Below are 105,622 nucleotides of genomic sequence, written 5' to 3'. Positions count from 1 at the left end.
TTGCAACAATGGCTTTTTATAACAAATTTGACCATGAGATTGAATCTGAGCAAGCCAGTACAGTTTAACTGACCATTTTGGTGAAAAGTCGCTTAACGATGTAAGTTGAAAAAATAGAATTGCACCTATTGTTTTAATATTTAATATCATTTATGATATAGAAATGGAGTTGTATTCATCAAGGAGATGTACCTCCATTTTATGGTTTTAAAAGAAAGGTGCGACTCTATATTTAGACCAGCAAGTATGAATATAGAGGTGCACATGTTAATTATATACAGGTGCACATGTAAATTAAGCGCAACATTCTCTCACGAAGCCATGCTGTTTCAAGGAAAGGGTACAGCCCTTCCCATCCATGGTTTTAGTCGCAACTCTCACTCGGTCATGGTGATGTTTGGCGGGATGGGTCACCTCTCCCACTCCCTGGACAGACTATTCATTTACAATATTTCACACAATCTGTGGCCCACAGAAACAATATCGGCCTGCAACCGCCCATTCATCTTTCAATCACAATCTCGTAATCCACCATGGTTTTGCTTTGCAGGAGAGGAGACCCCTCCCGCACCCTCCCCGTCCAACCCTTATGTAACTCTCTGTTACACTTACATTGTGTTGCTTGGCAGGACAACCCTGACACACCATTACCATCAATATTTTTAATTTTAATAACTAAGCCCTGCTGTTTGTTGACAGGTGTTGACACTTTTTTCAGTCACAATTTGTCACTCACCAATGCTTGGCATGAGGGGAAACCCTTCCGCACTCTGCCCGTCCAACCTTTGAGTAAAACTCTGTCACACAAACACGGTATTGCATGGCAAGATGGAAAACCTTCCCCCATCCATCTTCTTTGTACAATCCCTAAAACATCTATGGTGTCAGCCCGCTAGCTCCGTATCAACATATTCAGTCACAATCTCTCATCCGCAAAAGTGTTGCTTTGTACGAGGGGTCACTCCTCCCGCACTCTTTTATTACAATCTTTCACACACTCGGTGGATCAAAGCAAATCCATTCATCTTTATAGTCACAATCACTCACAAAGCCATGGTGTCGGACCGTAACCGTCCATTTATCTTTTCAGTCGTAATCTCGCACTTCGCCACAGTTTCGCTTGGCAGGAGGGGATAACCTACCCGTACCCTCCCCGTCCAACGTCTTAATTTTATAACAATCGGTCACTCAAAAGTGGTGTTGCATGGCAGAAGAATTCCCCTGCCACACAATTCCTTTGTATCGTTTTAGTTTCAATCTCTCAATCAGCCGTGTTGATCATTGAAAGGTGTTCCCTTCCTTTGATCTAAGTCATAATCTTTCACTCAGCCATGTATGTGACTCACGGACACCCCATCCATCTTTTAGTGACAATATCTCACTCAGCCATAGCGAATTTCTGAACTGGTCAACCACATGTCATAAGTTTATGAAATTGATACTTTCATTTATTGTTTTTACAAAACAATCATACCGGTTATATGTACGTGACAACCTCTGCTATGTGTACCGGTGTAGTCCATGGTCGTAATTAAATCGGTAATCAAACAGGGAAAAATGTTTGGCAATTTCTATCCGTCCAACAATTATCAAACATTTAAATAGTATTGTAAACTTCATAACGACTACTACTGGAGAATATACTAAACAGTGACATTCGTAAGAATGATAAACAATGCGTATGAATATCTTTAATGAAAAAGTGAATACAAAATATATATCTCCGACAACCTAAAGCAATATGATTTATTTGTCTTTGTTTGTTTACCGAAAGTATTCATAGTAATTGTCGTTAAGCATACTTTTAACTATTTCGATAAGTGATGGAGTGCTGTTTCGCATCTCGTAGTTCCAATTTTCATTTGAATATATTCTTCACGGAAACGGCCGATTTGGCGATGACGAAAACTACCGAACGCAGTTTCGTCACGCTCTAAAGAAATTTTGGTGTCCGGCATTTACTTGCTCAATATGGTTTATGAACAGAAAAAATACTGGTTCTATCACCTTTACGTCTTTTTTCAGGCTTTTGAAAGAAAGTAGTGCTAAGTGTATACTCGCATACAGGTAGCCTTAATATGGCTCTGACGAGCTTCGCTCGGTTTAGAACCCGTATTAATAAGTAGGATGTTTACGTGTACAATGTGCATGTGAAATCAACAGTGATAATAGAGCGAATGCAAATTTATCAACACAATATCAGAAGTTCAGAGAATATGACGTGACGTATATGCGTGAAAGTAATTGTTAATAATAACCACAGCACATACTGGCCTTCAAACATATTACGTCAGTATCCACACTGTATGTAAACACGATTTTCCGATATCATGTACTAGAATATTCAGCAGAAAAATGCAAATATCTATTTACGCCGTTCAGCTTTAAAAACATAATTGTATATTTACTTTTTCTGATTCGTATATTATAGCCATGATACACAATTAGTAAGTTTGCCTTATTATTCACTAGGAAATGATAGGAAACTGCTGCTCTATAGTCATCCTTATTCAAATTGTTCTTTTATATATAGAATTACTTGCATTATTAAAGATGCACTCTCACTCCCAAATAAGCAGTACCACAATTAATGCAGTTGTTATAATTTACCGAAAACGATGAAAACATATCGAAAACAATGGTTATTATTAAGAATACCGTGTGTAATATGAAAGAAAGGTGCAAAAACACGGAATTTTCAACTTATGAAATTATATACTTTCAATATGATATATTCTCCGTAATTCGTTAAGGACCCACCAGTAATTTAATAGTTGTGGCTTTAAACACATGGTTTATACAATCTTGTTATCAGTAATTGATATGTTCCATTAATGCATTATTTAGTAAGTAGTTAAAGGTTTATCACTCAAAATGTATGTTTGCTATATCGATTATAAATATGAATATCTCTTTAATGATCAACAAGTAGTTGTTAATTGTCACCCCAGCACGTATACAAGATTGAATTTCAAAAGTACTACGTTATCATCGTAAACATACTTATGTCACGTGAACATTGTTTTTGTAATTTGAACTCACGTCCATGGGAAACCAAAGTTGATCATACAAATACACATGTTTAGCTACGTAATCTGGAATCCCGCTCTAAAAAAAGATTACATACCACATTAACATTTATAAGTTGGCTATTTCGTAAAATGTTATCAGCATTTGTATGGATTTTAAGAAGGTAAGAACAATTTGATATTTCATGATAAGCTTTTTTCTGATTTTCTGTATACGTTTATAATGTTAAAGAAAGTATCTTCATATATATATTTAGTTGTACATACCATAGAAGTATTTGTTTATATGTAGATTAAGGTATGTGTCATTAAACTATCATATAAGTATGAACCATTTGTTACGTTAAATTCAACATTTTAAAGGTTACAATATAGGTTGAAGCCAATCCTTTTAATGCATTTTCATGTTTTACCCATTTGACTCTAATGATCAAAACAAAAAAGAGTATATGATTTAGGTACAGATATTATTGGCGATAATTTTGTGCTTCTAAAAGTGGAAATTTGTGGCCACGTAGCTATTAATTTAAAAAAATATTATTTACAAAAAAACTATTTTTTTTATCTGTACCTAAAACAAGTTGTTTGCCTATGCGTTTTATTCCGTCTTTTCTAATTTTAATAATTTATGTAATTTTTTAATGTAACAAAACTACGAATCAATACTTGCGTTGTCCGGTAATTGCAGTGGGAAACACTCTTTAGCAAATATGTCAAGTTAGAAAATACGCACACGCACTCTTCACCAAGGCGAAGCATGTTGTCCGGTTAGCGCAGTGATTAGCACACTCGCTTCTAACGAAAGCGTCCCGGGTTGTGCTGTTAGCGCAGTGGTTAGCGCACTCGCCTTTTATCAAGGCGTGCCGGATTGTCCGACAAGGGATCCCGGGTTGTACAGTGAGCGCAGAAGTAAGCGTACACACTGGAAATTTGTGGCCACATAGCTATTAATTAAAAAAAATATTTATAAAAAAAACTCTTTTTTTATCTGTACCTCTGTCACTTTTTTGTTTTATCATAGAGTCAAATGTGTTAAGCATTATAATGCGGTTATTTAAGAATAGATGTTTTGTATTAGCCTATATTGTGTAATAACATTTTGAGAGAAAGATGTGATGAAATTAAATGATAGAACAAATCCTTTCTCATCTTATTTTAAGAAATGAACTTGAAAGGTAACATACTTTACATTTCAATAAAACTATCAATTAATAACCCGAGTGATGTATATAATAAGCCCCGCCTACGTTCGCTGCTGGATTTTGATAAGAATTTACGATTATTTACGCGAAATACTTATTGTTATCGGGAGGGACGTTAACTAATGGGTTCCGTGTAACAGTGCTTTTCGCATGTGCATTGTAAAGGACCAGGGTAGCTCTAACCAGGGTTACATTATGTGTGTGCACTATGCTCCAAAGAGCTAATATGACAAACAATATTATATAATAGTGGAGGTATGTGTGTGTGTGACCATATGTATATAGTATAAATATGCTCTCACACACACATACGTCCATTATTTAGCCGTTGTACAACACTTACAAGGTGTGAACTAATAATGATTCAAGTATATATATTTATTCTGAATGATATGAAAGTATTGTGATTTAAAATTAGACCAACCTTCTATTGATAAATCAAAGCTATGGGAATCCACTTTATACGTGGACATGCGACTAAAAACAGAATTTCGAAAAATAGAATCTCAGACATCTACGTCTTTTCAGACTGATATATAAATTGGATAACCACCATTGCATAATGAATTTATATTCTTATGAATGTCCTATAAATTGTTAGAATGACGGTAATTTACGATGGTGAAAAACTGTATATACCGTCGGAAAAGTTAAATTGTATTTTGTTGTTTTGTTAAATTGGACTTCTGAAACCTCATACAAGTATTCGGACACATAAGAAACATAAAGTTATAAAAACTATTGAAAACGTAGTTTAAAGATGTACCTTATTAAATACAATACTATTTTTTACCAAGTTGAATTGGCAGTATCGGCCATAATTTGGCAATGAACAAAACAAGTATAGAATGAAATGCGCACAAGTTGTAAATGTGACATATAAAAATCTACACAACTATTTCATATAGGACTACGAAGCAAAGGCATCGATGCTTACAGAACGTCTTAACAAACCATTGTTAGTATATTGAGATAGTAGGCGACCACTATCTGTCATGATTATTCAATTTTTAAATTTACCAAAATGAACAATAGAATGGAAATATTCAAAGGTGTATGAAAATCTGTTCATAATTATTTTTCAAGCACCGTCGTTGAGTGCTGACCATTTCTTCTGATCCATTATTTGGTTGTAAACTTAGGCAGATTTGATTGCTACCAATTCACTTCATCTCCGTTCGAACGATGGGGATGGAGATCGTTTGAATAAGGTGTTCACAATTGTAACGAATTTCCATGACATGTTATTTTTTTAAAGATAATGAGTTGCCTTAATGTTCTTCTTACCTCTTACACAAACATCTTATTCAATATACGGGAAAGATCCCCGTTGCATTCTGATCAAAATATAAGCTGGCTTTAAATACTCAATTAGCCTTCCATTGTTGACTATTTTCTGATGACGTCACATTGATGGTGACCTTTGATATAATTTACTTTAGGGTTTTTTACGCCTATTTATGTTTACTATCTGTATTGGAAAGATTTAATTCATAATAACAGGAAATCAATTTAAATGTATTCTATTAACAAACGTTCAATAAAAAAGCGTTCCTTTTCTTGTGTGTAAAAGTAATTTGTACACCGTATTAAACTTCTCGTCCATTGAAAATCGGTCAAAAGCTGCCGCAGCTTTGACGGAATAGGTAGCATTGAATGCCACAAATGTATAAACTAAACTAAATGCGTTAAATTAAGGATAACCGCATTGAAATTTTGAAAGTCGTTATGATATATACGATTGGTAATGATCTTAAATATACGCCTTCATTTTAAAATACATTTGGACCAGGAATGTTTACATTCCAACAATTGTGTTTGCAAACCTCTTAATACATAGCCGTTGATTTTTATTGTTCGACTACACTGTACATAATTTAATCCCATCAACTGTTTTACTTATAATTTACAAATATGCATTTAATTTCAGGGCATGATTTTATCTTTGCAGGTCAAAATCAGAGCGGTTAAACATAACCGATTCATTATATAAAAACGAACACTTCAATGGATAATGCCTTGTGGGATAATCAAATGGTTTCATATCCACCAGAGCATTTGACATCAGCACCGTCGTCCTATTCCAGCAATAGTAGAAATACATCACTAAAGGGTAGATTTGATCAAACAACACAGCCCACAAGCCTTGTGCCACAAGGAGGGTTTGCATACAAGGCGAGCCAGTACCAGTCATTGCCCGTAACCTCAACTCAGATCAAGAACTACCAATATACGACGTTTTCTGCTCCTCTTTCGGGGCCAAAGCAAACGGGTTTATTGGTTCCACCTAAGCATATAAGAAGGGCTGTGGCCGATATTTATACAGTTGCGGTGCAGCCTACGGAAGACCCTCAGAATCAGTCTTGGGAAGAACAAGGTTTGTTATAGAATAGGCCGTACAGTGTATTTCGAAGTGATGAATTTGAAGATTATACCATAATTTCATCTGAACTTACCTACGTTGTATTTTTACTTTTACTAAATGTCCAATATCTTCTATAAACATGCATAGCTCGTGTAACACAGGCTTGCAGATTTTAACTTTTGCTATCAATAAATTGGTAATAATAATTGTTACTTGTAAAACTTAACATGTTTTTAATGTATACTATATTTATTTAACATGGCAGTTGCTGAAGGTTTTCGTAAGAAATTGTCCCTTTGACTACTTTAATCATTTTTATCATTAGTAGCAAAGATTAGACAGACCAGTCCAAAGACGCAGAGACGAACTCAAAACCCTTCATCAACTGCAAGAAACACTGCTTCAGCCAGACAAACACCAAATTCTTCTTCAAGCGCCGTAGTGAGCTCTACAAAGTTTCCAAAATATCCCAATTACACTACAACGGCTTCGCGACTGGACAGTTTTAAAGCTTGTCAAAACATTGCTGCTTCTACACGGCTCTTATCAGAAGCAGGGTTCTTTTTTGCGGGGACGGAGGACTGTACGCGTTGTTTTTATTGTGGGATAGGTGAGTTTAAATATTCCAAATGGATTTAAGAGGTAAAACAATCGAACCATAGGACTAACTTGAGAACAACACATCATCACCATCCGTGGTTTGGGATCAATGATATATAATTAATGCGTGACTATTAAATACATGTGCATGTAGAATAAAGCAGTTCTAAGGAACGCTACAGTTTTGCTATAAATGTATGTTTTTTAATGTTTACAGGATTGCGACATTGGTCAGAGAACGACGATCCTTGGACTGAACATGCTCGGTTTTCGCTTGATTGTAATCACGTGGTTTCGGAGAAAGGGAGGGAATTCGTGAACCTGGTTAAACTTGCACTGGAACTGACGAACGAGGTAATGGAACTAAAACTATTGAACTTCTCATAAAGCGGCATTATGGTCACATACATATAAAAAGATCCATCATCGCCGATAGGTGAAGGTTAATTTTGTAATATGTTGTTATCTTTATGATTGTACTAAATACTTAATATATATATTGCCTAACTTCCAGAAAGAAACAGGAGCAGTGAAATCAGCTGACAATTCTAAATTATCTACACCTAACGGTAAGAAACTGCTTGGATTGAATACTTTTATCATTCTTTTATATAAGATGAAATATAAGTGAAACACATAAACATACGCAAAGTTCATATTTATGATTTATGATTCAATGTCGTTAATACAATGATAAAATTTTCCAAATCGAGACTCCATCTTTTATACAATATATCATGTGATGCAACACCAGTAGCGGTAACAAATATTTATATTATTGTTTTCCAGCTAGGCAAGATTCATCTGCTGATGATATTAACAAATTGATGAAAACAGAAGCAGCTCAAAGTGTATTGCAAAATGATTATAGTGAAGATTTGGTTAGAGAGGCGATTGTGAAAGTCCTGAGATCCAAAGGTACACATATGATTATTTATCTATACATTTTTGAGTGGTTATTTTATAAATGTATAGAATCAGAAAAACTATAGAGAATGCACTATTGTAAACATCATGTCAGTAAGGTCTTTCGTCTGTCCGGTCAAAGTTTCTATGAATATCGATTTTTATTATTTAAAAAAAATCATTTTTTTACACTTTTTTGTTGAAATTTGGCATATTTGTCGACGAATGATTGGTTTTAGTTTGAATTATATACTATTAGATTCAGATGTTAATATGAATATGCGTTTAGCAAAAATTGGAAGTGTTCAAAATTAAACGCTCCAGAGGGATTTTATTATTTGTCTTTTATCCAACTGGTGAAGCTGTTACATTTGGTTGTGCCTAGCAGTTGTTCACTCATTGATGATAACCTTAGGGTATAGAGATACCGATCGTTTTGATCAGCTGATAAACGAACAGTTCTTTTGAAATTTTACTATGATTCTCGTTAAAAAAAATATTTGACGGTGTTGTTTTCGTTCGCTTTGAATATATTTTTATTTCATTAGAATTTGAACACATTTCAAGCCGGCGCTAGGACTTGATACAATGTTGCAGCTATCGTTCCAAGTCATTGTTAAGCATTAGGGTATGCCTCCAGTAAAATGTGCTTTCCATATCTTTTTTAACCTCGTTCTTATTTATGTTTTCCGTTTCCATTTTTCATTCACACATGTTTTTAATATGTCTCAAACCGAGAATTTTGAGAAGAAAAAATGGAAACTTGTCTTAAATTTTGATGTCATTTGTGATTTCAAATGGTATATCTTCCAAAATGTAATTAAATGCTTTGTTCTTCTTATATGTGTATATGGATAACACAAAACTAGACCTTCATGATTAGCTGAATTGCTACTTCATAGCTGAATTTTGGCCACTGTTTATTCAGGTTGCTACACGGAGGGGCGTCATTGTTAGTTTTTGTGTTTTAAGTAAAAAGAATGTATCTACTTCTTAAGTATTCTCACAGACCTTAATATAACTTCTTACCCGTTTAATGAAACATTCTAGGAGCAAACGCCATCACTGGGATGAATCTGATGCAGGAAATACTGACAATGGAAGACGAAAAAGACCTTATTGATGGGAAATCTATGGGTGAGTATTTTGGTGTTAAAGGTATCCGTTATATACCTGTCTGTTTTAATTCCTAGTGACTCTAAATCTGTTTTAAATCATGTAAAAGGGTGTACAGAAAAAGCAAAGGTAACACTAATATAACAAGCAAGCTTCTTTGGCCTCTACAAGCTGCAAAATGATTCATTTCACGTCCTATTTCAGTTGAGATAAAGAACAAAGGTAAACATTCTTACCACTTTATGTATGACGTACGTAACTATTTAAAGATGCACTCTTACTCCCAGATAAGATTTACCACAATTAATAATATTGATTTAATATTCCCAAAAGGATGAATAAATGTCGAAAACAATGTTTTATTTGAAGGATACCGAGTTTAATTCGAAAGAAATGAGCATAAAACACGGTATTTCTACCTTATGAGACTATAGTAGACCACAGAAAATATTTTAGCATTCACCAATCATTTAACATTTTTGCGCTTTCTGCTATTAAATACACGGTTAGAGTATTGTTATCAGTAATTAATATTTTCCATAAATGGAATATTTAGTAAGTAGTTGAAAGTTTATCAGTGAAAATTGATGTTTGTTATACATGTGCATGTATTGATTTTGAATAAGAGTGTCACTTTAAGGTCATTTCTTTTACATTTAATCATGTAATCAGCAAACAATACCCTTTGAAATAGTACAAAAATATATTGGTCCACCTGACATAAGATTGACGCTGGTTAATGAAGCTATCAGAGAACTGGGGCCGAATTCATAAAGCATCTTATGTCATTTCTGAACTTCAGATGATTTCTCATTTTTTCATAGTCAAAGTAAAAGAAATGTTTAAGTGTTTTTAAAATTAAAGTATGTTTTTACAATAAGGTCAATAGAAATAATGTATTTTGGAAACTATTTATTTTTTATTTCAAATGAATTAAGAAATAATAAAAATAGGAAAGTGACTTACTTTAGGAAATGTCTTAAGAAGTTAAATGAATACCGCCTCTAATATTCTTTAATATATTATAGTTTGAGCTAGAATATTGTATACCTTCTGTACCAGTTTAAGACTGTCAGATTATATTGATTTCTTAAGAAGCGACAGTAGTTGATGTTGATTTTCCTGATTCAAGATTGAGTGTCAATTCGTCTGATGACATTCAAGTACACATTTTTATACAAAGATGTTGACTACTTCGCATATGTACATGCATTCATGATCATGTTTATTTTTTAAAATTTTGTACATGTCTTGACGTGTTACTTATTCCTTATATCGATTTATCGGGCTGCGGTTTATGCATAAGATAAAACACATTTTGTTTAGTTCTGCTATAAATGAAGGTATTAAATCAGCTATCTTATATTTACAGATGATGTTCCTTCTGCCATGAAACAAAATATGGCGGCAGTACTTTCCCACGAAAACCAACACCTGCGGGACAAGGCTCTTTGTTCCTATTGTAAGCGGCTTGAAGTTTCCCTCGTGTTTCTGCCATGTGGTCACCTCGTGTCCTGTAACACATGCGGGAACAGACAGAAGTCATGCGTCACGTGTGGCTCAAACGTTAAGGGGACAATTAGGACGTACAAAGCATGAAATGTTCAGCATTAATATTCGATGGAATGTGTAGGCGAAGCCAATAGGACTGATAGTGCGCATACGTATTTGTAAGCTTCAACGACTTCATTTTGTTGACATAGTGCGCATAAAAAGAGTTATTATAATAACCCTGTAACAATCGAAGAACATTGAGTTTCTGATGCTCCATTTATAGATCATGTTTGTGTTATCAGCATTGTGTAATGGTTTAATTTGTTTAAACTTATACTTTGATTTGAGTCTACGGACAGACTTTGCATTTAAAATTTGTACCGAATTCATGAGCTGTTCTTGTTAAATAACATATGCGGGAACAAGCAGAAGTCATGTTTAATGTGTGGTCAGAATAATGAGTCAACTGGGACGTACACAACTTGCAATGTTCAGCATGTGATGGTATATGGGTGGGAAGCAAAAACGACCAATATCAGTGCATTGACGAATTTGAATGATTGAACGATTTCTTTATTCGTCTGCAAGGTGCACAGAAAACAGAGAGATCGTTTTTCTGACACAATCTCACAACTTTTGAAGATACAATATATATTTTTCCGTTAAAAGAAACATGCTATTTCGTGATATGATTTTAAGCAAAATAAAATTGAATTCATGTGAAGAATTGTTCAAAGACTAAATTTGAAATAAAGAATTTATCATTCCTTTTTGTGATATTCTTTGTGCATAATGGTCGTTTAAATTATGCATTTTGTTTACTCATGTGTAATGTTTCCATGTTTTACAAATTGTTTACAAAAATAAATTTATGTCTGTATCTATCTAACATTTTGATCGACGTCAAATTCTTGTATCTTCTAGAAGAGAGTTTGTGTAAAAATTATTTTTGTAACAAAACATTCTAACAATAAACATGTATGTACATTTTGAATAAAAATAAAGAGAAGCATATGCTAATCGCAGTAAACTTTGTCAAATGGTGAGTAATATGTCTGCACGGAAATGACGTATGCTAGACGGGCATTCTCAGGACAGCAACTGAAATTGCTGCCCTTAGGGAAAATGGCTGGTTTGGTGGTTTTGCATAATGCAAGTATTGTGCGTAACAATTTTATTTTATTATTAATGTTATTTTACTAAAATAAAATTACCTAATTACGGAAAACCGTGGTTTTTATTGACTGCTATTATATTGAATGTTATGTGACCATAATTAACCTGTTTCCTGAGCGCAAATTGATGCTTTTCACGTTTGACTGGGATTAAATATCGTAGGGTCGACATCGAAGGATACTAAAAGCACATTACTGATGTAAACAGCGCTAGCATGACATACAGAGAATGTAAAACCAGACGTCATTTTGTTGTTGTTGTAACAATATAATATTAGCAAACTGTGCGTGTTGTGTTGATCAGATCACGTCTGTATTTTAGACATCAAGAAAGGTATTTTTAACTTTATGCCAATTCTGTGTGTTTTAGCTGTACTAGAACATGCAAAAGAAAAATTCATAAGACATTTTAAAACATCATGATATTATTTACTTCGTCCATTTTAAAAATGTAGTCTATGTATATTAATTGTTTCTTTTTCGCAAATGATAGCCATGATACTAAAATTAACTCGTTCGCAAAAGCATGAGATGAATAAAGTAATCCGTATTGCATTTTTATAAATAGCATTCATTGTATTATAAATGACCGATATGCAGTTGTTAATAATACATACAGCACATACTAGGATGTATTTCGAAATTACTACCTGATCATCGACTTCAACTTATGTTAACATGCTAACTTTTATTTACCTATTTCATGAGGGCATTTGTTATCTTGGATTTCCGTATATGGGAAACCAAAATTAGTCATACACATTGACATTTATAAGGTGGCTAATTCGTTTAACGATATCAGAAGATGTATGGATAATGAGAAGGTAAGAATAATTTGATTTTTTCTGATGAGCTGTTTTCTGATCTTCTTTATTCGTTTGTGATGGGAAAGATATGTGATATGTAGTATATGTATATATTCGTTCTTATTCGCATTTAATAGCCATGACACGAACTTATTAGTTCGCGATAGCATACAATGTGAATAAAGTAATACGTAGCGTACTTTTATATATAACATTCCTTGCAATATTAATAATTGATATGATATTGAAAATAATAACTACAGCACATACTAGCATGTATTTCAAAAGTACCACGGTATTATCTACATTGTATGCAAACATGTTGTACCTATATCAGATACCTACTATATACTGTAGACAGATGGCTTTTTAGATTTCTTGAATCCCGCTTTGATTTAACAATATCAGATACCTACTATGTACTGTATATATACATATTCCCATTGGTAAGAACTCTTTTGTATTTTAGCTGTACTAAAATATACAACAGAAATAAGCAAGGTGAATGTAACATAATTCCATCTACGTCGTTTATCTTAAAAACATATGTATATTTATTGTTTTTATTCGTAAATAATAGCCATGTTACACAGTTTATTAGTTCGCCATAGCATTTATGCTCTTAAGTAATCCTATCTGTAAGTTCATATGATTTATACGTTATATATGTAGCATTTCTCGCAATACTAATGATCAATGATTACCACAGCACATATTTTATCATCCACTATCTTAAGTATGTAAACATGTTTTATCTCTGTCATGACCTACATGTGAATATTCTTAATCTGGAATCCCGCTCTATAAAACCCCAAATGAATAATACAAATACACATTAACTTATATAAGGTAGGTATTTTGATATTGTCTGATTTTCTTAATAAAATTGTTATGGAAAAAGTTTTACATAGAACATAAATATGTGTGCATACGTAGATGCAGTTGTGTGTACTTCCATTTATCATATAGAATTTAAATTTTGATGAGCAAGACGTAATTAAATGAAATGATTGAACAAGCCCTTTGTAATCGGCTTTTGAGAAATCAATTTTGAATGTAACAAATGTAAGGTTTATTCTATATATGTGTGTGTGTGTCAGGAGTTAAACAAAAAGTATAACACGGAAAATTTAGTATTTATAAGGTAAGACATATTATCTTCATAAGTATAAATTTTACTTGTCCGCCTCTATTTGTCATTTGGTGTTTCCTCATTTGTTTATGTATGTATTGAAATGAGTGAATAAAGGACACTTGACTTGTTTGATTTGGCTTGAAGAAAACGAAATAAATTTGTCGTCTTTGTTATCAGATATAAATAGAAAGTATTTTACAACATCAAAATAGTTTACATGTAGTTGGGTTAAAAATATTTTGCACGTTGAGTAATTGAGCTTTGTTTAAGTGTGTGTCGATCCAATCAATAAAGTTTTTGAAACAAAACTATGTCATTTGACGTCCAGTTGTTTCATTAGCGCATCAATTAGGTGATGTATATCTGCCATTAGTTAGACGGTGCATATGACACACCAACTATAATAATATTTAAATAAGGCGGCGGTATTGAGCCGCTTCGATCTGAGGGAAGTATATACTTAGTCCCGGCATATGATAATAACGTTCGCTTCTGGATGTTATTTACTCGTAGACTCTAAGATCAGCCACACCCGCTTTCAAACATGTGTACAAACTGGTTTTTACTAATAGTGATTAAAGTATATACACTATCTTATTTTCTGAATGAATATAATAGTATTGTTGTTGAATATGTGACCAAGTTTTTATTTATAAATCAACGCTCATTGTAATAATGAAAATATAGGATTATGGGAATCCATTTTATATATAAGCAGACATGCGACTAAAAATAGAATTTGGAAATAAATTGTCAGATATGTTTACCTCTAGTCTAAGTGGTATAGAAAACGGATGAACACTAATGAATTTTAAATTAAGGAAACCCAAAGTGAAAGAAAGTAATCTGTTAATATCACATTCATATTTGTTTACACGTAGATAACAGTTATTTGTAATGTAGTATTTAAATCTAAAATTTAAAAGCACGACGTGATTTAATAAAATAATTGATCACACCCTTTGTAATTTCAGTTTTAGAAATCGACATTAAAAGTAGCATTCAGTATTTTAAAAATACATATAACGATTATTAATAAATGTGATTTTTAATCCAAGTTTATGTGTCAAAAATGAAATAGTATTACACTGGCAGTTTACTATTAATACTGTATATTGTCAATAGTTGTATTTCGTAAAGTAAGAAAACTAATATATATATATATATATATATATATATATATATATATATATATATATATATATATATATATATATATGTATACTTTTACTCGTTCGGTTCTTCTCATATTTCTAAGAGAGAATTGGAACATGCTATGAAACTACTGCTATGAATCCGTCATAATTGAACGTTAAAATGATTTACTCACACGTTTTTAAATAGCATTGATGTTCATTCAGTAATTGTTTATAATGACCACAGCAAATACTAGCTAGTATTTCAAAAGGTAGGATATGATCCCAATATCAAAAACCTGCTATTGCTTTACACATGTGGATATTATTAACTTTGGAATCCCGATGAAATTTAAATTTATCTTACGCACATTCGCATTTTTAAACATCTTGTATTTATGATATTGGCAGTTTTATATGGACTTTGAAAAGGTAAGAACACTATATTGTTTCCTATTATGCTCTAGTCTGCTTTCACAAAACGTTTTTGTTGGAAAAGGAAATACAGACATACACTAGAAAGTAAAACAAATGTACTTACCAGTTGTAACATTTGTTTATACGTAGATACAGTGTGATATGAAAACTATTAAACAGTTTGTAGGTTTACACACTTTTGTTAAAACAATTCATTTTTGGAGAGCTGTAGGTGATCAAATGAAGTAGGTTGCAGAAACGTTTTGGCACCTTACTTTTTGAAATAAATTTAAAAGGTGAATTTCAGTAATAATAACCTTTTACCTGTTGTACAACGCTTAGTAATTATAACACCTGTATGGTTTTATTACTAAAGTATACAGTATTATTTATTATATGTTACATGACAGTTGTTGGATCCGAGAAACACAATTTATCTGTGATCATTGGATACATGTGCATATAGAATAAAGCAGTTCTTAGGAATTTGTTATACAATAATTAATGTGCTTTTCATTTTTACAGGATTTTGACATTTGTCAGACAAAGACGTTCTCTGTGATCACGTTGTTTCATTGAAGGGGAGAGTATACGTGAACCTGGTTAATCTTGCACTTGAACTGACAAAAGAGGTAATGATGGAATTTCAATAGTTGTTCACATCATAATGTTGCATTGTGGTCACTTACAGATACAAACATATACCATCCCAGATATGTTCAGGTTGATATCAATATGAACAAAGGCGCTGCCTCTACGGGCCTGAAGTATTATTACCGGAAACGTTATAGTAAAGGTTTACAAATTACAACTGGAGTGAAAAGACAACGTTTGTGTTTTGTTAATGCCTCTCATGAATAGTGCTGCGGAAGTCATTTAATTAGAAAGTCATCGGTTGCTATGGTCGATGGTAGTCGGTAAGGGAGGCATTGCTAAGGAAGAAGTTGTTGCTAAAGAAGACAGGGGATGGAAAGAAAGCTATAGCTAGCTATGGATGTAATAAGATACATTCCTCTTCTTCGGGATACATACCAAATACCAAGGGTCTGAGCCTTGTGGTTGAAGAGTAGAATATTTCAAAGATCTCACTTTATAAGTATAAAGAAAACTTTTGACCCCCTGGGCGGAGCAACATTCGACACACATGACATTATTTGAACAATCTTTGTAAAAGACCACTACATGGGGTTGCATTCCAGATAGTAAGTGTCTGGGCGATGCGGTTTTAGGATAGATTTTCAAAGGTTTTGATATGTAAATATATTTATAACATAACTTACGGCGCAGGAGTAATATAACACAATGCAATAATTTTCATATAAAACTAGTTTAATAACTATGCAAATAAGGTAACCGCATCACCGAAAACAGTATTCATACGCGCTGTCAAAAAATGGTAAAGAAGGCTGGGCTTAATCCAAACGAAACACCTAAATAATCACATCACCAGAAATACCTTGTCCAGGATTTGAATTTGAATGACAACAACGTTCCTGCGAATCAGAGTATGCAAACATCGGTACACAAGAATATTGCATCTACAAACAACTTTAGTATAGCCTAATAAAATCCAAATCAACACAAGAAATGGTCCAGAACCCTGTACACCATTAAAAATACACCGTCTTCTTCCTCGCAATATGCTCGAGGTATGCTGTTCGCCAGCAATGCTTGAAATTTCACACATTGTCACAGTCACTGATTCCAGATGATATCCCACTTTTCTGGTGGTTTTTGCAACATGTTTGAAGCTCCGATTCACGGAGGATATGTCCTTGCGCACATCCAATAAAATGACAAAAATCCATGTTGTAATTGACCAGCTACAAAGCGAATTCGAAAGCGACTGTGCGGCTGACTTTTGTTCTTTTACCAAAAACATGTATTCATGCGCTTGATTACTTATGACGTCACGCAGTTATGACAGTGCACTTATTTTTGATTTGGTTGATTTAAATGGATTGCAATATATTTTTTTTGGTGTTTTAAAGTGAAACCTTTGAAAATCAGTTGATAATTGAGGTATGGTTTATGTTTTTTATATTTAATAACAGGATTTTATTTCGGGCTATTTTCTTTCCAGCGGATGAATCATCCCAATAACACACAATGTAAATTATTCGCACTATGACAAGAGAAGTGTATTGAATAAACTTTGACCTAAATTTCGACCATAAATAAGTTCTGTTGAAAATAAAACCTCAAATGAGTGGTTTTTATATCGAATATATTAAACGAGTTCATTTTAAAACAATAAAATCGAAGCTCTGCAAAATAAACACTCATTTGAGATCCTCTATATAAATCCTGGGTTCCCCGAGACGTACCCAGCTTTGATCCAGGGTCATTGTTTGAAAAACATTGGTGAAGGACCACTGCATGAAGCTGCATACAAATATTAACGGTCTGTGCCATACGAATGCATTAAGGATTTACATTCGCTTTTCAAACTAGCACTTGCCATAGAACAGTTAAATATTTTTACATTAACCTAACTTAATTGACGATATGCTATTCGTGTAATAATAATAACTTGTCCCTACCTTTCTAGTGAATTTGCCTTTCTAATTTCAAATGCTTACATCGATTTTATACATGTATTGCTTCATGATATATATGTTATAATCCGAAGAATGGCGCGACTGATTTGTTTTTCATTTTCGGTAATCTGAAATCTAAATAATCTATATTAATGTAGAACTGTGCAGTAGGGCGTCTGTTCATATTTTTGAAACTGACTAAAACTTCATTGTGTAATGTATGTACGTCAATTTGGCACACCGTCGTTCACCAGTATTTATATTGCTTGTGAACCGAGATTATCTATATACTCGTAGTAGTCTGCCAGCTGTTTGTCTGTATAGGCAAGTACATATTATTACGGTATATGTGACTATAGCACTTTTGGTTAGTCAGCCTGTTCATCGTACTGCTTGTAAGTCAGTATATCTGCAGTAGTCATGCAGCTCATCTAAAAGCACCCTTAAAGTATCAAAGACTGCAAACATATTTTAAAGGAAATCTAAACCAAATATTAAGTTTTATAAACCAATATCGATGAAAATAACTTGAATTTGCCAATTGACTTTAACTATTACATGTCATAGCCGTCAATTGGTGCATTGCAGATTAAAGTATCAACTAAACAGACGGAACGATGGACGTGGCAGTAATAGCTAATGATCCAGTTACGAGCTTGAGATACCACAAGGTATATCCTTTAAACTGGTTAATCATTTGTGTGAGTATTAAACATGATGCGCGTGACGTTTCAAACACCATTCCATTAAAAACCATTATCACTGACAAGGCAATCAATTTCCAGTGCTTTCGCGTTCCTCATTATTCTCGCGTACAGCAGTGTGTTCCCTTTTAAAGATTTGGATGATGACACGTTTGCCAAGGTAAATATAAGAATTGGAGAGTGCAAATTTGAAATGTTGTGGCAATAAATAAAGCCTATTCATGAACAATTTCTGTTTGGTAAACATTAGAATAGGAATGAAACGGAATGCTGTGTACTATTTATAACTAGATGTTTAGAGATATATTTTGTCAAGTCAATCAGTCATGACTGCATGACTTTCAACACCTGACATGTTCGTCTATCAATAGAATCAATATGGACACCCAAATCATTCTGGAAATGGCTTGCACCTAATGATGAAAGACCACATAGACGAGTTGCTTGAACTGGTGAAGAAAGCCAGCACACTTTACCAGGTTTACTGTTTCCTTTATACACATACCATTATAAAGAAAACATTTAATTTCAAACAAGTGTTCCAATGCTTAATTTATTTAAGCCAAATGTTTAGAAAGAAAACCCTCACAAAAGACATAAATTTAACATTCCACACATAGCTTTTAATTAATGTTTATGTTAGAGTTTAAATGCATTTTATAAAATAAAGTCATTTTTAATTATTTAGATGATCCTTGATTTTGAGAAATTCTTGGAAGCAAACCTGTTACAACTTGCAGCTAAATTTGAAAGAATCAAAAAGGTAGGATATTGATGTGTCATGTATTATTCAAATAACATCTTTATTTAAACCCGTAAACATTTGTTCCTTATATCGTGTTCTATTGCAATGAGAGGCAAATTCTACCTTAAAATGTCCAATGTGGGCTATAGGCGGGCAGCAGATTAAGGGAATCGAACAGAAAACATGTTTTAAATTATGTTTTGCATGTGTAAAGTGATATATTATAGCGTGGATAAAGCTACATAAATGTATTGCAGTTGACATCACCACAAACACCAGGCCGTCATAACCGTTGTGAAGAAATATCAACAAAAGCACAAGTTGAGGAGTTCAATGAGCAACCTTGTACTGAGTCTGATATTAATCTTCGAATGGAAAAGACGAAACGTACAGAAAAGCTACCGCTGCATGTAGTGTCATTAAGAAGAACTATTAACAGTAAAACACATCAACAAGGAGTTCATTGTTTGAATGGGAAAGATGAGACGAACCATAACCTAGACCAAACCAAACTTAAATACAAGAGTAACGTCAGACATGGAAGAAAGTTTGTCGAAGAAAGGCCTCGAACAAATACTTTGTTAAAGTGTTTAAAAATATTGTTCCTTTCGATTATGTTTTCTTCAGCAGTTGAAGGGTGTTCAGGTAAGAGAATATGATTAATTATTTAAGTAAGCCATCTACTATTCGCTTTTGTATCCGTTTTGAATAAAAACCCATGGCAGGTAGAGAAGGAGGACTTTTGAATGTCTGCAAAATCATTTATAGGGTACGTTCATCGAGCGGCTGCAGTAGGAATGCATGCTTCATTTGACTGCGACATTGAATCAAAGCCCAATTCACGGTTAGTTTTAAAAACTTACGTAGAAAACTAATTATTAATCAGTTAACTACAGATTGTTACACAGTAACCCTCATATAAATCGGAAGGGGAACGTATATTTAAATATATCATTACTAAGCGTTCTTCCATAAACTAAATCATTTAGAACATAATTATTTATAAAATATTAAGTATAAAACATGTTTAAGGTTTGAGCTAGCAATATTGAAAATATTTTGATAAAATTTGCACCAACCATTAATACGTTAGATCAAGGAAACTAACATAATTATATTACGTGTTTCATCTTTTTTATGCTTTATATATGGTTAGAAAGTTAACAGTATAAATGTTAAGACAATGTTGAATACAGGATCTCGTCTGATGAGAATGGGGCTTTAGACTTCAAACGCGTAAAATGGAAAGATGCTGGCGCTTACGACTGCCGAGAATATACGTTCAACCTTGAAGTAACTGCTCTTGTGCCGTTTTTTCAACAAACATCTTTGTCCTACATCCAACTTCGGCCTGAAAAATATCAACACTTATTTATTGAAATGTCTATTCAGCCACATTTAATTGACGGTAAGTTTGAATTTGTTATACTTATTTTTTTCAAAACCGTTGAATTTCAAGTGATTTGTTAAAGGCGATGTATGGTAAAAAAAGTATTAATTCGCATAGCGACTTCGATTTGGTATCTTGTATACTTGATTTCTCATACGTTCTGTTATAACACTTTTCAGGGTTGATATTGTATATTGGAAATGACATCGATGAAAGTCCTGTTGTAACGTTTGGACTACAGGGAGCACAGCCAGTGATGCATATTTTTAAAGGAAATGTTTCAACAGCAATCAAAGGGAAGCAACTCATGTCTAAAAACAAATGGCACACGCTTAGTTTAAAAGTTGATAGGAAAACAGGTGCGATAAGTTCAACAAATCCTTGCGCGATTTAATTTTCAACTCGACTTTTCGAATACTAAGGAGAGCCCTACTATTCACACTTTAGGCGTCCAACATTGGTTAAGGATTTGCATGTTAGCTCTTTTTAGACAATATCTCAGGAAATACATCCTATATTGCATAGGAAATGCAGACACATGTTCCCATCTTTCGAATCTACATAAAACAAATCACGTTAGATATTATAATCTTGCATATTATGAAATAGATGGCCCTTGTTTTTTCGACTTAGAAATTATGGTGAAGGTTTTGTGTGTAAACACATTTAAGTCAATATCTAAGCAAAATGTTTTGCATTGAATTTAAAACACAGGACACTACCAATCCAATATACATTATAAATCAAATTAAAGTGAATATTTCAGCAAGAACATCCTATAAATGCAATGACACATTAGAGATGTGGTCTCAACTTACTTAATCAATCACGTAAGATAACTCAATCTTCTTTATATTGCAAATGTCTCCCTTCTTATTCGATTTACGAATTCTAGTGAAGGTTTCGAATGCAAGCGTACATTGTGCAATATCTCAGGAATTACTTGATGTCCTTGTATTGGGACTTTGTTCAATCGTTTTTAACCATTCAAAATAGTTAATAAACAGGTAAGATAATTCTACTTTGCATACAATTCAACTTATAACATTAATAATCGACTTTAAAATTCTGGTTATGGTTTTGCATGAAAGCACATTTAAAAATTTAATATTTCGGCAAATGCATAATTTATTGCATCGAAACTTTGGACCCATTTGTTGCTAATATTGGCATTTAAGTATTTAAAAATATGTGAAGATATTAGAAAACTACTCGTTGCATTGCATTAAGACATTTTACAATGTTCCTTTAATATCAAACTACTTAATCAATTAAGATAGATACCACTTGAATAAAACTTTATGTAATTGCTTCAAGGAATCCATCCTACTAAACTACACAAGTCAGATAATAATCTTGCATGTAATACCAATGACGGCCCTTAACAAATCGACTGTTGTTTTTTTTAAATGTTACTATAGTTTAGCGCTCTATAATTGTGACAGTTCTTTTACCTCTGGTCAATGAATTTGTTTTAATGTTACTTTGCGACAATGTGCTTAAAACAGCAATATCCATATTATATATTGAGCAAATATAATCTGTCTATAAAAATAGAAGCGTTTATAGACATTAATACAGTTTCGATACCAATTTTGAGTCAATTCGGTAATAGTGAAAGGGGTTGGCATGAAGTTCCCCCAGTCTATATTTTTCCAATATTTCGATCGTCTAAAGATCCCTCCTTCTAAAATAGTAACTTGTTATAACCACAATACTATTATAAACCAAAAAGATTATATTTTTATCGACAGCTACCATGGCGATTGATAAGTTTCCTCCGAATGTGAGAACAGTAGTCGAAGATATTGACTTCAGTGACTGTTCCATGCACATTGGCGCGTTGCCGAACTCAAGTGTACCGCTCAATTTATCAGGACTTTCAGCTGGATTTGTAGGTAAGTTCGACATGTTCTACATACGGTTTAATTGGAATGATATTATTCGATTCAATTCCATTGTTTGTTAATATATATTAAAAAACTGGAAGTTCAGGGATAAACAGTAGCTAAAAATAAGCAAACACTCATTTTAGCATAAGCAAACACTCATTTTATAAGTTCGCTCATATCTACAACAGTACTTATTTGGACTTTGTTATGTGACTTATTGCATTTTTGGTTTATTTGTTACCACCACCATACACAACAAAGACAGCCAACGCCAGCAATGGTCATTGAACAACAGTAATACTAATTTACTTAGAAATTTACAAAAGTAATATGAACATTCAATTACTAAAAATAAAGAATAATGTCAATATATTTGCATAAAAGCTGCACTAATCCTGGTGATTGTGAGTGTCCTCATAATTAAAGCCATATAAAATGATAACCAAACTATACCAGTTCTTTTTAAATCCAACAAGATCAGGAAAGTGTTTCCTTAGATTCAAACTAAGAATATTCAAGAAAATACTACACGCAATTTCTGGATTTTTCTCTCAATTTCTATAGAATCGTGTTTATTCTAAAACATCTATACATGGAATACATAGAAATTTCTAGAACATTCTACAAATATTGCCAAATACATGCTTTAAAATCATGGGGAGGGAGTTTTTAACGAATGTCAGGGTCACCATGCAGATGAAAATATATTATTAAACAAATAATCACTTAGCTTTTAATACATACCCATGTTAAGCATGGTTATTTTGTCCGCTGTGGTTCCTTTTGACATCTTGTTTCCGACGTCTTGTTGTGACGTCTTATTTGTGTCTGAATCAAGCTGCAAAGTTTGGTCAGATTGTAAGAAACAGATACAGATTCCGGTGTATCTGACATTCAATTAAACAATTTAATTTTCATAGAACTCTTTGCAATAACACAGTCTCTTAACATTATAGAAACTCAAACTAAATCTTCGCAACAGAATATTCATATGACTTTTTGTACATTGTTTTAAATCGAATTTTACTTATTGCCCTTTAGTTTAGCATTTCTGTTATACAATTACGAAGTCAACGTTGAACGTTTTGAATACGTTATGTTAAGAAAAAAATAGTATATTGGCTTATCTGTTGATCTTACACTATGTCAATACATGTTAAACATGTGTGAAATTGAGCGCTCACAATCTGGTTTTAAACCTACCAAAATATTTGCTAACTTTTCACTGACCATGTTTTCTCTATTATAAACAAAAATACGTATTTTAAACCGTCGAAATAATGTGTTTGGAAAACTTGGCAATTTCTTCCTCAGGTTATATCAGTGAGTTTAAGCACAATGATCGACTAGTAGACCTTGGATCAGAGGCTCTCTATCTTGTGGGCATAGACCATTACAATGCATGTGCAGAAAATCCCTGTAGGAATTGCACACCAGCAAATGTGAAAGAAGGCTTTGTATGTATCTGCCCAAGAAATGATACGGATACCTATTGCCAAATTGCGCAAAAGGAGTGTTCTCACAGTAAGTGACAATTGACATTAAATAACAAACAGTAAAATACATACAACAATTAACATTCATTTAAGCAACGGACTTGTATATGTGGTTTGTGTTATTGTAACTGATTTAGAATCATGTTAAAATATCAAAATTGTACCATACTTGCATCTCAGTAAAGTAAAACACATTTCAACACAAACTTTGTCACTGCTTTGGGCATGTAATGTTCAAAGTTGGAATTCTTACTGTTAAACCGTAATTGATAAGTCCTTTCTTATACTATATTAACCATAGCTAACCGTTTTAGTTATGTCTGCCAATTTGGAAGAAAATGTTGTCATCACTTGGAAGACGACAGACAGGCATATTACTTACGTCAATGTCAGCAACGAATACATAGGAAGCTGCACGCCGTTGCTCAAAACTGGGTCGTTAGATCACTACGACTTCCAGTTATATAATGTATCGTTTAGCAATGATACTTGTCAGCTTGATATTAACTATCCCGTGTTGATTAAAGCGTTTGGCATCATCAAAATTGAGATTGAATCATCTACAGCAGGTCTGGAAAGTGTGTTTGTCAATGAAAGCAAGGTTATTTGCATGTCATCCTCTGCGGCAGTTGTTTTCATATCAGGTAGACTGTTTCTTATTAAACCATTTGATAGGTATTGTGAGCTGTCGCGCTTGTCAAACGTATACATGTCTTTTCTAAAAAAATATAAACGTAGGTGGATAATACTGTTTTTTATCGTTAATGTAAGCAAGAAGTTTATCCATCAATCATAAAAAAATTAAACACAGATGTATGAAATAGGTAGAACACAGGGTTAGACTGTAGCGTGCTATAGTGGTATGCGAGGCCCCAACATTGTGTCGGCTTTTGGTTTCAACTGCAAACGTGTTATTGGTCCGTAAGCTTTCAATTTTCATTGGCTTGTAATAAATGAAACCATTTATTTTGATCTATTGTCTATTTCATTACAGGCGAACAAGGCGATGTACCAAAGCCATTTGAGACACCACTGCATAATTACTCTTTAGTTATAGGCATTATTGTGGCCATTGTGTTTCTGCTAGCTGTAGGAATCACAATGTTTGTATTTCGAGGTAAGCAAACGCTTTATATATATATGGACCATTTTCTGATGTAATGAAAACAGTATGAGATATATATTATGTATACAAAGTGTTTATTTCCACACAAATCTTCAAAACTGTGCTGTCTTATTGCTGTGTTTAATAAAGAATTAACTGATAGTTTGCAGTTTAAATATTTGTTTTGAACAAGTTTGCTATCAGAACTAACAGCAATCATTGAAACTAGTATAACAATTCAATAGCTTATATTGCAAATCGTCAATCTTAGATATTCAATATGTTCGTTACACATAAATGTTACAATTATTTAGTGTAAATTATTGCGTTTTAGGTAAAGTTCGTTTCTGCAAAGGAGAATCTAAAGAACAGCATGATGGTAATGTTTTTCTTTCTTTCCAAATTTAAGTGTACTCACTTTAAGGCATAACGAAATAACACAGATCATAAGTATAGGCATCTTATTTGAACAGCTTTAGATTTAGAGGGACATTACAATTTGTTTTAAATGGCTGCTCAGTGTAACATGTTCGTTTTTTCTATTTTAAAACAAAAGACAGTGAATCAAAGCGTGTTTATACCATTTTATGCCAATGTCTTCTTACCATCCTTGTAGGTTTTGAAGGTGAATGGTTTGTGATTAAAAAAACATTTGCTTCACGTTTTGGTTTACATTTTCACAACATTGTTTGAACACCTACACCGGATATAGTCACTTTATCAAATACAACCAATCTTGTTTTGCTTATAAAAAACGTAATTTTTTATTTCTAATTTGTTTAAAATTTAGTACCCAAATGGAACCTTCTTCCCGTTAATGGCGTTTAGAGTTTTGATTTTGTACTAGGAATCAGTTTGACTTAAGGTTATACGGAAATATCTACAGTGATCTCTGACAAAGATCTGTATTTCACTTAAAATGGGATTCCATTGAAGAAATAAACACTTTCTTAGCACAACCGTTTGGGCAAACGGTTCTGTAAGTGCATGTACTGTATACCATATGGTTTGCGCTAAAAAAAACCAAAAAAACTTGTTTTCAAGGAAATTGCTGTATTTCGATAACACATTTTTTTTAATTATATTGATTAAAAGTAACCTAAAACTAAACTTTAAAATAAAGATAATTATCAAAATTAAGTTTAATTTAAAAAAAATAAAAATCTGTTTCAGCGTGATTTTCTAAAAAATGAAATTATTTGAGTGTTCAATAAACTGTTTACGTTACTTGTCCCCGAGAACGTTTGTAAGTGACACATAGTATATACGTTGTTTAAATAGAATCTTTAATCTTAAAGCATTTAAATAAGTGTACTTATATCTTCATAACTACGTCAAGCCATACAAATAATGAATAATAAGGAAAACAAAAATATATTTTGTTCCCCTTTTCTGAGGAATTCTGATCAATATTTATATGAAAAACTACAGGAACATGTCAGTTACAGTAGCTATTTTCGACAAGGTGACGATATTCTATTTATTTCGATGTTTGATGGTTTTCTTTCCTTACTTTAACCGCTTCGTTACAGGTGTTCAAGGAAACGGTTCCGAAAACAATCCCCTTGTTCATCAAGCCGGTAAGTCTTGGGCTAAATTCATTTTAACAATACAACTATGAAGATAAGCTCATTGTTCGTTAAACAGGTAAGCGTGTCGTGTTGGCTTACCTCATTTTAATAATATGCCGAATGCAAATTGTCGACACTCGTAGTCATCTGTCAATGGTACGACCACATATCGTCATGTTTGATGTTCATTCCTTAATTGAGTAAATAAATTTGTGTAACTATTTCGAGAGAGTGGTTTTTGGCCTCGGATTACATAAGAAAAAAATATATTAGCTACGAGGCCAAAATTGCCAAGTTAAAAAAGCGCAAATATAACGAATAATTCATTTATCTATACACAAATCATAAGTGTTTTTTGATTATATATTAAATTCAATTAGAAATGAGATTATACTGATAAGCATTAGAATTGAAAGATTATTGCAGAGACCCTATTCTGTTTTTCGCCATTGACAGTTGAAAAAAATGGAACCATTGGAGTCATGGATTATCATTGTGTTGCATAATGTTAATGTTTGAAATTGGTGAAGATATTGTCATGTAACACAGCCCAAAGTATAACCGAAACACATGTATGATGGCAATAAGAATAGCGCTCTTGTTTAAAGAAAAGCTATGAAGTTCATGTTAGCATATGTGCTTGGAATTTTATTGCTGGCCATAACATGGACATCATTAGATGATTGCAGAATTGGTTCACATGTTCAACAATACAATATACATAATGTAACATGCCGAATTACTTCTTGGTGTATAGCTGTTTGTAGCTGTGACTGATGGACCCGTCTAGGATAGTGCATATGGTGCTCTTGATCTCTAATGTTAATTTCTTTCAATTGCTTTAGGAAGAAGGCAAGGGACTCCTTCCTAGGTACAAACTTTCTCCCATCATGTGTTAGCAATAATACAATAATCGAACAGCTGATGGTCTATGTATGGTTTGTTTTGGTTATATGAGTGTTTGATCGATTCTACTGGTCTGAGCCGGTATTCATGAAACATTTTAAGTCATTTCGTGGCACCTTTCTCTAAATTTGAAGAAAATATGAGAAAATCAACCAGTTATAGGTAAAGAAATGACTTATTAATATATATTTAATTAACAATGACGAGCGTTCAGGTGTATTTAACAATTTTGTGTGTCAAATTTAATGAGTTTCACATGAAATAAACTAGGAACATTAAAGGACTAAAACACTTTAACACGATTGCATGTAAAACATGTCAATTCATTTAACATTTATTGTTGTTCGTTCTTTCTAAATAAGTATGATGTTTTTAATATTGGCATTTCTTAATACTTAACATACTTTTCTAAGAGATAATCAAATTTGCAAAACCACATATTATATTTGAAAGTTGGAATTAAATTGCTTAGTAATTTTACAAACGTAATTAATATACCAAAGTATAAGTTTTGCACATTTTTCACTAACTTAAGTGTATTAAAATATTTTACCCAAAGCTTGCTGTCTGCGAAATGTTATTAACATGCATAGTTAGAATGTTCTATAGTATCCATTTTACATGCATTTAACGAAATTGCAAACAACATAAAAGGTAGATAGAACATGTTTATACTAATTACAAATAAATAATTGGGCGGGTTAGGGAGATATTTTTATCTGTCTTAGTTTACATCGTTTCTTAGTTTACATCGTTGAATGATATTAAAGGAGGAGGATCGTGTATAGAATGAGATTTGTTTGTTTCGCTAGAACACATGAAAGAATATTTCTGTCACTGCATTGGTGTTGGCAGTATGACAGTATGATTAAAATTCAGGTATCATTATCGTGATTCTACATTTATAATCTTAACATTTCGAATTTGAACGAACGAGTAACATGTGAAATAGTTCGTTGTCACTCTTATGAAAGGTCTAATAGTAAGTTTATCTTGATTGTCTTAGTTTGTGTTTTATATTATTGCGTGCTATATTATGAACTTAATTCAACTGTGAGGCAAAAATGTTGGCTTTACGGCTAGAGTATACAAGTACACAGCATTCCCAATACGTCATTCCAAAATCAAAAACTGAAGGAAACTTTATAAAAGAGTTTGAATAAACACATTGTTTTATGATCGTTTAATCAACTTTTACAAATTTTAGCTCGAAACTCCAAAGAAAAAGGAAAGCTATACTAACCCTGCGTCGCCGTCGGCTCAGGTTTTGCATGTATTTAGTCAATATCAGAAAATGCTTCAAGTGTTGCATTTGAACCTTAGACAAGTTTTTGCAATCACCCAACCTACTTAATTATTAATCAAATAATGTGAATTAAGCTCTTATTATTCGCCTTAGGAATTCTTGTTACGGTTTTGTATGAAACACGTGCATCAATCAATATCACAACACCATATGATCTTTTGCCCTGCACAGCTGAAATGGGCTCACAACCAACCAACCTACTCAATTGACCAGTAATTTTGTTAAAGGCTTTGTACGAGCTTAAACAATGTTTTAATATTTCAGCAACTTCTTTAGGTATTGTATTGAGGTTTCATCTATCCAATCGACTTAATTTGTCAAGTTAGAAAAAAAAAATATTTGGCCCTTTATTATTTGACTTCATAAATCTGGTTAAGGTTTTGCATGCAAACGTGCATTAATGAATATATCAGCAACTACTTGATGAACTCTATTGACATTTAATACAACGGCTCCAAACCGTCCAACTAACTTATCTAATTAAGTCAGATAGTTATCTTGAATGAAATGCAAACGATGGCCCATTATTATTCGTCTTAAGAATTCTGAATTAAAGTTGTGAAATAGTCGAATAATGGCTTGGTGACAGTTCTTGTAAATAAGGTTTATACTTCAGAAATATTACTTGCATCGCTTAAAATGCCTTCTAAGAATACAATGCACATACTTGTTTTGACAACGTTAATCGGAATATGGCTTTTGAACGTATTCATTGTAAGCGAATTTTAAGTTTATTCAGGGGGTGATTTTATGGACAAAATTGTTTATAAAATATCAATTAAATTGTACATAAACATGATAGAATGTACTCGTTTTTATTTAGCTTACAAAAGATTAAAGTGAAAACCATACACCATCATATAAAAACATAAGACCCATATCCAATGTTTTATCTAAACCATTGTGGTGAATTATCAAAACAGCTGGCATTAGGTAAGTAGTTTTCAACTTTGCCATTGTATATTTATTTTCTTTTTGCATTGAACAAGTGTACCTATATTGTAGCCTTTGTTTATTAATTTTGAGATATACATGTATACAACTGTTGTAGGAATTTCTTTATTTTTTACAGATATATCAATTAAAACATACTTTATAAATATAGATAGTGGTGGCATTATCATATTGCCTTTATGTGACACGGCATAACCGTTTGCTTCTGTCTCATGTCCATTGCTTATTTCATTCCTTTTGTCATTGAACATGTGTATAGATAATGTAGTCTTTGCTTGTTAAGTTTTTATTATATATGTATACAACTGATGTAGGCTGTTGCATTTCTTTATTTTACAGACTATATCAATATATACATACTTTATAAATATCGATAAAGATGGCAATGTCATACTGTCTTTATGTGACAAAGAATAACATTCACTTATTTTGCTTGTCCTTTGTTTATTTCTTTCCTTTATTCATTTGAACAGTGTAAAGGCATTGCAGTCTTTGCTCGTCAATGAATAGTTAGTTATACGTGTATATACCTGATGTAGAATGTAACATTTAACTTCGTTCTCACGTTCATTGTTTAGTTCTTCTCTTTAGGCATTGGACTTATTTATAGGCATTTTATTCTTTTTTCATGATGTCTAAGTTATATAGTTAATGTATAATGTCTCATTCCTTAATTATACAAAATTGTTTCAATAGTTATGGCATTATCGTTAAGTATTTCGTTATCACAGCTTTAATATTTACTTCCTTTTCCTTTTGAGTACCTGTTTCTTATAGTAAGTGAATATAAGAAAATGATTTGTGTATAATCTCTTTAATTATTATTAATACTATTATACTTTATGTCTAAAGTTTAATTAGAAATTGTGTATGAATTTCCACTGTGCTTTTTAAACTGTCATCATTATCTGAAATAAACTAGCAGTGCCACCCATGATGGTCTTCTTTTTTATATCATTTGTATAACTGGTTTTATATCTAGGGACAATCGACTGTACACGGCACCAAGTTCGGTGTGGAGTTTTCTTCAGTCCCCCCCCCCAAAAAAAAAAAAGAGAAAAAAAGATAGAGTCAAATGTCAATTACTGACAAAAAGACGCATTGTGGCATTGAGACGATATGTCTTACTTTTTAAAATTAGAATTATAAAACCCCACTTCAGATACGTACACTCAAATAGAAAATGCTAAGCACGTCATGCACGTTAACATGTCGTGTAGGAACACTTCATGTAAGGGAAATTTCCCTTCGAGCATGTAGACTGGCATGACTCACTTACCTCGTGTTATTGTACCTGCCATCTAAGCCTTGTAGAATGTACACATACCTGGGTGTTATAGTGCACACAATAAAGCCAACATGTACCTGTATAATTAAAATTTTGACAACCTCTAGTGTCAGAGCAAAAACCCGTAATAGATCAGCTACTTACGATCGAACAAAGCAAGAAAGCTTTCCGAAAAACCCGTTTCTGCACTTTTCAAGTTTCCTATTTATTGACTTGGTGTAAAATGCGTGTACAATGATGTAAACGCGTCTAGGCTGTCCCTGTATTGGACACTTTGTTAAATGCGTCCGCCAAATAATCAAGAGCTTGTAGAAATAGTTTACAACAAATATTATCTTTATCATCTTTATTATATAATATACGCATTGAATATACGCAGTGAAACAAAGATAAACAAATAAGACAGAGCAGTATATATTGCCGTTAGCGCAGATACTCCTCGTGTTCTTATATACTATGAAATGAGGCATTTCATTCCATGGGCTTTAGCTGAACAGTTCTAAGTAACACATCAACAAATTTTATCTATTCTTAACGAGTTTTATTTGTTCGTTTGCTTCTGATCTCATGTTAAAAGAAGTGAATCCATGCCAGCAATTAATCCAACATGTGCGAGTTGTGTCATAATTTCAGCACTATTTGAATACGCAAAGTCGAAAGGTTTGTAAATACTTTATTCATTAAAGCATAAGCATGACTACACATTCAGCGATTGTATCAACTCATTACACTGTTATGGGCATTGCGAACATGTAGGTGTTTTTGCAAGTAACATATTTTCTATTTTTATGTCATACCGTGAACAAAGTTAAATAACTGACACAGGTAATCTGAATATCAAAGAACTAAATTATATTCAACTGAAGAAAATGGAGGTTATAAGACACTACATATTAACACATCAATCAGCGACTATTCACTAAACAACTTTCTTAATTTTTCATTCGAAAATCCTTACATCACATTTATTTTTAAAACAGGTACTTTATTTTCTTCATGAAAAGTTTTATTTGAAAATGTTCAATATTTCTCGAGTTAATTCACAAGTCCTAAACCTAAAAAAGAGTCCGATAACTGCTCCGGTACTGTTTGCAAAGCGCAAAGATCCGCCCACTATCTTACATTATTAAGTTTAAGTGAGTCAATGGTCGAGTTAGGGGTTCCCTTTATTTTCGATATCCATTTCTGTTTGATAAAGCATCGAGTGACCCTCGTGGCGTTATCAGATATTATCTGATACTTTATCGTAGTTGTATACGTTTAACTATTAAATCCTAACTGGTACAGAATCAAACAACATCATTGATATTTATTTTATGATTCAAGGGCAATAACTAAAAAATCTGCATCCAGAATTATGGTTCCGAAGCAGTTCACTTCTCCTGAATATGATGTTTATGAATATAAACTATAAAGCTTAATAAATGATTTTTGGGTGTAATGCGTACTATCGAATATTGAATATCGATTTAATATAAAATAAAATGGGCTTAAATTATGTTTTACAAAATATAAAATCATCTAGGGTGGTGGTTATCCACCATAGCATCATATCAATTTCCATGCAGACATTCATCTTTAAAAACAACCAGGTCCCGATTTCTCGAAACTTCTTAAGCTTAACAGGCTTAAGTCGCTTATTTCAATAAGCCAAAATACATACTGAAAATGGATTTTAACAAATGAAAAATGGTTTATTCTGATAATCATACAGATTATTCCTACATAATTTCTACAAAAAATTGAAGAAGTAAATATAACACATTTAATAGAACAACAGAAATAGTGAGATTAGCTTAATCATGTTATAAGGGACTTAAGAAGTTTCGAGAAATTGGGGCCAGACGAATATCCTAGATATAAGTAGTTTTACAAAGTAAATAGTGAAAAGATTATGATCAAAAAGAAAGACATCAATTTTGTAATAGGGAAATTGAAAACGTTTTATTGACCCTTTGGTTTATAGCAGTTCATATCAACAAAAATGCTCACTTTGTTCAGTGGAATGTTGAACCAGTGAATCTTAACAAATCACAACGTAAGCATATAATAGCATATCATAGGTGAATAAGTGATACTGTGCCCGCCAACAGTCCAGCTACCTGCTGCCGCTGAAACATTTTCTCTAATGTCTAATGTGTAATTTAGATAACAAAAACTATACATATAATTATTTTCTTGTTAAAATATATCGCAAATGTTGGTTATTTTGTGTTTATTATGAATGACCCTTTAAATTTATTCGGAAAATATCCGACAGAACAGTTTAATATTGTGCGAATATATTTACATTTTTTACCGGTTTTTCTATTAGCACACTCTGGTTTCACCAATTTGTCATTGGTCCCGGCCTGGGCGCACGTAAGTTTGGTTTGTTATCCCCAAGCCGAACACGCAGAGTTTCTCTTGATACTTTGTTTACCCACAAGGTCACACGCTCTCACAACGAGTGTGGCGTATTTACAAAATATCAGAATAAGATATGTGATATGAACTGCATATTAAATCATTTTTACCTGACTTCTCTTTTTCACAATTCGTTAGCCAGGGGGCTCTTTAACATAACAAGTTCAGGTATAATATATTGTACGAACATTAATATTGTATTGGTCGGAATCGCCCCAGTGAAATGAATTTGACCAATTTGATATGCATGAACTATAAGAGATAATTAATTGATTTAATGCAAGGAGTTTTTCTCACAGTTTTTATTAGCCTACAATCATCATTATTATTATTATTATTTGGTTTTTATTTTATATTTCCTCCTTTTATTAAATACAATTCAATCCTCACGAGTCTCCTTTATAAAATACAACACTTCTTGTTTTTCGGTCCCCTTAAGCGTAAACATAATGACGTTATCAATTATGGGCGCCGCTGCCCTCAATCTCCTTTCTTTATTTTGTGGACTAAAACATTTAAACTCCTGCTAGGCTGACATAAGATATATCTTCCGTAAGTGCCAACCTTCCTTACTTTACTAGGCAGTTACTGGGAACCACCTAAATTGAACCTACCTTGGCTCGAGCGCTGCATAGTCACTTATGATGTGCGAACATAAATTGTGAAAAATGTAATTATTTCACATTGCAATTTGTATACGGCCGTATTGTTATCTCAGTGGGCTCGAAAAGGTAGTTTTCCGGCGAGCGTGGGTCCGAGCCCCACACCGGGCGTCATTTCCTCCAAGGTTCACTTTACTGGTTTCAGGAGTAAAAGACAAGATTCCATGGGTAGACCTTAAATGTTACTTGTGACAGCAGTGTAGTATGTATGGGTAGCAACCAGCGACCCGGTTAGCCCATATCGTTATAGCGCAATGCTTGTGTTCCAGCTGTCGTGGATTCAAGCTCGACACTTGGGGGATTGAATGTTGAGTTAAGTGTGGTTAAAAACAGCCTTCCGATTAGTCAGTCGGTAAGTGCTAGTATTCAGCTGGTTGCTGATTTCAGTCTAATACAAACCGTGCTAATGCTCCTTTTTCCTCAAAGATTTACTCTTCCTTTAACCGAATATACTTTATTATTGTCCTTTTAATCCGTATCATCTGTGCTATTCGAAATATATGACAAATACTACATATGTTGTGTTTCAACAGATATACTGTATTCATACCGAAAGAAAACAAATACTACATATGTTGTGTTTCAACAGATATACTGTATTCATACCGAAAGAAAACAGTCAAAGTTTATCACAAAAATAACATGTATGACAGAAACGTACCCGACTCAGTAACAGTTGACGTCAATGTCAATAATCCATTTAGTTTACTTTTACACGTTGACGAGGTAAAGTTTCCTTTTGCGGTACTTGAGAGCATATTCGAAATGGACGACAGCTAAATTTTGTAAATAATGCGTTGAAATACTGTCCAATCAAAAAAATAAATATTTAGACAATATTTACCAAGACTCACGAACTAAATACTAAATGATTTTTATGGTTGAGTCTTATTTTATGAAAATAACCACGTAACTGTGTTTATAATCCTTGAATTATACTACACAATTCTGCAATACTCTTTCGCATGTCGTAGGTTCAATTTGCGAGTAAATAATGTTAACGGAAACGGCTGATTTGCGATAACGAAAATTACTGAGCGCAGTTTCGTCACACTTTGGTGCCCAACATTCGTGCGCTCAATATGTTTTTTGAAACGGCAACTACTGGTTCCATCACATTAAAGTCTTTTTATGCCTTATAGTGGTTGCACGTTTGAAATGAGGTAGTCAAAACTGTGCACACATATAATCATGTGGCCTGATTATGGCTCTGCCGAGCTTCGATCCTGTATAATTATGATCTTTGTATGATTTTAACGGGAATTAAATAATATAATTTATGCCTAGGGCTATTATTTTGCTCTTTTTGAGAATGATTGTTTCTATAGAAAGAGAGCGCTTGAAGTTGGCTACAAATCGTTCAAACAATAATATTAAAAATAGCTATTTTGTGAGGAAATTTACTCGATGATTTCATTGAAAGATAATTCTGAAGCAGCATTTGTATTTTTTATTGTTGTTGTATTCTGGTGTCAAAATGTTGGGTTGTTATTGAATTTATTTTAACTGAATAAAATTCCCCTTCCACGAAAAATGTCAAATATTCTGTCAGTGTTATAAAAATAAGACAGCAATTAAAATTGTATAGATCTTTCCCATTTTAAATTTATTTCCATCATACTTCTAGGGCATTGTTTGTAAAATTCTGCGTTTTTGAGCTCTTATAATTTAAATAAAATATTTCCATTTGACCTCTGAAGAAAAATACTTGATAAATGTAAACATCACTCCATCTACCCCTTTTATACATAAACTGAAAAGACGTAATGTTTATATCTATCATATGTATACATATTCATACATTATACAATATATGATACATAATTCACAGTATTAATAATTGTTAAAAACTACCATATCATGTGAAACTTTGGAATCCCGCCTTATGAAATTTAATCTATCTTATGCACATTCGTAGTTATAAATTTAATGACGCTTTGTTTATTGATATCAGCAGTTATATATGGACATTGAGACGGTATGTACACTTTCATATTTCTTCATAATTATGCTCTTGTCTGTTTTTTTTTAGTTTGTGTTCGAAAGGGAAGTACAAAAATACATGATAGGTTATAACATTTGTACATACCACACCCATATCTGTTTAGACGTAGACACAGTTAAATGTAATTAAAATCTAATCATATCGTATGAAAGTTCTGTGACTTTTAATATAATATTAAATTTTGGGAGCATGAAGAAGATTGCAAAAACGTTTTGTCATCTAATTTTAAGAAAACAACTTTGAAGGGAACATTCAGTTGTTTGTAAATAGGTATAACAATTATAAACACATGTGAGGTCATAACCCATATATATTTGTCAATAATTAAACAAGAATTATAACACTGACAATACAATTTATAAAGTACAGTGGTAAGATATAATTTTGTATTGTAAGAAATTAAATCTATAGACGTATACAAGTCACTTATTATTATTTGTCATTCATTTGATACTTCCTCCTTAATCCATGTACGTATCAAAAGGAAAGAAAAACGGACATTTCACTTTATTTGATTGACTTAAAGATAAGAGATTTATTTCTCCCACCTCAGATAAGTAGATCCATTAATTTAACCATGCTAGAAATTCTTATCTTGCCCACAGGCGAAGATAAAATGCCCGTATGGAACTTCTTTTAATTGTCACCACATTGTAATTACTTCCCTTGTTAAAGACTGTCGTCTGTAGCGCATCATGGAAACCTTGTCTGGTGGCAATATTTAGAACGTGAGTTAATTATTTCTCGCTTCAAATGTCACCAGAAAACAGTTTTCACGCACCTTTCAAGAAATAATGCTTCACTCTTCTTTAACTATTTAAAGACCGATCAGACCATTTACATACTCTGAATCACTGCGCGAATATTCATGACAACCACGAATTATTGCATATCCGTACGCAGTTATTTTCACTAAGCACAAAAGAGTTCCGGCAAAAAAAATATATTAACTTAATTTTGTTGAACTGAGGTGGGAGAAAAAGCATCTACCATAGCCGCTCGTGTAAGATAGGTTCATCCCGACACTCGCGCAGGGTGTTTTGCGGAAACTCGGTAAACCTCGTTTCCGCAAAACACCCTACCATCGGGTCGGAATTAACCTATCTTACACTCTCGGCCATAGAAGATACTTATAATCTCGCCTTACTTACCATATTCATAAAAAAGAAAGGAAAAAAACAGAATTAAGTTTTTTGTATTTATCACAATTGTTAAAGTGTAGTAGCTAGCAACGCTGAGTTACTGATGATTGTTTTAGGGATCAATAAGTGCAGCCTGTATTCAAATGTCCTAAGTTTGGTGTATATACCGTCCTAAATTTGATGTGTGTACCTTCCTAAATTTGGTGTATGTACCGTCCTAAATTTGGTGTATATACCGTCCTTAATGTGTTGTATATACCGTCCTAAATTTGATGTGTGTACCTTCCTAAATTTGGTGTATGTACCGTCCTGAATTTGGTGTATATACCGTCCTAAATTTGGTGTAATTTTGAACCGTCTTTAAATGGTGTACTCCTTAATGTTTGGGTTTATACCGTCGCAAATGTAGTGTATATTTAAATTTGGTGTATTTACCCTTCTAAATTTGGTGTATTTACCGTCTACCATTTGGTGTATATAGCATCCTAAATTTGTTGTTTATAATGTTCTAAAGTTGGTGTATATAATGTCTTAGCTTTGACGTGTAAACCGTCCAACATTTGGTGTATATACCGTCCAAACTTTGTTGTATATACCGTCCTAAGTTTGGTTTTTATTCTTCCAAACTGTAAATTTATGTAATATTTATTTGCGAATGTTTCGTTTTCCTACTGTTTTGTTTTACTTTTGAAACCATAGTATACAGACTCAAAAACATCACTAGAATATATACTCAATTATCAGGTATGTCAAAGTTGTACCTTACTAGAGACACCGATAGTTGGTTACTGGAAAGAATAATTGCATTTTACCAAATGATTAATAGTATGAATATGTATAAAAAAAGTATACACTATATAATTATCGATATTTAGGCATTCATTATTGCTACTTATTCAGTTCATCTCCGTTTGACAGATGTGGTTGGAGCACATTGAAATAAGGTTTTCACAATTGAAACGAATTTCCAATAAAATGCCGTTACCTTAAAAGTAACTGCATAAAATAATTTTGCCTGACTGTTCTGCTTACCACTCACGTAAAGATCGTTAAAGCTTTCTGTTGAATTCTGATCAAAATATCGGTTTGCTTCAAATTAGCGGTTGAACTTCCATTGCTAAAAATTCATGATGACGTAACATTGATTGTGTCATTTGAATAATTTATTTAGGCGTATCAGGTTCGCTCATTTATATTTATAACTGTTTTGTAAACACTTATGTTTGATAAAAGGCAATTCGATTTACCTATTCTATTAAAAACAACAGTTTTTGTTTCTTGTGTGTTAGTATTATTTATAAAGCGTATTAATTGTCGATCAAAATTGGTTCAAAGCTGCCGCCGCTTAAAAAAAAAGGGCAACATTGAATTCGTATATGTTTGAAATAGCCTTTTATGCGTTACCATATATTTTTTTATTTGAAACGATATTTTGTTAATGCCCTTAGATATATTTAACGGGTCTGGATCACGCCTTTACTGTTAAAAAAGAGTTTATGCAATTCGTTCGTCACTACACTACACAAGAACGGCTATATTGTTTGCAAACCTCATATTACATAGCCCTTGGTTTGTAATGTTCGCCTACATGCGCATATAAGTAAATACCACCGAACTATTTTACATGTTATTTACAAAATGCAGTTAATTTCAATTTTATCCTTGCAGACGTTTGGATATAACCAGTTCGTATTATTAGAAAAGAACAATTCAATGGAGAATGCCTTTTGGAATAAACAAAAGGCTTCATATGTACCAGAGCATCTGACAGCAACATCGTCGTCCTATTCAAGCAGCAGTAGATATACGACACAAAATGGCAGATTTGACCATACAGCAAATAGCCAGTACTTATCATTGCCTGTAGCCCAAACTCAGACCAATAACACACGATATACAACCTTCTCTGCCCCTCTTTCGGGGTCTAGGCAAACAGGTGTATTTGTTCCTCTTAAACATATCAGAAGGGCTGTGGACGACATCAACACACTAGCGGTGCAGCCTACGGAAGACCCTCAAAATCAGTCACGGGAACAGCTAGGTACGGTACATTTTAACAATTACACCATAATTCCATCCAAATTGAACTTATCCAATATCTTTATTGAGCAGAAACCTTCCAAAATCTTCTGTTAACATGCATCGTCCGTATTCCGGTATTTAATCTTAATATATATTTTCAAAACACGATAAAGTTAATACTTTTAAAACAGAATATGCTTGTAATGTCCGCTGTGTTGATTTTATATGGCAGTTGCTTAAATAATTCTTCAGAAATAGTTCTTGTGACTTACAAAACAAACAATTTCAACATCATAAGTAGCAAATGGTAGAAGTGCTAGTACAAACACGCAGAGACAAACTCAAAACCCCTCTTCGACTGCAACGGCAATTGCTGCAGTTAAGTCAACACCAAGTTCTTCTACAAACGCCACAGTAAACCGTACCAAGGGTCCAAAATATCCAAAGTACACGTCAACGGTTACGCGACTGGACAGTTTTAACGATTGTCAACGCGTTTCTGTTTCTACACGGCTCTTATCGGAAGCAGGATTCTTTTATGCGGGGTCTGAGGATTGTACGCGTTGTTTTGCCTGTGGTATAGGTGAGTAAAAATTTAATACTATATTAAAGAGGTTAAACACGAACTATAGAATAAATTACTAGTTAAATGAGATACCGTTTTAAAGAGACGTAAACAAATAGGCAATTATCTACCTCATTGGAAAGGCAAATTTACAATCTACACAATCATACTTAAGATTATGCTTCTACCAAAGAAACAAATAATTGACTCAATATATATTATTAATCTGTGATGATTTACTATGTAGAATATAGCAGTTCTAGGGACAATGTTATACATGTGTTTTCATATTTACAGGATTGCGAAATTGGTCAAAGAACGACGATCCGTGGACTGAACATGCTCGGGCTTCGCTTAATTGTGATCACGTGGTTTCAATGAAAGGGAGAGAATTTGTGAACCTGGTTAAACTTGCACTGGAACTGACGGACGAGGTAATGATATTACTACAGTAGCAGTACTACTCATTAAGTGATAGTGTGGACACATACAGATATCACATCCACCATTGCCGAAATGTAAAGGTTTAATTTAAACCATGTTGTTGTCTCTACTATATCATTTTACCAAATACTTAGAATATAATTGATATTTTATTTCTAAAAGAAAACAGGAACAGCAAAAACAGCTGACGTCTCTGAGCCATCTTCACCAAACGGTAAGAAAAAAACCGCTTGGATTTCATATGTTTATATTATTCCTTAAACCATGAAATCAACGCTAAACGTATATACATTAAACACATATGTAAAACAAAGGAATATGTGTATACATGTGGTACCGTATAATTGCAATAGTTATGACTCAAAGTCGATTGCTCTTGATTAACGCTTTAGTTAATTGAATTTCTTAATGCAACAAGCTATTTTGTAAAATTGAGTCTCCGTCTTTGGGCTAATTAATGTTGTGATGCAACACCAGTGGCTGTTACAATAACATATACATATTTTTTTGCAGTTAGGCAAGGTTCATCTGACGATATTAACAAATTGATGAAAACAAAAGCAGCTCAAAGTGTGTTGGAAAACGATTATAGTGAAGATTTGGTTAAACAGGCGATTGTCAGAGTCATGAGATCCAAAGGTATTCTCTTTTAGTATTCATCCATAAATAGATTTGCCTATACTTCTGAGAAAATTATTATACTAAATATCCTGTTTGCCAGGTCGTCCGTCTGTCCTTTAACATTTTGTAGGTGTTTTATTGCTTAAAACATTGAAACCTATTTCATGTCCGACCCTCTCTTTATTCAAATTAGGCATCTTTGTCATGGCACAATTGGTGTTAGTTCCTATTTTTAACATTAAATCGAGCTGTAAATATGATTACATGTAAGGGAAAATTTGATTTTTTAAAACACTAATACTCGAATCGGACTTTGTTATGTGCAGGTGATGTATATAGCTGTTGGTCGAGTTCTTTATTCTATCATGTAAATAAGTTGATGTAAATATATTGAAGTGTTTGTGTTTTTTGCAAATATTTTAAAGGTGCTTTGTTTTGTTTTTGCCTAACGGGCGATAGTTCACTTTTATGTGTTTACCTTAGAGTTTGGAGTTAGCGACCGTTTCGTTCAGTTAGTAAACGAATGGTTCATTGAATGTGTAATATATTGTTTGGTAAACGTATTTAGTTTTTAAACCTTAGAACATGTAACTATATTCTTGAAAGAAGAACACTGCTCAAGCCGGCATAAGGCTCTTTAATACAATGTTTGTCCTATAATTCCAATCAGTGTTAACATAAGTATATGCTTCTCGTTAAATGTTCTTACTATATTAGAAAAGTGTATGCTCTATTCTTTGAATGACTTCGTTCTTGTGATAATTATTTATGTTTTACATTAAGTAATACTTTCATGTTATGATAAGCATTATCTAAAAACATGATTGGAAGCTAGACAATGATTTAGATTTCAATTCGAAATGTACTTGAATGATTTATTATCCTTATGTGCGCATAATATGAGTATCTCAGAGCTAGACCTCCGTAATGTTGTATTGCTACTTGCTTGCTAAAGTTTGATTACAGTTGATTTTTATTGCGATGAACAGGGACGTCATTTTTAGTTATTGTGTTTTAAGTATAAAGAACGTAACTGCTTTTTTAACTAATCTTACAGAGTTTAATATGATTCCAACCCATTGACATTGAATATTACATTACAGGAGCAAATACCATCACTGGTATGGATCTAATGCAGGAAATATTGACAATGGAAGAAGAGGAATACCTTACTGACGGGAAGACTATGGGTCAGTATCTTTGTGTTAATCTAATACACTTAGATTTTATGTACCATATTATTTTGATATTATTTGAAGGGTTGTTCAGAAAAGAGACTGTAAAAATAATATAACAAACAATTTTTTTTTCGGCCTTGATAAGCTGCAAAATGAATAATTGCACGTTCAATTTCAGTTGACATAAAGAGCAAAGGTAAACACTATAATACCTTCAATAACATAATGTACTTAAGGCCATTTATTTTACACGTTAGGAATACTTTTTCAAATAATGCTAAAAGTATATGGCTTGGTTTAAGGTAGAGCATCGGTCACATTCTATACCAGTTAAAGAATGTCGGATTATATTGATGTATTTAGAACTAACAGTAGTAAAATGTTGTTACGCTTGATTCATGATTGATTGTCATTGCACCTTATCATAGGGAGACGTTGGCTTCTAGGCTTGTCCTTGTAGTGCCAATTACACTATTAGACATTATTGCTTTCAACATAACGTTTTGAACTTTTATACATACAGAAGATGTTCCTACAGCCAAGAGACCGAATATGGCGGCAGTACTTTCCTGCGAAAACCAGAACTTGCGGAACAATACTGTATGCTCCTATTGTAAGCGGCTTGAAGTTTCCCTCGTATTTCTTCCATGTGGGCACCTTGTGTCATGTTCTACATGCGGAAACAAACAGAAGTCATGTGTCACGTGTGGTCAAAATGTTAAAGGGACAGTTAGGACGTACAAAGCATGAACTATTCAGCTTTAACATTTGATGGCATATGCAGGAGGAGAAAAGAGGACCGATTTACATATTTTGTTTTTGGCACAGTGCGTATATAACTGGTTGAACGTGTTTCTCTCTCCCAATCACACACTGCAAAGACAAAATTTAGTTTATGTCGCTCCTTCCAGTATTGCTATCTATGTGATCCACATTGTTGAACGATTGCATTCGTTTAATTACCCTAAAGTACCGTGTTTTGATGTTCGAATGTTGTGAAAAACAATAAACTTTCTTTAACTTGACGGTATTGTGTTTTGTTTTGTACGAACAACTGAACTGTTAAATCATTAATTTCTGGTCAAGTCGTCGAGTTAATTTCCACCAATAGTGGCATTTTCACACGGATTACGCAATAGAATAGTAAATTGGTAACGCCAACATCTGGCAACGGATTGCCATCATTGAATTATTTTCAATTTTATTTTTGTTCAAGACTGTCGATTGGACGCTTGGAAAAATAAATATCACGATGGATTCGTCGTAATCAGTACTATATTAGTTAAATGATATTGTGAAAAAAATCATATGTCAAACACCTAATAATTTAATGATACAAAATTGTAAGAAAAAACATTCTGAGAATTTCCATTTTATGACCGGCGGATGGGCAAAATGAATCAACAAATATTTTTTTCACAATAAAGGTTAATGCTGTGCTCTGCAGATTGCAGTGGTTAGGTTTTTATTTAAATTTTGTGTCATAATAATGGCGAAACAAGACGTTTTCGTGTAGCATTATGACTCGGCGGTACCTTTGAATATATATCTGTTTAAATAATTATTTTGCAACAGGTTAATCGAATTCGAAGGAGTCTATGATTTGTGCTGTTTATTCTTAGACAAATATGTTGTATGTCTAATTATATTGGCATATTCATTAAATCAAAATCAAAATAGTTAGTTTGCTGGTGTTGTGCAACTGAGACTCAGTGTCTGGATACTCGTCCTGGTCACTGGGGTAGTTGTCATTTTTATATTCAACATCATTTTACCGGCATCCAAGTTTAAACTATTGAAAAATAACGCAGGGTTTGAGTGGCCATTTCTTGAGCTGCAATCAATTTTACATGTGGATCAAGCATGTACTGCTACGGAAAAAACATTAAAAACTGCTTTATTGCGTTAACTGTCTAATTACAAATACGTTAAAATTAGAGTGTTCCATTTAGAATATGCAGATAAAAATCATATTTTAACCGTATACATATTTAGAGGTAACCTTTTAGCCAAACATATAAAGGAAATACTTATGAACAAACTTACCTTAAAACGCCTAGCATGGTTCACTCAAATGTTTTATTCATATTTATTGAATATCTTAAGATAATACACTAGAAATCAAAATAATCAGAACTGCTCATTTTTGATGCTTAAATATATGAGTTTGTATATTAAATGTTTTTTACATGTATGCTCATTTTGCTCAAGGATACCACTTGAATTGATGAAATATGTTGATTGCTTATAAAGTTTATAAAGGATTTTCAATTATAATAATTATTTTTCTTTTACAATATTACAATCTTTTCGGCTAACTACAATGCCAAGCATGCGGAGCCCAGTAAGCGTAGTACAAAAACAATTTTAAGCATGATTGTGTAAATCCACCGGTGTTAGATGCTACATTCGGAACTTTTCGGTCATTTTCTATCGAGAACAACCTCGGATGTATGCCAGTACATCGTGGAAGTAGTTCGTAAATTTGTGAAAAATATTATTAATCAAATGTAGTGTTTTAACGTGTATTTGTATAACTAATTTTAAATTGATTGTCAGTGAAGCGTATAATTGCAAACAAAGTTAAGATGTCAAAGAGTTAAGTAATAAAGTTTAATGCTAAATTGAAATCACTACGCGATCTACTTGCAGCGTAATTAAAGTGTTAAGATTGTACCTGTAAATGATTGTCGAATTTCACTGGAACGTTATATACAGATTGCATACTTGGCCTGATTGGATGCTTATGTGATAGTGTGTGTTATCATAAGAATTGCTTATGCAGTTCCGAATTTAACTGCATACATTGCAAACCAGGCTACGTTTACATCACAAATAACTGCAATTTTACCTGCTCAAGCGGGTGTGACAATATATGTAAGAGTGATGGTTCAAGTACTTGCATACTTCATTTAATAGGTGTTCATAGGGGCGTTAGAATTGCATCTAGCTGTGATGCTAATTTCATCGATTGTATGAATTGTTAAGGCGTATGTGAATTACAGGAAGTTCATGACCTATTCTGTAACATGACATGCAATGCACACAATGTCTTGGAAGAGTGAGTAATAAGGACTACAGAAACTGCTTTCAATGATGCATCAAATATTAATATCGGCCAGAATGCATGTAAGGACGTTGGCGAGAAAATAATAAGTGATGAAGTTGGATATTGCTTCAACGGCTGTCTTGATGAATACCTTTATGATAATTGTAAGACTGGTAAGTTGTCAACTGCAATTTACTACGTCCGAATAAATAAATGAAGGTATGTCAGGGAAGCAACAGGGAAGCCGGTGTACCCCGGTTGAACCAAGTTGAACAATAAAAGGTTGAAATACGATAAAGGTTTGAGGTCGTTCTATAAGAACGCTCTTCTGATTTTCGTCGGTGCAATGGTTAATTCTGGTGATTTTTTTTAATAATATATATATCCAATATTGACATAAAAAACTGTAGGGGGAGATCGCGTCGATTGCGCCCCCAAATACTGCTAGCGAATGTAGAATTATTATGCTCGTTATATAGTGGTTGAAATTATACACAACTTGCGGTTGACGCTCATTGTATTATATGTCTATATCTCGTGAAGTATATGCAATAACTACATACATAATGTCATATTGCATATTTTAACAGTGACTGCACCCAATACTGTTTATATGTTTCAAGAGCGCGAAGTGCGATTTGTCTACTTCCAGTCACGAAGGTAATTAGAGAAGTATCTATGTTTTACCCGGTTGTAAAGGACAACGATCAATTAGTATCGTCCATAAAATATAGTATTGTTATTTCTCAGCATGCTTCATATCACACGACAAGAGCTGTGTTGTCTGGATTGAGTATTAATAAATAATTTGAAACAAGGTAATCTCTTTACAATATCGCATAACATTCTACACAATACCTAGACAAAATAAACGATATTGCTAGATCTATGTAGTGGTTCAAACAAATTGTTGCCACAGAGTGTATCAGAAGCTTGAAAACCGGCGAAGACAGGGCTAGCCTTGATACTAGACGCATGATTGGAGGAGAGATAAGCGTGTTTATTGCAGGAGAAATCACGACAGGTGGAGTGGTTTTTCTTGCCCAGATGTTGAGGAATGTTGACAAGATTGAGATTTTGATTGATAATGACAGTAATTAGGTTATTTGGGTAACAACATATTTGTATAGATTCAATTCTTGTATCAGAGTGAGTTTATCTTTTAAATCAAATATAATTCATTAAATACGTATAATAACAACTTGGATCTAGCATTCTTGTGTTAATTCAATACGCATAATTGATACTAAACGGACACAGTATCTAGTTAACATAAGTAAATACGCTTTGGAGGCGGATATTTTAAGTATGCGTAAAACAGCCTCGGAACTCGTTACAAACTCTTCAATAATTCATAATACAAGACTTATTGGTTCCTTTTCTAGGTGTTAGCAATACTTTGCACATTAACAACCCCTTCTCGTATTTAATAATTACTGAATACTTTATTTGACGATAACAACGCTAAATTTGAATATATATTTTATTGAATGAATTCATGTATTGTCGTAGTTACGTTTTTTGTAAGACAATGAAAACGTTTATTTTCCAAATTGACTTCATGAATTCTACACCGTATATCGAAAGATACCACAAGGAAGTGTAATTTTTAATTGATACGAAATTATTGTTAATCTCTTCAGACATGGAACCGATAGCCAAAGTGGAGCAAAAGATGCCGACTACCAAGAGAACTCTGCACGTATGACAATGGGCCAATGCTATCAGAATGTGGAGAAATAACTTTGTATTAAAAAAGGACTGCATATAACTGTTATTGTCAAATATTTACCACTATTGGATTCAAGTAATTGCATGTTACTGTGTTACAATAGACAAAACGGAATAGTTCATGTCGTATAAAATAAATCTAGGAAAGGGTCATTCTCTTCGTTTGAATTCAATTCTTATCATACTGTTTTTATTGTTACGTAATTCGACTTAAAATGAAACATATTTGTGTTGTCCATTCAATTGCTTGATTAACATTGTAATGCATTGTGGCTTAATCGCCCATGAATTTGTAATTGTAAAATCGAAAGTCTAAAGTCGGTGTTTACCCAATATTTTATCAAACGTCGACCGTTGTTCCTCAATATCGTGGTCAGTTTTAAAGAAACGTCTTTTTTCGTGATAGGATTTTTAGGGAAATTAGTTTACCTTATGTCTAGAACTTTTTTTTATCTTCGACGAATTATTGTATCTTCTAAGACAAAATGTTTGTGAACAACACCGAAACATAGCGTTGTAAATTGTAACAAAGCATTTCAACGAAATATATCAAGTTGGTATGGAAATAAAAGGAAGCATACGGAAATGATGTAAGTTAGACGGCCATAGACAAGAAATCAAGTTAGAAAATTTTAAGCAAATTGTGTGTATTTAAGCTGTACTAGAATTTGCAAAATAAAAATGCATGCTAAATGTTAAATCATCATACCATTTACGCCGTTTATTTTGAAAAGGTAGTTAATGTACATTTATTGTTTGATATTCACATATGACAGCCACGATACGAAATTAATTAGTTCGCCATAGGATACAATGGGAATGAAGTAATCCGTATTGTATTTTTATATAAAGCATTATTTGCATAATTACTGATCGATATGTTATTGTTAAAAATACCTACAGCAAATACTAGCCTGTATTCGAACGACATTATCCACACTGCATGCAATCATGTTTTACCTATATCAGATACCTACTATATACTGTAGACACATGGCTATTTTTAAATCTGGAATCCCGCTTTGATTAACCTATATCAGATACCTACTATATACTGTATATATAATTTTCAATTGATAGCAAATCTTGTGTATTTAAGCTGTACTAGAATAAACATATGTCAGGCATGATAAATGTGACCATCCTCCATCTACGTCGTTTATCAAAACAACACCTATATTTATTATTTTTTATTCGCAAATAATAATTATGTCACACAGTTAATTAGTTCGCCAAAGCAATTATACTCTTAAGTAATCCTATCTGTACGTTCAAATGATTTATGCGTTACATATGCAGCATTCCTTGCATCATTAATCATCAATGCTTACCACAGCATATTCTATATTATCCACGTAGTATGTTAACCTGTTTTACCTATGTCAGAACCCTAATGTGGATATTCTTGATCTGGGATCCCACTCTATGAAAACCCAAATTGATTATTTAAATACATATTTACTTTTATAAGGTAGACATTTCGTTTAATGTTATCAGCCGTTGAATGGACTTTTTGAAGGTAAGACCAATTTGATACGTCATGATTTGCTCTTATCTGGTTTTTTTAATAAGTTTTTTGTGGAAAAGTTGTAAAAATCATATAAATAGTTTCTATACGTAGATGCAGTGATGCGTTCTTCAAATTATCATATAGTTTTAACAATATTGGAGAGTAAGACGTGATTAAAATTGAATGATTGAACAAACCCTTTGTAAACTTCTTTGTAGACATTTATGTTAAATGAAACATTTATTAACAAATGTGATGTTTTATTCTATTTTGATGTGTCAAAAATCAAACCAACTGCATATATGGTACAAAACTGATCTATATATGTATAACTTTTACTCGTCCGCCCCCTTTTCATATTTGTCATTTGGTAATTTCTTATTTATCCATAAATGTATTGGAACGAGTGAACAAAGGACACCTGACTTGCTTAAATTGACATGAAAAAAACGATATGTCGTCTTTGTTATCACATACTATATAAAAATAAAGTTCTTTGCAACATCACAATTGTTAATATGTAGTAGGGTTCAAAATATATTAAAAGGTTGAGTAACTGAGGATTTTTTTTCTTTGGGGGGGATTTAATTTGTAGAATTGAAGATCATCTACGCCCACTTTCTAATCTGTGTACAAACACTCGGAAGGTTTGTACTAATAGTAATGTCTATAAACTATTTTATTTCGTGAATGAATAAAACAGTATTGTTATTAAAACCAAGTTTCTATTTACAAATCAAAGTTCATTGTAATAACAAAAATACATACATAATATTATGGGAATCCCCCTTATATATTAGCAGACATACAACTAAAAATAGATTTCGGAAAGTGAAATATCAGATATTTCATAGCATGTTAGACTTTATTCTATTTGGCATACAAAATGGATGAAAACTGTTAAGTATCAAATGTAGGTTATGCCATGTAAAGGACGAGTTGAGTAAATTGTGCATGATTTAACGATCAAACGACTTTCTGAAATGAAATTACTATTTTCAAAGAATTTGGCAAGTGGGGGGGGGGGGGAGTAAAACAACTGTATATACCGTCGCAATATTTTCATTGTTTTCATTCGCGAACATGTCTTTGTTGTTGAATTTGACTTCTGAATCTATTCCTCATACAAATAAGAATTCGGACACATAAGCAACAGTAAATTATTAAAATAACCTTAAAAAGTATTTCAAAGATATACCTTACTAATTTCGTTCCTATTTTTACCATGTTTAACGAGCAAAATTGGCAATAAAGATGCCTCTGGCCATGAACAAAACATAGCAATGCTAATATTTTGAGATAGTAGGTAGCGCACTACCTGTCATGATTATTAAATTTTACAAAAAAATCGAGGCATGGAACAATTCTAATAATTCAAGTTTGTATGAATATTTGTTCATATATATATATATATATATATATATATATATATATATATATATATATATATATATATATATATATATATATATAAAGTTATTTTTCAGGAATCGTAGAGTGCTGATCATTTCTTCTAATCTAGTATATGGTTCTCAACAAAAATATAAATATAAAGGCAGATTTTATTGCTACCAATTCAGTGCATTTCCGTTTGAAAGATGAGGATGGAAAAACATTCAAATAAGGTTTTCACAATTGTAATGAACTTTTAATTTTTAAAGACCACTCACACATACAAGTAAAATATTACCGTTGAATTCTGATCAAAAATTCATTTGCCTTCAAATATTCTAATATACTTCCACTGTTGATTTTTGATGACGTCACATTGATGGTGTTATTTGAAATTATTTATTTTAGGCGTCTTAAACAACAATGTATGTTTGCTTACTGTATTGGAAAGATCTTTTTTATATCAAAAGGAAAATCGTTTTCAATATACTCTATTAACAAACAACCCTTCCTTTTCCTGTGTGTAAAATAATTTCTACAGCGTATCAGACTAATAGTTTATTGGATATTGATCTACAACTGCCGCAGCTTTGACGTAATAGGTAGCAGTGAATGTCACAATTGTATAAACTAAACTTAATTTGTTAAATTAAATGTGTGCAGACCTCTTAATACATAGCTATTTATTTTTTTTATGTTCGACTACTCTTTACATATAATTAAATTCCATCAACTGTTTTACTTGTAATTTACAAATATGCAGTAAATTTCAGGTCATGATTTTATCTTTGCAGGTCAAAATCAGAGCGGTTAAACATAACCGATTCATTATATAAAAACGAACACTTCAATGGATAATGCCTTGTGGGATAATCAAATGGTTTCATATCCACCAGAGCATTTGACATCAGCACCGTCGTCCTATTCCAGCAATAGTAGAAATACATCACCCAAGGGTAGATTTGATCAAACAGCACAGCCAACCAGTCTTGTGCCACAAGGAGGATTCGCATACAAGACGAGCCAGTACCAATCATTGCCCGTAACCTCAACTCAGATCAAGAACACCCAATATACGACGTTTTCTGCTCCTCTTTCGGGGCCAAAGCAAACGGGTTTATTGGTTCCACCTAAGCATATCAGAAGGGCTGTGGCCGATATTTATACAGTTGCAGTACAGCCTACGGAAGACCCTCGGAATCAGTCTTTGGAAAAACAAGGTTCGCTATAGAATAGGCCGTACATTTTATTTCGAGGCTATGAATTTGACGAGTATACCATAATTTCAGCTGAACTTGCCTACGCTGCATGTTTACTTTTTAATAAATATTTTCCAATTTCTTTTCTGAACATGCATAGCTCGTATTACACAGGCTTGTACATATTTTAACTTTTGCTAGCTATGATTTGGTAATAATGAGTGTATAATTTGTTTGAATTAACATGCTTTTAATGTAAACTGTATTGATTTTACATGGCAGTTGCTGAAATTATTCGTAAGCAATAGTCCTTGTTAATATGTTTTTTTTTATCATTTTTATCATTAGTAGCAAAGAGTAGTCAGACCAGTCTAAAGCCACAGAGACAAACTCAAAACTCTTCATCAACTGCAAGAAACATTGCTACAGCAAGGCAAACACCAAATTCTTCTTCAAGCGCCGTAGTGAGCTCTACAAAGTTTCCAAAATATCTCAATTACACTACTACGGCTTCGCGACTGGACAGTTTTAAAGCTTGTCAAAACATTGCTGCTTCTACACGGATCTTATCAGAAGCAGGGTTCTTTTATGCGGGGACTGAGGACTGTACTCGTTGTTTTTATTGTGGGATAGGTGAGTTTATATTTCAAAATGGATTTTAGAGTTAAAAAAATGAACTATAGTACTAGCTTATGAACAACACATCATCACCCTCCAAATGCGTGGTTTGAGATCAACGATATATAATCAATGCGTGACTATCAAATACATGTGCATGTAGAATAAAGCAGTTCTAAGGAACACTATAGTTCTTGTTATATATGTTTGTTTCTAATGTTTACAGGATTGCGAAATTGGTCAGAGAACGACGACCCTTGGACTGAACATGCTCGGTTTTCGCTTGATTGTGATCACGTGGTTTCAGAGAAAGGGAGGGAATTCGTGAACCTGGTTAAACTTGCACTTGAACTGACGAACGAGGTAATAGAACTTAAATTATTGCACTCCTTATAAAGCGGCATTATGGTCACTTACATATAAAAATCATCCATCATCGCCGAAAGGTTAAGGCTGATTTTATAAGCTGTTGTTATCTTTATGATTGTACTAAATACATAAAATATATTGCATTACTTCTAGAAAGAAACAGGAGCAGTGCAAACAGCTGACATCTCTAAATTATCTACACCTAATGGTAAGAAACCGCTTGAATTAAATACTTTTATCATTCTTCAAGCCATGCAATGAACGATTTACAAATATCCATGGATAAAATATAATGTAAAGCCCAAAGACATACGCAAAGTAATGCATACTTATAAGAATTCTGACTCAATGTCATTTGTTCTTAGAAGTTTCTTCTTAATACAATAATCTTTTTTTTTTCCAAATCGACACTTCGTCTGTGGGACAATATAATACGTGATGCAGCACCAGTAGCGGTTATAATAACCTATATTATTGTTTTCCAGCTAGGCAAGATTCATCTGATGATATTAACAAATTGATGAAAACAGAAGCAGCTCAAAGTGTGTTGCAAAATGATTATAGTGAAGATTTGGTTAAAAAGGCGATTGTAAAAGTCCTGAGATCCAAAGGTATACACTTTGATATTTATAAATGTGTGCATGTTTATTATAGAAACGCATAGAGCCTATTAGGAATACTATTGTGAATGCCTTATTGTTAAAACTCTGCCAGTCAGCTCGTATTTCATTTTTTATTATTTTAAAACCTTATTTTAGTTATACTCTCTTTTTTATCTACCTCTAAAGTATTCTTACAGACCTTAATATAACTTCTAACCTATTTAATGAAACATTCTAGGAGGAAACGCCATCACTGGGATGTGTCTAATGCAGGAAATACTGACAATGGAAGACGAAAAAGACCTTATTGATGGGAAATCTATGGGTAAGTATTTTGGTGTTAAGGAACTGTTACATACCTTTATCAATTTTGATCCCTAATGACTCTATATTTATTTCATGTCATTTCAAAGGGTGTACAGAAAAAGAAAATGAGTGTATGACTTACTTTATTACTTAATTTAATTCCCTTTGCATATAATTATGCTGTTAGCAAGCAATACCCTTCTAAACAGTACAAAAATATATTGGTCAATAAGATTTAACACATATTCAAATTTAAAGAGTGTAAGTGTTTTTAACATCTAAGTTAGTTGTTTGGTTTAAATAAGGTCAATGAACAAAATGTATTTTTTATTTCAAATGAATCAAGAGATACTAGGAAACTAGGAAAGTGACTTAGTTAGGAAATGACGTAAGAAGTTTAATGAATACCGTATTGTATGCCTTCTATACCAGTTTAAGACTGTCAGGTTATATTAATATCTTAAGAAGTGACAGTAGTTTAATGTTGATTTGCGTGATTCAAGATTGAGTGTTTGGTGACATTCGAGTACACATTTCCATAAGAAGATGTTGGCTACTTGACATGTCCGTTTAGTTTAAATTGCTCTATATTACATTCTATGTACATGCATTCATGATCATTTTTATTTATTTGTACATTTCTTGACGTGTAGCTTAATCCATATATTGATTTATCGAGATGTGGTTTTATGGATAAGATAATACACATTATGTTCTTTTTCTGCTATAATTGACGATTTTTATCGATCATATATTTACAGATAATGTTCCTTCTACCGTGAAACAAAATATGGCGCCGGTACTCTCCCGCGAAAAGCGACACCTGCGGGACAAGTCTCTTTGTTCCTATTGTAAGCGGAATGAAGTTTCTCTGGTGTTTCTGCCATGTGGTCACCTTGTTTCCTGTAACACATGCGGGAATAGGCAGAAGTCATGTGTCACGTGTGGTCAAAACGTTAAGGGGACAGTTAGGACGTACAATGCTTGAACTGTTTAGCATTATCAGTTGATTGCATGTGTGTGCAATGGCACAATACTTCCGTATTGTTGGTGTACAAAGCTTACATAGAGTTATACCATTCCATTGTCATTATTTCAAGACTGATGACACAAGGATTTATTTACTTTGCTCTGTGTGTAACACAGTCGAGGTTCCACTGTGTGCTACGTTTTTATTATAGAGATAATACAGTATTTTTGATTGCTTTTTGTGTCACAAACCTGACTTTTTCTGTTGAATTATCATCATATATGCCATTATGAAAATGTATTATATATTGTAGTTATACTGTCAACCACTCCGTTTAACGTTATTTTGGTAAAAAGCTGTGCCGCACTAATAAAGTGTTTCTATTCCCTAAACATGTCAACGCCGCAATGCTAAACAATAAATATTTGTTTAATGCTACAGTATTTGTTTCGTTTATTAATTACAGGCAAAACTATGAAGCATGGCCGCTAAAATATGGCTAACTATGTGTGCATTATACAGTTGTTATGCGATATATGAATATGGTACTCCGTAAATGAGTGACCATGACTTGTGGTAAAAGATTGACAAGGTTATGCGGTAAAAGAGTAACCGTGGCCTACGTTAAATGAATGACATGGGCATGCGGTAAATGAGTGACAAGGCATGAGGTAAATGAGTGACCAGTGCATGAGGTAAATAAGTGACCAGGCCATGAGGTTAATAAGTGACCATCTCATGAGAGTAATGAGTGACAAGAGCATGAGGCAAATGAATGACCAGGGCATGAGGTATATGTATGACCTAGACATGCGTAAAATGAAAGATCAGGACACGCAGTAAATGAGTGACCAGGGCATAAGATAAATAAGTGACCATAGCATGAGGTAAATGTATGACATAGACATGCGTTAAATGAGAGATCAGGACACGCGGTAATTGAGTGACCAAGGCATGAGGTAAATGCATGACCATGGCATGAGGTAAATGCATGACCAGAGCATGCTTTAAATCAGAGATCAGGACACGCGATAATTGAGTGACCAGGGCATAAGGTAAATGAGTGACCATGACATGAGGTAAATGCATGACCATGGCATGAGGTAAATGCATGACCAGAGCATGCGTTAAATGAGAAATCAGGACACGCGGTAATTGAGTGACCTTGGCATGCCGTAAATAAGTGTCAAGAGCAAGTAGTATATGAGTGGCAAAGGCCTTAGGTTTAAATAATGGCGTAGGGTATGCGGTAAAAGAGTGGCCAAGGCACAAGGCGTAAAGGTGACTAAGGCCTGCGGTAAATTGATGACCAGGGCACATGGTAAAATGGTGACCAGGACCTGCGGTAAATCAATGACAAGGGCAAGCGGTAAATTAGTGACCAGGGCCTGCGATTAATCAGTGACCAGGCAGATGGTAAATGAGTGAAATGGGCACGCAAAAATGAGTGACCTGGGCACGTATTAATGGAGCGATCAGGGCACCAGGTGAATAAATGATCAGGCCATGTGGTAAATTAGTGACTAGGGCTTGCGGTGAATGAAGAAGCAGGGCATGCGATAAATTATTGACCAGGGCCTGTGATAAATTAGTGACCAGAGAATGTGGTAAATATGCGGTCAGTGAATGACCAGGGCACGCGGTTAATGAGTTACCAGGTCTCGCGGTTAATAGAGGACCAGAGCTTGCGGTAAATAGGTGATCAGTGCCTACAATAAATGAGTCAAAAGGGCATGCGATAAATTGTCGGTCAGTGCCTGCGGTAAATAAGTGACCAGGGCATGCGGTAAATAAGTGACCATGGCTTTTGGCTAATGAGTGACCTACACAGGCGGTAAATGAGTGATCAGGGTAGGTGGTAAATGAGTGGGCAAGAGGTTTGGTAATGAGTGACAACCGAACGCGAAAAATGAGTGAACTGGACACGAAGTGACTAGGGCATGCGGAGAATGGGTGACAATGGCAAGCGGTTAATGAGTGGCCAAAACACGCAGAAACCAGGCCACGAGGTATATGAGTAATCATGACAAGATGTTAATGAGTGATCAGATCAAGCGGTAAAAGAGACGACTATGGCCTACGGGAATAAGTGACTAGGGCATTCGGTAATTTGGTGACCAAGGCGTGCTGTAAATGAGTGACCAATGCAAGCGGAAAATAAGTGACCAGGCCCTGCGATAAATAAGTGACTAGGGCATGCAAAAAATATTTCACTAGGGAAAGCGGTAATTTTGTGACAAGGGCATGTAGTAACGTAGTGTCCAGTGCAATCGATAAATGAGTGACAAGGACTCAAGATAAATGAGTGACCAGAGCACGCGAGAATGAGTGACCAGGGCGCATGGTAAATGAGTGACAAGGGCACGCGGTAAATGAATAACAGGGGCACGCGGTAATTAAGTGACCAGCGCACATTGTAAATGAGTAACAAGAGCACGCGGTAAATGAGTAACATGGGCACGCGGCAAATGAGTGTCCAGGACACGCTTTAATTGAGTGGCAGGGATATGCGGTAATTGATTGACCAGGGCACGTGGTAAATGTGTTACAAATGCACATGGTATATGTGTGACAGAGGCATGCGGTAAATGAGTGAGAGTGGCACGCAGTAAATGGGTGACCACAGCACGCGGCAAATAATTGACCATGGCACGCGGTAAATGAGTGACAATGTCACGTGGTAAATAAGTGTCCATGGCGTGTGGTAGATTAGTGACCAGGGCACGCGGTAAATGTCTGGACATGACGTTAGGTTAAGTAGTGGAAAGGGAGTGTGGTAAATGAGCGACAAAGACGTGTGGTAAAGGAGAGACCAGGTCCTGCGGTAATTATGTGACCAGAGCATGTGGTAAATTATTGAGTATGACGTGTGGTAAATGAGTGACAAGAAAACGCGATAGGGCATGTGGTAAATTATTAACCATGACCTGTGGTGATTGAGTGACTAGGGCACTCGGAAAAAGAGTGACTATGTCATGCGGTTAATGGGTGTCCATGGCCCTCGGTTAATGGTTGACAATGACGTGTAGTAAATGAGTGACCATGGCACGTGAAACATAATTGACCTAGGCATACGACACATGAGTGACCAGGGCGCGAGGTAAATGAGTGACCATGGCGTGTGGCAAATGAGGTCACACGTTAAAGAAGTGACTAGGCAATGCGGTGCATAAATGACCTTGGTATGCGATAAATAAGTGACCAGGGCATGCATTTAATAAATGACCAGGGTAGTACTACGCGGTAATTAATTGATTATAGCTTGCGGTACGTGATTGACCTGGGTATGAGGTAAATGAGTGACCAGGGGATACAGTAAATAAATGAGAAGGGCAAGTGGTAAATATATGACAAAGGCATGCGGTATATGAGTGACCATGATGTTTGGCCTGGTCTTTAAATGACCATGGCTAGCGGTATATGATTGAGCATGACATGCGGTATATGAGTGTCAATGGCATGTGGTAAATGTGTGACCATGTCCTGTGGTAAATAAGTGACACATGCGGTATGTGAGTGACCAGTGTATCTGTTATTAAGTTACATATAAAAACGAAAGTGAAAATGAAAGTTTAGATATAGGTCAACAGGTTAATGAAAGTTATGACATGCCAACCATTCATGAATATTGGGACCAATAACAATTAATCCCAGATGAACATTAACAAATTGAAACAAATAAAAACTGGTAAAATATTGTCATAGGCCAGAAAATAATGGAAGATACATTTCAGCGTTTATACACGCCATCTTTACATAAATATCTTACCTGAAAAGTGTTGTTAATCCGTTTTGAAAAGGGAACAAAAAAGAGGAGTTAGCCAATACCTGGTGTAACTTAATTTGCTCCACGTGTCTCCATGACGACGATCTAATCGTATGCGTGAAGTTGACAAACTACTTGGAATTATCGAGCTATGTGTTGCGGTTCTTGAATAACAGCAAAATAAAGACTATCAGTTATTTTTTGTAGTTTAAATTTTAAGTATTGAACATTATCTTTTTGCGTTTTCATTGATATATTAAGTGTCGAGAAAAAACATCTAATTTATACATAAACACCTTGGGTGTTTATGCAAATAAGGTTTATTTTTTCCGACACTTCATGTATCAATTAGACGCAGAAAGATAATGTTTAATTCTTAATTAATTGCAGAAATGTAAAACATAAACCTCAACAAGGCACGATATTATTTCATTTTGACATAATATATTGAATAAATGGTATGCCTGTGGCGATTTTACGATAAAATATTTTATTGATTAAACGTCCAACACCAAACATCGTGTTTCGACTATTAGTCATCAAACTGTAAACTTTCTTTCAAATGAATGTAAGAAGAGTTGTTTGAGGGATTATTCAACGTTTTATAAACGGCACACATATATCACGGTATAAAACAAACAGAAATTGAAGTCAACTTGATGATAACAGAATGTCAAGCTTATAATAATAATTAAGGTATTATATAGAAAATTTCATTTTAATCCCACACATCAGAATATCCCCTTCTTTGAAACATTTTGAGAAGCATAGTACTTTTGAAAGCACAAAGTTCATACGGCCATAATTCGTCTAACAATCTTTTGTAAGTCAGGCCAATATTAATAATGACTATATTATCATCCACAGCAGTTGTTGTTGTTTTTTAAATGAGGCGGGGTAACATTTTTTTCCTCATTTTTTGCGACACTGCCTGGTTTGAATAAATGCCGTTTCAATACAGTACCGGACTGATACGCCAAAACAGACCCAAGCTTAACATTTTTATTTGCGTCAATAAAATTTAAAGAGCGGCAGAACAAAGGGGTTGGGCGTGGGTGAAAATCTACAAGTTGACTTATAGCAGGACCACACTCAGTATACTTTGTTGTTTTGATACAAGGTATGTAATATCACATGACCACACTCAGTATACTTTGTTGTTTTGGTACAATGTATGTTATATCACAGGACCACACTCAGTATACTTTGTTGTTTTGGTACAATGTATGTTATATCACAGGACCACACTCAGTATACTTTGTTGTTTGGGTACAATGTATGTTATATCACAGGACCACACTCAGTATACTTTGTTGTTTGGATACAAGGTATGTTATATCACAGGACCACACTCAGTATACTTTGTTGTTTGGGTACGATGTATGTTATATCACAGGACCAAACTCAGTATACTTTGTTGTTTGGGTACAATGTATGTTATATCACAGGACCACACTCAGTATACTTTGTTGTTTGGGTACAATGTATGTTATATCACAGGACCACACTCAGTATACTTTGTTGTTTTGATACAAGGTATGTAATATCACAGGACCACACTCAGTATACTTTGTTGTTTTGGTACAATGTGTGCAATATCACAGGACCACACTCAGTATACTTTGTTGTTTGGGTACGATGTATGTTATATCACAGGACCACACTCAGTATACTTTGTTGTTTGGGTACGATTTATGTTATATCACAGGACCACACTCAGTATACTTTGTTGTTTGGGTACGATGTATGTTATATCACAGGACCACACTCAGAATACTTTGTTGTTTGTGTACGATGTATGTTATATCACAGGACCACACTCAGTATACTTTGTTGTTCGGAAACAAGGTATGTTATATCACAGGACCACACTCAGTATACTTTGTTGTTCGGAAACAAGGTATGTTATATCACAGGATCACACTCAGTATACTTTGTTGTTTGGGTACAAGGCATGTAATATCACAGGATCACACTCAGTATACTTTGTTGTTTGGGTACAATGTATGTTATATCACAGGACCACACTCAGTATACTTTGTTGTTTTGATACAAGGTATGTAATATCACAGGACCACACTCAGTATACTTTGTTGTTTGGGTACAATGTATGTTATATCACAGGACCACACTCAGTATACTTTGTTGTTTGGAAACAAGGTATGTTATATCACAGGACCACACTCAGTTTACTTTGTTGTTTGTGTACGATGTATGTTATATCACAGGACCACACTCAGTATACTTTGTTGTTCGGAAACAAGGTATGTTATATCACAGGACCACACTCAGTATACTTTGTTGTTTGGGTACAATGTATGTAATATCACAGGACCACACTCAGTATACTTTGTTGTTTTGATACAATGTATGTTATATCACAGGATCACACTCAGTATACTTTGTTGTTTGGGTACAATGTATGTTATATCACAGGACCACACTCAGTATACTTTGTTGTTTGGGTACAATGTATGTAATATCACAGGACCACACTCAGTATACTTTGTTGTTTGGGTACAAGGTATGTTATATCACAGGACCACACTCAGTATACTTTGTTGTTTGGGTACAATGTATGTTATATCACAGGACCACACTCAGTATACTTTGTTGTTTGGATACAAGGTATGTTATATCACAGGACCACACTCAGTATACTTTGTTGTTCGGGTACAAGGTATGTAATATCACAGGACCACACTCAGTATACTTTGTTGTTTGGAAACAAGGTATGTTATATCACAGGACCACACTCAGTATACTTTGTTGTTTTGATACAAGGTATGTTATATCACAGGACCACACTCAGTATACTTTGTTGTTTGGGTACAATGTATGTTATATCACAGGACCACACTCAGTATACTTTGTTGTTCGGAAACAAGGCATGTAATATCACAGGACCACACTCAGTATACTTTGTTGTTTGGGTACAAGGTATGTTATATCACAGGACCACACTCAGTATACTTTGTTGTTTGGAAACAAGGTATGTTATATCACAGGACCACACTCAGTATACTTTGTTGTTTGGGTACAATGTATGTTATATCACAGGACCACACTCAGTATACTTTGTTGTTTGGGTACAATGTATGTTATATCACAGGACCACACTCAGTATACTTTGTTGTCTGGGTACAATGTATGTAATATCACAGGACCACACTCAGTATACTTTGTTGTTTGGGTACAATGTATGTTATATCACAGGACCACACTCAGTATACTTTGTTGTTTGGGTACAATGTATGTTATATCACAGGACCACACTCAGTATACTTTGTTGTTTGGGTACAATGTATGTAATATCACAGGACCACACTCAGTATACTTTGTTGTTTGGGTACAAGGTATGTTATATCACAGGACCACACTCAGTATACTTTGTTGTTTGGGTACAATGTATGTAATATCACAGGACCACACTCAGTATACTTTGTTGTTTGGGTACAATGTATGTTATATCACAGGACCACACTCAGTATACTTTGTTGTTTGGGTACAATGTATGTTATATCACAGGACCACACTCAGTATACTTTGTTGTCTGGGTACAATGTATGTAATATCACAGGACCACACTCAGTATACTTTGTTGTTCGGGTACAATGTATGTTATATCACAGGACCACACTCAGTATACTTTGTTGTCTGGGTACAATGCATGTTATATCACAGGACCACACTCAGTATACTTTGTTGTTTGGATACAATGTATGTTATATCACAGGACCACACTCAGTATACTTTGTTGTTCGGAAACAAGGTATGTTATATCACAGGACCACACTCAGTATACTTTGTTGTTCGGAAACAAGGTATGTTATATCACAGGACCACACTCAGTATACTTTGTTGTCTGGGTACAATGTATGTAATATCACAGGACCACACTCAGTATACTTTGTTGTTTGGATACAAGGTATGTTATATCACAGGACCACACTCAGTATACATGTTTTTTTGGTACAATGCTCTCATTTGTCGAGTTTTGAGACCTTTAAAAGAACTAGTTACGATCAACTTTTTCTCCTTTTGTAAAATCACGATGACTTCTCATAAAAGAAGTCAGATTGACATTACCATGATCTATATTAAAGAAGGTCGAAAAATATCTTTCACGGGATATCTATATTTTTTTTTTAATTTTGCACCAATATGGTTTGCGAAAGTCTCCTTAATACGAAATCCACAATTTTAGTATATGCAGTGTTTATTGAGCGGATTACAAAAGGTAGGTATGTATTTACATTCACAATGGCTACTCATGACGTGTCCTTCTGGCCAAATTCATAGTGCTGGTACCTTCAAAATACCTTAATGATTCGTTTGTAATTGGATTTCGCTAGAAACAGATAGTGTTAGTGTGTGAGTGTGTGTGTTCGTGTGTGTGTGTGTGTGTGTGCGTGCGTGCGTGCGTGCGTGCGTGCGTGCGTGCGTGTGCGTGTGCGTGTGCGTGTGTGTGTGCTTCCTTTTAATGGTTGTATGTTAAATCATACTGGCACACACATTAAGGAGACGTAAATTGTCTAGTTTGAAGCTACTGTGCATGTGAGGCGCAATTTAAAGATCATTGAGTCTTCATCTTCGTCCTGGCCATCGGGACAATCGACACACCCGTCATCTATATGGTCAATCCTCACTTTGCCGTCATTCGTGTTCTCACCATTGCAGAATAGCACTGGGATTGTGTAACCTGTTGGTGTACCTGCAATAAATTGTACAGGTTGGTTCACCGGAAAAACAAACACTGAACATTGTTTAATGGCTATTAACTTCCACACGGCTCTCTCTCTCGAAAAGTTGTTATAAATTTTAAGACAAGGGCCGGTATCCATAACACATGTGTAGTCGTTTCGTAACTGAAGTCTTTTTCTAAAAACAATTCAAAATCAAATTTATAAAAAACAACAACATGTAAGTCTTTTTTTTACCTAAAAGTATGTATTTTTAATAAAAGAATTCAGGTATTATTAAGCCATTTTTTCCTATGATTAGAGATATACTAAACTTGTGACTAATATTAAAACCAAAATAATTGTGAATAACCGAAATCACCACAATATTGTTTTTCAATAATAAATATATATACATTGGTTTGGTTTAACATGGCCATTTTGAACTCTGTGCACTCCGGTTGTATCAAGCAATTTCGTTGGCAGGGTGTGGTTATGTTGAGGGATTTGTTAGGAGGACGGATATAGCAGTTCGGTTCAGCCAATATTTCTTATTGTAACTGATGGTATTCTTGTTACATTTTTACATCCGATTGTTACACCGAATCTTAATTTTGCCGCACCCCATGAGACAATATGGCAACATGTCGTAAATTGTGACAACACGTGTAATCCTGAACACGGTACACTAATATGACAATAAAATATAGTTGCTTCATTCTATTACCATTAAACTACTAGTATTTGAATTCAATAAAAATACGCGTACATTGATAAATAGTAATTGAACCACGGTTGTCATAGGTTTTTAATAATTTAACATATTTTAATATGGATGCATATTGTCCGGACCATGAAATCATGAATATTTCGTATATAGAAATACATGTTACAGTAACATCATTATAAACGGTGTATACTAGTACACAAAACTTACCATTGATCGTGGTGACACAATAAGATTCATCCTCCACATCATTGCAATCAGCTGCACCATCACAAATATTGTTTAAGGTACACGCTGTGGCAACTTGAGTGGCTGTAACAAACAGGTTAATGAAAAGGTTTAAATCGAATACAAGCTTTCTTTACGACGGCAGTTTGCTAACGAAATTGTCAATGGCATTATACATTGTCATTTATGTAAAAAGAACTGCAGTGGTGCGTTTATGTTTGCCCTATATTTCAGTTAACCTAATTTTCAGCCAATCAGGGACGCTAAATTTTAAAATGGTAAGTTTCTTATTTGTAAAGAATTGTAACTGAAGACGACTCTTCATGATTAAGAATATTGCTATAACTGCAGATAAGCATAGCCACTAATTCTACTGCATATGCAAAGGCGCAAGTGTCAAAGCTGATGTAATAAAATAATTTAGTTTAAATTTAATATTTATTTTACAACGATTGTGAAACAAGTTATTACAACATTATATTAATCACTCTCGTTGGCACGATGTAACGCGAGAGTGTGGTCTTGTGTTGTTTGGGAAACCGGAGTACTCGGAGGAAACCCACTTGTCCGGCCTGGTGACTACATACCAAACTCATATGCTGATATAAATGAGGTCACAGTAGCTTGCAGTGATTGATAGGCCTTTTTGACAGGCGCACAGCATAGTTTTAATGCTGATGCAATTTGGTAGGGGACCGTTTCGGGTTAGCCTTCATACGCATAGACAAATACATTAAACGCAGCCAGACAAATTGGGTACATTTGTAAATTCTGGCGCATTTTGCCCGAAACTTGCAATTTGAACTCGTGTTTAAATAAGGCTTGAAACATCTCTATTTAACGGCGTGTTGGTGTTGATGTTAATACAGAGATTGTCATGTGTGTTTCCAATGAATATATTATGTAACACATGTACACAACCAGTCCATTGGACATGAACATGTTGTCTGTTTTTTTTAATTTTCTTCGTGAGGAAACACACACTTACATCCTCCATCAAATGCACAATACCGCTCTAAGGAGTTTATCTTTGACATACTTACCAATTACATATTCACAGCGGGGTCCACAATTGTTAGGAAATGTACATATACATTCATAATTCATATTCTCTTGCCCAATACATGTTCCTTTGCATTGACTACATTCTGCATCCGTGTCGTACACTATAAAATGTGGAATAAATTATAACACTATGAAAACTACAGTGACAAACCAAGTGGCCAACAAACTAATGATGACTTTGTTTAAAGGCAAAATGTGTAAGCCCAACATTCTCTTAACGATAAATACCTACCATACAACACATGACAGACAAACCACACATGCTTCAAAGTCAAAGATCAAATGCTATTTAATACATTTTTAGGGCATCTTTCGAGCGAGCGTATCTTCCGAGTTTACTTAACTGTGATGCAAACTCATTTGAAGCAGTATGTTCATTGAACATGTGTAAACAAGCAATAAAATGTTTATATAACATTGTCAACAGCTCGGCCAGTTTTTGCAAATAACCAAGTTACGTTGAGTACCGTTAGGATTCTCTTTCTATCTGAGCTTTGATTTTTGGTAAACTTTAGTAAAATTTAAACCTGTATAAACACCTATCATTTTTAAGTCTCAATCTCAAATAAAAGCGCTGAAAGCGCTGAAAGGCTGTTGGCGCGACAATTTTATAATTTTGTTCACAGGCAATAAGAATCAAATCCTTAAATATTATGAGTGGCACCAAATCGCTACCGATAAGTGCCTGTCATAACCTCAGACTGTGTTATGTAAATTAATGAATTGTTAATACAATAAGATAGTTTCGTAACAGTATCTGATAAACCTATATGTACCAGGATATAAGAACATTGGTTTCATCTCGCAAATATGCAAGTGTAAAGATGTTATAAACCCGATATTAGCTGAGGACGTGTTGATCATGTTTTACACGTAAAGTAGGACAATGTCTACTCTTTCCCGTTTCCTCTGTTTTGTCTTAACCTTTTTATTCTCATCTGTTTCTCACCAAGTTTTATTGAAGATTCTTCGACTTTTTTTCAAATTCGCATTAACGTTGCAATTTCAGAAACGCATGCATTTTTTTATTCGCACTATCTTTAACTGCATAACATCATAAGTCCCAATTTGTTACCCCAATGCATTAATTCTTCTAATATGTCTTGTTAAAAAAGTAGATCTGACGATACCTGATTTCGATTTGCGATACTAGTATAAAGTATTTAGGTCTGCGACATACAGCTTAACATTACTAACTTTTTAAAACTGATACCTGGTGATATGTTCGATACGAATGTACATATATCTGAAATAAGAGATTGTGTAGTTTCGCTATTTGTCTCAGGCCCATCGGCAGTATGTGTATACCACGTGATAAATTACGTCATAAATGCTACGTTGGAAGGCAATATTAGACATATGAAACATGGTGCAGTCTACGCCGCTTATATAGCCCTCGGTTTTTAGTAGAGTTTGATTGAGAGTTTAGTTTCTTAAAACACTTCGACAGACCTTTTCACAAACCGCTGCCTGATTTAGCACTGTCAAAACATTATTTTGGAAAGAGGTTTGTCGAAGTGTTTGATGAAACTAATCACCTACCCAAACACCGGTACTAAAACGGTAAAAAAAGTAAAGGCGGGGCTCTTTAAGCGGCATAAAATGCCCTCTGGTGTCTTGAAAATGGTGAAGAAAAGGGGAAGCTATCATTGTTTGAAGTCACCAATCGAAGCAAAATTTTGCCTTCCGACGTAGCACTAATGAAATTTATCACATGGTTTACACTCACGGATAGGGAGCATTTTAAGCAAAGAGCAGCCAAGACGCGTCGACAAGCAATCTATTAATTAAGTGTAATTTCGAATAAATTTGAATGTGTTATATTCCATGTTATAATGCTAAATTTACCTGATGTCGGTTCCTTCAGATACCCGGGACTGCGTGTACAAGGCGCTTAAATAAAAAGCAAACTCGGTTTTGCAAACACAAACAGATGTCTACCCCGATGTTTGTCTTATACTGCTGCACAACACTTGACGTCAGCATATATGGAGCGGGTTGATCAGGTGTATGTTTGATATAAGTTTTATGGAATTCATTTAAGGTTTGTAACACAAATAGAGCGAATATGACAGCGTAATAAACAGACAATTTCAAACTCTGGACTGTTTTTCTGCACTTCGTTGAAAACATTTGAACCGAGTGTAATGGAAATTATTCAAGGGGTGTAACATCAGACACGAAAGTATACGCAAACAATATAGCTATGCCCTTTGACCTGGATCTGTGACCTTGACTGAACAGTGACCTTAAGCCGGCGCCCCTGGATGAAGGGTTGAACATGGACAGTGTACGAGTGGGTATCAATTTGCCCATGTTTCAAGACATTTTTACATAGAGTTAAGGAGATATAAAGCAGATAAAATATCAATGACTCAATTGGCTTACGAAATATTGTGCCTACATAAAGGATTTAGCTCTAATCTTTGAGCATGAACTGAGACCTTGACCTTGAGAGTATGGGTTTAACATGGCGCGTAAAAGTGAGTAACATTTTGCCCATACTTCAGTTTCAGTTTAGGAGATATAAGGCGGATATATCATCGGTGTCTTGAACCTTTGAACGTAAACTTTGGCGCTCATGTAAGTGACAGCGTTTCGATACATTGAACATTTGACCTGAGTTCCACGAACTTCACTCGGGGTTTTAGGAGAAACGGAGCGAACACAAAATATATGGTTCATTCCATTGACCTCGATCTGTGCCTTGACCATAAGCCGTTACACGTAGAATTTGGGTTCTACATGTTGTTTCAATGTGGTGAACATTTGACCCGGAGTTCGTGAAAATCCTTCAATGGATGTAGAAGATGCGGACTGAACACTTAACATATACCACGAACATTTCCCCCTAAACTATGATCTTGACATTGAGTCGTGTTCTATTCTTACTATTGTTAACTTTATGATATTAAAAGACATTTGTGTAGATGTTCGAAACTCATTAGGGACACTTAATGTATATGTAAATGTAAATCTAGTAAATGCAGGTATTTTAAGCTAGTATTTATAAAAGGACTTCTGGCTTCTAATGGGGCATATTTATGTATATTGATAATATTTAGATCATGGGGCTATTAAAATATGAAGAAAAAAAACAAGAGATGTTTGTCAAACATTATGCCCCCCGCCCTGAGCGCCATGTTGTCATGATTATATGGATAATTTAATGGAATATGCATGGACCGAAATGACAGGACAGCTGATTTGTCACTAACATTGGATCCCGTTGCGGCAATTTAAGGATTATGGACATTCAAAGTGTGAAGATAGAGTGTGTTATGATCATGACCTTTGTCTCTATTATATCAAAATCCATAGGAGTCATCTGATGGTCACTAAAAACCTAAATGTAAAGTTTGAGGGCCATGGGTGCAGACATTGACCATTTATTACACTGACAAGCTTTTTTCATTCAAGGTCACTGTGACCTTGACCCTTGACCCGCTGACCCCTTAAATCAATAGGGGTCATCTACAGATCAACGTAACTCCATGACAAGTTTGAGGGCCATGGGTGCAGACATTGTCGAGTTATCACTCGAAACATTTTCGCATTCATAGTCAATGTGAACTTGACCTTTGACCCAAATTAATAAGAGTCACCAACTGGTCATGCCCAACTTCCATGTCAAGTTTGATGATCATAGGTTCAGACATTTTTGAGATCTCATTGGGAGAAAATGTATTAACTTTTTTGCGTAAAAAAATACTGTGACTTTACCTTGACCCAATGACCCCTAAAGTCAAGAAGGGTCATCTACTGGTCAGACCAAACCTTCATGTCAAGTTAAATGGCCATAGGTCCAGAAATTGTCGAGTTTGCTTTCAATTTCACTGTGACCTTGGCCTTTGACCTCTAGAATCAATAGTGGTTACCTACTGGTCAGGCCCAACCTCTAACTCAAGTTTGAGGGCCATGGGTGCAGGCATTGTTGAGTTATCACGCAGTTAACCTTTAATTATTCAAGGTCACTGTGACCTTGACCTATGGCCCAATGACCCCTAAAATTAGTAGGGACCATCTTCTGGTCAGGCCCAACCTCAAAGTCAAGTTTGAGGGCCATGGGTGTAGGCATTGTCGAGTCACTCGGACCACCTTTAACCATTCAAGGTCACATTACCTTGACCTTTGGCCTGATGACGCCAAAACAATAGGGTCATCTACTGTTCAGGCCGAACCTGCAAGGCAATTTTAAGAGCCATGGTTGCAGGCATTGTCGAGTTATCACACGAATAACATTTAACCACTCAAGGTCACTGTGATCTTGACCTTTGGTTCAATGACCTCAAAAACAATAGGGGTCATCTACTCGTCAGGCCCTACCTTCAAGTCAAGTATGAGGGCCATCGTTGCAGGCATTTTTGAGTTATCACACGAACAACCTTTTATCATTCAAGGTCACTGTGTCCTTGACCTTTCGTCTGATGACCCAAGAAAACAATAGGGGTCATTTACTCGTCAGGCCCAACCTCAAAGTCAAGTATTAGGGTCATGGGTGCAGGCATTGTCGAGTTATCACTCGGACAATCTTTTACCATTCAAGGTCATTGTGACCCTGACCTTCGCCCGATTATCTCCAAAAACAATAGGGGTCATCTAGTCGTCAAGCCCAACTTCCATATCAAGTTTGATGATCATACGCATTGTTGACAACGGACAAGCTTATCACTCTGACAAGTTTCAAAATTATTTTACCATTAAAGGCTCAACCTTCATGTCAAGTTTGATGACCATACCTCCAGGAATTGTTGATTTACCACATTTGACAAGCTTTGGTCTACCGACGGACCGAGCGACCGACCGATTGACCCACCGACCAACCGACCTACCGACCGACATGTGCAAAGCAATATACCCCTCTTCTTAGTAGGGGGTGGGGGCATAATAAGCAAAACAGTTCCTTCAAAACAATGCAGAAAACAGGATTTAATTTTTACACATTTTGTTGAATTGAGAAACAAAGTGTTGTTTATTTAATACGTTTATTCAATGGCGTTCTAGAAAGTAATCGTGCTAACAACTACCAAGTTCATAAGTTTGTTCCCGTTGATGTTATTATTAGTTACTTACGGCAATTTTCTTCGTCTTCACCCCCGGGACAATCACCACCTTCAGTGTCACATCGCTTGGCGCAGGTTCCATCAGGACATGGGAATTCTTCCGGTTCACAGCGAACGGGGCATTCAGGTGGTTCCTCGCACATAGCCTCATCCTCACCTCCAGGACAATCATCAATGCCTCCATCACACCGAGTTGCACAGCCGACCCCATCAGCACAAGTGTATTTACCAGACTTACAGCGAACGGGGCATTCAGGTGGTTTCGGGCACATGGCCTCATCCTCACCTCCAGGACAATCATCAATGCCTCCATCACACTGAGTTGCACAGCCGACCCCATCAGCACAAGTGTATTTACCAGACTTACAGCGAACGGGGCATTCAGGTGGTTTCGGGCACATGGCCTCATCCTCACCTCCAGGACAATCATCAATACCTCCATCACACGGAGTTGCACATCCGATCCCATCAGCACAAGCCATCTTGCCTGGTTCGCAGCGTAGGCGACAGTTGTTTTCATCCTCTCCGAGTGGACACTGTCTCCGCCCATCACAAATTTCATTTCGCTCAATGCAAACGCACCCCTCGCCCCTAATTGTCAAACACTGGTACTTCCCCATGCATTTGCCTTTACAATATACATAAACAATGCATGGTCTAAATTTAAAGGGCAAACTATGAATTGTATTCTTTCAAATATTTCTAGTATTGACAAACTATTTTTATTAACAAATTCTTTGAGATTAAACGTTTTCAAAAAGCATTAAAAACATGCAAGATTTTAAAACATACTATGCTTCATGTAATAAATTGAGTTCAGATTATGATTTGACCTGAATAAAAAAATTGATATTGGGGTCAGGGTCTAAGATATAAATATATAATATATATATATATATAAATAAAGATGAAATTCTTCATGATTAATCGAAGTACATAACGATTGCCTATGTGCAATTTTATTGGCTATCAATATAGGTTATATTCTAAAATTTGCAGAGGCTGATTATGAGCGTCGAAAAAATGTGGAATCGTACGATAATGATTATAGAATTGCAGATCAACACTCCATTCCTAATCAAGAGTTTAATCATACCAAATCTTTGTAAAACATGGATTACCTGCACTCGCCTTTCTGCGTCTTTCAAGATGGCGCCCAGAAACCGTCTCATTGACAATTAGATATAGCAAGCAGACAATGACGAGATTTCTGAAAAGATGAAAGAACCAACCGTGTGTAAACATGCATGCTTAAAAATTGGCCCTCTGAAACACTTTTAATTCAAGTCCGTATAAATAACTTCTTAAAGTGACTCGCTCATCGTTTGCAAAATAAAGTGTGGAAAATGATAGGAGTGTTTAAACAAAAAACAACAACAACAAAGCGTATTGAAGTCCAACATTTTCATAAGCGTTTATAAGGCAATTTAAAATTAAAAACGGCTGTGGTGTTGCGTGATCGTTTGATTGACATCATCACACGATGGTATAAATGTATGCTTAACCGGTTAACATATCCAACACATTTGTAAAAGTCCCGATGGCCGTGTGTACTATGCGCTTGTTTTTGTTTTTAACTTTACCGGCGTGGGTTCCAACCCCACAAAAAGCAAACACTTTTTAATGCTGTTCTGCAAATCGATATCATAGAGTAAAATAACGATAAAATGAGTTGTTTTTCAGAGACATTACCGCGAAAACTAATTTTATTGAAACAGGCCCTACGAACGTACTTGTTTTCCACACCAATAAGTTCCATTTATATCTCGACTATTAAACGCAGGCTCCATCAACTATCGGTGGTACAAAAAAATCACCTGTCGACACTTTCATTGTGCCTAATGTTAAAGGTCTAGTTTAATCCTTTTATAAAACTTTTTTTAATAAACCGTCTATTGTACACAGCCTCTGTGTATTGATCTTAATTTAATTGCCTAATTGTATTATCAGATCCACGATCTGAATATACTGCTGTGCAGTTTTGATGGTTTTATTAAGAAAATGGACCCTAAATGGCACTGAGCCAATAACAAATAACCAGGGAAGTGGCCCCTACTGTGACATCAGTGCAATATGCAATAGTTGCAGAGCAGGGGATTATCATGCGAAACAATCTTCTTACAAGGCCTTTAACTTAATCAAGTTAGTGTTATTTATAGTTTATTTGATAATTTTATCAAACAAACATATTTCAGAAATCGGAGAATGCGGTACCGTATGAGTACACTTTTGCCGCAGGCTAACTACGAATTAATTTTATATTGTGCGAACTATATTGTGCCAAGAGCTTTTCTCCATTATCTGAACTGTGTATATTATTTGATCTGCTAGCATTTCAGAACGTAAACCATGTTAGCAATGATAATGAAACTCAGCGACAGATTTAATGATAGAATAAATCAGCCTGCAAATATACTTAAGACGACATTGTCGCACAAAATATCAAACATAGTTAACAAGAAAGTGCACCCTGAAATAAGTAAAGTGAGGAAAGATTTAGGCAATAACATGCTGTCTTTCAATGACGAAATAAGTTCTGATATAAAAGCGCTATAAGATAAAGGTACTGAAAATGCTCAGGTTCGCAAGTCCCGGCTGTAGGCAAACAAACATTGAGTGTTGTTATCCGTGGGCTACAAAATCATACTGGGAAAAACCTGAATATTAAAGCGAACGACCTATTGAAAGATGGTCTCTGTTTTACAACTCAGTGCGTAAAGACAAGTGGAAGTGCTGCTATGCCAGGAATAGGTATACCAACATTTCAGTCAAATACAGAGTAAGCAACAGTTTTGAAACAAAAAATTATGCTTAAAGGGTCTCAGCAATACAATAGAGTTAATATCGATAGAGACATCCCAACCAAAGAAAGAACTCAAAATAATAACCTAATAACACTGGTAAAATGCCTTCGGGGCCAAGGTTATGACCGAAATCTCCACGGAAGCTGCATAGTGGAGGAAAGGTAACATATACATCAGCACGTGTGTATTCAGGCAGGGCAGGGCAGAGGTTTGTGCAGGGATGCAAACTCCGATGTGCATGGTAACAAAAGCAGTCATCGTGGTGTTGTTGTTTTTCTGGGGGACAAGGTGGATTTCACGGAAAACCTAGGGTGGGAAATAATAATGGAAGACGTGGGTACGATAGTGGCCCAAGTTATAGGGCATATGACAGACAATCTTCTGATACATGTCATCAGGGGAAATGAAACCAGAACAGGAACAAAAATAACAGACAATAGATAGCAGAGGGTTTCAGAAATGTCCTTGGATGGAGCAAAGATACATATTTTTCTAGTTTCTGAAACTCATTTGTCAAACCTTGTTGAAATAAATGTTTTAACTATACTTGGTTTGGACAATTTATACACAAAAAAACCTGGCGCGGGTCTGGAGTGTAGGTTTCTTGTTTGAAAATGATTTGTTTATTGAGTTAAATATTTCGGTTTTGGATAACACCGGCGGAATAGTCTGGCTAAAAATGATGCATAAATCGAGTAATGTTGTTTAATGTCCTTGTGTGTGTTACCTTCCACCTGTTGACACTCTATTTTTAGGAATCTTTGAGCATCAGAATGGTGGAATTATAATGCTATGTGGAGATTTTAATAGTAGGTCTGGTTATTGTTGGTGTAGATAAAACACCTTCAAGGCATATAGTTGATTATAAAAGTAACTCCTATTGGGGTCACCTTAAACAGTTTTTGATTGATAGTAATTTCTATATGTTAAATGGTAGAAAATTTGATAGCAATCATTACACTTCGATATCTGTCAAAAGTTGTTCAGTCGTTAAATACTGAAAAGTAAGCCATGATAGTTGAAAATAAATATTGTAAATGTGTCTGATCTTCATTAAATATAAGCAGTACTTGTATAGCCAAAATAGATCTGTCCACTCTATTGTTTTGTGGAACCTAAATGTGAATGTACATGCTTGTACTGATTCTAGATTAGATCGTATGACGTTCAAATAAATCTAGTGAATGAATGTGATGCAAATAATAATTCATTCTGGAAAAGAATACTTAATTTTGGCATTGTAAATGAGCGTTTTAAGCAAATACCAGTACAGGTCGTATTAGAAGATGGTATAACCACTTATGCTGTTAAAACTGTTCTGTCTAAGTGAAAAGATGAATTCTGCAATTTACTAAAATAATGTTGATTGTTCAATATCCAGTGCTATATATACCGATAATCTAAATAATGGCACAGGGATTTCTGTTAATGAACTTGATAAAAATCTAAATATACTTGAAAATGTTAAGGCAGTTGAAAAAGCCAAGTCAGGTAAAGCGACTAGAGTTGATTCTAATCCAGTAGAAGTTTTAAAAAACGAATCGGCAGGTATGCTGTTACATATTCTCTTTCACATCTGCTTTCAGACTGGTAAAGTTCCGTCTTCTTTGTCTAAAAATATAACTAACCCAATTCCCAAATCAACGAAGCCGCTGTAATAAAGAGGAATCACACTTCCTTGTTATATGTATAAGTTGTATAAAATCATTCTGAACAGCAGAATTGTAAAATGGAAAGATAATTGAAATATATTCGTTGAAGAACAGAATGGTTCTAGAAAAGTTAAAATATTAACGTTGAAGAACAGAATGGTTCTAGAAAAGGTCGAAGTACTATATATCATGTATCTAGTCAGACAAACATAGTTTAGACCCGTACAAAAACTGTGTTGCCTACTTTCTGTGCTTTCATAGACTTTCAGAAGGCGTTCGATTCTTTAAATAGAAATGCCCTATGGAATAAACTTGATAATATAGGTTTGTTTACCAAAATGTTAATTGCAGTAAAATTTGTGTACACAAATGTTTTTGCGCGTGTTCGGGTTAATAGCTATGCAACAGATTGGTTTACTATTACCTCTGGCGTACGACAAGGATTTTCTCTATCAACTGTATTATTTAATATCTACGTTAGTGATTTAGCTTTGCTTATTAAGAGCTGCAATAAAGTTGATATTGCTGGAGACAAAGTTTCGATTTTGTTGTAGTCTAATGATTAAGTTTTACTAGCAGAAAATGAGGAAGACTTACACTATATGTTGAATTCATTGTGCAATTGGTATATTACAATTAGAATGATTGTTAATATTGAAAAAAGTATTATTGTGTATTTTAGAAAAACATCAGTACCAAAAACTAGCTTTATGTGTGCATTTGGCAATTCTCCGTTAAATGTTACAAGACAATTTATTTATTTATTTAGGACTTATGTTAACTGAACATTTAGATTATAAAATAACAGTAAAACTGGTAGCACTTGTAGTGCATTTGGACTACTCATTGCAAAATATATAATGATTTTGAGGATGACATTTCAATGTGTACAATAAATTGCATTATACCTGTGTTGTTCCTGTCATTACCTATGGAGTGTCAGTTTGGGGTGTCAAATCATATAGTTTTGTTAACGCAAACCATAATAGAGCAATGAAGATTTTACTTGGCACTGGTAAATACACACCAAATGCAGCTGTTTATGGTGAAACAGGTTTGATAACAGGTATAGCTGACCAGTGAAAATATGTTTGCAATCATTGGTATAGGTGTTTGAGTTTGAATCTAAATACTAGAATAATTAAAAAATATTTTAACTGGGTATAAAAATCCGGATATTTTAAAAATTGGTGCTACAATGTACAACACAAACTACTGTGTTTAAATTTGAATATGTATACCAGCAATAACATGCCACTCCATCGTAAAAAGTATGTTCGGTGCAAGTTTCACGGGCACGCTGTGTGGCCAACTTGGCCAGTAACGTTACATGCTTACGCGCGTACCCTGAGGTCGGATCTTTTTTTCCGTACCGGAAACACATGTAAGATACTTATAATGTCATATGTGTTCATATATATGTTACGTTGCTTGGTTTGTATATGTTTTGATCTTTGGTTGGAATAAACGAAAATGTTCATGAAAAAAATAAAACATAATTTAACTTTAATAAGATTAAAATACATACTCAGTTTATGTAGATATTTATTATTAAAGGAATAAATGGTTATTTTAACATCACAGGAGATGGAATTTAACGTCATTTATATATTAAAAATATAAAACATAAAAGTAACTGTGCAACAATACCTTCTTGACATTATATCCACGATTTAAATACACAAGAAACCTAAACCAATGTGCTCACTTCAAGCTTTCCTATGTAACGGCGAATATTGAATGAATTTAAAACCAATTTTATAATTGAATAAATTTCGATATTTCCGTTTCCCGATTAAATGTTTAAACGAACGTTAAAGATAGTGTATTTAGGTGTACTTTAAAACATTGAACATATAAGTTAAATAATGTATGACCCGAGGACATGCATGTAAATCCTGTGATTGAAAATGTAATCTTATATACCTCAAATTTTACATTTGTGTTAAAAGTAAAGAAAAGGCATTTTTGTACATTTCACCAATTAGCATGGCGCTATTTACTAATGCAATGATGCGTATTGATTTAATATTTTAATGTGGAATTCAAATAGGTTATTTATAATTCGCGTTTGTTAACTTTCATTAAAAGCTATGTTTAACTAGGTATCTATGGTAGCGTCCAGGTGCCAAAGTGAAAAATATTTTCCAGTAAACTATCTCCTAATTAGGAGATACTAACTCATAATTATGACTTACTAAGTCCTAATTATGAGATATTATCTCCTAATTACGACTTATTAACTCATAATTATAACTTACTAAGTCCTAATTACGAGATACTGTCTTATAATTAGAAGATACTATCTTCTAGTTACAACTTATTAAGTCCTAATTAGGAGATACTAACTCATAATTATGACTTACTAAGTCCTAATTACGAGATACTATTTTATAATTAGTAGATGCTATCTCCTAATTACGTTTTACTAGGTCATAATTAGGAGATACTAACTCATAATTATGACAAAAACGATGGTGATGACGTTGATGATGACGTTGATGATGACGTTGATGATGATGATAATGATGATGATGATGATGATGATGATGATGATGATGATGATGGTGGTGGTGGTGGTTGTGGTGGTGGTGGTGGTGGTGGTGGTGGTGGTGGTGGTGGTGGTGGTGGTGGTGGTTGTGATGTTGATGATGATGATGATGATGATGATGATGATGATGATGATGATGATGATGATGGTTGTGGAGATCATAATGGTGGTAGTGGTTATGATTGTGGTGATGATGATGTTGGTTGTGATGATGTTGTTGATAATGGTGCTGATTAAAATTAGGGTTTTGCATATTACTGTCATTTTTAAGAAAATATTTGACAAGTTGGCAGCCAAGTTAAAAAAACCTTGGAGTGTTCAAATGACTAGTGCATAGAAACACAATCAATGAAAGAAAGAAGTCCATGATGACCCTATTATTAGTTTGAAATGACGTTGAAAGTATGTACGGCCCAAAATGCTATCCTATTTTCTTAAAAAACAAAGAAATATTAACTGAGTTTTAAGCACCCACTATCACTCTGAGGCGATTATCAACATTTAAAAAAAATCAAGCAGTCAGCTTTTCAAAGCATGTGAACATGCCTCTCCTTCTATTTTTTAAATGTATATTCTGTTTTTATGCCCAAATTATCACTCTTAAGCAATTATAAACTTCTTTTTTTTAAAAAGTCGATCGAGCACTTAAGCGGCCTAGCGGTCTAGCCTAAAATGGTTTCCTATTTCAAAGTATGTAGACATGCGTTTGCTTCCAAAACTGTAATAATCGCGAGTTAGTATCTCGTTATTAGGAATTATTAGTTAGTATCTCCTAATTAGGACTTAATAAGTCGTAATTAGGAGAAAATATCTCCTAATTATGAGATAGTATCTCTTAATTAGGACTTAGTAAGTCATAATTATGAGTTAATAAGTCGTAATTAGGAGATAGGCTCTCCTAATTATGAGATAGTATCTCATAATTAGGACTAATTAAGTCATAATTATGAGTTAGTATCTCCTAATTAGGAGATAGTATACTGGAAAATATTTTTCACTTTGGCACCTGGACGCTTCCATAGAATATCGTTAAGAGCTCGATTTACAATAATATTCTTTTTACACTATATTCTCAAAATATTCTATAAGTCACTTTTGCTTTTGCTGCTTCGGCCGTTTCTCCATCATTAACAGACTAGTACTGGTTATTAGGATAGCCACTATTACTACTGAAATACCCACTATCGGATCCAGGGGAGTGTGTGTTTTGTCCACCCAAAATAGTCCGAATAAACTATTTATGCCAATATGGTAGATTGAACATGCATACATTATAGCCAAACATATCGTGATTCATGGTTAACCATGCATTCTATTTTTAAAACTTAGGAATCCCAATATGGAAAACCAAAAATGAAGGCGTTGGTAAAAGTATTTATACTTGAAATAGGAGTGTATTTTGTCATATGACATCTGGAGTGCTATATGCTTCGACAAGGTAAGAATTCTTTGATATTTTCTTCTACGTTCGTTCCCTGCGAAAACGTTCAAGATGTAATATTCGGTTTTAAAACTACTTTATGTGCCTTCCATAGTGCATCGTCGTGTATATGTCATGAACAAAAGAAATGTTAAAATGAATCATTTTTTATTAAGTTTTGAGTTTCAATATTTATCGAGCATAATACATATATCCGTTGCAACATGTGTAGCTGTAATTAGGAGTTGAGACAGTTTAATAAAAAAGGTTTTATCAGATTTCCATTAAAAAAACATTTCATTTTTTATCTGGAAATGTCTTTATACAAAATGAATATGATTTGTGTCAAAATAGTCAGTACCACCCAATCAACGAAGTTTTAGGGCTTTGTGACCATTGCAGCTATATTAAAAAGAGATATTTGCACTTTTGAAACCAGGAAATGAATTGGCTTTTGCATTATTTTATTGTATATCTTTCTTAGTTAATAAATGGATATTTAGCGGTAATAGTCTTCTTATATATTGGACTTCAATATATCAATATATATTCAATATCAATTTTCGAGCGTACATATTGCGATCTGATATTTTGTACGAAGTCATATATTATCATAACTGATTTCCAGACATTTAGGCAAAATATTGCTCATAAAAAAAGACAAAAAAAGTTGTCAAAACAATCAATCTTTGAGACAGCAGCTCTATATATTAAAGATTTGTTTAATTTATTATTTATAGTTAGTCTGCTTAGTGGCCACCTCAGACCTTAGCCAATGGGGTCGCCGGACAGTTTCAGATTTAATCATTTAGAAGAGCTCTATGAACCATAAGTCCAATATATAAGAAGACTATAACCGCTAAATACCCATTTATTAACTGAAACAACCGCGCAAATTCCATTTTGTAATTTCTTGGTTTTATTAAAAGATTGAGTCAGAAACTCGCGCAAAAGGCATGGAGTAGGATAAAGGTAAATCTTACTGAACACGAACAAAATAATTTTCTTCTAGACGATAAATTGGCGCCCGGCTATGAAAAATCAGCACTTTCTTTTACTTATTTTCTTGCAGTTTCATTTAAATGAGAATTATTATTTATTTAGGAAAGAGCTGTAATTTAACGTTTTGGTATTTATTGTATTAAATTTGAAGATAAATTGATTTACGATATCTTTGAGCACCTGAGGCTGGTATATTTTGCAAAGTTTTCAGCAAAGCTTTTGCGATTTTAATTCTTAAGTAATTTGCTTAGTACACGGATTTGCTGTATTTTCTTTGGCATTTCTTGTATTAGTTTTCATTCTAATAGATTCGTCCAGTGGCCACGTAGCTATAAATTTAAACCCCCATTTATAATGGTAGATATGATTATAACTGTAAATCATATTTTTATTTTTAAGTCAAATGCGCTTAAGATAATAATGCATTAACATTGAAAAAGCATCTACTAAGTATAACCTATATTCTGCCCCTTGCAATGCCATAGTAGACCATTCACGTCCTTATGGTCATTACCTACTCGTGGTCAGTCGTGAAGAGCAGGAAATGTTTCTGTGTCCTCGTACGGAAATCGCTGGATTTCAAGGTTTTTCTTGTGTATTTGTGTATATGTTTGTAATAAACATCATTTGCCATAATAATAATAATAATAATAATAATAATAATAATAATATCACGTTGTTTGAAAAATATATTTACAATGTTTCCAAATAAAAGACGTCACATTAGTTTCATCATCATTATGTGATTTATGTGACGGCAGGGAATACTGTGAGGTAATGGGATATAACAACTGTATGGTGTTTGAACTTAGGGATAATAAGCATTATTTCGAGATTAATGACGCTAATTAAAATATGTTTATCAGATAAGCTTATGGGATCCACTTTTTCCAAATGATGACAGCATCACTAAATAATAAATATAGACCTTTGAAAGCCAAAATGGTTCATTTATTGATGTGCTTATTTTTACATGATATAAAACTCGTGTTTTATAAAGAGTGTCACTCACAGTAGGAACGTATATATTCCTATCCTAGACTAGGCATTATTTGTACTGTTTGGATATTCTCTACTTGAAATTGAAAAATGTGCAAATAATTTAAGGAATAATTTTAATTTTGCAGATCAAGACAAACGCGGTTCAACGTAATCAATTTATCAAAGAAATATTTTAATGGATAATGTTTTCTGGAAAAACACAACCGCCAGAGCATTTGACATCAGCATCGTCGTCTAATTCAAGCAGCAGTAGATCTATGTCAACCAAGGGTAGATTTGATCAAACAGCACAGCCAACCAGTCTTGTGCCACAAAAAGGATTTGCATACAAGGCGAGCCAGTACCAATCATTGCCCGTAGCCTTAACTCAGACCAAGAACACTCAATATACAACATTCTCTACCCCTGTTTCGGGGCTTAAGCAAACTGGTTTATTGGTTCCACTTAAGCATATCAGAAGGGCTGTGGCCGATATTTACACCTTTGCAGTGCAGCCTACGGAAGACCCTCAGAATCAGTTTTGGGAAAAGCAAGGTTCGTTATATAATGGGCCGTTTTTCGAAGTAACTTGTCTATTTTGAAGATCATACTATCAGATCAGGTTAACTGAACCCACCCATGATTTTGTTTTAGTAAATATCTTTCAATGTATTCTGTAAACATGCAATGCTCGTGTTACACAAGCTTGTATATATAGGTATTTACTTTTGTTTGCTAAAATTTTGATAATGATACATGAATTACTTGTTAATCTAAACATGCTTTTTATGTAAATTGTTTTAATTTACATGGCAGTTGCTGAAGATATTCGTAAGAAATAGTCTTTGTAAATATTTTAATCATTTTATCATTAGTAGCAGAGAGTAAACAGATTAGTCCAAAGACGCAGAGACGACCTCAAAATCCTTCATCGACTGCAAGAAACAATGCTACAGCCAGGCAAACACCAAATTCTTCTTCAAGCGCCGTAGTGAGCTCTACAAAGTTTTCAAAATATCCCAATTATACTACAACGGCTTCGCGACTGGTCAGTTTTAAAGCTTGTCAAAACATTGCCACTTCTACACGGCTGTTATCAGAAGCAGGGTTCTTTTTTGCGGGGACTGAGGACTGTACGCGTTGTTTTTATTGTGGGATAGGTAAGTTTAAATATTCCAAATGGATTTAAGACGTAAATCAATCGAAACATAGGACTAGCTAAAGAACAACACATCACCACCTTCCAAATGCGTGGTTTTGGATCCACGATATAAAATTAATGCGTGACTATCGAATACATGTGCATGTAGAATAAAGCAGTTCTAAGGAACACTACAGTTCTTGCTATATATGTTTGTTTTTAATGTTTAAAGGATTGCGACATTGGTCAGAGAACGACGACCCTTGGACTGAACATGCTCGGTTTTCGCTTGATTGTGATCACGTGGTTTCAGAGAAAGGGAGGGAATTCGTGAACCTGGTTAAACTTGCACTTGAACTGACGAACGAGGTAATAGAACTAAAATTATTGCACTCCTTATAAAACGGCATATAAAATCATCCACATCGCCGAAAGATTAAGGCTGATTTTATAAGCTGTTGTTATCTTGATGATTGTACTAAATACTTAAAATATATTGCCTTACTTCTAGAAAGAAACAGGAGCAGTGCAAACAGCTGACATCTCTAAATTATCTACACCTAACGGTAAGAAACCGCTTGAATTAAATACATTTATCATTCTTCAAGCCATGCGATGAACGATTTACAAATATCCATGGATAAAATATAATGTAAAGCCCAAAGACATACGCAAAATAATGCATATTTTTACGATTTTTGATTCAATGTCATTTGTTCTTAGAAGTTTCTTCTTAATACAATAATCATTTTTTCCAAATCGACACTTCGTCTGTGGGCCAAGATAATACGTGATGCAGCACCAGTAGCGGTTATAATAACCTATATTATTGTTTTCCAGCTAGGCAAGATTCATCTGATAAAATTGACAAATTGATGAAAACAGAAGCAGCTCAAAGTGTGTTGGAAAACGATTATAGTGAAGAATTGGTTAAAAGGGCGATTGTAAAAGTCCTGAGATCCAAAGGTATACACTTTGATATCTATATATGTTTGCATGTTTATTATAGAAATGTAAAGAGCCTATAAGGAATACTATAGAGGAGGCATTTGTATAAAACCTTTGCCAGTCAGTTCGTCCTTCCATCGTTAATAATTCGTATGTGTTTCATTTTTTTATAATTTAAAAACCTTATTTCTGTTAAACTCTCTTTTTGTATCTACATATCAATTATTCTTACAGATTTTAATATAGCTTCTAACCCATTTAATGTAACATTAAAGGAGCAAACGCCATCACTGGGATGAATTTGATGCAGGAAATACTGGCAATAGAAGACGAAAAAGACCTTATTGATGGGAAATCTATGGGTTAGTATTTTTGTGTTAAAGGTATCCGTTATACTCTTATGTCAGTTTTGATGCCTTGTGACTCTATTAATTTCATGTCATCTCAATCGGTGTACAGAAAAAGAAAAGGTAACACTAATATAACAAGCAAGCTTCATTGGCCTAGACAAGCTGCAAAATGATTCATTTCACGTCCTATTTCAGTTGAGATAAAGAACAAAGGTAAACATTATAACCACCTTATGTATTACGTACTTAAATACTTTAAGTCATTTACTGTACATATGTGTAATCAGTTCGCAATGCCCTCTCAAATAGTGCAAAAATATATTGGTCCACCTGGCATAAGATTTAATATTATGGTTAATACAGTTATCAGAGAACTGGGTATTACTGAATATGTCTTAGCTAGTTTGAGCTATAATAATATATACCTTCTGTACCAGTTTAAGACTGTCAAATTATATCTTAATAAGTGACCGCAGAATGTTGGTATTTGTGAATCATGACTGCGTATCAATTCGTCTGATGACATTCAAGTACACATTTTCATAGGAGGATGTTGGTTTCAGGGCTTTTCCGTATAGTGCCAATTGCTATATATACGATTATACGTTCATGCATTCATGATCATGTTTATAAATTTGTTCATTTCTTGACGTATTGCTTAATTATTATATTGATTTATAGAGGAGCGTTTTATGCATGAGATAATACACATTTTGTTCCGTTCTGCTATCATCGACGTGTTTTTTTTGAATAGGCAATCTTATATATTCAGATGATGTTCCTTCTGCCATGAAACAAAATATGGCGGCAGTACTTTCCCGCGAAAACCAACACCTGCGTGAAAAAACTCTATGTTCCTATTGTAAGCGGCTTGAAGTTTCCCTCGTGTTTCTGCCATGTGGTCACCTCGTGTCCTGTAACACATGTGGGGACAGGCAGAAGTCATGCGTCACGTGTGGCTCAAATGTTAAGGGGACAGTTAGGACATACAAAGCATGAAAAGTTCAGCATTTACCTTTGATGGCATATACAGGCGATGCAATGTAGCGCGTTTTCGTATGTGTATGATTCAACGACTTCTTTGATGTCGGCATAGTGCTCATTTAACTTGTGATTGTATTTCCCTGTAAAAGTCAGATGACATTCAGATAACATTTATAAATCACATCCGCATTGTATAATGTTTTTTTTAAACATTAACTTTGATTTTAACAGACGTTGCTTTGCAAGTTGTTCAACTGTTTTGAATCGACATAACATGTGGCAATGTTAAAATATGACAGTGTCAAGTGAAAAATATGCAGTGTTATCAAATGTATATTTTGTTTAAATTTATTTGTAAAAAACTGGTACGCATTCATAAGCTATTCTTGTTTAACAAAACAGATGTGGGAGCAAACAGAAGTCATGTGTCACGTGTGATTAAGACATTAAAGGGGCAATGCAAAGGTTGAAATGTTCAGCATTTGAGGGCATATTCAGGCGAAGCAAAGAAAGAATTGATAGTGCGTTGACATATTTGTATGATTCAACGATTTCAATATTTGTCGTCATAGTGCAAAGAACAAAGAGTGATCATTCTTCTGTCACAATCTCACAATTGGTGAAGAAACAATTTAGTTTCCTTTGCTTCATTTGTTAATCATCATCGTTTGATCCACATTATGTAATGATTCCATTTGTTTGAACATATCCTTTGATTTCAGACTGTATACATATTTCGTATTTCGCACATGTTACTGTTTGTGTTAAATTTAAATAACATACGGCATTATGAAAATTGGAAATATAATAGTGTTCTTTCAGTTGTATATTTTTAAAAAGCTTTTATAAAACAAAACTATACCGTATTCATGAGCTGTTCCTTTTCCAACAAAATGATCACCGAGAAGTACAATGGTTTGAATATCAAATGTTGTTTTTAACAATAAATTTGGTTGAAAGTGACAGTATTGTTCTTCGTTTAGTTCGAACGGCCGGACTGAAAAATAATCAACTCCTGATCAACTCAGTAATTGCGATCAGTATTCATTAGTTAAAGTGACACTTTTCAGGAGTTAGTGGAACTATCTTTAAAAGAGTAAATTGGTAACCCAATTTTTGTACGGATTTGCCCCCATTGAAATTATTTTTATAAATATTTGTGTTCAAGAGTGTTAAATTAATATCGGACGCTTGGAAAATATAAATCAGTTGACAGATTCGTCGTATTCAATATCACATCAGTTCAATATCGTGTGAAAATCATCATATGCCAAATTCAGAATTAATTAAAAACACAAACGGTAACGCTAAAAAAATGAGAATTTCCATTTTTTTGACCGTCGGATGGGCGAAACGAAACAAAAACAAACCGTTTCGTGAATTTCAATAATTGATTGACATGCTGTTTATTCTACACGGATTGCAATGCTAAGGATTTTTTGTTTAAAATATGGTGACATATACGACAGCCAATCAAGACGTTTTCTTTTGAATTAACGTCTAGGTCCCTTTGAAATTGTTTCTGTTTGCTAGATTTACCTGGTGTAAAGATTTATCTGGGATCAGATGATTTTAGGCTGTTTTTTTATTTTAACAAACATTTCATGTGTTAAATAATATTGTCATATACATTTTGGAGGCATCACATGTTAATTTCCTGATGATGTGCAAGTGAGACGCAATTGAAAGATCTCGACGTCTTTATCTCTGTCCTGGCCATTGGGACAGTCGACACATCCGTCACCTATTTGGTCAATCTTCAATATGCCGGCATCCGTGTTCTCACACTTGCAGAATAACATGGGGATTAAGCGAGCATTTGCCTGATCTGTAATAAATTTGAAGGGAGGACTTTAGCATGCACTGTTACGAAAAAAAACATTTACACACATTAAACATTGCTAATTTTTTTCTTATCCAGAAAATTTATTTCATACACAAATTAGTACGAGTATGTAATTTCAGTTTTGCTCAAAATAACATAATATCTTCATGAACACATACAATTAAAAACGTTTCACTTTAACTGATGCAGAGAAAGTCATATTTTAATGTTAACATAACTTTTTACATGCATCCTAACAGAAAATAAATAGCATTTACTCAATATATAACTGAACTCGTTCCACCATTAAAATCCAGCATGGTTTACTCAAATGTTTATAATATTTGAAGATCGTATAAGATAACAAACGAGAAATCAGACTTTGAAATACTCAAACTTGATTTTCTTTCAGTTATCATTCTGATTAAGATTTGAATAGTGTACTTAGTTGCGTATATGTACAAAAACTATTATTTGAACTTGTGTCACGGTACAAGTCTTGACTTGCAAGCAGTGTGTTCTGAGTTCGATCCAAAGACTGAACGCGTGTTTCTCAGTTGAGCCTATGGGCTGGATATGCTATTGTTTCTAATGGAAACCGTCGGTACCAAATAACATTCTTGTGTGCGACATTAGACCAACGCGTACTTAGGCCAAGCCCCAATAGACAAAATCGTACGTGTTCGTACATCCCGTGATCTCGTTTGATCTAAATAAGGAAAAACATATGGATTATGCAACCACCAATCTTTTTTAATTTGATTAAGAGCAATTTAACTGAGATTGACATTTATTATAAATACACTTACTTTGGAGTGGATACAATTTGTTGAGATCATGACATTATGAATACATCGCACAAAGAAAGGACTGTCACTATCATCATTGAATATTGTGTATACCCGTACACAAAACGTACTTAAATATACTTGGGTGGCACGAAATCCTTCATCATCCACAGAATCGCTGTAAAGTTCACCATTGCGAACATTATCATTGGTACAAGACGCTACACCTTCAGTTGCTGTATAAGACGGGTTAATCAAAATATTAAAATGAAATGTAAAATGCTTAACAACAGTTTACAGTACATAACACATTTTAAATTATGATTGAAACTCCATTGGTACGATAGTGCGTTTTATTTATCGACCGACAATGATAGCTCACCACAGGGAAAAACAGGTTGAGGAATTTGAACTAAGCGTGTCTAAAGTCACTGTGTTAATAAGGGTTGATACAACTCTGTTTAACGTTGTTGTTTTTTCGTGCGTTCGTACAGTAACATAAAACCGGCCTAATGCAAATGGTCGACATTAGAGGTGCTAAGTGAGTGAATTTTCTTAGGAGAAACATGACATTCCTTTTTGATAGGTTCATTCGATTGAAATGGAACCATAATGTTAACACAACGAATACATTTAAAAGCAACAGAAACCATATTGCTTACAATACGAATCGAATTAAAAACAAAGAACCAAATTGTTAACACAACGAATCGAGTTAAAAACAAAATATTTACGCCTCAACTTCCATTCCTTAAATGAACTGCCTTTCGGCAATTGCGTTCATCAATCGATGAACGCAACATCTTCGGATATGTTCGGATCGCAATTCATCGCGTAGAACAAAATACATAAAAACTATAAATAATTGATCTTGTTATTGTTTGTATTGTGTCAGCAGGTTTCGTAAAATATAAATCAACATTTTAGTGTTTAGTTATTACATTTTAAACGTTTTGTTGCCAAACATGTTTCAATTTTACGTTTAAAAGTGATTTCAAGTGGTTGATCTTTTCCCGCGTTATTGTGACGTCATTTGAAAAAAAAAGTTTCCGGTAACAGTCGGGTCGTCCTATTTACAGAATGGATAAGAAAGGATTACCGAAAGGTAATCCGAAATGAAATGAAGTATTTTTTTAATGTTTCTTGAATAAAATAATGAACTATTGGTGTAAATATAAGGAATGAATTGCGGGGTTGGTCTGGTCAAAGTACGCGTGGAGTCCTTCGGACTCCACACACTCACACACCAGCCCAATTGCGTTCATACCCCGATAATGACATCAACCCCGTAATTCATTCCTTAAATGAACCAGATTGTAAACACAGCGGATCGAATAAGAAAACAAAATGAACCAAAATAGACCAGTACACCTGAAACATTTTAAGGACATTCCAACACCAAGCGGTAAAACGACATTAAAAGGAGTCAAACGTTCTGTCTTTTTTCCTTGTTTTAAACTTTGTTTGTAAACTGTATAGTATTTGAGCATTTACATATCAACCTTTATCTTCATAACAATCACCAGCGCCGGCCCTGGCGAATAATATAAATCTAATAACGGGACCAGCATTGTTTGGTTTGTTTTTAATTCATTCTTGACTCGGATGCCCTACAAGCAATTTTGCATGAAAATTAAGAATCAAGGAGCCAATATGTTTGTTGCCGAAGGGTTTGTTTGTAAAAGGAATATTATTTGATAACAGGGGTAAATATACAGATATTTACAATACTGTCTTTATTCCCTATTTTGAATCTTAGTTTTATAATACAAGTAACAGTTTATTCTCATATTTTACATTTTTGAACACTGTGTCATTACCGTCCGTCACAAGTACTGTTAAATTTTATTTTGTTTTTAACCATTTATGTATGATGCATGTATATGTATTTTTTTATAAAACTTAAATGTTGAGGAGCAAATTCGACAGATTGCGAAAGTTGGAGACGAATCGGGAATGTGGAGGGAATGAATGCAGAGAGAAGTCGGTGACGTATCTTACTGGTAGAAAAGTAGGAAGCGAGTGGAACAAAGTCGAGAGAAGTTGAGCAGTCAAGGTTAAGAGTGGCTGTGAATTGCAGGATACAATCGGGACATAGCAATCGTTTTAAAATGTTTTCATTTTTTATGAACCAGTGTATCCATTTCATTGTTATTGAAATTAAATTAGTTGAACTGTTTCTTGTGAATCGAATCGAACGTTGCGTCATAAAGACTTTCATTTTTATTAAGTTTTTGGTACTATATTTTTGCAAGAGTAAAACCTTGATCCTTTGCAACATGAACATGTGTAATAAAGAGCAGAGGGTCGGAGAGCTACTATTTTACAAAACATTTGGTATTAATGTATTCATTACCAATAAAAGCAATAAAGGCCTTTAGATTTAAGTAAGTATTAAACCTACTCAAATAACTTAGATCAGTACGATAAAAAATAAGGATTGTTTTCACCAGGAAGGGTGAACAAGCAGGTAAACAAGAGGTCCATAATATCCTTTTATCGCTCACTTGTAAACCAATGTAACTTGATGCGAACGGAATCTTTGTTTCAAAAAAGGGAAGCACTCTCTTTAAAACAAAAGGGTTAAGAATTGAACCATTTTAATGGCTTAGTTTTCATTGTATTATTAGTACAGAAACAGTAAACAATGGTATTTATTACATGAATAGATACAATCTCCCCTTAAAACATAATAACAGAACAGAACAGAATATTTATTTAGATACAAGCATATACAGCTTATGATCATAAACATTAGGAATATTTAGTAATGCATGCACATACAATACATATGATAACATAAATGGAGTAAACAAAAAGCAATTGAGCAAATATTAGCAAAGTTAGAGTACATATTTTAACATAATTTTCATGAGAGTAAATTTCTTATCCCGGAACGTTTAAATAAGCATCTCTATGTTCATTTGCTTTAAGAATAAATATCGCTAATCTGTGTAGCAAAGTCTTCTTGGTAGTGTTCAATAGTTGCACAAGTTTATACACACTTGGTCTATTAAAATAAAAGCGCGGTATATATTGTTCCCGTAAGTGTACATATTTGTCACATATTAACACAAAGTGGTATTCGTCCTCAATGTCATTAGAGGCACAGAGTTCACATTTCCTCTCATTTCTTGGTATATTTCGGTAACGTCCGTCCTCGATCATGAGTCTGTGTGATGAAAGTCTTAGTTTGCTTAAAGCATGTCTGTGTTTTACATTGTCAACTAAACATAAATATGGAGACATTGCAAATGTTGTTTTCATAGCACTAAATAACACAAGACTTGATGAATTATTTAAACCTTCTAACCACTGCGAAACATAAATATCATTTAGTCTCAATTTGAATTGGTTTATAAAACATGGTATATTAACAACAGAATCTCTATATAGCCATATCTCATTGAAACCCGTTGACTGTAACAGCTGTCTCACATTACTCAACCAGTTCGTTCGCCCTTTAACACAATCATTCATTAATTTACAATATGTTGCATATAATATACAATTAGTGTTGTAACTATTCATCAGTTTAAACCAATATTTAACAATTCTCAATTTCCTATGTATCATCAAAGGGAAACGACCAGTTTCTCCATACAATGAAAGATTATTGGTTGTAATTTTAACATTAAGTATCTGCTTTAAATATTTCCTGTGAATACGTTCAAGATTGTCAGCCGTGGCAAACCCCCACAATTCAGAGCAGTATTCAAGTACAGGCAATACATATGCATCAAATAAATCAAAATGTATATTGACTGGTATATAACCTCCAGCCGTAATGCTTTTAAGTGACATCACCGATTTTATCGCTTTATTAGCTATAGCGTCTATTCCTTTTCGAAATTTACCGTTTGAGCTAATATTAAATCCTAGGTAGCAAAAAGTGTCAACAATCTCAATCAGTTCACCGTTATACACAAAGTCAGTATTATTTCGACCTCGACCACCTCGTTTAAAGATCATGATCTTTGTTTTGTCAACATTTACTTTAAGCCTCCATTTATCGCAGTAATCCCTTAAGCAGTCTAAATGGCATTGTAATCCTTCTGCAGTTTCACTTAATAAGACACAATCGTCTGCAAACATAATGAGAAAAATTGTCAGTTCATCTAGCGTAAGTCCTGCGTTAATATTCTGTTGCATCTGTATCTCGATGTCATTTACGAATAGGCAAAACATTGTCGGCGAGGTTATCTCCCCCTGGAAAAGGCCTACTCCACTGTCAAAGAATTCCGAGAGGTTATTTGTGTGTTTTATGCACGATTTGACCGTGCTGTACATGGACCGGACAATCTTTAATATTTTTCCGTCTATTCCCTCCTTAATCAACTTAAACCAGAGTCCATCCCTATATATCCTGTCGAAACACTTGGAGTAGTCGACGTACGCAGCATACACGTTTTACCGTTCGTTAAGGTACATCTCTACGATATTTTGAAGTATAAATATGGCGTCCGTTGTGCTATGACCTCCTTTAAACCCGAATTGAGCATCTGTGATTTTGTCATATTTTGCCGACCACGTTTTCAGTCTTTCGTTAATAACGTTAGTAAAAAGCTTCCCGAAACAGCTAATAAGAGTAATTCCCCTGTAGTTGTTTACTTCGTCTCTGGGTTCCTTTTTAAGTACAGGTACAATAATACCTTGCGACCAACACTGTGGGAACACACCCGTGTCCATAATGCTGTTAAATAATATACACAATGGCTCTAATAATAAGTCCGCCGCTTCGATAAAATATTCATTAATAATATTGTCTTTTCCACAAGACTTATTTCGTTTTAGCTTTTTAATTGCGCGTGTGATTTCACTTTCTGTTATTCTGTTATCAAGTTCATCAAACATAACATTCCTATCTTGCACGTTGTCAAATTCGGTTAAGAATGTCTCAATCTCAACATCTGGTAGATTTTCAGAATCATCCGCTAAATCTTTGAAATGTTCGTAAAAGTCATTTAAGGTAATGGTAGGGTCACTTTGCTTTTTCGACTTTTTAAAACGTTTCCAAAAGTCCCGTGGCTTTTCTCGTCTTAAGTCATGCATTTGTTTCCCTTTAGCTATTTCATAACTAATTAATAACAACGATAACATCATATCTGATAACCGGCGATAAGTTTATGGGAGTCAATAAGTCATATTGAACATTTTATAAATAACACAATGAGCTTTTACCTAAAATTGAATATGATGGAATTCCATCTCACAACGGAAACGCACGAATACTGGCTCGTATTTTTCCGACATAATATCGATAGTACAGAGTAGTGTTTTTGTTTGGAATCCCTGCTGAGATATTTCAAATTCAATTTTGGTTAACCAGTATTTATTTTGATTATATAATAAGTTCAAAACACATATAAAAGCATACTGACAGGTACTGACAAAGTTATTACGTACGTCGATATGTGTAAATATTAGATAGCAAAAATACGTTCTTCTAGCAATTAAAGTACGTATTTACAGAATTGAGGAGTAAGCATTAATGCTTTTGTTTTTCTTCTTTATTTCATTAGAACAATTAACATGCGTTGTGAAATATCAGAATAGACATGTTGATATATTTGATTCATTAGTCATAATAATTCACTAAAGAAGAATAAACAAATATTGATAATTTTACAGGTTACAAAATGCATTGATATATAATTATTATGCATTTCTATATACATTCAATTATAGTTTGACATTGTATAGTGCGGAAAAAAGAACAGGTCCCAGTATCACGAAAGAACAAATCTCTGACTTAATCTTAAAAAAATGAGTCAAAACAGGACTCATTTGAAGTCAAAACTCATTTCAGTGTTCACAAAAATCTCAAACTCAAATTCAAGAAATCAAGCTCAACATTTGAGACAGCCTTGTAGCACTCTCGATTTTTGTCTCAAACTTAAAAATGGCTGACAACTATGTACATCGTATCCAGCATTTAAAGAGAATCGCAATGTATGTGCAACAGCGGGTTCCTCGATTATATAAAGACAGGGTCAACCCCTTAGATAGTTTGTCTAAAGTGGAAGTTAGGGTGAGATACCGAATTTCCTTCCAGAAACAATCTATGATAGTGAGTTTGTTTTTAATGAACTTTATGCCCAAACAAGACGAAGCTTGCCGCTAACACCTCTGCCATATGTAATTCTTACCCTTCAATTTTTCGCCACTGGAGCTCACCATTTATTCATTTCTAAAATACATTGAATTTATCGTCCTTCTGTGGGACGTGCCATATATAGGGTAACAGACGCACTATGCACGCCTATCAACATATTTATAAGCATGCCTGCAGATGATGTAGAGAGAAGATTAAAGAAGAACGAAATTTACAGCATCGCGGGTATTTAAACTTTTATTTTTATACCTATTTTCATTGTTTGCTAATGTAATTAATGTAAACGTCCGGAAATGCAGTAACTTAATGTAGGTTAAATTCAACTCTCTTTATGCTACACGATAGTTTCGACAGTTACACCCTTGCCTTATATAACTTAAAGAATAAATACATTAATTGATTGTTCATTTAAAACAATGCGGAGGCAATATTTCGTTTACTGTCAATTGACTTTTGTGACATTGTGTGATATCTTGGTTTTCAGGATTCCCGAACGTGCTGGGGTGTATAGATTGCACACATGTCCGCATCAGAGCACCAACAAATAACGATACAGATGTTCGTGAATCGAAAAGGGTTCCATTCAGTTAACATTCTGGTTTAAGGATTTTTAATTTCCATATAATAAAAACTTAATTCGATAAATGAATCATCAAATTAAGATTAAAATGTAAAAATCGCTATGACAATAGGATGCCCGAGTAGGTATGTAGGTGATGTTTATGTAAGTTTTTTTCTTCTTATTTGCTCATGCGATAGATGGTTTGCGGTGCTCATTTCCTCATCACGGATCTAGTAGCTAAGTGGCCCGGGAGTCGTACCTTAGTTGCCCGGGAGCGTACAGGACAGCCGTATTTTCAGGAAAAGCAGACTGTATGCATTGCTTGAGAATGGTGTTTATTCCAATTTATATATGAAATTCATTTTATTGCTTCAATTATAATTGACATACAGCGAACCCATTGTACTTCAATCAAAGCACCGTTCAGTAAATATTTTGCATAACATACCATTATCTGCACTACACACTCTTTGAAAGGGAACTGACTTTTGCAGAAAATGGATGGAGTGTTGCTAGGAGATAGTGGCTATTCATGCAATAAGTGCATGATGACACCATACCGGAATCCCCAGACTTAGACACAGAAGAGGTATTGCCGGACATGTTCCGTCGTGTTAGTTTTAAGAATAAAATCCGACATGACACTATTAGCTATGCATGAATTTATATTTGACAGGTATGTAAATGTCTCAACATGAAACTTTATCATCAAAAATAGTTTCATTGTCATTTCAAATAAAGATAACTAAATTAAATAAATTGTTAAAAATTAATCCTCATGAAATATCAACCAGGGTTTCAGATTTAACAGTTCACTGTGTAGAACTAGTGTTGTCATCGAGCAAACGTTTGGTGTTATAAAGAGGTTTCCTGTTATGTCGTACGGAATAAGGACGTCCGAGAAGAAGCCGTGCAGAACGACAATGGCGTGTGCCATCCTGCACAACATTGGGATTAAGCGGGGGGACTCATTTGGACGCTTTGTCGTCGAGTCAGACGATCACCCAGATGCACCGAACCATCCGGGTGACGTTATAGGAAATTCATTTTGAGATTTGGTCAGTTCCACATATTTTTCGTAAAGTGAAGGGTATAAGTAGAAGCGTAGTGTATCTGCATTAACTGAGTATTATTTAACTTCATATTGGCTGTATGTGTAATTTATGGTGGCATATAACTGCCGTAAGATAACATGTTAACGTTCGCGAATTGTTTCGTGTTAACCACTTAATTTTCGCAATGAAAATATCAAGCTATCTAGTTAATATTCGCGAAACTTCTTAAATATCATAAGACTAAAACCAGGCTTTAAAGTGTCCAAAACTGCCACCTGTTGACTTTTTTAGCTGTACAAAAGGTGTGACAGGTTAACTAGTTGTGGTTTGCGAATTCCACTTAAAAATTAATATAATAACTGGTTAACTAGATAAGATTCGTGTTACCAGTTACCTATAAGTGCATTCCAGATTCAGGCGCTAATAGGTTATCTAGTTATGGTTTGCGAATTTCACTTCGTAAGTTACATACTAACTGGTTAACTAGATAAGATTGGCGTTACCAGTTACCTATAAATGCATTCCAGATTCAAGCGCTAACAGGTAATCTAGTTATGGTTTTCAAGTAGTAACATACTTTCTGGTTAACTAGATAAGATTCGTGTTACCACTTACCAAGTGAAATTCGAAAATCATAAGTAGATAACCAGTTGTATAAATACATTTATAAATAAGTTGTAACACATATCTTATCTAGCCCGTATTACCAACAAGGGAGTGTTAATCCTTAAGGCCATAACAAATTGATGTTTTGTTCTATGGATTAACTCCACCTTTTTTTTTTGAAAATGTAAAAACTCATTTCATTTTTTTGTTCATCCGCACCTATGTTTTACCCGCGAACATGTTTTTTTTGCGGTCATGAGCTTTTTTGATACATCCAGGAAAAAAAAGTTTCTCCCATGGGCCGAGTTCAAAATTTGTCCAAAACAAAGTGAATGATATGGTACGGATAATATACGAAAACTCGTAAAACGTCTTGCTTTCGGTTCCAGTGAACAGCTTTTAAGTTATATGAACATATTTCATTCAACATGTATATCAAACATCAGATTACAAACACAATATCATGTGTTGTACTAAAATATGCATGCTATATTGAAACGGATTAAAACGAAAAAGAGCCTATAATGTTTCTTTCCAATAACACCTTTCGCACCATAGATCCGTGATTCGTAATAAATAACGTCTTAACACTTGTCATTGATTGATGTGAACAAGTTCCCGGTTGCTCAAAGGTGTCGAAACATGTCTTGAGATTAGGAATCTTAAGTTGCGATGATTTAAGAGCTTATATAATTGTACCTTCAGGCTCGACCTAAACTCCCCCAGAGGCGTTGCTCACGTAGAAGTACACTTTCGCTTTACACAGTCGTGAATCGTAAGATAGTAAAAGCCGTGCAATCATAAGATAACAGCTTTCTCCCACCTCAGATAAGTAGATCCAATAATTCAACCATGCTAGAAATTCTTATCTTGACCACGGGCGAAGATAAAAAGCCCGTATGGAACTCCTTTTTTTATGGTCGCCACATTGTAATTACCTCCCTTGTTGAAGACTGTCGTCTGTTGCATCATGGAAACCTTGTCTTGTGGCAATATTTAGAACGCTAATTAAGTATTTCTCGCTTCAAATGTCACCAAAAAAAAAGTTTTCACGCATCTTTCAAGAAATAATGCTTCCCTCTCCTTACAACTATTCAAAGACCGATTTGACTATTAACCTTATCTGAATCACTGCGCGAATATCCATGACAACCACGAATTATCGCATATCCATACCCAATTATTTTCACTAAGCACAAAAGAGTTCCAGCAAGAAAATACATTTTTACTTAATTTTGTTTAACTGAGGTTGGAGAAAAAGCATCTACCAAAGCCGCTCGTGTAAGATAGGTTCATCCCGACCCATCTTACACTCTCGGTCATGGAAGACTTATAGTCTTTTTCAGATTAAAAATTGATTCATGCTTCAAACAAACTGATAAATTAAAATTAAAATACCAGATGTGTCATGACAAATTGGGTTATATCGGCCGATTAATTATTTTGAAGTTATTATTTTTGGGGTAAGTGAAGTTTTAGTTATTGATTATTATAGTATTTCAAACTGTGTGTTTGGAAATAAGTTTATTTTATTGGTATCAGAAATGTTCAAGAACCTTTTAGTAAGTTATTCTGTTGTGTTTCATCATGTTTTGAAAAATCATTAGTGAATGAATTTTATACAACAAATTATCTTTAAAATTAGGTGTAAAAATACAAATATAATTAAACAAACTGAAATCGATAAAATTTATATTTTTTGTTTATGTTCTTGAAGTAAGTCACTAACGATTTAATATTTTGCTTTATAAGATGAGTGTCAAGTTATTGAGCGGTATTCATATTTCACCCCCATATTAAGATGACGTTGAACAGAAACGTTGTCGAAAGGAATCTATCGATCAACGACTTCACAAACACGTTAAAAAGGAATAGAAGTATTTGATTGTGCTTCTGTGGAAGTTTTAAGTGGCAGTGTTCAAGCATATTCGGTGCTTTTATTTACCCAATAGCATATTACCCGTCGTCGTAATTGTCTGTTTAACGAAAGCCAATTCATGATAGAAAATATATATAATGTCCTTACAACCAAACGAATCGCGGAAGAAACTAAAACTTGATATCGCTAAATTGTTGATTCAACTTTGTATTTGTTAAATGTTAATGCCTTGTGACCACATTTAATGTTGATATCATTTGAAAAGTTTTCAATGGCTGATTATTAACATGTAAAATAAATTAACACAAGCATAGTGTGAATACAGTATTTGCAGTTTTGAATATTGGTTATGAATTTCAATTCAAAGTCGCAATATTATGATCGATTTTGAAAACATTTAAAGGCCAAATTGTTTGTTTTTTTTGGTTATATTTTTCATTTTGTAGTCGGGCCACAAAACCCATTAAAATGGTACCAAAAGTAATATGGAATATCCATATACCCTGTATCAGTAATTTCGTGACTTGATTTACGTCCATTCAGACAATCAAAATATACTTTTGACTCTTCAAATTATCACTGACAAACACATTGATTGTTCCCAAACAAGCATTACTGCCTCGAACGCCTTTTTCTGCGTAGTGCCAGAATTGCTGTGCAGTAATTTAAGTAAGGTGAGTGTATTGTGTTCACAACTTAGCGCCGAGTATTTACTTAAGATTAATGGCTTAAGAATGACTGTTTTTTCAGATATCAGGTCTGTAACACACACACATACACACACACTTTATCGTGAAGTGATATAAACTGTGTCTTTGTGGTATCAACTTAGGTCATAATACATGTTGTCTTTGGTTCATATAATAATTATTATGTAGTTTACTTAATTTTCATCTTAATAGAATCCTAGTATCATTTTAAACAATCTTTAAAACTTAACACAAAGTGTAAAATCTGTTTCGAACCTCAAAAATCTAACAAACAGAAAACCTGATAATGACTGTTATAACAAATTCTCCATAACGAACATCTGTAGTGTGTGATTTCCCGTTTTCTGTATCAGGCAAATCACGCAATGAAATAAAACCACCAGGTATTTGTTAAGATGCAGTCAACTTTGAGATCAATATACACATTAAATCATTAGTCTATTTTATTGCCTGTGTAATAAGCAGTCAGTGACATTTACGATGACAACAATATTGTAACAAATGGCTTAAACAATGTTGTAGCAAACATATAAAATAGGACTTTTTTAAATATTGTCACATTAATGTTATTCAGCCGCAGCAACACCAACACGAACACACACCAACAAAAAGCATGTTGTTTGCTATCTACTTTGCTGGACTTCAACAAATTCTATGATATGCATAACAAGTGAACAATTCTGAATATGGAAAACAAAATCAACGACAAAACAATTCTGTGTTTGCAGCATATTATTATATATTTTATACATGTTTTTCAGATATCAGAAGAACGTGTTCGGAATTGAACCTTTCCGATATGCAAAGGCAGCAACTTAAAAGTAATGTAATCCAGGATAAAATAGCCATAGGCAAAGCTTGAATAGCGAATATTGAAACTGAACATATATTGTTGAGCAAACAGCCTTTAGCAACGGATACGAGAGTATTTATTGATATCGATTTCTTATATTTATTTCAGTTAAGAACTGTTAAATAATAATGTAGCTACATAGAGTTGTTTTAAATATTCAACTCAATTAAATTCAATTTCGTTAATAATATTGTTGATACATGTTGGATTAATTGTACAGTGAGTATTTCCTCAATTGTTGCAACCGCAGAAGCTTGTAAGATATCAAACCAACAAAGGCTAGATGATCTATTGCATGAAGAGGATCTTTGTTCAATGAGAAAAGAAACGCAAGAAATATGTCAGGGTATAAAGTCATTGAGTCCAAATATTCTTGATGTTTATGCTGCATATAATATCCCAAATAGTAAACCGCCCGCTGTTGCGTTTATTGTTACGGTGAAGGACGATGATGTAAATTTCGAACAATTTTTAGATTACAACATCGCCAAGCGCACTGTACATCAGTATAGCAATGAGGGAAGGGATGTAATATACTCTGAACGCTACAAACAAACTCGATTAAAAGCCAGAGACGAGCATAGACTTAAAACGTTCATAAAAAACGAAACACACCTTATGCAAAGACATAGATACTTAAACATGATTAGCGGAAGTGCAGTAAGGTCAAAAGGTTACAAAGACAAACATCTTATCGAACCGACCATGTGTCTAGTGTTGTACGTTCACGTGAAGGGGTTTGTCTCCATTGCGAAACACCATTTCGCGACAACTACGATGGCATTCCTGTGGACGTGAGGGAAGGTGGGTGTTGGAGGTTTAGCAATCCAATCAACATTGGAGAAAGTATCATGAGGGACGAAGTTCGTAAAGTAGGAAGCATTGGTGGTTTCATTGAATTACCCTCTATTGGTCTTTGTGGTATAACCTCTGCGCATGTTCTTCTTAATGATCAGGAGTTCCTAAAGTGTAAGCAAGAAAGGCGTTTCACTGCAACAGTCTCACAACAAGAGTTTCGAATACACTCATCATGCAATGAAGATATTGGTCGACTTATTTCTGCAATGTATGAGGAAGGACATGATCATGAAGCTGGATTTGAGGTCGCCATTTTTCATATTGAGCGTCCATTTCCCTTTGAAGGAGTCGGGACCTCATTTCAAGGCCGCACGTTTGGGGGTATGACTTTTTCAATGGATTATCAGCAAACATTAATGATTAATACCATAGGATGCAATCACTTGTTAACATTTAATCTTTTCTTTGATATGGAACAATCCTACATTTACTTGTAAGTTTTTGTTTCAGGTGATGCAGTAGAGTACACTTTTGAATCTGGGAAGACATTGGGGAACAGGCATTTTTATCCGGATTATAAAAGGTGCAAGTATGGGAGCTCGTCTCAGTTTACAATGGGTGAACTTGTCAGTGCCGTTGACAATATAGGCTGTTTAATCATCCGAGAAATGACTTTTGACGAAATACAACCGATTGTTTTGCACAATCAATTTGAAGTGAAAGCATTTTCGAAAGATGAAATGTTTGCAACTGCTGGGGATTCAGGAGCCTTGGTGTTTTGTTGGCGAGATTCGGAAGATTTGGTGTGTACAGGGATGATTGTTGCGGGCACATCCAACAATACAACTATCGTTTCTCCGATTGGTCCTTTGTTGAAACATTTAGGAATTTCTAAACTGAAAAACTTTAAAAAAGTAAAACATGAGCGACGGATTGAAACATTAAGTAGTGAACATTGCACAATACAGTTAATAAGATACATGAAGGTATCAATGCTCTTCTACAACGTATTCCCCTTCCGAATACTGCCTCAGAAAATAGAACTTCAGATCATACAGACAACAATGAATCAGAAATGGTAGTTGAATGAGTATTGCTTCTTACGCAATGGACAGATATCCACTCATATCCAAATGAAAACTAATTACCATAACTAAATTGAATGATTGATAAAAGATTACTGGCAATGAGTTACAAATCACATTATTTATTTCGTAAATTTCACTATAAAAACGGTCTGCGAAATAGTGACGGAATACTTTTATATTATAAAAAAAAACATTTAAGAGATTGAATTAAAATGCTTATAATGTAAATGTGTATTTTTTATGTTTTATATGGTAGAATATGATGTGTTTTTGCATGTGGTGATTTAAACAGTAGGGTTGGAAGTAAAGATGAATACTAATATAAGATGGATTTAATTTTCGCATTTACAGGGCAGATCAAACAAAATAATATTGTTATATATTTGTTAAGAGTTCATTTTTGGTCTTGGCTTGAGCATTTTTGCGAAAATGTCTGAAAACTAGTAATATTATTAGAAGGCTGACTAAAGATTAGATCGCAGCTTTTCATATATATGGTCAAACGTTGATGTTTTATGACATTTTGATAAAAGAAAACTCTTGGATTAAGAAAATCGTTGCGTAAATGTCTAGAAACCAATGATTTGAAAAGGCTTACTAAAGGTTGAATGCGTTTTCTTAACAATTTAGATAAGTGTGTTCTATTGTGAGTTATCTTAATTGACTAATTGTAGGCATTGATGCCAATATCAGCTGATTCTAAGACACATATTTCAAAAATGTCAAAACTGTCAATCTGTGAAAGTGCAGCCTTAACGGCTGTATTAATAATTATACCAATTAATATACATTTTCATCAAATAATGGTTGTTCTGCGATTGAGCTCCGTTTCATATTTAATTGCAGTGGAATAATATTGTGCCTCAAACTACAAATGGCTCGGAGATAAAATATGAATGGACTGCCTCTTTTCGGGAACTGTTTAGATCCGGGATAATTGTAAATTTGACGGAGTTTTACACTTATGTTAGTACGGCCGATTGTTCGATAAAAGACTCTATCATTAATGCTAGTTATGCTAACACAGTTTGTGATAAAGCTTACCTATAAAAATGGTGTTATACAAATAAAGTATATTTTAAAAGTTCTACAACTTGTGATATCAATTAGTCTGACCATAAATGCTCTTTTCTCCTTTGTCAAACCTTTTTTATTTCCGTGTAAATAACGTCTTCGTCTGGCAATTACGTTAACAAATCCATCGTGCAATGAAAAGGATTGATGACATAAACATTTTAATGGGGAAAATTATATATTCAAAAGTTATTATATAGAGTTAAGCATGTACTATTATTGTATAGTCAATGGCTATTGACCATTGACTATTTGTATGATATATACTGTAAATGCAATAATCACACATTCAAGTCATTGTTTAATGTGCGGTTGGTTTAAAAGTGTGAATTAAACATTTTACTTTTTTGTGTAAACTCAAAGTGACAATAATCGGAATAAAATTGTACCTGCTTTCTGCTTCCTGCATTACAACTGTGAAGTTTGATCGAAATCTTAAATGTAACGTAAAAAACTTTACAAAAGTATGTATGAGACCAAATTTATTGCTACGTTACCCATATCGTGCATCATTGACCTCGAAATATGTTTTCGTTTACTAAGAAGAAACAGAACTGCGAAGTAAGGCCGGCGAGCAGTTGACAATCAATGCGTGTCATACATTTGACGGATGTATTAGAAATAGTTAATGAGTGACCTGCGCATGCGACAAATAAGTGCCCCAGTGAGATTATATTTATACAAGGGCGTAACTATGCTGCCCAACCATTATGAAACACGTGTTGTTTGTGTGAATAGAAACGGACTAATGGAATAACGATAAGTATATGTCGGACAGTTGTTTTGGATTAAGTCGGTATTTTTGCCAGATTGTTTTGCGATTTCTTGATGTTTATAATTATATTGATGACAATGTTTCAATAATACAACGAAAGCTACAGGGACAAATCCAGAAGTTGAAACTTCAAAAATAAACACTGTTTAGAGACACAAGGAAATGGCACAAACAACATTGTACTAGAGACTCAAACAAATGAACACAGCATTCACCAATACAAACACCACAACAGACCAGACACGCATCAAAATAGCTTAACCGTTAAATGATGGGAATACCGCCTTTGAACGGTCAGCGAAACACAAGTTCACTGGAACACGAATCTACCGGGGCCCTTAATTAGTTTGCATGGTCATTACTTCACACTTAACTAAAAATTATCAATAATTACAAAATTAAAATAAAAGGCCTCGTCAAGCCACGATATTGATTCAATTTGATATAAGATATTAAAGAAATGGTATACCATTGGTTAATATTGTATCAGTGCAATAGATTTCACGCTATACACCAATCATCATGGATGTTATTCCTCAAATAGTGAATTTATTTCAAATGAGTATTTTGAGTGATCACTGAACGTTTTAGAAACAGTACTCCTTTCCCTTAAATGCGGTAAACAAGTAATTAAATTAAATTCAATGGTTATAGCATGTCTAGCTAATAACATTGTGGTCTTATATCAAATAAATGTTATATTTCATTTTAATCGAAACGACATCACACCCTTCAGAAAAGCCCCTGCTTTCATACATATTTAGAAGGAGGGGTACATTTACATGGCATGCCAGTGTATGTGCAGTCACCAATGCGAGTCTAAATGTGTCTCTGTTTCGCTCTGGATTTGTCTTAGTCCACCTGCAAACATTGTACGCATTATAAGGGAAGAGGGGGCCTAAGAGGTTGGAGAACTATGAAATGAGATTCATTTTAAATAAATGTGTATAGATCTAGTGTCTTTCTCTTACAAATAAAATTGTTAACTGATTTCGGTTCGTTCAGATGTATTGGAGTAAAAGTACATGACGCTAAAATACGCAAAATATTGAATAATATTGATTAAAACACTACACGTACTATTGTATTTTAGAGAGAACAAATGATAAACAAACAACTTTCTTTTACTCAAAACATAATAATGACATTTAGATTCTCATATAGATTGTACAAACAGTTGTAAGTTTAATGATCTAGTCGATAACTGATATAGCAAGAAAAGTACTATATTATTGGATTACTTAATGACAACTAAAATGAGCAAAACTCCTTGCGGTTTTTAAAATACAAAGTTCATTATATAAGATCACTATTTCTACCATTTAGATCAACAGTTACATTTATGAGCAATTATCAGCTACATTGTTTTGTACAGTCCGTGTATGCCGCGAGATTTAAAAAATCAATATATCTGTATAACCTTGGTGGCTCTCAAGTGAAAATCCATAGAAGAAGTGCGAGTTGTATAGGCATTTTAGACTAAATAATATCCTGATGTGACCAAATTGTCTTAAAAAAACACGTGCTACAATGATTTCGTGTGTACTCCAACTTGTTTGCCCTTTAACACATTGGATATGATTCTTGTCATGTATAAGAAGGAGCAAATAGGCAAACGTTTGCAAGGTCGAAATATCTTAGGACCTAAATTTCATTACTATTGTTATTTTTTTTTTTTTTTTTCAAATACAATCCACAATATATCACTAACGTAACATATGGTGTTAGCAAAACACTGCTCATGGAAACAAAATGGCCATGTTTGATGGTTTTATTGATAAGTAGTTCGTTGGTATAATCTATTCAGAAACATATGATACACTATCACAAGCCTCTGGTTTTCTTACTGGGTGCATTGACTTCATAGTCAAATTTTGAGTTTCTGTGAAACGCGTACCGGCCAAATAAATCCAGCCTAGTCATTATCATATTCTATAACAAAGTTTACCACTGATTTAGCAGATGCGTTTCAAACGTACAGATAGATCTTCGAATGTAGGCACTTGATAAATATCCCTCCAAGAAAGAAAACTAACAATGAATTTACTTTCCGATGCAGCCCATAATCTAGTGATAAGTTCAAAGAAGTCAAGCGTCCTATTAGAAATTGGCGAGTTTCGCCAATTCAAGTCTTTAAAGGTTAAGTGGTCATGACAGGTACTCAGGGGTGCACTACCTACTGCTACTGCTACTGCTAATGCTAATGCTACTGCTACTGCTACTTTTAATTTTAATTTTAGTTTTAATTTGAATTCATAACAAAATATTTTGTTAACGGTTTATTAGTCACACTGCACTTAATTTTATGAAATTATCCCTTATATAGACAATCATCTTTTACAAGTGTAAATCAAGTACCATAGCCAGTTAATTTCAAAATTAAATATGATCATGTTAGTTTTCACCATAAACATGTTTACGATATATATCTAGTTCATGAACTAGCGCACATGTATTTATTTCTGTACATTATACGTCTGATGATTTGACCGTTTTACAGATTTAGCATTTAAATCGCCTTCGGAAAGAAATAAAGAGAATATATATAATGGAAACATATATACTTGTCGCAATTAAATGGTTCAAGTTTGCAACCGTTTAATTGGTATTAAAGATACTTTATCTAATATGACCAAGATAATATTTTAAACCGTGAAGAAGTTGCTTGAACATGAAAGATCATTCTCGTACACCAGCGTGATGATGCTATGTACAACAGGGTAGATTTATCATTATCAAACCTTTGATGAATGAGAATGAAAAAGATATGAAGTAGCATAACTTACCAAAGGGAGGGAACCTGTGCTATGATATAATTCTTCATTCAAGTACTTTCGCTTTCAAAAATAATATACCCTGTTAAAGATACATAATGCGTTTGGACATAACACATTTATTGAATGTATTTGCCGTACTTCACCTTAGAGTTCGGACACCTTAAAATAATTAATTTTTCGCTCTACGAATTCATATAAAATAACCATTTTTACATTTTATTTACATGTATGGTAAACCTGCCTTTTTTCTTCATGTCTGCATTTTACCACTTATTAATTTATCCGTAGTTATCAATGGTTATTACGCCTATAAGTCACTGTAGCTCCTTCATCAAGATAGTTAAAATCCCATTCAACACCATTTTATACATGCATTGAAATGAATAAACACCTTTTATCGGCTTCAGATCAAACAGTCCCATTGTGTGACGTCACATAACTCAGTTATACCCACGAGGATCTCATGGAGAGCATGGATATTGTTATGCAGGATTAATGTGTCTGGTGTTTTTTTTATTGTAACTTGAGTATTGCATTTATAACTTTAATTCATCACATTTAATAGTTACCTGTATCATTGAATGTGTTGACTTTATTGTTTACATGCCAAGAAATCCTATCCAATTTTCAATTAAGAAGGAAACCCCTGTATGCCAGCATATATCTGGATTTTAGCAGCATATGCATTATGTTCCATTCAGTGGTTTTGTGCTAAGGGTTAAAGGACTGACTTGGTTCTCCATGAAATTTTTATCAGTTATCTGCTGTTACAGCTAATTCATTTCATTTAATGGCCATTACGACCAGCATGAAATTCAGGGGAGCAATAATTTTGGTCATTTTTCGGAAAAATCTTTCTATAGTGCATGGTTCTTAGATTTAACGCTTCATCTCATTTTGTTTATTTTGTTTATTACGACACTTGTCAAAAATAAAAATAAAAATTCAATAATAGTTTATTATTAAGTATTGACATGATTTTCTTAACTATAAAAAGTATAATTATTAATTAACTAAGCTAAGCATTACTTCTTTGATATTGTTTATGAACAATCTCCTTGATAACAATATTTAACTATCTAAACCACACTCTTGTTATTATGTTTAATTATGTTTAAAGATTGAAAACATCAAGTACAAATGTACTAACTATATTTCTTAGTTCCCCGACAGCTAAATATTTTCCTCACGCCGGCCAAATCCTAATAGCCTCTTATAGAACAATACCGTAATCAAGTCGTTTAATTTAACAACTTGAGTACGGTATTGTTCTATAAGAGGCTC

General features: G+C 34.1%; 4 protein-coding genes across 9 annotated transcripts; all 4 read left to right on the top strand.

Annotated features, from left to right (window-relative positions):
• Positions 1–6,159: 6,159 nt before the first annotated feature.
• LOC128205348 (baculoviral IAP repeat-containing protein 2-like) lies at positions 6,160–11,872 on the top strand. Of its 2 annotated transcripts, none has more exons than XM_052906916.1 (7): positions 6,160–6,608; positions 6,922–7,206; positions 7,414–7,550; positions 7,711–7,765; positions 7,986–8,114; positions 9,153–9,239; positions 10,591–11,872. In XM_052906916.1, exons 1-7 carry the CDS (start codon positions 6,239–6,241, stop codon positions 10,815–10,817), a joined length of 1,290 nt encoding a protein of 429 aa, XP_052762876.1. In that variant the 5' UTR covers positions 6,160–6,238; the 3' UTR covers positions 10,818–11,872. The 2 variants fall into 2 exon arrangements, with proteins under 2 accessions (XP_052762876.1, XP_052762877.1); XM_052906917.1 differs by having other exon boundaries at positions 6,161–6,608; positions 6,925–7,206.
• Positions 11,873–12,578: 706 nt separating this feature from the next.
• On the top strand, positions 12,579–30,925 carry LOC128205347 (uncharacterized). 3 transcript variants are annotated; one of them, XM_052906913.1, is made up of 15 exons: positions 12,579–13,837; positions 15,907–16,013; positions 18,510–18,592; positions 18,997–19,104; positions 19,314–19,388; positions 19,628–20,015; positions 20,139–20,214; positions 20,567–20,778; positions 20,940–21,119; positions 22,515–22,658; positions 23,967–24,176; positions 24,463–24,792; positions 25,143–25,265; positions 25,588–25,632; positions 26,786–30,925. In XM_052906913.1, exons 3-15 carry the CDS (start codon positions 18,539–18,541, stop codon positions 26,872–26,874), a joined length of 2,034 nt encoding a protein of 677 aa, XP_052762873.1. In that variant the 5' UTR covers positions 12,579–13,837; positions 15,907–16,013; positions 18,510–18,538; the 3' UTR covers positions 26,875–30,925. The 3 variants fall into 3 exon arrangements, with proteins under 3 accessions (XP_052762873.1, XP_052762874.1, XP_052762872.1); XM_052906914.1 differs by lacking the exon at positions 12,579–13,837 and having other exon boundaries at positions 15,249–16,013; positions 26,786–26,833; positions 27,670–30,925; XM_052906912.1 differs by lacking the exon at positions 12,579–13,837 and having other exon boundaries at positions 15,249–16,013.
• Positions 30,926–38,623: 7,698 nt separating this feature from the next.
• LOC128204542 (uncharacterized) lies at positions 38,624–54,507 on the top strand. The gene is made up of 15 exons (XM_052905954.1): positions 38,624–38,628; positions 39,458–39,534; positions 39,817–40,098; positions 40,378–40,514; positions 40,687–40,738; positions 41,038–41,163; positions 42,249–42,335; positions 42,847–43,067; positions 50,838–51,225; positions 51,553–51,837; positions 52,049–52,185; positions 52,345–52,399; positions 52,677–52,802; positions 53,032–53,118; positions 53,861–54,507. The coding sequence occupies exons 1-15, from the start codon at positions 38,624–38,626 to the stop codon at positions 54,085–54,087; spliced, it is 2,292 nt and encodes a 763-aa protein (XP_052761914.1). The 3' UTR covers positions 54,088–54,507.
• Positions 54,508–77,995: 23,488 nt separating this feature from the next.
• Positions 77,996–84,332, top strand: LOC128205349 (baculoviral IAP repeat-containing protein 2-like). 3 transcript variants are annotated; one of them, XM_052906919.1, is made up of 8 exons: positions 77,996–78,045; positions 80,157–80,565; positions 80,886–81,170; positions 81,384–81,520; positions 81,663–81,717; positions 81,992–82,117; positions 82,375–82,461; positions 83,222–84,332. In XM_052906919.1, the coding sequence occupies exons 2-8, from the start codon at positions 80,214–80,216 to the stop codon at positions 83,446–83,448; spliced, it is 1,269 nt and encodes a 422-aa protein (XP_052762879.1). In that variant the 5' UTR covers positions 77,996–78,045; positions 80,157–80,213; the 3' UTR covers positions 83,449–84,332. The 3 variants fall into 3 exon arrangements, with proteins under 3 accessions (XP_052762879.1, XP_052762880.1, XP_052762878.1); XM_052906920.1 differs by lacking the exon at positions 77,996–78,045 and having other exon boundaries at positions 80,093–80,565; positions 80,889–81,170; XM_052906918.1 differs by lacking the exon at positions 77,996–78,045 and having other exon boundaries at positions 80,093–80,565.
• The last annotated feature ends 21,290 nt before the right edge of the window (positions 84,333–105,622 follow it).

The sequence above is a fragment of the Mya arenaria genome, chromosome 10, assembly GCF_026914265.1.
Source record: "Mya arenaria isolate MELC-2E11 chromosome 10, ASM2691426v1".
Lineage (NCBI taxonomy): Eukaryota > Metazoa > Mollusca > Bivalvia > Myida > Myidae > Mya > Mya arenaria.
Note: the sequence above shows the minus strand (reverse complement) of the source record. Positions and strands in the feature narration are given on the sequence as shown.

Bases quoted from the DNA above. Each gene is read 5' to 3' on its own strand.
- LOC128205349 (XM_052906919.1), top strand. From the start codon at position 80,214: ATGTTTTCTGGAAAAACACAACCGCCAGAGCATTTGACATCAGCATCG. The intron at 81,171-81,383 runs GTAAGTTTAAAT...TAATGTTTAAAG, and splicing joins TTGTTTTTATTGTGGGATAG to GATTGCGACATTGGTCAGAG. The intron at 81,521-81,662 runs GTAATAGAACTA...CCTTACTTCTAG, and splicing joins CACTTGAACTGACGAACGAG to AAAGAAACAGGAGCAGTGCA.
- LOC128204542 (XM_052905954.1), top strand. The intron at 40,099-40,377 runs GTGAGTAAAAAT...TCATATTTACAG, and splicing joins TTGTTTTGCCTGTGGTATAG to GATTGCGAAATTGGTCAAAG. The intron at 43,068-50,837 runs GCATGAACTATT...CCGATTCATTAT, and splicing joins GGACAGTTAGGACGTACAAA to ATAAAAACGAACACTTCAAT.
- LOC128205347 (XM_052906913.1), top strand. From the start codon at position 18,539: ATGGACGTGGCAGTAATAGCTAATGATCCAGTTACGAGCTTGAGATAC. The intron at 19,105-19,313 runs GTTTACTGTTTC...TTAATTATTTAG, and splicing joins AAGCCAGCACACTTTACCAG to ATGATCCTTGATTTTGAGAA. The intron at 20,779-20,939 runs GTAAGTTTGAAT...AACACTTTTCAG, and splicing joins TCAGCCACATTTAATTGACG to GGTTGATATTGTATATTGGA.
- LOC128205348 (XM_052906916.1), top strand. From the start codon at position 6,239: ATGGATAATGCCTTGTGGGATAATCAAATGGTTTCATATCCACCAGAG. The intron at 7,551-7,710 runs GTAATGGAACTA...CCTAACTTCCAG, and splicing joins CACTGGAACTGACGAACGAG to AAAGAAACAGGAGCAGTGAA. The intron at 8,115-9,152 runs GTACACATATGA...GAAACATTCTAG, and splicing joins GAAAGTCCTGAGATCCAAAG to GAGCAAACGCCATCACTGGG.